At 39.6% G+C, this 124,485-nt stretch overlaps 1 protein-coding gene and 1 non-coding gene across 5 annotated transcripts; one reads left to right on the top strand and one right to left on the bottom strand.

Moving 5' to 3' along the window:
- Positions 1 to 5,862: 5,862 nt before the first annotated feature.
- On the bottom strand, positions 5,863 to 43,856 carry SNX19 (sorting nexin 19). 4 transcript variants are annotated; one of them, XM_037000851.2, is made up of 11 exons: positions 41,620 to 43,855; positions 39,702 to 39,843; positions 38,798 to 38,898; positions 38,574 to 38,693; positions 36,560 to 36,690; positions 35,264 to 35,360; positions 34,597 to 34,777; positions 32,113 to 32,269; positions 8,870 to 9,054; positions 7,933 to 8,020; positions 5,863 to 6,810 (listed from the first exon to the last, which is right to left on the bottom strand). In XM_037000851.2, exons 1-11 carry the CDS (start codon positions 43,318 to 43,320, stop codon positions 6,678 to 6,680), a joined length of 3,036 nt encoding a protein of 1,011 aa, XP_036856746.2. In that variant the 5' UTR covers positions 43,321 to 43,855; the 3' UTR covers positions 5,863 to 6,677. The 4 variants fall into 4 exon arrangements, with proteins under 4 accessions (XP_036856746.2, XP_017508795.3, XP_036856749.2 ...); XM_017653306.3 differs by having other exon boundaries at positions 32,113 to 32,242; positions 41,620 to 43,854; XM_037000854.2 differs by lacking the exon at positions 8,870 to 9,054 and having other exon boundaries at positions 32,113 to 32,242.
- A 40,173-nt stretch (positions 43,857 to 84,029) lies between these two features.
- LOC118968827 (U6 spliceosomal RNA) lies at positions 84,030 to 84,136 on the top strand. The gene has a single exon (XR_005056677.1). It is a non-coding gene; the product is annotated as a U6 spliceosomal RNA (small nuclear RNA).
- Positions 84,137 to 124,485: the final 40,349 nt, after the last annotated feature.

The raw sequence follows: 124,485 nt of genomic DNA, 5'->3' as shown, positions 1-124,485 counted from the left end.
AACACACTGTATCTGTGCATTGATCTGAGAGGCAGGGTAAATAACCCACAGGAAGGACAGAGTCTTGGCTGGCACAATCCGGTAAAGCCTCACAGAGGTGGGGGAACTTGAATTGGCCCTGACAGATGGAGGGCACCCACCTGTGCACAGCTGGAGGAAGGAAGGTAAACTGCCTGGTGGGAAGAAGAGCATGGGCCACAGGACAGAAGCAGGAAAGAGCAGAATGCAAACCCCCAGGTTCATGTGAAACCATCTCACCCAGCCTCCTGCCTAAACCATCTCCATAACACGTTCTGCCTCCAGGTAGAAGGTCCTACTGCTGACCAAGCCAATGTGATGCTCCCGGAGGCACAGGAAGCCGTAATGAAAGGTGCTGTCATTGTCTTTGAAAGAATCATTTGCCTTTATAGATAACAGCAGGTAAACGTTGACACAGCCACGTGAAGCTGGAAAGGAACTGGCTTGCCTTCACTTTCTTGAATTTGGACTCCATGTGAGTTCCGTAAAGGATGTAAACCCTCAAAGTGTTTTTGTTTTTTCCTTAGTAAAAGGGCCATCCTCCCTAATGGCAAGATATGAAATGCAGACGTTTTCTAAGTCTCTACTGATATTTTTGATAGCTGCTGGGGCGGGTGATTCTTTAACAAGGAACACAGGCAAAAGGGCTGATTGGCCTGCAGATCACCGAACTCTATTCAACTCGTAGAGCAAAGTCACAGCTTCTGTAGACACATTAGCACCTTTACCTGCATCCACAGACTTTGTGTTCACCTTGCTTAATCTTTACCCTCATTGATTAATCTGAAGGTCTGAAAGTAATTATATTGCCAGCTCTCCATTCCTCCTAATTACAGGCTGTATCAGTGACATGGAACATAGGGGAAGAAAAAAAAAGCCAGAGTGTGGGTGTGTATATATAAGCCACAGACTCACATTCTCAATCATTGTAACACTCCAATATTAAAATTAGCTTGCATTTCCTAAACAAACTCTGACTGGTGACAAAAAGGTCTATTTTAGGCTAAAATGAGTAGACGATGCCACTTCAAGAACTGTTGTCTAAGCTAGGACCTTCATACTATTAGTCTGTTTCTTTTTTTTTTCCCTCCCAACCTTCTATGTCCCAGATATAGTGTGCCAGTGACTTACATGGAGGTGTTTTAGGTGAGGACTGAAGAATCCAGATATGTAGAGAAATCAGATATTGCCATGTTGGCGAAGAGACATCAAAGGCAGGAGTAGTGTATATTCCATCACATGCTTGTTTTCGCTTCCAAGAAAGCCGAGTTCAAATGTGCTTTCAGACCAGACAGGTGAGAAGTGATAGGGAGGCGGCAGGAAGGCTCAGCAAGTCTGAGAATAGCGCAGTGTACGTGCCAAGGTGACTGTCGGTGCCCAAATTTCTCCCATCACTTCAGAGCTGCCTCTGCTTCAAAGCCTGTTTCTACTGATTCACAGTGGGAAGGTTTTGATGATTTTCAATGGTTTCTTACTTGATACATTCTTGTGGGTAATGTGGTCTTTGTGTAAAAAAATATCAGGCAAATCTTAGGATGTGCAAGTAATGTTTGGGGTGGTGTCCTCTCACTGGCTCTCCTGAGATACACTGCTTTGTGTGTATCTGCATTTCTTATCCTTTACACCACAAAGGAATGATGGAGGCTCACTAGTTGAAATTCACCCTTCAATGGTTTCTTTCTTGTCCACAAAGGCAGTGCAGGCAACTCTGCCCAGTGATTGCTGGCGCTCAGTGGAAAGGAGACGGAGGTGCCCCATCCCGGCAGAGCCTGCCCAGTTGGGCCTTCACATATAAAAGTATTATGGTTTCCTCCCCCCACCCTCCCCTCCAATTACCACTCCTTCCCTGCTTCCCATTCCCTTCTGTATTCAGCAGGGTTGGCTAAGATGCTTTTACTCATCCTGGGAAACCACATACTGCTTCCGTGCAAAGGAAGACTAGGATAAACAGCAGGTCCCGTGGGAGCTGTGGACAGTGGCTTGCCAGAGGGCAGCTTGGCTGAATGGGCTTCTGAAGCATCTCCCACTGCTCCATCAGACCACAGAGGAGCGGGACAATAATGCCATTGGTATTTTCAATAGCATAGCATTTGTACTGTGTAGAGCTTGTTCTTATAGATTATCTTATTCAATTCTCAAAATAGCTGTCATGTATTTGTTCCTTTTTGTAAGAGAGAATTTTTCATCTCAGTGAAGCCAACTTAGCTGATTACAGCTGCCCAAGTGGCAGAGCTAAGATTTCAATCAGGATTTTATCATTTTGGTTCATTACCCTCTATAGAGCCATCTCAAACATAAGAAATGGAATAGACTTGAATAAATTAAAGGGGATCAGAAAGTGGCTGTGATAGGAGTCCAGTCCCCAGGGGTAGAATCTAAGGAGGGCTGCTTACATGTGATCAAACTCCCCGTTTACCCTAAACAGGAACTGTCAGCACTGATGAAAGCTCCTCCTCAGAAAGGTTCTTCCACTGGGTAAGGCGAACACAACCCCAGGTTCCCTAGCACGCCGCACCAGGCAGGCTTCTCCCACCCGGCTGCATGCAGCTTTCCTGCCTCCCCCTCCTCTCCCTCCCTGCATGGCACACCTACTGTGTCACTGGGCCCTGCCACCTGTGGCTCTGTGCCTTTAAAAAATTTTTTTTAAATGTCTTGATTGTAGTAAAATACATAAAATTTGAACTTAACCATTTTAAAGTGTACAGTTCAATAGTGTTACATATACTTACACAGTTGTAAAATATATGTCCAGAAACTTCTCAACTTGCCAAACTGAAACTCTGCCCATGGTACAACCTCCACCGCCCCCTCTCATTCCCTACAACTACCATTCTCCTGTTTCTGAGTGTGACTATTCTGACTACCCCGGCTAAGTGGGACTACAGTATTTGTCTTTTTGTGATTACTCTGTCTTTGCTCAGATTCTTCACAGTTCCTGCCATCCGGATGCCCTCCCCATGCTCTCATTGGTTTTTACTGACCTTTCAGGAGTCAGCTCAGAAGTTATGATTGCAGGCTTTCCCCTGTCCCCCAATCTCAATTAGTGCTCCTGCTATATACTTAGTAGTGTATTAATCACACCCCACTGGAGATGCCCACGTTCTAACTTCTTAGCACTCAAAGTGCAGTTTAAGATGTGCATTCTTATTGGCATACAGCTGAGAACTTGTTAAAAAATGCCGCACACTAGGCTTTTAACAAGATCCTAGCTAAGGCATATACACACTGAAGTTTGATAAGCACTGTTCTAACTCACCAGACAAGGTGTCTGCAAACTACTCATGGGCCAAATGTGGTCAGTTGCCTGTTTTTTTAAATAAAGTTTTATTGGAACACAGCCACAGTCATTTGTACATGTATTGTCTATGGCTGCTTTCATGTTACAATGTAAGAGCTGAGTAGTTGCAACATAGATCACCATATGGCCACAAAGCCTAAGATATTTATTTCCTGGACTTTAATCAAAAAAGTTTGCTGACTTCTCTACTAGACCATAAGCTTCTTAAAGTGAGAACCTGGTCTTATTTTGCTTTTTAAGAAGAAAGGCAGACTAGTGTAAACATTACTCATGTAGGCTCGAGTGCAGACTGACAAGATTTGTATTTAGGCTCTGCCATTTCCTTGTGATTGTGGGCAAGTCACTGCCTCTCTGGGCCTCGTGTTTCTCATCTAGGAAATGGGAAAATTATATATGATAGAAACTACCTTACAGGGTTGATGTATAGGCTAAATAAATGACTGCATGTGAAGTGCTTCAAGAGGCCATCAGCAAATGTTACCTTTTAGTTGGTACTGGCATTTTAGACTACCATGGGGGATTTGTTGATGTTGGCAGAACACCTGTAAGAGACACTGTCAACACCCATTCTCTGCTTCTTCCTTGCTAACATCCAGTGGTTTTTAAAATGTACCTAACCTTCCGGGAGGGTGACTGACTGTTCCAAGCCAATCTGGTAATACCATTCTCAATGTCAGGGGGATGGCTTCGGGTGGGCAGTTCTGGCCAGTCATGAGGAAAGGATTCCTGAAGGGCTTCTGTGCAATGGCTTCCTCACCCTTTGATGACATGGAAGAGATGCCCCTCCTCTTTCATAGTGCGTATGAGTATGATGCAATGAACTGCAGCAACCATGAAGGTAGTCTGAGAACAGAGCTAATGTCTTTACAGTGGCAGAGCAGGAAGATGGAAGAATCTGGGCCCTCTGAGGTAAGAGTTGCTGAATCCATCTACCCCTGGGGCTTACCTGCTCAGGTACTGATTTTATGTAAGAAAATTAATTTTCCTAGTAATTTTCAGTCCGAAGCATCCCAACTCATTAAGCCAGGGAGCATGTTCACACATTTTACTCCACCTAGGATCTAACAACTGTTGTTGGCTGCTAGGAGCAAAGGGAGAGATGTAGTCAGTCACAAATAATGGACTGGCCTGGGCAGGTAAGAGGAGGAACTGGGTTGTGCAGCCCAATTCCTCATTGCCTTTTATTGCTCTCTCAGCTAGTACTTTTTCCTGGTACCTGCAGCTGCTTCACAAATGCTTATCTCCCTTGTCTGAACCTGCTACCCAACTTGGCAGGTTGTTTCAAAGCCGGATGGGTTTTATTTCCTTGGCAATATCCATTGTTTCACTTTTGGGCAGAAGGGGTGTTCTGAGCACAGCTTATTGTTTTGTGAAAGACAGAGTAGAAATAGGGTTTCATATAATATGAAACATAAGGAAGTTTTCTTTGGGCTGGAGATGTCAAAAAAAACTCCTTAGAATTTATAGCCACAGGGACTTTACAGTGTGTCAGCTTATGTACTGGTTTTATGCCACATTTGAGTCAAAACTCAGATAGTAACAGAGATTCAAAGCAATACAGCTGGCTAGGTATGTATGAGAGTAAAGTACGGGGAGAGAAGGGTAGCAGATAACAGGGCAGGCCACGTCCATCCACCCTGAAGAGCATTTCGGTCCTGGCTGGAGGAGGTAAAGCATGGGCTCTGCTGAGTCAGGCTACACCCTCTGCAATCCCAAACTCCTGCAAATACTTACCAAGGTAGACATGCTGGGCTACTTCTGCCTGTGAGTAGAAAGATGCTTCGACAGTTTTGGACCATCAAGTCACTGTAACAATCAACTTTTAAGGCTGGAAGGTGCCATGAGATAGTCCCTCAGTCACCTCTTTGCCTTCAGGTGGTAACAGCATACCTAAAGCCTCCAGTTACAGCAGAACATTTTATGGTTAAAAACCCTCAGACAGGGAAAAAAGTAGACTTCACAACTTTCTTGCATAAACCACTTTAATTGTGTGCACATCACCAACTTCAGAGTCTAAGAGAACCTTGACCTACGCTGTTCTTCTGAGTCCAACCCCAAGACCTTTCTACCACAGGAGGAAGCATAATTCAGTGAAAGCAGGGCACAAACAGACATGTGGGAAGCTGAATGGATGAGGGGTGAGCAGAGGTCTCCCAGTGAGGTCTCCCACTGATACCCTTTAAACCTTTCTGCCAGCTATTCACATGCACTTAATGTGTAGCTCTTCCCATGTGACTTCTCATCTGCCTCCTTTCCTACCAACAATTTCTCCTAATTGTTCCATTTTTCTATTAGACACTACAGCCTGACAGCACCTTTGCCTTCATCACTGGTATTCCTAGAGCCTAATTAGATCCTTGAGGAACAGTCAGTAAAAAGCTTTGTGTGGGAATTTGATTCCCTGCAAGTTTGCTAATACTATCGGTTCAGATGAAAGGTCCCCAGCCAGAGTCGGAGACAGGAGTGCCGGCTCATTCCCCGCGCTGCCTGCTCTTCGCGCATTCTCAGCGGAGCAGCGAGTTTCCCTCGGAAGCAAGCTCAATATGCAACTGGACATGAGATTTTATTGAAGGAAGATACAGAGAAGGTCACAAAGGCTAAAATTCAATTGCTCTTGGGAGGAGGTAAGAAGGAAACCTAATAAATAAAATCTGTGGAGCAACTTGCTTTCAGGAAAGGGTGTGGAGGGTGGCATAGATCTATCAGAAGCTGTAGGAGTCTGTTTTGAAGTCTTCTGGAAAGGAAAAGTATAGCCACCCAGGGAAGCAGCCTTCAAGGACATCCCCCATAGGGCTGATATATTGGAAAATAGCTATTAAGCAAGGAGTCCCTTGAGAAATGTTTTCCCGCCCTCTTCTGCTTTATTGCTAGGGAACTAGATAGGACACAGGGATCTGGCTTTCAAGAGGGGTCCTGCATGAACTTCCTTCCAGTTTCCTAGTGGGAACAGAGTGTAGAAGATCTGGCTTCTCCTTCAAGGAAATCTGGCTATCATTTTCTTGTTGGTCTACATAGAGCTTGTGTACTGGTGGATTAGGCCAAGCTACTGGCAATCTTAGGGAGAAGGACAAAAGGAGAGGTAAAAGGGGCTCATTCCTATACCCCTCAGATTTTTTCCAAAGGCTGGGACCTACCCACCAGCAATAATCTAAACACCACAGAAAAGGTACAGAAATGGATATGCATGCAATTGGTATGTATACTCCCCCATCACCTGCTACAAACAGAGCTGGGGGAAGAACCATGTCACTGAGACCCTGGGCTTCTGAGCTGTGCCCAGTTCCACAGGGCTTCCTGACGGGTCTTTGAGTGGCAGAGTAGCTCTCCTGTCTCTACTCTGGACTGGGTGGATAACCTCTGGCTAAGGGGAGATACCCATCCTCTTGGGGTTGCTCGGGGTATCTGAGGCAGAGGTGGTTATGGTGGGCTCCTCATCAGAGGCACTTAGATCCAAGAATTCCAGGATGATGTCCCAAAGGCAGTAAATCAAATGCCTGAAACAGACAAAACAGCTCAGAGAAGGGTCTGCTCAGTCAAGAGACACCAGATCCTGTTCATGAAATTTATTTTCCCTTTCCCCCTCACCCATTACTTAACAACCTTAGTGGACTCTAAATTTCAATAGCTCAGCAAAGCCTCTTTCATGAAATAAAAGTTTATTGAACTAATAAAGGCTATGACCCCAGGAGAGGTAGAAATGGTTCTTGAGACTAGCTTTGAGGAATTCCGTATTCATTTATAGCTATATTAGCGTATCAGCACTGCTCCAGAGGACTGTGAGGGAGGGATAATCCATGCGACATCAACTTGCTAAGAATTTTCAGAGCTTCTGACTACTGCTGTTTCTCATTATTAATCATTATAGATTTACAGGTTACCTTACAAGCAATGAAGCAAAAGCCAGGACCCTTGAGGAGTGGGTGTCAACAGATGCAGTCAGCTTTGGGACAGGGTTTGAGACAGAAGTGAAAGTACTCAATACTTTCCAGAAGCATTCTATCCCAAGGTACCTGCCAGGGGAATATCTACCTCTTTTGGATTGTTCTAGCAGTGTTCTCCCAGAATTTTTGGTCCCTTTATCAGAGGCCAAACCTCATTATTTTGTCTACCTCACATTAAGCAAAGACAATTTCTGTTCCTAACATTAACCACAGCTTTGCTGGAGGAGCCATGACCTATAGTTAAAAATCATTATACGGCCTGTAATGCACAGGCCAGGGGATGTTCTCAGTGTTCACATGTACCAGCAGACATTGGAAAGAACTGTTAAGCACAATGAACAAGCCTGGAGGGTGACAAGGTATTTTCGGTAGTTCATGTGGGGGTCTGCACTGAGTTCTTTCAAATGCAAACAGTGGCTGGTAAAACACCACTACCACGTGACAACCTGCTTGGAAGCTGGCAGTGTGGTCTGCACTGAGTAAGTGTGGACCTGGTCATCCCACTTTGCAGTAGGGGTCCAGGGCAAGGAGATACTGCAGTCCCATCCTTCTCAGCAGGTCTGTTCATTTAGAAACCTTGGACACCTCTGCAGGCAAAGACTGCTTCAGCGATGCTGATATTGAGGACACATAGTTTGCCTACCTGTTGATGTTGGGGACACGTTTTTCACTTACTTGTTGATGAGGGGATGCTGTAGTGATTCCAAAACTAGACTCCAGCTCAGCTGGCATTTGTTCACCCCAAGGATTTCTACTACAATATCTGACAAGGGAAGAACAGATGTGGTTTTAGTGTTACTACTGAAGCCTCAGATTCCAAGGAGATTATCTCCTTACGACATCTGGTATCATTATTCAAACTGGGCATTTCTGGCATACTTCTGAACCACACAAACTAAAATACTCAGAAAACAGAGAAAAGCTAAGAAAAATGTTTCTTAAGTTAGGTGTCTAAATAAGAATGGGCTTTAATAAATTTTTTAACAGTTTATGTTGGAGAGGAGTAAAATAAAACCGTCTAGAGCTAAGAGTTCACTACTGTACTCTGGTTACCAGAGCACAGCCACAGGCAAGGAACTGCCTTCCCTGCCCCCTAAAAAACTATAAAAAGTTAAGAGGAAGGAAAAAAAAACACCCTTCAGAGTTTGTTTTTACCTACTGCTAAGGACCATGTACCTTACTCATTGGCCCCAGTTTATCAAGGCCAAACTTCTACAGGACATAATCATTTTCTTCTCTGGTCCACAAGTTAGCAGGAACCTGAGGTCTTCATCTGGTGGTTATGGTTCTGAGACCTGCCCCTGTGCTGTAGGCAGAGCTTCCCCAGACCTGCCCCAAAGTTATTACCCCAAAGATCTACAGGATCTCATCTACACTTTAGGGTGTGGCCGCAGTGATCCTTTCTGTTCCCTCAGCATCACTTGTGTGAGGACTAAAAGAACCAAAGACCTGGTCATTTTCCTACTAGTCTGAGAAATGTTAGATCCGCAGGATTTTGAGTCCAGTCACATTCAAAGCGCTATTAAAAATGGAGAAGGGTATGAGATAAAGGTGGCAAAGCAGGGTGGGAAGGGAATAGTTATCAGGACAATCAATCTCACTGTTGCATTACCTGGCAGAACTCCCATCAGGCTCTGCAAAGCCTGTTTCTCTGCAGCCACCTTCTGCTCCTGGGTCCTTACGGGCCGTGGATACTTTGGCAAAACCCCACCAGGCCAGATGGACTCCTGAAGAAGTCGGAGGTATTGCACCCAGCGCTGTGGACATGTTAGATTTGCTACTTGCACTTCTAGCCACCTGTGGTAGAAGAGAGAAGAAAGGTCCAATAAATTTCAACGGAAGTGTGTATGTAGCAAGGTATGAATCCTGTGAGCAATCATAATCCAGCAAAGTTAGCACCAACTCTCTCAAGTGAAACCAGGCCAGTTCAACAACTTGGGATCACAGAGCTTGAAGATGAGTAACAGTAAGAATATTATTATTTAGTGAGTGTCTGTTGTGACCTCGTATATTTGGAGTGTTACAGAACAGACCACTGAAGGGCCTCTCTCTGGACAAGGCTGCATCCCTCTTACTCTCCTCCAGGAGGAGCACTGCCAGCTTCTCGAGGAAGTGTGCACACAGCCTGCACCGTTGGGAGGTTTGCCACAAATCCTTCTGCCTTGTCCAAATCCTGTCCAAATCCAGTTGGTCTTCAAGTCCCCATGGCCTGTCTTGAGGATTTTGTTCATTGCCTGTGCTCACAGGGTCCTCTCACGGGTGAGGCCTCTCCTTTTCAGTAGCACAAGCCTGCCCTTCTGGAAGGACCTGTTTTAAGCACCACCTCTTCCACAAAAATCCTTCCTGACCTTTTCAGCTAGAAGTGCTCTTTCTTCCCTTAGACCTCCTTTGGCCCTTGGCTCTACAGCCCAGGTTTCAAATTAATATTTTACTTTTGGAATATGAATTATTTTCTCACGTGTTTACAGCATTACTTTCCCAACTAAACTGTAAGCACCATAGAAGTTCTATGTCTTACACTTTAAAAAAAGGTTTCCCACAGTACCTTGGTGCTCAAGAAATGTTTGTTGATTAACTGGCAACTTTTCTTATTACAATGAAAATTTCCCCTTTTGTATTTAAAAATGAGTCAACTCTTGAGAGGGCAGGTATACTAAATCTACAGTTTCTGAAAGGCATTACAACCTCACTCTTTGTCTCTATATTTTTTCAGAGCTGTATGGACACACTAGCTGAGGTTCAAGACTGTGGAGGCCTTCTCAGTGCCTCAGCTTAGACTGGCATGGTTATGACTGTAACGGATGGACAGTCGACCAGTTTTACTCATGCATGAAGTGCTATTTGGTACCACACTACATGGCAATTCATGCCATCTCTCCTATACTCGAGCTACTTGTCACCTATCCAAGAGCAGAGGGGGCTGCCAAGGCAAACTTTATTTAACCTCCACTCTGCCAGACAGTCTGCATTCCACTCAAGTTAGGCATTCCAGCCTTGGGGGCTACAATCCCCCAAGCCCAGGGCTCACAGATGATTCTAAGAATAGGAAGTCTGAAAGGTAACGGCAGGACAAGAATGGCAGACACCAATGGAGATCAAGAGCAGCACAAAGCTGCTCTTGTCCAAAATAGCCATCACGATCGTATTTGTTATTATTAGGGCTGCATCTCCCTTTTATAGGGCTTTTCATTCAGCGAACTTAAGACCTTTGATGAGAGGGATCCATAGCAAGAATTCCTGCTCCTGTTTATAGAAAGGACACCAAAGGGAAGTGGATGCAATGACCTGATCAGGTTCTCTGCAGGGAATCAAGTGACCCAACTCTCTTAACTCAAGTTCTCTCTTCTTTTCTTCAAGGCACGAATTCTTGTGTGACTCTTGCTAAGGCAAATGATGTTTCCTAGGGTGTAACCTAAGTGATTTGAGGGACAAAAATCAAGGACTTGAAAACCAAAATCTTTAAGGCCTCCAAAAAGCCAGGAGAACCTTAAACAAGAAAACTAGTTCTAGCTCAGTGTCTCATTTACATGTGCAGAGAATAAGCCATCTTGCCCTTATTTCTGTCCTCTGGAGCCAGTGATGCCTGTGATTCAACTCTTCAAAAGTATCTCTGCATCCACTCAACCCTTCTTCAACTAAGCATAATATACAGCAGCAAATCTGGATACTTTGGTCTTACAATGTATGGGTACACTTTACAATATATGGGTCTGGTTGTTCTGAATTAATGGTAATTCGCAGGACCTTGTGCTGCATCATATCAAGGACATCCTCTTTGTTCTCTTCCATGGTGACTTAGCAACCCGAGCACACAAGCTGGGTGCCAAACAGACTTCAGCATGTGGAAAACAGGAATTTACAAAATTTATATGAATCTACAGAACTATAACTTATCAAACTTTAAATGGTGATGGTGAGAAGAATCAAAGTCTGGAAAAGTAAAAATAATCCCTTGATGATGAGGATGAGTCAGCCCATCAAATCAAATTGTGGGAGCTAAGCAGGACTAACTGACAAGGAGAACTAAAATCTCCAAATAAAATATCAACTGTTGATAAAACAAAGACACTGTCAAGCACCAGAAACCCTGAGGTACAGAACTGCTCAGAAGGCCCTATAGGAGTCAGTTTCAGGAATATAACAGACTTCTGCAAAGTGGCAGAAATAAAACAAGCCTCATGTCTAAAAAGAGGAATACAGTTCAGAAAGTGGCTTCTGTTCACTAGGTGCTGCAGAGTTTCAGTTGTCCTTACTCTTTTTCACACCCCACAGGTAAAAGACACAAACCACACACGCCCGGACCATGCAGACTTGAACATTCACGCGTTTCAGGACTCTCCCCCAGCCCAGGTTCTGCCTGCTCCAACTCCCGTGAGAAACCAAAGGCTTTCTCCTGGACTTCAGGGACTAGCCTGGCTTTGCTTCCTAGCCCCAGGCAGCCTGTGGAGAAGACTAAGGGGAGCAAATCTCTCTTGTTCAAAGGACTTCGGAGGTATGGTGTCTCATCATGAATGACGAGCATCCCTATCAGGAGGGAAAGAATGATCAAGCCCAAACCAAAAAATTGGTGGCCTAAACTGCACTGCCCTTCAGGCAATTAAAAAAAAAAATCTGTGCGCTTTACAACAGTTTCTAAGGTATGCTTTATGTTACACACAAAATGCCTTTCTTTAAATCGTAAATGGCCAGATTCTGAGATTCCATATTATTTGTCGTGTCCAACACCTAGCATGGAACCAACATCTGGTAACAGTGAAGAGGGCAGGGATTACTTCATCTAATGATCTCTCCTTTCCATCTGCCTTTCCCCTTCCTTTCTATCATTCTTCTCCAGAGTGATGCTCCACTCACACCACTAGTGTGCACCTAACTGTACTAATTCCCTTCGTCCTGCTGGCTTTATCCTGAAACTGAGCTACAGCAGAGAAAGCACAGGGATGAGGCATGACTATTAACAGACAGACTGCCGCCTCAACCTCTCGTTAGTTCCCTTCATCTCTCTGTTCCACATGCTGACTTTCTATTCTTAACCTAGGAATGGGACAGTTAAAAAAAAATCTGTGTCCCTATACCTCTCTTGAAGCAAAAGGAATGGAACTTGTGTCTAAATTCAATATGCCACAGGCGCTTTTCCAGCATCAGCTTCTGGAATCTGTGGGTGTCACTTACTACTACGCTAACAGAAATCTAAAGTTTCAAGGTGGTATGCACACACACACCTCTATTTGTTATGAATTATTTATAAGAAATCACTTACTAAGTACAAATGCTATTGTTTATGTAATACAAGATGCATGAGGTAAATATGCTAAAATAAATATGGTAGAGAATAGCCTCAAATAGCATTGGTTTTATTTTCCACTTCTATTCCAGTTCTGATATTTGATTTAGAGATATCTCCTTCCACCATCCTAATTTTTTCCTAAAGAAAAAGAAAAAAAAAGCCAAACCAGGTTTGCTGTATCCAGGCCATCTCTGAATGACTTGGAGCACATGGCAGCCTTACTAGTAGGCCCAGAAATAGCCAATACCATGAGAAAAAGCAACAACAGATTGACACAAGAGACATTCAAGAACTTCTCTGATGCCAGACATGGAAGGAGGGAGGATCTAGAGATTTTCTCTATCTAAATCTAAATCTAAATCTATATATATATCAACATATATATCAGATGCGTTGTGTGTGTTCATAGTGTGTCATGATGTAAGGGGGTCTCCCTGTATATTGAAGTTAAAAGAAAACAACAAAAACATATTGATATGTTTCCATTACACTGGGAGTGCATATCTAGTCCATGTTCAAAGGAACCTGGTCTGAAATAGCTATAGATAGATGAATAAACCAGTGGCTAAAAAAGAGACAGTTTAATACTAGGGCTTAAGATGGCACTTCAAGGTTAGCAGAAGGTCATTTCCCATCAAAACAGCAGAATCAAATCTCAAGAGTTAGCGGGGGAAAGCTACAGGGGTCATGTCTACTCTAATAAGCAATATTCCCTTCACTTCTTTTTTAAGAGCTGTGATGGCTGAGTAAGGAAGGGCTTAATGGGAGGGAGGGCAGGGAGAAGGATAGTGAATCATAACGTAGAAATATTCCTAAGAGCAGTAACAATATTCTAACAAAAACGTCTACATTGCAGAGATGTTCCTTGTACTCTGTATCTACTCTGCAGACTCTGTACCTGCATAGATGACCCAAGGGCAATGATACTCCAACCTTATCTCAATGTATCAGACACAGTTCAAATAACTATAGAGGGAAAGGGGGATCAGGTTAAAGCTTTCCTATCATTCTAAGTGGATATACAATAGATTAGATGCATCAACTCATCTTATTACCATCAGAGCAGGGTTTTCCAACCTGGGGGCTGCTGCTGTTTTAGGCTGCTAATTCTCTGATGTGGAGCGCTGTCCTGGGCGATGTAAAATGTTTAGCTGCATCCGTGACTCCCCCAGATACCTGCTGGGGGACAAGTGAAAATGTCTCCAGACAGTGCCACATGTCCTTTGAGGGACAAATTTGTTCCCAGGAGAGAATGACTATCTTAGATTTAGGGTCTTCTGGAGACAATGTCATCAGGCCAGTTTCAGAGTCATTTCAAAACTGATGGTTATAACACATATTTTTCAAATTATGGGCTGAACAGCCTTAGAGGCCTTGTGATCAGCTTTGTGGCTTGTGACAACATTTAAAAATGTCTAAATAGAAACTGATTATAATAGAAAACATAGAAGTGCATCTTGTGTTTTGAGAACCTTTTGTTTCAATATGTACATACATATAAATCTAAATTTATCTAAATCTAAATCTATCTATCTATCTATATATATATATATATATCAACATATATATCAGATGTGTTGTGTGTGTTCATAGTGAGTCATGATGTAAGAGGGTCTCCCTGCATATTGAAGTTAAAAGAAAACAACACAAAAACATATTGATAACAGTAAAAGGAATTCGAGTTCCAAGAGAAGGGGGAAATGCCCAAGCCACACTGTGAGCCTCCTGAAAACAGTCCCCACCTCCACCCACCCCTCAGCACCCTGTAAAATGTTTACAATGGCATAAACCATGAACACTGCTGTCTTTACCCACAGTAAAGAACATTACTGTATTTGCTCATTAATCAGTAGCCCCAATCTATAGGGTGGAGACAAAGGAGATCTTAAGGGTGACGGTGTGGATCCAGGGGATTTCCCATTAAACAAGTTGTTTTTGCCAATTTCACACCTGATAAAAGTAACACTTCTTTTCCCTCCCATTCCTTTCCCAGGCCTCTGCCTTCCTGCTATGGCCCGATTGTGTTCACAGACAGTCTGGCTCTCAGCTCTAGGCTTCCCAGTCCTATAACCAGTCAGACCCAGGTTACTCAGCTGTGCCTGAGACAATTCAGCATTGTTGCTCTCTGTGTATCTAGGTCACCATCCTTTCCTGCTCTGTGTTGAGATACAAATGAGGAGGAAATGAACTACATGGGCAAGAAACTCCTGTTTCTTTTTCCCAATGACTATTGTGAAATCTAAAATGGCTCAGAGAGTCTACAGTTTCTTCTACTGTGATTTTTGCTCTCATGTTTTAAACTATGGGTCCACATCTTTCAGACATGTGATTCAGAGGAACACTAAATACATCCTAAACACCACAATTTAAGAATCTGCATTCCATACTTTTCTACCTAGTCACAAACTGTTTTTGTTTTTGATTAGTAATGTACAAATTGCAGATACAAAATTACTATGTATTAATTGAAGCACTTTTAGTCAAGGAAAGAAGTTAAAGAAATCATCCTTGAACCTTACAGGTTATCTATTCCAATCTCACTAGTTCAATATGAAAACACTGAGAACCAACAATGGAGGATTTTATAGCAAGAGGCTGATAGGAACATACAAGTTTAGAGTTGGAAGGAGAGAGGTTATTCCCATCTTACCTTCTCCCAAAGTAGAAATCCCCTGTGTAATATTATGGCATAGCCAAGGGTTCGGGCTTGTGAACCCAGAAAGCTGAGCTGTTTTTTAAGCTCTGCTGCCAATTAGAATGTGACTTTGGGGAAGTTGCTTACTTCCTGAAAAGAATAATTTGAATTCATTAGAGATGCTTCTTAAACACTGGCAACAAAAATCTGCCTCCTTGTAACTTGCAGTCATTGCTCCTATTTGTACCCTCTAGAGTTAACAGGAGGTAATAACGTTACTAGGTCAAATCTCTCTTTCAAAGACACTTTGCCTTTTTAAATTTGGCTATTCCTTCTCCCCTAAGTTTCTTCTATAAGCTGTACATCCTTGATTCTGCCAACCTCAAAGCTGAGCACATGGAAGACAACGTTTGATGAATGAAGCAGAAACATAAACCATCCCACATTCTGGTTCAATCCTCTGGCTGCGTGCTGCTTTGTTGTTCTCTCTTAAAATGGAGTATCCAGAACCAAACACAGCCTCCAGATGTGCCCTGACCAGCAAAGAATGCAGAGGATTAGTGCCTTCCTTGACCCAGACACTATACTTCTATTAATATAGTTGAAGACTGTTGACTTTTTGGGCACACACATCAAAGCACTGACTCATACTGAGTTTTATAGTCAACTAGAACCCTAAGTTCACATACGTACGTTAACAAAAAAGATCACATGCTCCTCTGTTAAGCCTGGTCTTACCCCTCTGTACTTGTTTTAATATTTATTTCTACTATATTCCATCTTGGTTTTAGACGATCATTCTAACCTTTCTAAATTATTTTGAATCTTGATTTTTATTACCGAAAGTATTAACTATACCTTTAAGATTAGAGTTACTTGCAAAAATGAAAGAAATATACAGGATAAGAACAAGAGCAATGCTCTATCACTAGAAACTTCCTTCCAGGTTGACATCAATTTCTTACATACTTTTGGTCTAAAGACACTCGACTAGCCAAGAATCACTTAAAAATATTACAGTCCAGGCCGTGTATGTCCATTTTCTATGTATGAATATTATGGCAAAAGCTTATTGAAATCCATATACAATGTAACAACCAATGCATTCCTTTCATTTAATGGTTTAATAATCCTGATAAGGAAAGAAAGACACTATGATAATTAAGCAGGGCACATGCCCACTGAATGCACACCGGTTTCTAGGGCTTATCATTTCCCTTTCCATGTGTTCATAGAACATCTATTTAGTAATCTGCTTCAAAAATTTCCAGAGATAAATGTCAGGGTTAACAACCTGTATCCACTTTTTTAAAAAGGCAGATATGTGCTCATCTCTAACCCATCTCCACATGGTTATTTTCTAAATGAACTTAGGTCTTAATGATAAATACAGATTCTTTTGGTTTCATGGAATATAATTCATCTGAGTCAGACCCATGAACTGTAACAGGTTAAAGGGTCTCCTATTATTTTCACTCCCATTTTAGTCTTCAATTCTAGTTTAATCATGTTTGTTTGATTCTTCTTATAGGCCATTTTCCTTGACAGAGAAAACAGAAATTAAATAGCCTAGCAAACAGCAGACCAATTCATTGTTGAAAATTAATAAATGCTTTCTTAGTGTAACTTGTTAATACTACAGCACCTGTTCTAAACAGTTTACCTGCTTTATTTGTTCTTGTTTTTGACATATATTTTTTAATGTGTTTTCTCCTATCATATATCCATAACTTAAGCTCCATCTGAGTTTAAGCTGACTGGACATCATTCTTACTAGTTCTATTGCTATTATTTTGCATTACTCCCTTTCCTTCTCTTTTTTAAATATATGTTCATCTAGAATCTGATCTCAGTTAACTACCCTGCTTTCATCTGATGCTGATATTTTTCCCTACTCATTGGAAACATGTTTAATTTGTTTATTTCACTTACTCAACACACACTGGTTGAGTTTCTTGTTAGTGACAAAAGAGTAAGACTGTAAGGTTTTGAGGGCAGGGATCCTACTTAATTCACTTTGGTATTTCTTTAGCATTTATTCACACAATAAGACATCAAATATTTAGTGGGTAACTCAATCTTATTCCAAAACTCTTAGTGATAATTCCAGTGTTGAAATTTCAAGTACATTTGTTATTATGAAATATAAAATAGTATTATTCTTTATCTCCTTCTGTTACACTCTCCTTGAATTCCTGTACTTCTCATGCACCTCTACTTTCCTTTCTCTATTAGCTGTTTTCTATAATATCCAGTTTTAGTTTCACCGCAACCTTTTTTTTAGCTTCTTTTTCTTCATCACTGAATTGATGGGTCTTCTGTCAAGTATATTCTTTCTACTATGTTTTTGTTATGCTCTATATGTAGTCAGAAGTCCACCATGCAAGTATCATGTACCAACGTCCAGAAAATTTAAAAACTTTGCTTCAGTACCAGTCATACAGATACCAAATTAATTCTCCATTTTCCCATTTCTTCTGAAGACAGAACTTATAGATACAAGAAAAGATACAGTCTAGGACTTAAGTTTTCTATCAAAAATCTCAAAATTATTGGAGATATAGTCATGTTATTATTTACCTTTACATAAAAGCAGGTGATTTATTACTTTAATAGACAACAGACTTTCAAACACAAGTCAGATATACTGTTCAGAAAGACACTACACCGTCCTATTAGTTATGCTTCTCAATCCGCAAGATAGAAAGCAGTTATCCCTGTATATAATCCACAAGCCCACCCCCACTGCAAGGCCACCGCTGTACGTAATCCACATCCCCCAGGCCACCACTGTAGGTAATCCACACGTCTCCCCCATGCCATCACATAATTCAACAATTACTAAATCTAGTTAATCTTCCCTCCTCAAAACCTGAATTCCTCACCCCTTTACCGTATCTAGAGCAGTGGTCTTAGATTTTTTTTAGGTCATTGTCACTTTCATTTTGAGCAGTAGAACTCTTTCCCAATTTGTCTCCCTGGTTCTAACTTTAATTCCTTCAATTAATTTTCCACCACACTATTTAAGTGATTTTTGTAAGTTACAAAGTTGCTCATGTCATCACCTGTTTAAAATTTTTAAGTGGTTTCCCCCTGAAGGAGGACCAAATTCTGTGTTCCTTGAATAGCTCACAGGGCTCTGCAGGAGTCAGCATCTATTAACTCTTCAGTGTAATCTGTGGCCACTCTTGTTGCACTTCATATTTCTAGGCATCCCTGACTTCCTTGAGTACCAAAAATATGCCAGACTTTTACTGCTCTGCTTTCAATGCTCTGTTCTCCAATGCTGCTCTCAATTTCCCTTTACCCTTTAAATCTTATCTCAGATGTCGTCTCCTCTGCAAGTCTTCCCTAGGTCTCTCATAATTGCCTACTTAGTCCCTTCTCTGAATCACATATAGAGTTCTTTTTAAAGTCCTAACTATACGGTAAGTCCGTATTTGTAAGATTGCACCTCCAACTGGATGTTAAACTTCCTAGGGTAGGGATTTGGGATCTTCTTTGTATTCACTGTGTGTCTGGCAGAGAGTGAGCAATCAATAAATATTAGTTACTAAATAGATTCATGCTGTATGTAGAACAAACACTGGTCTGAAAGTATGGCCCACGGTGCAAAATATGCACTGCAGAGGGTAAACATGCCAATACTTAAAGTGGCAACAGAATAGTGAGCTTATAATTATTTGTGCTGATGGAGGAGAAAAAGAGATTAAAAAAATAGTGGACAATTTAGAAATCTTTTGTATTTGGCATTTTCTATGTATTTATATAAACATTGGCAGATTTATTTTCCTAATAATCTTTTATCGCTAATATTAAAATTAAACTGTGCGCCAATATACCAGCTGTAGGGTGGATGTTGTAATAGGTATACTAGGAAATAAGTCAGTACAGCTAGAATTAAGAGTTCACCATGAACAAATCCATGAAATTCACACCCTGTTATGCATTCCCCTGGAAGGGAAGAGAGGTAGAAGAGACAAGGTAATGGGTCAGCCATGCTTTGTATCTGGCACAGTCTATAAATCCTAGTAAAAAGAGACAGCTGCCAGCAGTCATATGTTTTTTTCAGTTTTCCTGGCAAACAGGCCAAGAGGATAGAAGAGACTGAAAGTCAAACAATAGCAAAGGAGTTATGAGGACTGAGTTACACTTGTATTTTGGGAAGTGCCCCTGATGGATGGGAGCAGCATCAAACTGATTCCAACTCATTACTTGAAACTAGTAAGAAAAGAAAATAGCAGAATGTTTGGGCAAAAATGATCAAAAGCAAAGGTCAGGCTTCCCTTCTAGAAAACACAGAATGAGAGGGAGACACCTGGGAGTTCTGTGTTCATGGGATAAGTGAGACTAATTGCAAAGGGAGACCTTTGGAAATCTGTTCTAGATTTCAGTATTAACACCCTCAGGATTTCAATTTGAAAGCTTATTACACAAATCTAAAACCCCTTTGAAAATGTTCAGATCAACTTTTCTCATCTCCATACTACGTTGTTATCAATGCACCATAATCCAGTTCTGCAAAATCAGGGCTGATAGACTTTAAAGCTAGGCAAAATCAAATCCATGCTTTCTGGATGATGCCTGCTGTCCATTTCTGTAAAAGCAACAGCAGGACCTCTTCTCACAACCAGCAACTCCCCTAGAGTCTTGAACAGTCAATGTCCAAGAGACTGCTTTGTCAGGAAGAGGCCACCATAGTGTTCACCCCAATACTGAGCATAAAAATGGTTCATACTCTTCTAGGGAAAACACAAATTTGGTAGCCAGGAGAGCCACAAAACATTCACACAGGCAGTGTGCTGTAACGAGTAAAAATTACACTGAAAGGCCACAGTTTTGAGTCTGGTTTGACCACTTAGTTAAATGAACTGAGTTCTAGCTGCTTCTTTAATAAAGTGGGCTAATTCTTGCCTTGCCTTGTCTTCTTCACAAAATTATCACTATCAAAGGAGAAAAATGAAAGAATGAAAGCATTTTGGAAAGTGCCTGTGTGTTTGTGCATGTCAGACTCCTTTGCCGTTCTCTTAAAAAAATTCTACAAGGTCCAAGGCAGAATTATAGCTAGAGCCCGAGTGAGCTTTGCATTTCATACCTCAGTTTTCCCTTTTGTAAAACGTACTCTCTTCCTGGCATGGTCAGGGATGTAAATATTAAAACAGTAAACCATTTTTTGCCGAGTGTTTAAAAAGATTGGGAAGGGATCCCATGAGGTTATGGGTGATCTGAAGACTGTATTTTGGGATCCTTTCTAAAACTAGGCCTCTGTATATGAAACAATGAGACTTTCTCTGCAGAGACTGCAGGATCCAAAATGTCTCTTTCCTTCTTTTGGTCCTGTGTGTACTGCAAGCCTGACACATTCTCACTCACCAGGTAGTTACCTCACCCTTTCTTTTCTCGGCATCTAGGGCAGGGAGGTGGGTGGACAAGGGGGCTGCTTTAAACGGCCACCATTTTGAAGAATATTGAGCCAGGTAGAGGGTAAAGGGCAGGCAGAGGGAAGGAAACTAGAGCTGGAGCCCTAGGAAGAAAGGCAAGACAAAAAGGATGGCAGAAGGCAGGAATTTAGTGGTTGTCTTGATAAGATTCTGTTGTTTTGGTGACTTTACTTCATAGGAAGATGTCTAGGCTCTGCTCTGGGCAAAAACCACCACTACAGAGAGACGAAGGGGAGGGGAGGACACAGAAGGGAGAGGTGATAAGTATGTGCTTTATTTGATGGCGCCAGTCCCCAACTTCTACAAATATTGGAGAACACAGATTTAGAGAAAGCTCAGCCATGATTTGGAAGAGAATTAGGGGTTGTATTTAAATAAGCAGACATAGTATGCTTTCAAATTATGCGGTGAAAATGGCCAGAAGAAAATTAAAAGACTAGCCTTGAAGAGAACAAAGGACAAACAAGAGAAGCAGATGCCAAAGTCAAAGCGGGAGAAACACTGGGAGGAGCATAGGGAAGAAGGACAAGCGACCCCTGTGAACAGGGTCACCTTGAGGAACAGCTATTCGAAGTACTTGTTTCCAGTTTCCTGCCTACAGGCTGAATTGAAAAATTTTTCCTGTTACAAGGTTATCTATCCTGATACTAAGGATACAGGACAGAGCAGTGGTGACTGCAGACTGTCCACACAGTAGGGAACTGGGGAACACCACTGTGGTTAGAAAACGAGGCGGAGAAGAGGATGTCAAGAGACTTATCTTGACACTGCATTTACACAGCAAACATACTGTTTACAGATTCTATATTAATTGGGGAAGGCCAAATCCCCCCAAGAAAACCTGTGGTGTCATAATTACATCAGCACTAGATTAAAATATATTTCCCACCAATTCACCCCTATTCTCTCGCTGCCCGGTAACCAAATGGGTCCACTCCTCCACAGGGCCCTGGTGAAGTCTATGTCTAAAGAGAGAGTAAAGACTGAACCTGACGCATTAAGATGTGGTTGCATCTCCAAAACCAAGTTAATATGAAATAGCCAAATGATCTCCACTCATGGCTGAAAGCAATAGGAAATGCCCATGATCACTTAACAGGTTGATAGGATTCCCAGTATCAGTGCAAGCTAGCGCTGACAATCTCTATCTCAGTGAGATGTATACCTATGACATGTATCCAGAGAGGCCTAGAGAATAGGAGCAACTAGCTTATAGAGCACTGACAAAGTATTTCAACTGCAGATGTCCAGCTGGCCTCATCACTCTTGAGTCAAAACTGTTCTCAATGAATCAGCTCCAGCACTGAATCCTTAAGGGGTGGAATGCACTCAAAGGGGCAACTTCTGGCAGTACACACTGCTCAGAGAAGCAAGAATACACTGACGACTGATCAGAACAGAGGAGACAAGGTGAAAGATGAAAGAAGCTGGGCTTGTCTAAAAGTCAGTGGCACGAAGGAAAGGGCAGATAAGTAGCCTCTGAATCATGGAGACAGCGAATGGTTTCAATTACTATCACCACCTTCAATTACTATCACCACCAAAGCAAGGACCTTTAATTAAAAAATGAACATAGCTCCCTCAAAGGAGGAGGTGAATGAGTTTTGCTTAACCTGCAGTGCCACCTGGTGCCCAGAGGGAGAATGCTGTCCTAACCCTCACAAGTACCAACAGCCTGGAGGGCTTTCCATTTCAGAAATCAAAAATCTCTCTCTGTTTTGTGAGTGTGTGTGTGTGCAGGAAGGCGTTGGCTGAAAGTATTAAAAATATGTTTAAAAGTCACTTTTTATTTAAAAGTAGAAATAGTGTCCCTCTTGAAAATGTTTCTGTGCCTGGAATAGTCTTTAAACCAGTCTAAATAATACCAATCATACATCTGCCTTTAAATACTAATTTCCTCTATTAAGCCTAACATTTACCCAAGAAGTAACATTTACTTCTATTTTTTTTTTTTTACTGTGCTTATGTTCTATATGATGCCATCTGGCCTCATACTGTTTAATATTTCTAATTAAGTCATTTGGGTTATCTCTTCTCTTGGGCTGAAAGGACTTTGAAGAAGAAGTGGTGCCCTACTAGGTCTGAAGAGCTAGCATGCAGCAGGTACTTGGTAAGTATAAGTATACAGAGGTATTCAATCTTACACAGACTTTCCAAAAATCATTTGTAAATAGGTAGGCCTAACAAGAACTCGGTGAAGATAGTTTTCTAGAAAACAAATGAAGAGGGTTGGAGTACCTGGGTTAAGGGGTAGTTCCCTAGTTCTGAAGAAACTTTTGAGTTTCTGCTCTGGATAGGACTGGGCAGAGCTTAAGTAGCTATGTAGATAGGATGGAGTGCTTAGATAGAGGAGAGGAAGAAAGAGGCTTTGATTTGAAGGATGCAGAGCCTTCCTGACTCACAGGGGCTTTGCTATTAACAGAACACAAAGAAGTGCAGCATGAAGACCTCCCCAAAAACCACTAGAATGCACATGTACTACCTGCCTTACGCCTGATGTGTTACTTCCCAAGCAAGTAAGAGTCCTCAAGGAAATGGAACATGGAGCTTGTGAAGCTCGACAAGAACTCACATTTATTGAGTGCTGCCATGTGCCAGGCACACATCAAGAGGTTTTCATTTATTATCTCTTATCCTCCAACCAACTTCACGAGCTAGGCACTGTTAGTACACTGGGAGAGAAACTGAGGCAAAAGGAGGTTAAGTGACTTGTTCTAAGTCACACAGATAGTAAGACTCAAATCTGGATTTGAATTCAAATCTGTCTGACTTCAAAATGCATTTTCTTCCCCACGTAGGAGGGAAGAAGTTGAGAAGGCACAATGGCAGGAGATGCTTCCAGAGAGGGCATGCTTAGGTGGGGCCTCACAGTGGGAGGCCCATGATGGCACAGGGCACAGTGTTCTTCTGGAAAGGAGAGTGTCACTAGAATGGGAGATAGGCTGGAGGGCCCAAAGAAAAAACCTCTCTGCTCAGGCCCAACCACGGCTCAGGAATTGGGACTGCAGTTAAAGAGTTGTGGGAGAGGATATAAGAGAGATTCAGTTTACATTTGCATTTCTTTCCCCAGCACTGCCAAGAAACCCCTGAGTCTCCCTAGTGATAAGAAGAGGGACCAAGTCAATTGGAATGTCATGTGATGTTCATTCATTTGACACAAATTTTTTAAGTGCCTTCCATGTGTATGGCTAGGTGCTTATGACAGAATGGTGGATAAGATAAAGTACCTGCCCTCAAGACGCCTATGATCTGAAACTGTCAGCAAAGTGTCTTGGGTTCCTGTTTATAGGTGGGTGAGAGATACCAATTACTTGACATGGAAAAAAAAGTCTTAAGGTTTAAATACCTCATGATACTGTGTATTTCCTTAACCACTATAATGATCAATTTTGTATCTCTGAGTGTATGAGAATGTAAGAACACGTACCACCCACAGAAATGCAAACACATACATGCAGGCACAAAGCCAGTCAGTTAGCTAACACCCACCCATTACAACCTTAAAGATGTATTTAAGTAGAAACTGTCAGTGCATGACAGGAAACGCATGATGTTTTTATCCTAACGAGTGTAGAGTAAGTGACACCTAAGAAATACGACTGGGAGGGAACACATAATAGGAGAGACTGCTGGGGCCCATTCTGGCCCAGTCAGTAGAACTGAAGTGCTTCCCTCTGTCAAGGTCTAGTGGAAGAGGCATGGGGCAAGTAGCATTCCTTTTCCGTGAGGAAGCAAATAAACAACCTGAGCAAAGCCATCATTGCTAAAAATTCTCAGCATCTCTAAAAACAACTTGGGTTGATAATTAGAGGTACAGCAAAGTATCTGATGGGAAAATCTGAAGACTTGGTTTGAGGTAATTTTGTATTTGGAATTCTTGCAAAAAGTATGCATTTTCCTGTAGCAGCTGTGCATAGAAAGACATCAGGTGTAAGATACCACAAGGCAGCACAGCCGACCTGAAAGAGAAGTTTATGGAACAAAGGAAAAATACTGTAATGTGCTTCCTGAGAAGCTCTGAATCTCACTCTGATAATCATTTTCCGACAGGGTATAGGATGTAGAATAGAGATACCTAAGGAAGACTGTCCAATCTCTCTGATCCAGACATACTTTAAGAAAAAAATCAGAATATACAGATGGAAAGCTGGAGAGATTAGATGGGAATAAGATGCAGAGACTTTCAACTGGGGTCAGTTCTAGAGGCCACGGCTTTGGGACAAAGTCTATACAGTGGAGAGGTGATAATGGAGCAGTACAAAGTACATAGGCTTTGAGGCCAGGATGACTTATGTGGAATATTTGGTATGGAACTTACTAGTTCTATGATACTGAGAAGGTTATTTAATTTGAATATAATTTTTCTTTTGTAAAATGAGAAAATATATGTCTATCTCATAGAACTGCATTGCACACTAGTACATATACATAGCTACTCACCTGGTAGAGTCAGTATTGAACAAATGTCAGTTCCTTTTCTGGTGCTATTGCTTGTGACCTTTTGGTGGAAGGCCTGGAGTTTCCCTTAAGATATAACTAATGTCAGAAAGACCTTCTATCCATCTGCTACTTAGACTTGCCCACTGAGAAAGTGGCCCTTGAATGGACTCCACTCAGAGAATACCTAAGATTAAGGAGTGACCTACAAGAGTAGGGGAGGCAGAAGTTGCCCTTAAGGAAGGTGAATGTTCCCACCGCGTAGCACAGCACTGAGGTGGTCCCATATGCTCCCTTTCCTGGGAGAGGGTTTTTACAGAGACCTCTTTTCTAAGAAAACAATTCAATGGCCTGGGATAAGGCCCAGAGCTTGCCATTTAACCTTTTAATTTTCTCCTGGGTCCACTGCTTGTTGATCTCTGTAAACCTGACATATTCTTTCTTTACTTCTTCCTCCCTTTGTACTTCCTGACTTCACATAGTTTTCTAGTCTCCTTTGCCCACAGATCAGAAAACCTCCTTTTTTTTGCTATGCCATTCCACTTCCACATGGTCTCCTCACCCCCCCAAAACACACATACACTCTCTCTCTCTCTGCCTCACTCACTCTAACTAAGAAATCTGATGCAGATGCCAGGAATGTGTCTGCTGCCCTTTTGACACAGAGTCTGATGCCATCTTCAGGGCCATGGGGAGGGCAGAGCCACAGGACGTGGCATTTGTGTACTCTACTGCTAGCCTGGCTTATATTTTTATCATGGCATTATACTGGGCATCTAGGTAGGGAACTGGCCCAGCTTCTCATTCCTTTGCTCTATATCAGGGCTCCATAATAATCTCACCCCTTACCTTAGTGAGATCTCCCTGCCCAAAGCCTTCTACCATCAATGGAGCACTGTACCTCTCACCCCGTTCCCTCCAACCCAGTCTGTGTCTCAGTACTCATCTGATTTCCTAAACCTGATTCTGTTGCATACAGACATACTGTTAAGTTTCTTCTCTTTTGGGACATGAGCAGTTTAAACAAGCTGGATTCACTCTTTGGCTGAGACTACTACCCCTACTTCCCCTCCACTCCCTTTGTCTCTAATTCCAAAAAAGGAGTGCTCCTTCTTATATAATTGGATGATCCCAGCACAGAAGCTGACATACGAAGTCAGGCGCGCATGTGTGCAAGACTTCCCTTTGACTTAACAATGCCTTTTTTGGGCATCTAACTTCTCTTCAGTTCCCTTCCCCCACTCTCTCCACACCATCAACAATCAAGGGAGATTTATGAAGCCTGGCTCAGATCAGAACTCTTCCAACCTTGGCTTAGAGGACGGGGTCATGAGGTTGAATTTACTCTCCTTTTTTCCTTGCAGGCTAGAGAGAGATCAAGTGCAAGAGAGCAAGAGTGAGAGAGTACACACTTACGACTTGGCAGAAGTATCTGGTGTCTAAGGCAGTCATGTATAAAGGTCTAATTTTAAGGGAGTAAACAAAGGTGGGAGCAAAAGAAATTAACTTATCTTTTTGGAGATGATAATGCTGAAGGCTGGAAAATGATGACATTTTAAGGAGGAAATGCATCTAAATCTAGATGATTGTACTGTCTCTGATGTCCAAACTGCAGCGTGTTCAAGATAACAAGAAAAGTGGCAGTGGCTACCTGGGGCCTCAATAGCAGCTATCCTTATTAAAGGGTACAACTTAAAGAAAGAGAACCCAAGTACTCTGCAAAAGAATATGGCTCAGATACTTGTGGTTTCAGAGAGAGAACAAAGATGCTGCCTCCTCGGCAGGAGTCATGGGGACAGTCCAGAGAGGTCAACACGGCCTGGGGTCACACCACACCTCTTGTGGGGGATAGCAGTGGTTAAGTGGAGGGTGGGGGAGGTGCTGCAGCTTTGGGGAAATAGCATTTTCCAGCTGCTTTGCTTACCAAAGCAAATAAAGTCAAAGAATGTAGCATTGCATGAAACTCTTTTTAAAAATAAAAAATGCCAGCTGTCTGGGGAACAAGTAGTAACACAGGCTGACTTTAGGATGCTTCAGTGCCCTTTGTGTTACACATGAATGGGCACACATGGAAATACGGGTTGGATTTTACAATCTGATAATCTCTCAGGGAATGTATACTATTCTGAGTCAAAGATTTCTGGGTTGGCTTTTAACCCTTCATATCACAGGGCAAAAATCTGATCCTGAGAGAGTCATTATGGCTGAAAATCAGACACACTTGGGTTCAAATTCTGCCTGTATACTTAATAACTCTGTGATCTTCTTTAAGTAACAATTCTTTGTAAGCCTTAGTATCCTTATCTTTGAAATGGGGTTTCTAATACCTCTTCCTCAGGGCTTTTGAGGGGTTCAATGATATACTACATTTGTAGTGTTCAGTGCAGTGTTGTCTGCACAAAGTAGGCTCTTAACAAATGTGTTCTGGGTGGTAAATATCCTGAAGCTGATAAGCTGATCAATGTCTAAAATCTGAATCCTGAAATAAGGCCTATGTTTTCCATGTGTACCAGGCACACAGGAACTTGTTGGTATGAGACCACAGACCACAGGCATCAGACCCCCTGAGCCTTTGGAGGGGGAATTAGGACTCCTTCTCCAAATATTCATGGTTTCTTTACTCTTATTTAAGGAAGCTCTAAGAACACTGTGAACACAGCACACGGTATTTGAGAGGAGAGCCAAGTAAATAATTGAAAAGGTGAGAATAATGACTTATAGAGAAAGACAAAAGGCCTTAAACAGGGAAGGATGAGACTGTTCATTTAATTCTGGTCTGTGGAGGTTTCGTCTGTCAACCAGCTGTGTTCCTATTTCCACTGCAGCTAATCCAAGCAAAGTGGACTTAATGTACAAGTTTGATTAGATATCAAGGACTTTTTGACAGAAAGTGGTATGTGCAAATGAACAAGTCTAATATATTATCACCTGGAAATATCCATGATGAACAAACAGACTACATCTACAAAGAGTTTAACGAGAGTAACTAGCCAAAAAATTCTATTCTTGCACAACATTTAAACTGGCTTCATTCAAATTCACTAGATATACTCAGAATTATCCCTCTTTAACAAATAGAGATGCTGCCCCATTTTTAAAATAAAGTGAAAAAAGAGTGTCAAGGGAAATTTAGTTTAAGTCCTCTTTCTGATTTTGTTTATGGAATGAGCTGCATGTGGCTTTTGTTTGTTTTCATTCACAAGACAGCTATCCACCCAGCTAACTAGAAGTGTGGTTCTGGGAAATGGGTGAGGGATGGGGATGGAAAAGTGAGGAAAAGCCTGATTCAAATTTTTTCTGAGGAAAGGCACTACTTGACTCCAGCAGCCCCTCCCACCTGTGTAATCACCACCACCAGTAAATCTGGAAATATTATTGCACTCTACTTCATCTGTGCTGGTCTGTTTCCTGATGCAAGACATGAAAATCCTCTAGTTATTGCTTTGACAAGTGAGCCCACTGGCACAGAGTCACCTTGAGGGATCTTACAAAACCTTTATCATTTAGAAGCCCTATTCTGTGTAACTCAGGCACAATAGGGATGGTGGTAGCTATAGAAGGAGACTGGTATGGGGTGGGGCATCCTGAAGACGTAAAAAGTAGAACAAATTTGGGGCCACTAGCTGGAGAAATTAGAAACAGAAAATACTTTTATCCTCCTTTCCTTTTCTGAAGAGTAACAATTAAGACCTAAGATTTACTGGACATCTATGCACCTAGAGACAGGTAGTGTTATTATTCCTATTTTACAGATGAGGACACCAAAACTCAGAGAGATCACACACAGCACAGCAGTAGAATATTGTAGTCACTGAGAACTTGGGCTTTGGAATACTTGGGTTTGATTTCTGGGCTCCACCAAGCATTAGCTTTGAGATCATGGAAAAGGCCCTCAGTTCTTTCTCATCCCCATTAAACTGAAATATGTGAAAGTAGAGATCATGTCTGTTTTCTTCACTACGAATCAGCCCTTAGTATTTTTTCAATGACTCATGGAGTAAGACCAAAACAATCTCCTATTGGATAGAGTGTTTTAAGGTAAAGTGGGATGAATGCTACAAAACAGCCTGGACAAATTTATGCTAGTCAAAGCAAGGACTAGCTTAGACTAGAGTGCATGATATATTTACCTCTGAACATCCCATCCACTCCAGTTTCCTCTTGTCTCTTTCCTATCACTAGAGAATTTGTAATCATCACTCATGAAGGTAATGTAACCTACTTGAAATTCTCATAGTCTGCAATTCCCCTGTATTTAATCCTTCTGGTTTAGATCTGCAAGTACCCCAGCTATATAAAATACCACTTCTTCAACAATCTTCCTATAATTCTCAAAATATACTTCCTTCTTCTTTATCTGTAACTGGTCTGAGTCCTTTAATATTCTATATTATTAGAACTTCAGGTAAACTTCTTTCTATCTTTTTTATATACGAATCTTAATCATTTTTGAATTTCTTCTGACTTACCTATACTTTTGTTCCTATGGAATAATTTTTGCTTTGAAGCCAATTCATCATGTAAATGACTTCAAGGGGGGAAGGGGAGAGAGCAATCAATTATCACATACCAAAGGTTTAGTATCTTCCCATTTCCTGAAAGCACTTGGAAGATGAGCAAAGGGAAGTCTGATAGAGGGAGAAGGGAAATGAAGGCTCAATTAGCAATATCCATAAGTGACTGAATAGAACATAAGGAGCTTCTACTTTCAAGCAGAAAGGTATTGACAGGAGAATGTGTATTCCTTTACCGAGTACTTAACAGGAACTTTCTATGTTCCAGACCCTGTGTAAGTTTCTGGGGATGTAAACCAGTCCTGCCCTTAAAGAACTGATGGTCTGGGCAGGGTTTCTGTGCTGCTGCAATGACACTTTGAGTAGGCTAACTCACTGCTGGTTGGTGGGGACAGCACTGCCCTGTATAGTGTAGGGTGTTTACCAGTATTCCTGGCCTCTACCTGCTGGAGGGAATAGCTTCTTGCTTCTCTTTCCAGTTGTGACAACCAAAAATGTATCCAGATTATTGCCAAATACCCCTGGGGTATTTGGGAATCACTGTATTTGCCCTGTACTTGAGAACCACTAAGTTTAGGGGAAGTAGATTATTTCTCTAGTACATGGATGAATATTACTATCACAACTTTGAGAATGAAGAAGAGGGCTCCTTAGTGTTGGGGGAAAATGGGAGAGGATGTTATAGAAAGTTTCACAAAACAAATGACATTCAATACTCAACTTTTGAAAAATATTTGAAAAAATAAAAAGCTCAGCAGGCCAAGCAGACAAGGAGATGGAAAGTTTGGGACAGAACAGAGTAGAGAAAGACCATTCAGGCACACTTAAGAGGATGAGCAAAGAACCGAAGGAACAGAGGCCACAGAGTGTTCAAGCCATGATGGATGTGCATGGGGAAGAGTTAGAAATAAGGCTGGGATCAGAACATGCCATCTAAGAAAGGTCATGGAATTTTAATATCATAAATATTTGTTTTAAACACAGTGGAGCTCTATTACAAATGAAACCTTACCTAGCTCCTCAGTCTATTAAAATGTTCAAAATGGAACTGCTCTGATTAGATCACAATCTATTCAGTTTCCCCCTTAGCTTCTAAGTTGGCTCCTCAAGTACTTTCGGAACTGCAGAATTCTGGGTAACATATTGGAAAAATCACCTTTGTAGGCAATAGGGTGCAACTAAAGGATATTAACTGTAGAATATCTGTTCATATTTGCTTTTTAGAAAAACTACTCTAGTAGCAGAGCTGAGTATGGCAGAAGGCCAAGCGGGTAACTAAAGGCACAGAAACTATCAGCATTTTGTACATGGGTTTCACTTAGGGACCAGACTTCAGGCTATAATGTGAAGGAAAAAGCATACTGGCTTTGGAGTTGTACACATCCAGCTCTAAATTCCAGGTGTGTCATTAACTATGACCTTGGTTATATTAGTTGACCTTACCAGACTCAATTTTCTTAATCTGTGAAATGGCGGTACCTACCTCAACTGGCTGTTCTAAGAAAACAAATGTAAACAGAGGTCAGGTGCCAGCACATCCAAAATGCTTGGCAAATATAAATGTGTACCTGCTCCTTTCACTTAGTCTCTTTACGGTAAAGGGAGATTTAAGTGCTTGCTTTTCATGGATTTTCTACTTACTGGAGAACAGATGTATAATTCTTTTTTAAAATAAGTTTTTAAAAAATTTTTGCACTGACTTATTGGCATGAGCCACATGCTAGCCGAAGAGGACAGGATTTGGCTTCTCCTAACTTTGGGATCTCCTAGCATGTCTCACAAGAGAGCAACCAAAACAACAGTGGCCAAAGCTGAAGCGCTACATTTGTCTGTCTGGTTCAGAGACAGTGTCTCTGGTCTTCTTTAATTTAGCAGAGCTCGCAGCAGTTTCATGGTTATGAAACCAGCAGCTAAAAACTCCACCTGTGTAAAAATCTTTCAGGAGATTGAAGTGATGGTGGTGGAATCATTGAGCCTGTATTATAAAATCCAAGATTTAAATCCAACTATCCTTCTATTCCTTGCCATCCTGTGTCAGTAAGTACTTTTTCAGCTGTGAGTATTTAGACATCTTTTGGAGAAAACAATCTTTATTTTGTGAGTACCAATCTGTTTTCTCCTTGTCTTTCTCATTGTTTATCATCACAGTGACTATGTACTGTCAGTTAAGCCAAATGTTTACTGCAATAGGTGAAAGGTACAGGGTTTGGGGGTATAACTGGGTGGAGAATTGATCCAGAGTAGGAAGAGTTCAGTTGAAGCATTTTAAGATCATAGGCAGTATCTGTAACTCAGTAGATTATGCCAGAAATCTTACAGAAGCAGACCCATTCAAACTTTAGACAAGGCAACTGATAAAACCTTTCTGATACTCTCCAGGAATCTTCAACCCTGTACCCCTTCAACAGAGATTCCATCTTCTCTGTGGCCATAGCTTTCCTAGATTTATACTCTCCCTTTCTAGTGGAGAATTTGGCATCACATCCAAATCCAACCCCTGTCCTATTTGAGAATTCGATGTGAAGGAGAACTCAGCAGTCTTACCTCTGAAGTAGGGTCCCAAAGATAAGATGAAGAACTTTCTGTATGTTTTCTGTGCATAGCCACTTCCACTGTTCCATTAGCAGCAAGAGGAGCAGATCCAGGGCTGTGTCGGCTAACTCTGTCTCTGCTCCTGGAGAGTGAGAGGCATCAAAGGTAACTGCGAAGAGACCCGTACTTGAGGAACGTGCTTCAATGTTCTAGGTCTTCTCTAGCTTGTTATCAATCATCTTGTATGTTTATACTACTACTATATTCAATTTAAGATATTTACTTCACATCTAAAAAGTTCAGCGAGGGGCACTGTATTTCTCTACAATTCTTTTATGTTCCTTGGCCACAGTAAGTTATTTTCTACCCTTTTAAAAGATTTTGCATATAATCATTTTGCCTACCTAACTGCTATTTCTTTTGTATTTTCCCCAAGGAGCTGAACACACTTTGTTCCAAGTAAGTGCTTGTAACTGGTGACTAATTGGATTTGGCAAGGCCCATTCTCTTCCATCCTCATATTCCACTTGCCTCCACAAAGCATTACGGAAATGTTGTGGGCAGCAGATTTGGGATTCATTCTCCTATAGGAAAGTTGCTTGAAGGCATCTCCATTACACAAAGCTGTTGGGTCATGATCCAAGAGGCTTCAGTTTGATTTTGAGATAGCATGTGGTTCTAGAAAGAGTATCACACCTTTGGTAAAATGCCATGAAAATTACTGATTTCTTTCCTGATTCAAAGGCTGGAAGGGGCACAGATGAACTCATGAGCACACTAAGCTGAAGTCTTCTGAATGCATGTATTTTGTGGATGGAAGCGTCTGTTCTCTAACCTTGCTCAGGGGCCCCCTGTCACTTCTGTTTGGCTTCCCAGAAATACAAAATGTTCTAGAATGAATCTCAAGCTCAGGTATCTGGTGCTACTGCTGATTACTATTATAATTAATCAAAGGTAATTGTGTTAGTCTAGGACCAGCTTGCCCAAGCTATTCTCCCTTAAAACTTTAGAACATGAATGACATCAGATTTGGATGAACCTGACAGATGATCTTTCTTTTTAATCCCACTCAATATATATTTTCTTTTATCGCTACTATATTTCAAGGAGCACAGGAGCACATCTGTTCGCTTTCTAGTCATCTGCTCAAGTATGGGATATGTTTCCATGGGAAACAGCATCATCCTGAGCATGAGTCACCCTCAATTCCATTTTCTCAGGTTTATCATTTACCTAGAGCTGCCACCATGTGGTGACAATTAGTCATAGCAGTAAAAACTAAGCAAACGCACCACTCTTGAAGAAAATGGTAAATTTTCTATTGTATAAGCACTCTTCTCAGAGCATAAGCTATCTCTTTAGAGAGATGATGTTCAAAATTTACAGGCTTGATTTTGGCTAGAATTATACTGTTCTACCTATTCCATTTTATTTATAATTTCTTATAGTTCTCTGATGTTATTAAACTCATTTACATAACTGGTTAGATATGTGTGAAGAGATGGGGTGAAACTCCAGTCTCCACATAGTTTAGTTGAGGTCCATAGAGTAGAGGGCAGGAGACTTTACAGGCACCTGAGAAACAATGGTGAAATCAGCCTTTTTTTCCTTTTTGAACCTGAGATGTTGTGATCTTCTATTTTCAGTGGGAGCCTTTTTGCTTGGTGGAATTGAAAAACTTTCTTACGAGTTCCAGCTCAGCAAACATACTAATATCCAGGGCTCTCAATTTTTCCTTTATAGGAAACATCTGCAATTCCTCTGGGAAGCAAACCTGCCCTGCTTCAAATGCTTATGAGGAGAGAATGACATCCTCACCTCTTCTTCTCTGCTCTACTTAGGGCAACTAGGTGGTGTCATTTTCCATGGCAGTAAATAGAGGGAAAAAGATGAACTATGTTTTGTGCATGTTGTACTTCTGTTGCCCTGTGGTGTATTTAAGAGGAAATTTCCAGTAAGCAGTTGGAAATACAACATCCAATATTTAGGCATCATCAGCACATGTGTTAGAGATGAAGCTAATAGTACAAGATCACTCAGAGGAAGTATGCAAGAGTACAAACAGAGCCAAGATAAAGCTCTAGAAGACTAACACAGGAGCCAACAGAGGGGACGGAGAAGGGATCATAAGAAAGGCAGAAAGAAAATCATGGAAGTGCCACAGACACTAATGAAGAAAGTTCCTAGATCAAGGGAGTAGTCCAAGGATATGTCAAAGCACGCCCCAAATAACTTGAATATGAAAATATTATGAGCATGGATCTATCTTGTTGGATTGGAACTCCCTATTTTTGTGGTCTGTTCCTCTGCTCAACACAGTTCTGGAGACTGTATTGTATTCGTCTTTGTATCCCAGGGCTCAGCACAGTACGTCAAACATTGGTATTTAACACATAGCTTGCTTAGCTGAACAGAGGAGAAATTACAGTGATGGGTGCTAACTAGGCCAAGTGGACTACACCCTGGTTCCTTCCTCTGTGGGAGAGCGTCACTTACCTGGACCACTGCTGCCGAGGCCCTGGGCTGGCACAGCTGCATCTGACAAGGAACCGTCCACACATCCTTCGGAGGTTTGGTCGGGACCTTTCCCTGGAGCTTCTGCTAGCTGCACTTCTAGTAACTTGGTCTGTTTTTCAATAAAGGATTCCATCCCAGACATGGATAGGATCTCTGACTCCTGAAGAAAGAGCCAGCAGCATGTCATATAAAGAATACAGAAAGCAGGAGAGCCACTGCAGCACGTTCAGTTTTCCCTGCACCTTCCCTGACAAAGTGTGGTGAGTATAGAACCCAGCTGGCTCTGTGACGGCTCTAGAAACATTTCCATTTTTTATCTAATTTCAAGTAAAACAATGCCTTTGTATTCTTGCTTGCTGCAAACACATTTGGGTCATCTGTTCTCCTCCAGAAACTGGCTTTCTTTCTCATGCTGTCATCCATTATCCCAAACATACAACTCTTGAGAGGCCAAGCTACCAGCCTAGAACTAACAGAAATGCCAAACCACTTGTCAAAAACACTTTCAGAATACAAATTAGAGATCCAATTGTTGGTTAAATCCTTTAGCAAGGCACTTAAATCCTTTGGAGAATGTCTCAACCACCTGTAACTGCAGGATCAACATCACAGCATTAATTCCAGGAGTCATCTGGGAACTTCTTACCATACTGCCTTCCTGAAGACAGTAGAAAATCTTCTCATGTGCTTCAGTTAAATTCAGTGCTGGAGCTATTTTACTGGATGAGAACCTCAGTCTGGACCTGGTGCAGAAACAAAGAGCAGAAATAATTTAATTCATGGTCATGATCCCCACACAAAGGACTGACAAGTATTAATACCTTAAAACAAGAAAACTCATAATTATTCTTGGGAGCTTAATATGGTTGGAGCTGCCAGGAGACCTGGCCCTGAAATGCCATGAACTATATATTCTGGCAATTCTTAATATAGTACAACTTCTACATTAAGCTATGTCTACAGTGCATTTGTGAAAGGGTCTTTGCTCATGTAAAATAGGTACCAGTTTTCCATAGGCTATAAGAGTGGCTGACACATTCTACAACTCATTAAAAATGTGTTGAAGATTAAACACACCAGTGGCACAGACTAAGCTTTTTGTTGCTGGCATCCTTTTGTACATCTACTTATTACCCTTATGTTCCAAGTAAAACCAGGGAAGGGACTGCAAGTGCTAACCTCTATGTTTGAAGGAATAGGGTTCTTAAAAACACAGGCATCATGGTCACCCATCAAGATATGGGCCTAGTGAAAAATAGGCTAAGAACTGTGTTATTTTTGGCCCAATGTTCTGTGAAACGTGAACAAAGAGATAGTCAGACAGACACACACACACATGGAAACACTCTCCACTCCCACCCTGCAAAACACACACACATTCTCTTCATAATGGTCCACATCCACAGATACGAGTTTCCAGTAAGGTAAGTTGATGCTCCTTCCTTCCACGTGCTGGCTCTGAGGGCTGTCACAGAACGTCTGGGTCCCTCTTGCAGGAGTAACCACAATAACCAGTTGCTAAAATAGGCCCTGCAGGTGTCCATTCTAGCCCTTTCCTGGTATATGCAGCTTCTGAGTCAAGATTTCCAGAAACGATGGCTGAGATCAGTGAAAAGCCTTAATTCTTAATAGAAAAGAAACCTCTATTTTCTAAGGGAACAGTAAAAGAGACTATCCATCCCTATTCTAGAGTTTTCCTTCAAGTCAAAAATCCTGGTCAGTCTGGGTCCTGTGTTCCCATGGCAAGACAAACATTCAGTGGGCTGCCTATTCAAGATCTCAGAGTCCTCTGGGTTGAGCATTGAGGAGTATGGAGTATGGCTTTGTATAGAAACTATGTGTATGACCATCTCTTCTCTTCCAGGGCCTGAGAATGGTGGAGGATTGGGGATCAACCTGAGAACTTGGGAAAGGGTTCCTGGGTGATTGAAGGGCTTCTCACTTGCTAGCCTTTTTGCCTTCTGTCTGGGGCTTGCTTTCTGTCTCGGCCTCACTTAGCTCCTCTGTCGGGCTCTGGGGTTCAGAGCGAGGAAATGCTGTCTTCAAAGTATCCACGATAGCACTCACCACCATCTGTAGGGGTCAGAGATGCAGGGTCAGACAGAAACCAAGGTGCGACTACCTCATGGTGCTTTATGCTGTCAGGACGAGTAGACAATTAAGCTATCTAGCAGAGCCTTACCCAACGGCACAATCCGATTCCAGCTAATGCCTTAGTGGCAACTATCCTCCCTTTTCCCTATGCCATAAAAATCCTTCTCAAGGGAATTCAGACAAACAGTGCATGGGAAAAGAAGCCAAAACAAACAATGGGGTAAATAAAATCCTAGTTCTGCATGCCGGTGAAATACTTTTCATTTTTAAATTCTTTGTATATAAAAGAATGATTTTTAGTTTCCTAATTGCTACTTTTGCCAAGATATGACTTGGCAGTAATACAGATAACATTGTGTAGAGAAAAAAAAGAGTGAAGATATCAAAATTAGAAATACAGTCTAGAGGCATATGTATCATATAAACATGCTCAGAGTAATTCACATAAATACTTGTTTTTTCCAGTTAATTCAAATAATTTATCTTCTTTATGTATAGAAAGAATAATAAAAATCATTCAGGTCAAAATTAAGGAATCTGGAATTGATATTTATTTCTTTACTCATAAAGATCAAATAAAACAATACTCACTGAAGAGTAAGAATTATCTCTATTTCTCAGAATGGGAAAATGTCATATAGGTATTTGCTAAAAAGGAGAATGTACAAACAAATGAAACCCTAAAATATCAAAGAAATGGAAAAAGCATTTACTTTTCTTTTGGTGCCTCTCACTAATTAATAATTAACACTGCTGGCGGGGAGCAGCACCATGCCTTCCTTCTTCAACTCAATCTTGTGTTGATCCTCTACAAGGAGTACAGCTAAGACAAGGCTGAAATGATCAAGACTGCAGTGAAGACTGGTGGATACAAACCAGGGAAAGAACACAGAGGATAGTGTGAATGTAGATAATGTAGCTTAGAAAATGAAACTTGCTCTGGAGGCTCACAAAACTGTAGTCTATGGAGGGGGGAGGGGGGTACCTATCTGCCTTGTTCACTGCTGTTACCACCAGCAGCTAGTACAGTATGAGGCTTGAACTGGGCAAGCAATATGTAGATGTTGGAAGAATCAATGGATGAACACATCTACGTGGAACTCCGGGGGTTTTGCCTCCTTCATTCCTTTCTAGTTTGCAGTTTTTCCCTCATCGCAGTGAATGTCTCATAACTCCTACCACATGAAATTCCACTTTATCATTTTATCCCCTGAAGTCTAGATAAGAAGAGGGAGGCTCCTCTTCTGCAAATGAGTCAGTACTTTTCTAACCTTTTAAAACATACACCAGCTTTTGATAAACATAACCTCAGACTTCTGCCCTAGAGACTCTAAAATCAGTTGGTAATCTCTGCTTCCAGGCTGTATTACACAAATGTCCTTTTCCTACCATGTCAAGAGATTCTGAGATTCAGAGATTCTTGAAGAAAGTACAATTCTCTCCACATTGTTGTCTAGCAGAGACTTGCTACACCAATCTAAATCCAGCTTAGTGCCCTGTCTTGGGCTGTTTTCCTGAGTGACCAACACTGGGAATGCTCTTCATTCCCCAGAAGAGACCTTCCTGCCCCCACCTATACCTATGGAGGTACAGATCTACCCTTGTACCCTTCTACTAGAACAATGTCATGGTATCTCCAAAAAATATGTGTACCCTTACAGTGTCATGGTATTGTATCCTCACAGTTGATCACTGCAGTTCAGCAAGTTGATGACCCAATCAATATTTGGCAAAAAATTCAAATCCATGTTTTATTGATTCTTCTGTGCTGCCCACCCTCCCACCTCTCCACCTCTTATAGTTCAAGAACTGCCTTCACTCTGATGAGAAACTAAGGCTGAGCACAGTGACCCTGCTGGTACCTTGTCTATTCTGGAGACCATGAATGGTTTCTTGACAAAAGCGATGCGAGCATCTGTGTTCAGAGCAAGGAACTCCTGCACCTCCTCACTGTTAGCAATCTCAGGAATGGCACACAGTTGCTGCAAAAGATACAAGAAGGATTTCAAAGAATTTTCAGTTCCCCCAGATCTCTCCACCTTAGCTGGTAAGAATGAGAACAGAGCCAAAACAGAAGAATACTGACCTTTAGAAATGATTCCAGGAGGCTCTTACGGGCTTCTACTCTGTCACTATCCATATTTCCAAATGGAAGATCTGGAAAGAGCTTTTTAGGACCCTTTACATCTTTGGGGAAAAAAAAAAGGCTCATTCACTGTGAGCTGTTCCATATAAAACACAACATACATATAAAGAAAACAGAACTGTGTATATATTCCCCTGGGATTTATTTCAGAAATCCCAAATAGACCCCAGGATAAAACACATACAACCTGTGCTCATTATTAATGATTATTAATGTTAATTATTATGGTATTAAAGGCCATATGCTAAGAGTGGTTCAAATGAGGGCCCTGAATTCCAATTACCCAAGTTTAAATTTTGGTTCTGATCTCTACTGTAAGAATGACCTTTGGAAAGTTGTTTAATCTTTGTTTGACTTTGTTTCTTTTCTGTAAAATGGGGATAATGATAATATATATCTCATAAGCTGTTATGAGAATCAAATGAGCTAGTATGTATAAAGTGCTTAGAAGAGAACCTGGCATATATTTTTCAGCTTGGTTCAGTATTAGCTATTATTATTAAAAAAGAAAATGCTTAACAGAAATCCACAACTTATGCTTAAACTTATTAAAAAGTTTATTATGAACATTTTTAAAAACAAAGGTGATTAGCATTTTTTAAAAAACATAGGAGCTGCTTAAGTAGCTTACTTTTAGAATTGCAGTACTTCAGAAAGCATGTGCTCAGTGCTGTCTAGCACTAAAACCCAAAACACCTGGAAACCAGGGGGAGGTGCAAAGGGCCCTCAATACTGCAGTCTGCTCCTCCACCCCACCCCACAAATGAATAGGCCTCCAGCCTCTCAGATCAGGTGGCCAGATGTGAACAGCAAGTAGGCAGTCCAGGCTGGGGAAACTCCTTACTTTTGATGAACTTCCGTAGATCTGATTTCTCCTCCAGACGTGTCTGCAGATTCAGGAACTCACGGTAGCGGCGATTCACAGTGTGGTAGGCCACCTGTTGCAGGCTGCTGCTGTTGTCACCACCGTCAAGGGCCGTCTCATACTGTTGAATGAACAAATTCGTTCACTGCATCAGGTCAATGGCTACACAGTACCAGCAGAGTAGGGGTAAAGGAAGGGAGATGTTCCTATTCTGTTCTTGAACCTACCAGATCAGATTTCTGTTTTAAGTTATAATGAATTTACTCAAATTCCAACTGGCAGAAGTATGAGATCTATTTCCCAACACACATTGTCCACAAAGAGAGAACAGAGTTTTACTCTTCTCCGTTCCCTTCTTCCGTCTCAAAGCTCCCTCCTGCAAACACATTCTTAATTTATAAAAATGGCTACATGACTATTTTCCAAATCCCAAAGACAGAGTATAAAACAGACAGTACAACACCAATAAAAATGCTATCACCTCTTTCACCCTAAATTATGAGGTTGGATATTATATGGGGATAACCATTTGCCACTATATTAAACAAGTGATTAATTCCTCCATATTAGTTGGGGTAAGAACACACAATCCCAAACAGCTGATGCACAAAAATCATTTGTTTGCCTGGTATTAAAGGGACATGTGTTTTTGTTCTGGGCAGATTATTACCAATGGAACTAAACTGAATTTCCTTTCTCCTAAGTCATATCATCTGTATGATTAGAAGTCATGTGAAGATTGGAGTCAAAATTTGCTATCTTCATACTCTTGGAGGGCCAGTATTTGGAAAAGATAAGTTGTAAGTATATTTCCCCAAAGTGAACACCCAGAACTGCATGAAAGCTGTAACTTAGTACAGGGGAAGACTTTTTGACAGAGGAGCTAAGCTATGATGAATTGCTGTGGAAGAGCTATACATATGCTTGCTCTCATTAGGAGTAGATTACCATTACTGTTTGGTTGAGGTATTACACTGTGGGGCAACTGATGGAAGAAATTACCTTCTTGGTGGAATTTGTGGCTGGTGGTTTAAAATTGATCTAAAGCCAGAGGGAGAGAAGTATTCATTACGAGCTCACGTGAGCCAAGTAGTCCCTCAGACCAGTACAGAGATGGAAAGGCCTAGGTAAGAGACATGGATAGAATTCACGGTGGCGCTTTGGAGCACCTGAAGTTACACAGCTTTCTGTGGAACATTCTGCTCTTTGAGGGACACTATTCAATAGTGATACATTCCCAAACCTGGATGTATCTCAAAATCATCTGGACTACTTTTTAAATATATGGATTCTGATCGGTTCTGATGGATTCTGAATGAGAATTTCCAATAATGGGTTCCAGTGGTGTATATTTTTAAAAAGCTACAACTCTCTGGGTGACTTGGAGGAAGCCTACCCTAAAACCAGTTTTAGGGAACTGCTGCTCTAATTGTACCAACCATCTGATACATGAATCCCCTTCATATCATCTCTACCAAGTAGTTCCTACTTCTGTGCTTAAACATCTCTAGGAATGAGGAACTTGCTACCTTCTGAAGTCTATATAGGTAAATAACTCCTCCTAAAACAAATTGCAAAAGATACTACTAATTAAAAAGAAGAAAGAATTTAGCAGGGAAGAAACTTGCAAAGACAATTTCTGGATAAGCCTCTATTCACTGGAAACCATGAAAAAATATGACTCTAAGTATCCTAACAATCCTGAGACTCTGGGATTGTTTGTGTGGGGGGACAGAAATGTGCCTTACAAATGATCTTCAGACCAATTATACATGGATGCTTGTTGAATTAAACACAGCAAACTACAGCAGCTCTTCCCTTAGAAAATTAGCTTCACTGACTGCTTACCAGACCTATCCCCAGCCCAGAGTGGGGGCGACAGTTCTAATCCTCTTACCTTCACCGTGTAGAGCGTGTATGGGTGGAATCCGGTGCCACTGTGCTCTCGAGCAGTAATGGTGCCGGTGATACGAAGGTTCTGGATGACAACTGGGCCATCTGGACTACTCAAGGGCTCGAAGCTGAAGGTGGCTGAGCTGAGAGGACCAGCTGAAGAAGAGGAAAGCAGAACCTGTGGCAGACTAGGATCTTGCGAGCTCATGCCATTGGTCAGGTCCTTCTCTAAGCACGAGGGCCGTGAAGGGAAGGTGCTTTCTGGACTTGACAGCAATGCTCTAAGAGAGGTGACATCTTGTTCTACCTCCTTGTCTGCTGTGTCAATCTGGATCTCTGGGCAGGACTTCAGCATGGACACCAACAGGCCTGTCTCTGTTTCTATTCCTGGACCCTCCTCAGCCTCTGCTCCTTCAATTCCTTCAGCTTCCTCACCATCCTTAGGCTCCAGAGACTGGGGACTCTGTAGGGCACACAGGGCATCCTGGATCCTGTCAGAGAGGAAATTGACTGGGGTCATGAGCATGATGGTTTCTTTGCCCAGTTCAGACAGTGGAGACTCCAGCTCTGCATCTTCACATAAGAATAGAGGGCCTCGAATATCAGGCTGTAGGAAATGAGAAGAGTTGTTTCCTACTTTTCTTTCTTCCAGCACGCCACCAAAATCTCCCTCTATAGCTTCATGGCCTTCTTCAACTTCTGGGGAGGGCTGTGAAGGCCCCTCTTGCTCACTACAGTTTAGAAGCCCTGGGGCTGCTGCTGGAGAAGGGACTTTTACTTCTGGCAGGCTCTGTACCTCAACAATCAGTGGCAGAGATGTGGGCACTGAGGGCTGATCCAGAGCACTGGCTGGACGGAGCGGTTTAACCACTTCTGCTGGATTATTTCTGGTCCTGGAAAAGATGCTTATGAGTACAAGGTGGATCCAGTCTGGATCTGACAGCTTGCTGATCAGCGGTAAGATTACATTGCAAGTAATGAGTTCGACCACGACATGGCGACCGGTCCGGGTCTCCAGGTGGGGCTTTGGCACTAGTTCTTGGAGCAACAAATCCACAATGCCCCGAGTGTAGCTGACCTCAGCACTGGGATTTTGTACAGCAGGATGCGGGGCAGCGGCCTGGCAGTAAGCGTCCCAGAGCTGGGAGGCCTCAACTGTACCACTCAGCTTCCCTGCCGTGGCCTCCTTTGCCTGAATATAGCTCTGCAGGTGACAACCACAGAGAGTTAGAACCCTCTGGGCAAGAGCACGTCTGTCCCCCATGCCCATCCTCCTCCGGAGCTCCTGGACCAACCCTCTCATAGCCGCCTCCATTTCATCCTCAAAGGCTGGCTCCTGGCTCACTGAGCGATACCAGGATGACACGAAGTCCCGAATAATCATGTGGATGGTGCGGTTGATCTCCTGTTCCAGCTGCCTCTCTGCCTCAGGGTTTGGCGGGCAGACGGTCACTGGAATGAATCGTTCCAGGTGTAGCCGACCGGACGCCCCGTCGATGGCGTTTGAGCCCAGCCACCCTCCCAGCACCGCCAGCAACGCAGACAGAAGGCACAGAAGCCACACGTTGACCAGAAAGTGGATGACCAGGAGCCAGCCGAGCACGACCCCCACAGCCATCAGCTTCCGGCTGCTCAGCAGGTTATCGAGGTGACAGCTGGACCCAGCGGGGGCCTCCTCTATGGAGGCCGCGGTCTCCGCACTCATGGCCGGGAGGACCAGGCGGCTCCCGGGACGACCGCCCGCCCTCTTTCTATTTTACTGAGTTAGGGGTGGGGCGTAACTGTGCCGCAGACATGAAGAAATCTGGGGAGCTATTCGGGGCCGGGCCGGGGCCCTGGGCCCTGATGCCCTACAGCCGTTGCATGGCCGCACTGGCAGCTCCGCTGCTCCCTCCCGCTCCGGCCCCTTCCGGCGGAGACGCTGCTCTGGAGGGAAGCTCTGCGGCCGTCATAACGCAGGGTCGGGGGGCCTCGGCGCTGCCTGGCGGGGCGGGCAGGCCCAACGGGGCCCCTCACCCGACACTTACTGACGCTAAGGGCCGGACCGAACAGGGCGGCGCCACACACCGCCGGGGCGGGGGCGCCCAGACTGAGCCTCGACGTCCAGAGGGCTCAACAGTGCCTCCTCCGTCGGCCTCGGAGAAGCCCTTAGCGGGGCAGGGGCGGCCCGGCGACTGCGCTCTCGGCCTCGGTTCTGTCAGGGCTGCCGGCCGGCGGTGACTCGCGACAGCTTCCGGGTCGATGTCGGTGGAGAGAGGCATGCTGGGAAAGCGGCCGAGCTCCCCGAGGCGCGGAGCTGCGGGGCGCCCCCTCGTGGTAGGAAGCCGCCGTGACAGCACCAGCGCAAGCCGCTCTCTGAACCTGCAGTGCAGAGCTCATGCTGGCTGACATGCCCCAAAATTCCGAAAGACGAATGAACAAGGGGTGGCCTTACTGGCAGTGACCCTCAAAGACCCACACTTCCAGCTTTAGTTATTAAATGAAGCCCGTGAGCGTCTTTTACTGCTAAGGCAAACTCTGAATAATCCAGTTTAATTGAATCCCATGTGAGCATTTTTTTATGAGTCTGATACATCTTAACATTAACCCCTCTTTCCCCACCACCCGCCTTCCATCCCCATCCCCAATACACAGCTCGTCGACGTATACTCGGGAACTGTAGAATACAAGGCATAAAACATTACTACAGAGATAGGTTTATTCCTTGAATTTCATATAATGCATTAACAAAATCACATTTGTGATTTGGGGTTATTTCCTGGTGGCATTACCCAAGCAATCAAATAGTTTGAGCATCTTCTATATTCAATCACTGTGATAGGTAGTGTGGAGGAACAGAAGCAGTCCTTGTCCTCAAGGACCTCGCACTTAATTGGGGAGAGGAGTTCTTGGATCATGAATAGATATCAGATAATGCAAGTCATTATGAGGTATAGTAAAATACAACATTTTATAGGTTCAGGAGAAGGAAAGATTAATGGTTAAGGCAGACCTCATAGAGAAGGTAACCTTTATGCTGAATCTTCAAGGGTGAGAGTTTGTGACTCTTGCCATTTCTTCTTCCCCTTTCCTCCCCAAATATATAGGAAAAGAAGGCAGACGTAGGGATGCATTTTCAGACAATCCTCAAATATATTTGTTTTGAAATGTGTTCTATATTTGGTTGTTTTTTGGTTTTAGTAAATTTGCTGTCGGCTATCCAAACAGTCAGAATTACCTATAGGAAGATTAAATATCGGACAGTGCTGGCCCTGAGTAAGAGATTTTATGCCAGTTTGATGGGAACCTAGCTGCCTTCCCCATTTTGATCTCTAGGAGCTCTGTCTGCAAAATGCATCATTTTTATTTTGGCACAGGGCGTATATCATTTGTATAGAGCTGATTGTGGTTGCCCATCTTCAGTGTTGTCTATGCTGTTAGCCACCTTTCATCATTACAGCATCAGTTCCCAGATGTTTTGAGGGATCTTCAGGCAAACTATAACCAAAAACTGCCAATGAGAAGCATGCACATTGCAGCTTCTTCTCTCATCTCCATTTCTGTTGAGGCAAAGATTTCTTTTGAATACAAAAGGAACCATCACTTGGATATGAGGCATGGATCATGCCTATATTACTTCTAAAGCACACCATTTAATCAAAGTGTCCATGAAGCCAAATGGTCACATCCCTGAGATCCTAGAATGAGGTCCAGTGTTTCCATGGCACAGGCTCCTTCATCGCTGCTCTCCTTCTCACAGAAAAGAAATAGAAGAAGCGGGTGCTGGCATTTTTTGCCCTCCTGTATCATTCTGTCATCCTCAGGGGCAGTTTGAAGATCACAATGATGCTCTGGAGAAATATCCCTGCCACCAAGCCAAGAACTAACATAGAGAAGTGGATGAAGGAGGGATTAATGATGATTCTGAAAACTTCCCTGTGACAGTTCAGAGGGAAAGTTTACTCTGCATCATAATCTGGAATGTTCAGAGCAATAAGAAACTGACCGTCCTTGTAAGTGGGCTCTGTGCCACCTGACCAGATGGTCTGGAACACAAGGTAGCCAAGAGTGCCTTGCTGATTCTGAAGTGGATTTGATGAAACAGAGCTCTCAGATGAACATGCCAGTGCACTTGTCATTTTGACTGGTGTGAGCTTCTGCCTAGGGATCTGGGGCAACCTCACTCTCCAAACAGATTAATTGCTGGGAGGAGGTCAGAGGCAGAACTGATGTTTGGTAGTGGTGATAGTGTGCATATGTGACATGGGGAGGCTGGCTGTTTGGCCACATCCTTCACCAGCCGATTGGGTCCTTTTTTCCTTCTTACCATTTCTCAAAAAGTTATAAGCACAGTGCTAGAGTGTTGGAGATAAGCCAAGTATGACTTTGTAATTTACCTCAAGGGATTCTTAGTCCAGTTAACAGAGAGGGAGACATAAATAGATGAATGTAATTAATCATTACCCCATGTGGTATGTGAGCTGCAATAGATGTATGTATGGGATCACAAAAAAGGGTGGTCTACTGGAGAACTAGGTGGGCCGATGATATCTTCATAGAAAGGTGGAAAAAGAAAAAAAAGTTAAGTAAGCCCTTTCAGGTGAACATAGGGTAGAGAGAGCAAGGTGAAAAGGGAAGGAAGGTCTTTTAGGTAGACACAGCAGTGATAAACGAGTGGGGACAATGAGAATAAGGGGAACTTCAGCAAGAAGACACGATGGAGGCAGCTTATGCTACATCTTGATTCCCTCTCAAAAATAAAAGTCCAGATAACTTACCAAAGAGAAGGGTAGTGATGGGGCAGGTGACTTGGGAAGAATCGATGGTTTAGAATGACTGTTATGAGATATAGAAGAGGAGCTGAGGAAGAATAAGGAGGGATTGAGGACCTAGCTGAGGTTTAGAGTCATGAGTTTCTGGTGGCACCAATACATACTGTTGAGTTATTTTCTCCTGAGGTGTTTAGTATCCCCAGCATGGAGAGAAGACAGCAGAAGGTGGGTCTGTTGCAATGGTGGGGGCATCAGGGTAGATGAAGTGAAAGCGTAGGTGCTTAGGTCCTCGATGTCCTGAGAAGAATGCTGTAAACATCAAGAATCAGGGTTTTTAGGTGTTTAGGAAAGGACGTGAAGCCAGAGAGAGAGAGAGAGAGAGAGAGAGTCATTTGTGAGAGCAGGGTTAGCTGTACTGGCAGAGAGTGAGTGAGTCAGAACAAAAGTCTGTGGCTATGTATTGGTCTATTATAGCCCATGTTAGTTTCTTATTGCTGCTCTACCAAACTACCACAGACTTAGAGGTTACAGCAACATAAATGCATACCCTTACAGTTCTGGACGTCAGAAGTCTAAAATGAGTTCCTTCTGGAGGCTTTATGGAAGAATCTGTTTCCTTGCCTTTTCTAGCGTCTAGAGGCTATCTGCGCTCCTGGCCTTGGCCCCAACATCACAGTGAAGGCCTCTGCTTCTGTTGTCCTGTCTCCTTGCTTCACTCTGACCCTCCTGCTTCCTTCTTGTAAGGACCTTGTGATTACCTTGAGCCCCCCCAGATAATCCAGGACAATCTTCCCAGCTGAAGATTCTTAATCACATCTGCAATGTATCTTTTGCCATATAAGGCAACATAGTCACAGGTTCTGGGGATCAGAATGTGGACATTTTGCTGTGGGGTGGTGGGTGCTTGGCATTATTCAACTTACTACAGAGTCAAGGTATTTAGAGATGGAAACATTTGTGATGATGAAGTCTGGGTGTGGCCAAGTAACAAGTGATGAGTTCCTGAAGTAGCGTATGGATGGCATGTGAAGGTGGAGGAAGAAATTTTGAATCTGTTTTTGAGAAGGATGATCTACTTGGGACTGAAATTCACCAGTGTTAGGGTAGAGAGAATAATGGTGGTCTTGGTATAAAAGTTCTCAATAAATGAGAAGGATGACCGGGAAGTTGAAAGATGAGGTAAGGGAAAAGTAGAGTATGGAAATACCAAAATAGGAGGAGAAAATTTTGCATACATTGGAAAACAGATTATTGGAAAGAGGTCTGAAGAGTTAGGATGTTGCCAGGAGCATCTCCACCACCTCCGATGTAGTGTTAGAGAATGAAGGGCCGCCAGAGGGCAGCAGAGAGTACAGAATCTTTAGGAGAAATTATATCTTATTTATTCATTCACTCGTCCATCCATATATCCATCTAACAGGCATTAAGCTAGGTATTGGGAATTCAGAGCTGGACTCCATACGGTTATTCTTCTTAAAGGATTGACAGTCTAGTACAGAGACAGACACCGACACAATGTAAAATGAGCCGTAAAAGAAATATGTCAAAATAGGGGATTGCAGAGAATTAGGGAAAGTGTCACAGAAGAGGTGACATTTGATTTGGCCCTCAAGGATAGGTTAAATTTCCCATGAAGACAAGAGGAAGAGACCATTCCGGGAATAAGGAAAACCTGAGGAATATTGAGTAGGCTCCTGTATTAGTTTGCTAGGGAACTCTTACAACAAAATACCACAGACTGGGCAGCTTAAACAACAGAATTTAATTTTCTCACAGTTCTGGAGGTTGGAAGTCCAAGAGTAAAGTGTTGACAGGGTTGATTTCTCTTTAAACATCTCTGCTGGGCCCGCAGATGACCGTCTTCTTCCTGTGTCTTCACGTAGCCTTGCTTTGTCTTTGGGGTCTCTCCCTCCTCTTTTGAGGACACCTGTAATATAGAATTAGGAATTACCCATTTGACTTCAGTTAACTTTAATCACCTCTTTAATGTCCTTCTTAGAGAAACAGAACCAGTGGATTATGCACACACACATAGGAATACACACACACACACACACACACATAAATGTAGATGTACATGTATATTTATTTTGAAGACCTGGCTCATACCAATGATGCTGAGAAGTCCCGTGATCTGGCATTGGCAAACTGGACACCCAGGAAGGCTGGTGGTAAAATTTCATCCAAGTCTGAAAGCCTGAGAATCAGGGGGCCAGTGGTGTAAATCCCAGTTCAAGGGCCAGAGAAGATAACATGAGATGTCCCACCTCAATCGGTGAGGTAGGAAAAAAAAAAGGGACAAATTCCTTCATCCTCACCTCTTGCACTATTCAGACCCTCAGTGGATTGAATGATGCCCTCCCACTTCTGGATGGGCAATCTGCTTTACTGGGTGCACTGATTAAAATGTTAACTTCTTTCAGAAATGCCCTCACAGACACACTCAGAATCATGTTTAATTTGGATCCCTGTGGCCCATCGAATTGACACATAAAATCATCATAAGGCTCTGTTTATACATACAGTCATATTCTGAGGTGGAGCTGGGGTTAAGACTTCAACACATGAATTCTGGGGACACAATTCAGTCCATAACAGCTCCTTTCGGTCTATGGGTTACCTGAAGGGTCACATTTTGATAATTAGGATACTGAAAAGGGAGATGATAATTTTCATAGTTCTCAAGATTTGTTTTCTTGGCATACAGAAATGGAAATAGTAGTGAACTACAAGTTAAAGAGACCTAGACTTAGCTTCCTTGTCTGGCTACTTAGTATAGAATACTTGGTGGTATAATTTCATCCAAGACTGAAGGTCTGAGAATCAGGGGGGCCAGTGGCATAAATCCCAGGTCAAGGGCCAGAGAAGATAACAAGAGATGAACTATAGGTAAAATAACTACCTAAAATAGAAAACTTAGTGCTTAAATAGATCCTCCCCTTGTAGAACTAGATCCTGAATAGAAGACACTTTTGGTGAATTAATGGTCTCATAAATAAAAAAGAAGTAGGTGATGAATTCAAGGCACACTGACCTGTTCCACTCCAAAAACAGCACAGATAAGAAACTCTAAGATGAAAACAGTTCTGGAGGTAGCAGACAGTAGGCAGATAAAAGGGGTCCTAAGGACAGATGTCCTCAGCAGGACTGTAATTCAGGATCTCAGCCTTTTTCCATTAGGAAATGGGACTGAGCTCCTCCAGATGGTGGAGTGTTAGCTACCATCCTTGAGGGGGTTTGAAGAAGTTCCAGCTCAGTGGCTTTTTCTAGCCCCTGAAAACATAGATGCAAATCCTTTCTGGAAGAAAACATTCTCATTTTAAACCTCCAAAATTATCACAATCATAATTTAAATATGTACTTTAAATCCAAAGTCATCAAGTATATGGGAAGGTAATCCACACTGAGTGAGAATCAAGAAATAACAAACAACAGATTTAGACCAGAAGGACTGTAGAAATGGAAATTATCTGATGATTACCTTAGAAGATCTAGATATGAACTCTAAAGGAAGAAAATATAAATATGACCTAGCAATTACAAATTATATGACCATCAAAATTAAAAAAATAACCAAATAGTTTCTATAAATGAAAAAGATAACTACAGAAGGGTTTAGAATATACCACCCCAAAAGGTGCCACTTTATCATATGGATCATTTTGAACTATAGGTAAAATAACTACCTAAAATAAAGTTTAACTCTCTACTTTGTAAAGAAAATATTCACTTTCAAGTAAATTTGCATTGGTAAAGTATTTACCAGAAAGAGAGCTACTCCCAGGGTCAACTTTTTTCAAATCGAGAGACTCCTAATTGCACAATAAGGTAACCTGTATTTATCATGTATTTCTTCCCTTCACCTTCCCATAATTTGCCTCCCCCAACCGAAAAGCCTGAAACCCCTATCCCTTCCCTTGGCTCAGCTCAGGATGGTATGTAAGCCTTAATCAGCCGCTGCTTCCTTGAGTCTCGTGCTTTTGTAGGTCCTGTGTGTACATACATAATTAAAAATGATTTTTCTGTTAATCTGTTTTAGTCAATTTAATTCTTAAACTAGCCAACAGAATCTAGGAAGGTAGAGGAAATGTTTTCCTTCCTTATGCTACTGAAATGAATATCTTAACTGATATCTTTAAAAGCTGATTATATACAGCTGATGAGAAAATTAATGACCTGGAATATATTTTAAAGAAATTACTTAAACTGCAATGCAGAGAGCAAAAGAATAGGATAGGAAAGAGAAATGGAGGTTAGAATAAAAATTTTAATATTTATACAATCAGAGTCTTAGGGAAGATAATAAAATGGAAAAGAGGAAACATTTAAAGAGTTATTGACTGAGAATTTTCTAAAACTGGAATGAAAACAGAAATCCACAGATTCAGGAAGCAATAATAACATAAAGTAGATGGACAAAGCCAAAAGTTGATTATAATAAGAAAGAGAAAAATTGAGAATAAAACAGAACAAAACTCAATAATAATTTTAAGTCAGAAAAAGAGACATAATTATAGATATAGGAGAGGTTAAAGGTAAAATAATTGTATGACATAAAATTTAAACTCTAAATAAAATGGAAAAAGATTTTAGAAAAATACAACTACAGAATAATCTCCAAAAGAAACAGAATGTCTGAATAGATAGACATCTATTAAGAAATTAAATATTTTAAAAGTTTACCTCAAAGAAAACACCAGTTATTTTTATTAGCCAATTCTGCCAAACCAAAGGTCATTCCAAATTTATATAATCTTACATAACATTCTGAAGAGGATAAAAAGTGTATACTTTGGGGCTCTCTTGTCCCCTCCTGGCATTAGCTGGGAGCTCTGTCCTCTCCTTTTCTCTCTAAATAAAAACCTCTCACTTGCTCTTCTAAAAAAAAAAAAAAAAAAAAAAAAAAAGAAAGTGTATACTTTGCAACTCATGAGTATGATATAGACTAGAAATCAGAATTGATCAAGACAACAAAAGAAGAAAATTTGTAGGCCCTCTCTCACTGACTTAGATGCAAAAATATCTTAAAGTTATTAGTTAAATCTAGCAGTTTGTGTGTATATATATATATACACATACATATATATAAATACATATATACACATATGTATATATAAAATAATGTAAGGGTGGTTAAAATAAAAAAATTCCATAGTCATTATCTACTACACAGCAATCAAAGGAGAAAACTCATGTTATCTCAGTAGATGCAGAAAAAGCATTTAATAATATTGAATATCCATTCCTTTCAAAATAAAAACAAAACGACCTCATAACATACATAGGAGAGCATTTCCTTAAATTACAATATCATTTTGAGTAGGAAACATAGAAACTTGGCCCCATGCAATTATTTTCTTATATTTAATATTTTTTAACAGTTCTCCTGAGGTATAATTGACATAAAGTAAATTGCACATATTTAAAGTGTGCAAATTGATAAGCTTCGATGGTTGTATACACCCATGAAACCACCACAATAATAATAACTAACATGCCTGTCGTCTTCAAAGGCTTCTTCCTGTTCTCCAGCATTGCCCTGCCCCTCCCCCAGGCTGTTCTGTTTTCTTTCACTTTAAATTAGTTGGCATTTTCCAAAATTGTATATAAATGAAATCACACACAATGATTTTTTGTGTGTTTGCCTTCTCTTACTTGGCATAATTATTTTGAGTTATCCAGAACCTCTATTCTCTCTCTATATTTACCCTACATATATATATATATAGAATTAAATAAAAAATGTTATTATATTATTATAAATAGTATATAGATGAATATATTCATGAAATAATAAATAAATATTTATTTATAAATGATGTATCTAGCTAACAATGAATAGATTTATTTTAAGGAATTGCCTCACGCATTGGTGGAGCCTGGCATGTTTGAAATCTGTCGGACAAGTCTCAGGCAGGAATTGATGCGCAGTTTTGAAGCAGAATTTCTTATCTGGAAAAATCTGTTTTTGCTCTGAATGCCTTTCAAATGATTGGATAACCCCTCCCCCCATTTATTGAGGGAAATCTCCTTTACTCAAAGCCAATTGATCGTACATATTAACTACTTCTACAAAATGCCTTCACAGTAATGCTAGATTAGTGTTTGATTAAACTAAACACATAAAACTAACATTCACATCAAATACTTTTTCTCTATCTACTGAGACAATCATATGGTCTGTTAATATAGCAAATTTTATTGACTAATGTTCTAATGCTAACCCAACCTTGAATTCTTGGGGTAAGCCCCATTTAGTTATAATGTAATATTCTTTTCTTTAATATTACAAGATTTGATTGGCTAAAATTTTGTTAAGAATTTTTTTATTAATATTTATGAAGTATATGTATAATCTTAGTTATTTTTTCTGGTTGTCTTTAGTTTGGGTTTCAGAGAAATAGTGGCCTTACAGAATGAACTTGGAAGAACTCCCTCCCTTCTACATTCTGCCATTGTTCTTTTTGACATTGCCACAAATTTGGCTAAGATTCCTTTCAAGCTGTGTTACAGCTTTCTTCTGATTAGTGTAAAATGGTATGTAGCTTTCATGCATTTACTTCTAACAGATTTGTGTTATGTTAAAGTGGATTTCTTGCAAGTAGCTTATAGCTAATTCTTGCTTTTTTATTCATATGGGTGTTTAGATCATTTATATGTAATGTGAATATTTCTATGGTTGAATTTCAATCTACTATCCTGCTATTTGTATTTCATTAGTCCCATCTATTCTTTGCTTCATTTTTCTTCCTTTTCTTGGATTAATTGAGCTTTTTAAGATACCATGTTTTCTTCTTCATTACTTCATTTGCTGTAATTTGTTTAAGTGTTTCATTTAAGGTTTAGAGTACAGTCTGCTTTCAGGTAATGTTATACCCTTTTACATACAGTTTAAGAATATTACAACAATATACTTTCCTTTTTCAATTTCTGACCATTGTGTTATTGTCATACATTTAACTTCAGCACATTTTATAAACCCCACAATACATTTTATTGTTTTTTCTTTAAAGATGGAGCTGCCTTTTAAAGAGATTTAAGTAATAAAAATATATTTTATATTTTCCCATATAGTCACACATCTGGTTGCTTTTCATTTCTTTGTATAAATTCATATTTCCTTCTGATATCATTTTCTTTCTTCCCTGAAGGACTTCAGTGTTCTTTGTGGTGACATCCTACTGGTAATAAGAGCTTTCACATTTTTTTATGCCTGAAAAAGTACTTTATTTCAACTTTGCACTGTATACTCTGTGGGCATGGAGTTCAAGGTTGTTGACAGTTTTTTTTCCCCTATTATTTTAAAGATACTGCTTTACTTTTGGCTTTCATTGTTTTTTATGAGAAATCTGCTATCATCCTTATCTTGTTCCTATATATGAAATATGCCTCTTTTTTCTCACTGCTTTGAAATTTTCTCTAAAGCTCTGGTTTTAAAGAATTTGTTTATGATGTGCCTTATTGTAGTTTTCTTCTGTTTATTGTGCTTGAAGTTTATTGAAGTTCTTGGATCTGTGAACTCTTAGTTTTCATGAGTTTTGGAACAATTTTGGCTATTATTTCTCAGCTTTCCATATTTCTGCCCCTCATCTATTTTTTTCAGATTCTAAAATTACATATATTAAGTCTCTTGAAATGGCCAGACTGAGCACTGATGCTCTGCTCATTTTTTTTTTGGTCTTTTTCTTCTCGTTGTTTTTTTGGACAGTTCCTATTGCTATATCTTCAAATTCACTAATATTTTATTTTATAGTCTGTAATGTAAGTTAATCCCACCCATTGTATTTTTTATCTCAGACATTGCAGTTATCATATCTTGAAGTTCAGTTTGGGGATAAAAAAATTCTTCCCCATCTGAATGTTAAATATTTCTACTAGCTTCTGGAACATATCAAATATAGTTATAATAATGTCTTTGTCTATAATCCTATCATATGGATCATTTTTGGGTTGATTTTTATTGCGATTCATTTTTTCTTTATTATATTTAATGTATTTCTCTGCTTCTTTGCATGCCTGGTAATTTTTTAGTGGTTGTCATAAATCGTAAATTGTATCTCGTATGGTAGATATTTTTTATTCATATTAATGTTCTTGAGCTTTATCCTAGGACACAGTTAAGTTACGTGGAAATAATCGGTCCTTTTGGGACTTAATGTTTCTGCATTGTTAGGTGGGACTAAAACATTGTTTGATATAGGGCTAATTTTACTCTGTTAATTAGGCAAAACCCTTCTGGGTACACTACCTGATGTTCTTTGTATTATTAGGATTCCCAGTCTGGCTGGTGGCCCCAGGTATGATTTTCACCCTGTGTTCATGCTGGATACTGTTCCTGTAATCCTTTTGCATGTATTTTCTCCCCCTGGTCTTGGGTAGTGTCCTCCCTTGCATGTGCTCATGGGTATTCAGTTGGAGACTTGAAAGGGGATCCTCTGCAGGTATTCAGCATTCTCTCTTTGTCTTGCTTTCTCCTCTCCAATTCTCTGTCCTGCAAGCTCTAGCCATCCTGGCCTTCAGACTTCCAGTTGTACCTTCTCCACTCAAGGAGACCACCTGATTTTCCCTGCAGTATGTCCTGGAAATGCTCTTTTGGCCACTAGCAGGGCAAATGTAGAGTCACCCTGCTTGTTCTAGTTGCTCAGGGATTGTTTGTTTTGTTGTCTAATGTCCAATGTCTTAGAAAGCCTTGTTTTATATATTCTTTCTGGTTTTGCAGTTGTATCAGGAGAGAAGCTAGATATGATCCCTCTTACGCCATCCTTTTCAGTAGTGGAAATCTCACTTGCTTCCCACTCCTCTTTCATAAATCACCCTTTTTGCCTTTTAGACCTCAGTGCAGAGGGCAGTTAATCATTCTTTTCAGTTCATGGCAGTAATATTGGTTTCCATAAAGATCTTCTCTTGTAATTTTCCACATTTTTCTTTTGACCCTTGGTCTTCTTTCCCCACCATAGGTAACAATTTTAATCAATTAGTTTTTATATTTTTTGTTGGAGTTCATTCAAATATGTATTGTTGATTTTTTTGTGTATTAAATTTATATAAATGGTATTAGGGCATAAATCCCTCCCTTTTTTAAACTTGGCACTATGTCTTTAAGGTCCATCTTTATTGCTATGTATATATCTAATCTACTACTGTGCTCTGATACATAGTAAACTATTGTATACATCTACCTTTATGTATTTGCTTTACTAGACACTTAGATTTGCTTCCACATCCTATTACCAAATAATACTGGGAGAATATCCTGTGTATTTTCCCTTATAGACTTGAGATGGAAAATGGCCACAGTTTCCCAATAATGGCATCTAAGTATTCATTTATTTTCTTTCTATGCAGAGCACAACTTTAATAATCCAAAGTCCCACTCAGTTAATATAACTTGTTCAAAATTCAGGTTATCTTAATGGTGCTCATTCCTCTCTATCAGGTCTTATCTTAGCTTCTTGTGGTTTAACTGATAAAAAAGTAAAAGGCAAAATACCTTTATCCCAATACTTCACACTTGGGGAAAATAATGGATTAACTTGACTGCTAATTGTCTAAAGGAATATTCTCCCTTTCTGCCTTTCAGTAGTGGAGTTTAGATGCACCCATTACTGCTCAGCTACAGACCACATTTTCTAAACTCCCCTGCAGCTTGGTGTGGACATGTGACAAAATTTGGGCCAAGGCAGTATAAGTAAAAACGTAGGTGTGTCTTCTGTGTCACCTCCTTAAAGACAGGACACTCACTCTGGACTTCCAGTTAGCAAGGAATTGACAACTTAGAACCCAGAAAAAGAGGCCGTGATCATGTTTTAAGAATTATAGCCCTATCCTGCCAGCCTAAAACCTTGGATTGTCTCAGAGCTCACTTTATTTGGAATATTAACTCAGAACAAAATAACCTGCTATTTTTGGTGTCTTTTTTCTTTAACAGTTTAGCCTATATCTTTATTAATCCAAATAAGAAAAAGAGAGTTAGAATGAAAACTCCTGCTTGGAAAGCAAAGAATGAGAAACACCAAAGGTCATTACATCTTGCTGGGCATGAATTCTGAAGACTCCCTGCCCTGGAAGTAGAGCAGTTTCCTGAGCACAGCTGGTGCCCTTGATTCCGCTGTCGGGAAGTAAGTCCATTAGGCATTGTTTCTTGCCCTTGCCCTCTGGTTTTTTTCTCTTCTCCACTGCTCTCCATAGAAGTATCTAGACTAGGTATTGGGAAATAAGTCTCTTTTGGAACTGCACCATCTTCACAGCCCATTTCCCGCTAGTGCAGGTTTGGAGCCTAAGTGTGGCTTTAATGATTGAATAGTCTTACACTTTGAAAGGCCAGAGCTTTGTTTTTTTTTTTGTTCACTAATATAATGCCTCACAAACTAAATAGCTTTCAACTTTAAATTTCTAATTAGTTCTGTGCAAGAGTGAACACATCCAATGATCACTTCAGATTGGAGTTTTGTATCTGTCAAATCTCTCTTAGTTACTAGCTTTTGTGCTCAGCTCATAACTCAGTCAATTTAATGGCAGCTATATGGAGGCCTTTTGCAAAGATAGTCTGGTGTGGGAAGGACTCATCCTTAATTCGACCTTTTCCACTGGATTATCTCCCACACTCCAGTTGGTGAGAACGAATGGGAGATTCTTGAGAAAGGCTCTGAGTGTCAATCTCATTGTTTGGGGATACAGAATCAATTGACTTTTCTAATATAGCCCAACCCCAATTCCTAGTCTCAGTCAGTTAGATTGCAGGTTATGATGTGGAAATTTCATGTATCATTTCCACTCACAGCTTTCTGTTCTGTACTTGGTCACTGGTCACACCTAGCTGCAAGGTAACAGTGATCCCAACTAATATTCATAGTGTCCTATTCCTAAAAAGGAGGGAATATATATATATTCTCTCTCTATATATGTATACATGTATACATATATATATATATAGAGAGAGAAAGATAGGTAGTTAGCAGTCTCTGCCATACATGCAGATTAGAAATAAGAAACAAAATGGTTATCTTTTTCCAGATACAACAACTTACCTATATAGAAACCACAAACAAATTATTAACACTTTTTTAGGAATAATGAGTTTATGTAAGTGACTGGCTAAAAAGCAACGTATAAACATTATTTACATTTCTATATACTATCAACAAAACATTGGAAAACAACATTTAAAAATAGAATTTACAATAGCAAAATAAATTTTAAAAAAATACTGAGGTATAAACCTAAACAAACATGTATAAAAACTTTGTGGTGAAAATTATAAAGCTTGATAGAAAGACATTGTTGTTCAATGTTCATGGACATAAATTCTCAATACTATAAAGACATCAATTTTCCTCAAATTGATTTATAATGCAATGCCAATAACAATTCCAACAGTGTTTTGAATGGAAGAGGACAGATTGATTTTATAATCTGCATGAATTAAAAGGGTTAAGAAAAGCTAAAATAGTAAAGGAGAAGAAAGTGGAAGGGCTTGCCCTACCAGATATCAAATTTTAGTATAAAATTGTGGTAATTAAGACTCTGTAGTATTGGCACCAGGACACACAAATTGTCCAAACATGAGAGAGAGTCCTGAAAGGGACTGATGAATGTATATGACCCAATAACCTTTCATACTAACTGGAGGGAAGAAAGGACTATTGAATAATGGCTCTGGGATAATTGATTTTTCTATACCAAAAAAAAAAAAAAAGTCATAGATCTCTATCTACTGTACAAAGAGTACAAAAATCAATTTTTGATGGATTAAGGACTTGAATATGAAAGCAAAACTACAAAACTGTTTTAAGAAAATGCAGGAGAATATAGTTAAGGCTTTAGGGTAGAGAAATATCTGTTAAAAAGGACAAAAGACACTAACCAAGATAGAGAATTGATAAATTTTATTACAGCAGAAATAAGAATTTCTGTTTACCATAAGCTGCAAAGAAGAAAGTAGAAAGACAAACGATGTAGTAGCAGAAGTTATTTGAAATACATATACATAATTGAAAACACATTCATATCTCTAAATAAAAACAACAATGACAAAAAACTACAAACTAATAAGAAAAAATCCAAAAAACCCAAAAAACAAACTGGCCAAATAAGTAAATAGGAATTCACAGAAGAGAAAATCTGAATGGTGAGAAAGCATTTAAAATTGTTTTAAAACTCATTAGTAAATCAGTGAAATATAAATCATGACTACAGTAAGTAGATACATTATTAGATTTGCAAAAACCAAGAAATCTGACAATGTTAGAGATGTGGGTCATTAGAAACACAGTTTGGTGAGTGTGTGAATCTTAAAGTGCTTTGGAAAAAAATCTGGCATTGTGAAATTGAGTATTTATGTAGTCTATTTCCCATCAATTCCATTCTCAGGTATACATCCTACAAAAACTCTTATACTCCAGGAGACATAAAAGAATGTTCATAGTGGTATTTTTCATAATATAAAAAAAAATTGAAACATCCTGAGTACTCATTCGCAGAACTACATCTGCATGTAACAACTTGGATAAATCTCAGTGACAGAACAAGTCTTCAGAACAGTGCTTCTCCAACTTTACTGTGTGGGCATCATTTTGAAATGAACAGTTTCATTTAGTGATCTGGGCTAGTGCCTCGGATTCTGCATTTCTAACAAGTTTTGGGTGATGTCACTGTGCTGGTTCACAGATCACACTTTGATAAATACCATCTTTCTGGAGCTTAAAACCAACCTATGAGAAATAGTGTGTTATTTTGGTAAATGGTGCATGCATATGGGATAAACTAACAAAAAGGCCAATCACAAAATTTAGCATAGTGGTTACTATTTGGGGGAACAGGAGTGGGAAGAGTATATTGCATAGATGCAAGCTATTGGTATTGTTAGAGCTCTTAAGCTATATGATGGATCATGGATTTTGTTATATGACTAGCTCTGTAATCTTGACCTCAACCTTTTTGCCACTGATTCATAATCAGAAAAAGACAGGATTAGGTTAGTAAGCATTTTCAATCCTCACCGTGCACCAGAACACTGGGAGAGATTTTAAAAGCACCAGTCCCTCTTTTCAATTGCCAGATACTCTGATTTAATTGGTTGGGGTTGAAACTTGGGGGTTAGTGTTTGCTATGCAAAAGATTGCCGTGCAGTGTTAATGTGTGACTAGATCTGAGAACTGCTGCAACAAAGCACTTTAGATGCCTTTCTTAATGCAATTGGCTGTGATTTGAACATACAAATTAATATCTCTTACCAACTGGACTTCTTGGGAAGGGTTTCCTGGTTCAGCTTAAATCATGCTATTCAGTAATTAAAATAGGGCTGTTCGACTGTAATTTTCCTGGTCAATGGGACTGTGTCATCTAGCTTACTTCTGTTTTCCTGTTATCCAGGACAACTCCCAGCAGAGCTGCCACTTAATGCATGTATGAAGGTAGCAATGAATAATGGTTCACTGAGTATTAAGCCAAATTTTCCTCTAGGCCGATTTCCATCTCTGCTCTGGGCTCTCACAGCACTTTACATTTACGCATTATGGCATTGCTGTTTCTCAGTACATTGCTTTTTTACAGGTGTGTCTCTCCTATTACGCTGTGAGCTCCTCAAGGGCTGGGTCAGGGTTGTATCACTTTTACACCTCAAAGATGAGTCTAGTGCCTCAAGTATTCGGTGAAGTAGTAGACAATTGATTTTTGAAAAATTTTCTACAGTTACAACACTTTGCTTCTTCAGTCCTGGTCAGAATTTAGTCATTCAGGAGTCAGGACTACAGAAGGATCAGCCTGGAGAGAGGGTCTCACTATTCAAGCTCTCTAAAAAATAGACCTAATGTTTTAAAATAGTTTTAGGTTCACAGAAAAATTGAGCAGAAAGTGTTCCCAGATGCTCTCTGCCCCTATGCATGCACAGTCTTCCTTACCATTGACACCTGGCACCACAATAGTACATTTGTTTTAATCGACGAATCTACATTGACGCATATTATCATCTGAAGTCCAGAGTTTACTTTAGGGTTCATTTTTTTGTGTTATACTTTTGTGGGTTTTGACAAATGTGCAATGGCATGTATCCACCATGATAATGTGATAGAGAATAGTTTCACTGCCCTAAAAATCCTCTGTGCTGCATCCATTTATCCCCCCTGGCAACCACTGATCCTTTTATTGTCTTCATAGTTTTGCATTTTCCAGAATGTTATATTGATCTTCCTCAACTTACAGTGGATCTACACCCCAATAAATCCATCATAAATTGGAAAATATCCTAAGTTGAAAATGCATTTTATACATCCTACTACCAAACATCAGAGTTTAACCTAGTCCACTTTAAATATGCTCACAACCTTTCATTAGTCTACAGTTGGGCAAAATCATGTTACACAAAGCCTATATTATTATGAAGTGTTGGCTACTTCATGTAATTTACTGACTCCTGTACTGAAAGTGAAAGACAGAATGGTTGATTGGGTACAGAGTGGTTGTAAGTGTATGGGTTGTTTACCTTCCTGATCACGTGGCTGGTGGTAGCTGCAACTCCATGTTGCTGCCCAGCTTTAGGAGACAGCACCATTCTGCTTACTGCTGGGACCACGTGAAGATCAAAATTCAAAATTTAATTTCTATTTCTTTAAATGAATGTGCATTTATTTCACACTGTCATAATTTCACACCATCAAAAAATTCTAAGCTGAACCGTTGTAAGTCTGGGACGTCTGTAATCATACAATATGCAGACTTTTCAGATTGGTTTATTTCACTTAGTAATATACAGCTAAGGTTCCTCAATGTATTTTAATGCCTTGATAGCTCATTTATTTATTTTTTTTTGAGAGGGCATCTCTCATATTTATTGATCAAATGGCTGTTAACAACAATAAAATTCTGTATAGGGGAGTCAATGCTCAATGCACAATCATTAATCCACCCCAAGCCTAATTCTCGTCAGTCTCCAATCTTCTGAAGCATAACGAACAAGTTCTTAAATGGTGAACAAATTCTTACGTAGTGAATGAGTTCTTACATGGTGAACAGTACAAGGGCAGTCATCACAGAAACTTTCGGATGTGATCACGCATTATGAACTATAAACAATCAGGTCAAATATGAATATTTGTTTGATTTTTATACTTGATTTATATGTGGATCCCACATTTCTCCCTTTATTATTATTATTATTATTATTATTATTATTATTACTATTTTTAATAAAATGCTGAAGTGGTAGGTAGATGCAAGATAAAGGTAGAAAACAGTTTAGTGACGTAAGAGAGCAAATGTAGATGATCAGGTGTGTGCCTGTAGACTAAGTGTTAATCCAAGCTAGACAAGGGCAATAAAACATCCACGGATGCAGAAGATTTCTCTCAAAACAGGTGGGGTGAGGTTCTAAGCCTCACCTCTGTTGATCCCCAATTTCTCACCTGATGGCCCCCCTGCGACTGTGCCTGTCTTAGGTTGTTCCTCCCTTGAGGAATCTTACCCATCTCTGGCTAACCAGTCATCTTCTGGGGCCATACAGGGAATTGTAAAGTTGGTAAGTGAGAGAGAAGCCATATTGTTTGAAAAGGTTAGCTTTTTACTTCTTTGCAGATTTATGCCCTGTGGCTTCTATGCCCAGCATTTGTCTGGAGGTATCTTTACCACTTGGAGGAATTATGATACTCGGTAAATTCGATATGAGGCATGAGTTCTATTTAAGGGTTGTAATTAGGAAGGAAGAAGAAAAGCTACACAAGTAGCAGGCAGAAGAAAACATGGGAAGATTGATTATTTCTTTGACACATCTTCTTGTAGAGTAACTTAAGCATGTATAGGTTTTAAACTACTAATTATATTGCACACACACATTAACATAATAGGAATACAGTTACATAACCAAAGCAGATCTATAATTACCAGCCATCTCCAGTGAAACCAAGAAAACCAGTTAGGCATCCTAGGCATTTGTGAAAATTTATCTATGATATGATGGATATTGTCCAACTGTACTTGAACAGTCTGAAAGAAATCAGACAAATTAAAACAACCCATTTCTGGGAACTGTTCACATCCCATATGTTCTTTTAACAGTAGATAGTCTGTAGTCGTAAGATTTTGGAGCGCTACAACTTGCACTTCTCCTAATTCTTGGTTGAGCTCCAACAGTATAGATCCAGTCAAATTTGTTGTTTTACTGTATGCACAGGCCAGCTTAGATAGCTCCTTCTTCATTCCAATGGCAAGTCCAGGAACCGGTGGGGTGAATGCAACTACAGCTGTAGCAGCACCTGGATCTTTGTTGAGGTTTTTTGATGATCATCTTCTGGTATGAGTCTTCCAGAGAGTGCTGATGTTGGAAGTTCTTCTTCATATCGTATCTTAGTTCATTTTCTGGGTAGCCAAATTAGGCTTTGATCCTCCATATAAACACAAACAGACCCTTTGCCCACACTTTGATATGCCCTTTATACTATTGTGTAGAACTCATTGGAGGTCACCACACAGGAACTGCTTTTTTTTTTTTTAAGAGAAAGGAATATTATCAGAAAAATGTACTTCCATAGCCGATCATCTGACAACCTTTAAGTGATCAAAATTAAGGATATTTAAAGCATGCATTAATCGTTGATTTACAGTTAGTTTTATCCTATCAAGGAGTAATCCCCCTTTTCTTTCTTTCTTTTTTATTTATTTTTTGTTATCATTAATCTACACTTACATGAAGAATATTATGTTTACTAGGCTCTCTTCTATATCAGGTCCCCCCTATAAACCTCTTTACAGTCACTGTCCATCAGCATAGCAAAATGTTGTAGAATCACTACTTGTCTTCTCTGTGTTGTACAGCCCTCCCCGTTCTCCCACCCACCCCATTATGCATGCTAATATTAATATCCCCCCTTCTTCTTCCCCCCCATCCCTCCCTACCCACCCATCCTCCCCAGTCCCTTTCCCTTTGGTACCTGTTAGTTCATTCTTGGTTTCTGTGATTCCGCTGCTATTTTATTCCTTCAGTTTTTCCTTTGTCCTTATACTCCACAGATGAGTGAAATCATTTGGTATTTCTCTTTCTCCACTTGACTATTTCACTGAGCATAATACCCTCCAGCTCCATCCATGTTGCTGCAAACGGTAGGATTTGCCCTCTTCTTATGGCTGAGTAGTATTCCATTGTGTATATGTACCACATCTTCTTTATCCATTCATCTACTGATGGACATTTAGGTTGCTTCCAATTCTTGGCTATTGCAAATAGTGCTGCAATAAACATAGGGGTGCATCTGTTTTTCTCAAACTTGATTGCTGCGTTCTTAGGGTAAATTCCTAGGAGTGGAATTCCTGGATCAAATGGTAAGTCTGTTTTGAGCATTTTGATGAACCTCCATACTGCTTTCCACAATGGTTGAACTAATTTACATTCCCACCAGCAGTGTAGGAGGGTTCCCCTTTCTCCACAGCCTCGCCAACATTTGTTGTTGTTTGTCTTTTGGATGGCAGCCATCCTTACTGGTGTGAGGTGACACCTCATTGTAGTTTTAATTTTATTTCTCTGATAAATAGCGATGTGGAGCATCTTTTCATGTGTCTGTTGGCCTTGTGTATTTCTTTTTTGGAGAACTGTCTGTTCAGTTCCTCTGCCCATTTTTTAATTGGGTTATTTGTCTTTTATTTGTTGAGGCATGTGAGCTCTTTATATATTTTGGACGTCAAGCCATTATCGGATCTGTCATTTACAAATATATTCTCCCATACTGTAGGGTTCCCTTTTGTTCTATTGATGGTGTCTTTTGCTGTACAGAAGCTTTTCAGCTTAATATAGTCCCACTTGTTCATTTTTGATGTTGTTTTCCTTGCCCCGGGAGATATGTTCAAGAAGAGGTCACTCATGTTTATGTCTAAGAGGTTTTTGCCTATGTTTTTTTCCATGACTTTAATGGTTTCATGACTTACATTCAGGTCTTTGATCCATTTTGAGTTTACTTTTGTATATGGGGTTAGACAATGGTCCTGTTTCATTATCTTACATGTAGCTGTCCAGTTTTGCCAGCACCATCTGTTGAAGAGACTGTCATTTCACCATTGTATGTCCATGGCTCCTTTATCAAATATTAATTGACCATATATGTCTGGGTTAATGTCTGGAGTCTCTAGTCTGTTCCACTGGTTTGTGGCTCTGTTCTTGTGCCAGTACCAAATTGTCTTGATTACTATGGCTTTATAGTAGAGCTTGAAGTTGGGGAGTGAGATCCCCCCCTGCTTTATTCTTCTTTCTCAGGATTGCTTTGGCTATTCGGGGTCTTTGGTGTTTCCATATGAATTTTTGAATTATTTGTTTCAGTTCATTGAAGAATGTTGCTGGTAGTTTCATAGGGATTGCATCAAATCTGTATATTGCTTTGGGCAGGATGGCCATTTTGACGATATTAATTCTTCCTAGCCACGAGCATGGGATGAGTTTTCATTTGTTAGTGTCCCCTTTAATTTCTCTTAAGAGTGACTTGTAGTTTTCAGAGTAAAAGTATTTCACTTCTTTGGTTAGGTTTATTCCTAGGTATTTTATTCTTTTTGATGCAATTGTGAATGGACTTGTTTTCCTGATTTCTCTTTCTATTAGTTCATTGTTAGTGTATAGGAAAGCCACAGATTTCTGTGTGTTAATTTTGTATCCTGCAACTTTGCTGTATTCTGATATCAGTTCTAGAAGTTTTGGGGTGGAGTCTTTAGGGTCTTTTATGTACAATATCATGTGATCTGCAAATAGTGACAGTTTAACTTCTTCTTTACCAATCTGGATTCCTTGTATTTCTTTGTTTTGTCCGATTGCCGTGGCTAGGACCTCCAGTACTATGTTAAATAACAGTGGGGAGAGTGGGCATCCCTGTCTAGTTCCCAATCTCAGAGGAAAAGCTTTTAGCTTCTCACTGTTCAGTATAATGTTGGCTGTGGGTTTATCATAAATGGCCTTTATTATGTTGAGGTACTTGCCCTCTATTCCCATTTGGCTGAGAGTTTTTATCATGAATGGATGTTGAATTTTGTCAAATGCTTTTTCAGCATCTATGGAGATGATCATGTGGTTTTTGTCTTTCTTTTTGTTGATGTGGTGAATGATGTTGATGGATTTTCGAATGTTGTACCATCCTTGCATCCCTGGGATGAATCCCACTTGGTCATGGTGTATGATCCTTTTGATGTATTTTTGAATTCAGTTTGCTAATATTTTGATGAGTATTTTTGCATCTACGTTCATCAGGGATATTGGTCTGTAGTTTTCTTTTTTGGTAGGGTCTTTGCCTGGTTTTGGTATTAGGGTGATGGTGGCTTCATAGAATGAGTTTGGGAGTATTCCCTCCTCTTCTATTTTTGGGAAAACTTTAAGGAGAATGGGTATTATGTCTTCCCAGTATATCTGATAAAATTTCGAGGTAAATCCACCCGGCCCGGGGGTTTTGTTCTTTGGTAGTTTTTTGATTACCGCTTCAATTTCGTTGCTGTTAATTGGTCTGTTTAGATTTTCTGTTTCTTACTGGGTTAGTCTTGGAAGGTTGTATTTTTCGAGGAAGTTGTCCATTTCTCCTAGGTTTCCCAGCTCGTTAGCATATAGGTTTTCATAGTATTTCTGTGGGGTCCGTCGTGATTTTTCCTTTCTCATTTCTGATTCTGTTGATTTGTGTTGACTCTCTTTTCCTCTTAGTAAGTCTGGCTAGAGGCTTATCTATTTTGTTTATTTTCTCAAAGAACCAGCTCTTGGTTTCATTGATTTTTGCTATTGTTTTATTCTTCTCAATTTTATTTATTTCTTCTCTGATCTTTATTATGTCCCTTCTTCTGCTGACCTTAGGGCTCTTTTGTTCTTCTTTTTCCAATTTCGATAATTGTGACATTAGACCATTCATTTGGGATTGTTCTTCCTTCTTTCAATAGGCCTGGATTGCTATATACTTTCCTCTTAAGACTGCTTTTGCTGTATCCCACAGAAGTTGGGGCTTTGTGTTGTTGTTGTCATTTGTTTCCATACATTGCAGGATCTCCATTTTGATTTGGTCATTGATCCATTGATTATTTGGGAATGTGTTGTTAAGCCTCCATGTGTTTGTGAGCCTTTTTGTTTTCTTTGTACAGTTTATTTCTAGTTTTATGCGTTTGTGGTCTGAAAAGTTGGTTGGTAGGATTTCAATCTTTTGGAATTTACTGAGGCTCTTTTTGTGGCCTAGTATGTGGTCTATTCTGGAGAATGTTCCATGTGCACTTGAGAAGAATGTGTATCCTGTTGCTTTTGGATGTAGAGTTCTGTAGATGTCTATTAGGTCCATCTGTTCTGGTGTGTTGTTCAGTGCCTCTCTGTCCTTACTTATTTTCTGTCTGGTGGATCTGTCCTTTGGAGTGAGTGGTGTGTTGAAGTCTCCCAGAATGAATGCATTGTATTCTATTTCCTCCTTTAGTTCTGTTAGTATTTGTTTCAGATATGTTGGTACTCCTGTATTGGGTGCATATAGATTTATAATGGTTATATCCTCTTATTGGACTGAGCCCTTTATCATTATGTAATGTCCTTCTTTATCTTTTGTTACTTTCTTTATTTTGAAGTCTGTTTTGTCTGATACTAGTATTGCAACACCTGCTTTTTTCTCTCTGTTGTTTGCATGAAATATCTTTTTCCATCCCTTGACTTTAACTCTGTGCATGTCTTTGGGTTTGAGGTGAGTCTCTTGTAAGCAGCATGTGGATGGGTCTTGCTTTTTTATCCATTCTATTACTCTGTGTCTTTTGATTGGTGCATTCAGTCCATTTACATTTAGGGTGATTATTGAAAGGTATGTACTTATTGCCATTGCAGGCTTTAAGTTTGTGGTTACCAAAGGCTCAGGGTTAGCTTCTTTACTATCTTACTGTCTAACTTAACTTGCTTGTTGAGCTATTATAAACACAGTCTGATGATTCTTTATTTCTCTCCCTTCTTATTACTCCTCCTCCCTTCTTCATATGTTGGGTGTTTTGTTCTGTGCTCTTTTTAGGAGTGCTCCCATCTAGAGAAGTCCCTGTAAGATGCCCTGTAGAGGTGGTTTGTGGGAGGAAAATTCCCTCAACTTTTGCTTGTCTGGGAATTGTTTAATCCCTCCTTCATATTTAAATGATAATCGTGCTGGATACAGTAATCTTGGTTTGAGGCCCTTCTGTTTCATTGCATTAAGTATATCATGCCATTCTCTTCTGGCCTGTAAGGTTTCTGTTGAGAAGTCTGATGATAGCCTGATGGATTTTCCTTTGTAGGTAACCTTTTTTTTCTCTCTGGCTGCCTTTGATACTTTGTCCTTGTTTTTGATCTTTGCCATTTTAATTATTATGTGTCTTGGTGTTGCCCTCCTTGGATCCCTTGTCATGGGAGTTCTGTGTACCTCTGTGGTCTGAGAGGCCTTTTCCTCCCCTAGTTTGGGGAAGTTTTCAGCAATTATTTCTTCAAAGACACTTTCTATCCCTTTTTCTCTCTCTTCTTCTTCTGGTACCCCTATAATGCGGATATTGTTCCATTTCAATTGGTCACTCAGCTCTCTTAGAATTCTTTCATTCCTGGAGATCCTTTTATCTCTCTTTGCATCAGCTTCACTGCGTTCCTGTTCTCTGTTTTCTAGTCCATTAATGGTCTCTTGCATCTCGTCCATTCTGTTTTGAAGTCCTTCCAGAGCTTGTTTTATTTCTGTATTCTCCTTCCTTAGTTCTTGCATATTTGTCTGCAAGTCCATCAGCATGGTTATGACTTTTGTTTTGAGTTCTTTTTCAGTAAGACTGTTTAAATCTATCTCCCTGGTTCCTTTTCAGGGGAAGATATAGCAGATGTTGAAGCTGTCTGGGTTAGTCTTGTATGGATCATATTTTTTTGCCTTTTCATGTTGATAGGTGGTATTGACTGTCAGCTGGGAGGGCCAAAGTTTCCACTTGCTACTGGCCTTTCTTTACTGGGACAACTGCGACCCCTCGTGGCTTGTGTTGGGCAATTGCATGTAGACTGGGTCTTTGTGTCTTACCTGGCCGGTATGGAGGAAGCTCCCTTGCTGAGGGTGTCGCCAACCTTAGCCTGCTTCTCTGCTTTCGCCAAGCCCTGGAGGGGTAATGGATGGGGGGCTGTTTGGCTGTTTACATCCATGAGGGGTCTGAGAGCTGTTGCCCAGGGGGTTAGTGCACCTGGTTTTCCCTGTAATTTCCAGCTGCTGGACTGTGACCTGTGTTGTTTCCGTCCAGCTGTTGCGTCCCTGTCCCTTTAAGACTTTCAAAAAGCACTCGCTTTTCTTTGTCACAGGGGCATCAGCTTTGGGACCCGCTCACTGGTCCTGCTGCCCTGTTTCCCTATTATCCAGGACCCCACGCATGCACTGTGTGTGTGCTCTGGTGCGGATGGCTGGGGCTGGGTGTTTAGCAGTCCTGGGCTCCCTCTCCCTCCCCGCTCTGACTCCTCTCCTCCCACTGGGAGCTGGGGTGAGGGGTGCTCGGGTCCCACCGGGCTGGGGCTTGCATCTTACCCCTTTCACCAGGCACTGGGCTCTCGCACGTGTGGATGTAGTCTGGCTGTTGTCCTGTGTCTTCTGGTCTCTCTTTTAGGATTAGTTGTATTTGTTGTATTTTCAAAAATATATATGTTTTTGGGAGGAGATTCCAACTGTCTTACTCATGCCACCATGTTGGCTCCACCCCCCCAGCTCATTTATTTTTAATGTTGAATAATATTTCATTGTCTGGATGTACCACAGCTTACTTATCCACTCACCATGGAAGGACATCCTGATTGCTTCCAAGTTCTGGAAATTATGGATAAAACTTCTATAAACTTCTCTGTGCAGGTTTTTGTGTGAACATAAACTTTCAACTCTTTTTGGTAAATATCAAGAAGTCTGATTTCTGGATCATATCGTAAGAGTATGTTTATTTTCCAAACTGTCCTCTAAAGTGGCTGTACTATTCTCAGTAGCAATGAATGAGAGTTCCTGTTGGTGATCCACATCCTCATCAGCATTTGGTGCTGTCGGTGTTCTGGATTTAGGCCATTCTCATAGGCATGTAAAGGTGTCTCATTGTTATTTGTCTATGCATTTCTTAATGATATATGATGTGGAGGATCTTTCCATTTGCATTATTTCCATCTTTTCATCTTCTTTAATGTAGTGTCTATTCAGGTCTTTCACCCATTTTAAAAATTGGGTTCATTTTATTATTGTTCAGTTTTATGAAATCTGTGTCTATTTTGAGTAATAGTCCTTGATCAGATGTATCTTTTCAAATATTTTCTCCCAGTCAGAGGTTTGCCTTTTTAACCTCTTGATACAGATTTTTAAAAAAATCTCTGATACCAATAAAAAAATATGGTGATTTGCTTTTTACACCAGAGGTGGAGAAAAGAAAGAAAATACAGTTAATTGAGGATTTAGGTTAACATTATCTTGGCTGATTGAACTTTAGTATCTTTGGCTTTGGTAGGCAATGACATGTCCATTATTTCCCCATCCCTTAAGTGTGGGCAAGACAAAAAAACCTGTCATACCTTCACACTCAAAGCTCACCTGATTCCTCTCCATCTCCTCTTACTTGGCCAGACTTTTTTTTAATGGCCAAAAACCTATATGAATAAGAGTGACAGGAAGCCCTTTCCTTCTCTCTTCCACAATATTCTAGACTTCTATGCAGCTGATAATCAGTGAAAGTACCATAAATGTACAAAAATAGAAAGATAGACTTGATTCAGCAAAGGGCTGAGTTGTTTGATTCTTCCTTAGCAGTTTGTTAACTAATCGCTCGATGAATGAAAGACTTCTTTGGAGCCTAAAGTTAGAGAGCGGAGATGGGAGGTGTGGGGAGGAGGATGGTGAATGTACCTACATTTTCACACTTGGGAGGTGAGTGAGGACACTTGGAGGTGCCTTCTTGGTGGAGGACAGGGGCCTTCACTGACTGACAGGAAAGAGGCTGTGGACCTTGGCTCTTTTGGGTCTGTACCCTGGTGCTGGCAGCTCCCAGGCCAACAGCTGTGGGACATTTCCTTAGTAAGCACCTGGACTTGTAAGAGAGGAATTTGGAGACCTAGGGCATGTCTTCTGTGTTCTCTGGAAGAAGAGACGACAAAGGTCCCTGAGAGCAGAGTGAAAAGGCCTTACAGGACAGGGTGAGTGCCAGGAAATGCAGACGGAACGTAGCTCTGGCACGGCTCTTGTCCATTCCTCCTGCCTGCTCCCCTGGTCCCGCGCATGGCCCTTGCCTAACTGTTTTCTCTGGTGTGCAAGGCCATATGCATCTTATTGCAGTTCATCTTTTTGCCTAACTGCATCTCCTCACATTTCCCTACAAGAATCCCCCTGCAGAGACGCCCTCCTCGTTGCCTGCCTGGCATGTGCAATGCCTCCCTTTCAGGTGCCTTTCTTCTGTATTGATCTTTAACTCTCTCCCTTGGTCCCTTCCATTCCTCCTGAATTTTACCCAAAGGAAATGAAAGAACACAAGTATGCTAGTCAAAGAAGGACTAGTCCTTTGCTCTTTTGTAGTAATTGGAAAACAGCTTTAAACACGGGTAGGTACCTGAAGCTGGAAGAGTAACTGTGAATTTATTGCCTTCTACATTCACGCAGACCCTCACTGAACCCATACCCGGGACACCCGATTCTCAGAAAATGTCCTCTGGAAATGCCAGTAATACACTGAGTGAGGACACCCAGTGTGCAGTTAAGAGCTCTGGGGAAGGTAAGAGCTCTGGGGAAGGTATCTGAGACCCAAGTTCAGAGCCACCATTTGAAAACTCTGCCCTTTGGGCTAGGCCACCAAACCTCAGCTTTCTCGTACATGGATATTGATAGCATTTGCTTCCTAGGATAGTAATGAAGGTTGAACAAGTTAGTGTGTAAAATACTTTAGAACCTGACACATACTTAGTGTTATATATAAATATTTACCATTATTCTTTCCCCCAACCCCTCCATTATTCTTAATGAGAAGCCACAAATTCGGTTTTTCACAGGACAACATTTTTCGGGTTCTTGGCACTCTTTACATTTTCAAACTTTCACTTGTTAGGGTGGGGAGTGGGAGGGGAATAGGTTGGGTGGGTGGGGTCTTTGGTGAAGAAGGAAAAGTCCTTCCATACATCAAGGGCTGGCTCTCAGCCCCAGAACAAACTCAACATAGAAGCTTCATGCTGGGTTTCAACAGGTTCCCTTGGAGTCTCCTCCTCACTCCATCGTGCACACAAAGCCATTTCCTGCTGCAAGCTGTGGCTCAGGTTTGTCTTTTGTAGCTGTCTGCAGCAGAGACTTGTCAGGGGTGAAATGAAAGATTTTAGCATTATTTCTAATTTTTCTCAGTGTCTCAGTCATTGAGGATTTCACATTCAGGGCCATTTGGGTGTCATAAACACCTCAGGTTTAAAGAGGAAAGATGATGAATCGTGAATGTTTATGAGGATACAGCAGCAATTATAATGATGGTAATGAAGAGGGAAGGGAAGAGATTGGCCCACTGGGATGTTTCTCCTGAGCTTAGGATGGTGGAGGAAAGTGCTCCAGTGGACTTGAGCATTACCATTGCACCAAGATGGATGGAGAGTCTTACTCAACAGTTCTTCCAGATTCATTATTTTTTTTAGAAGTATGCCTTGTGGAACCAGGTTTGCAAGTTTTACATGGAGTGAACAGCTATTTCTTATGTTAAGTTATTTCAGCTGTAGAATAGAGAATTGTTGAAATAAATGACTGGAGAATTCAAATTGCATTCATTCTTGACATTGGAACTGACAAATAGCTTCATTCCCCCACTGAAATGGAAACTTTATTACTTTGAGACACAGGCTGGTTCTGGGAAGAGGGGGCATCCACATTTTATTTTACTGTAGCTCTTCTAAGATTCTGTGGTAAAGTAAAGTAAAATGCTTTTCTGAAATCCTACTGGGATCCATCCCTTGCCCCATTCTCCACATTGGCTGGAAATAGAGCCAATTAAAGTAGATTAATTTATAACCAGGATAAAAACCCAAATCTGACAGCTGGTTATCACAGCATGAGCATAGAGTTCTCAGGTAGAATAGAGCTGGTAGGTGGTGGAGGTGGCATGAGAACTGAGTGTGCTGATGGGTGAGTGGGAGTGCCTGCCAGTCTGAACCTGCCCACCAGCTGCTGGGCATCTCCAAGGAGAAATGATCGATGCTAGGGAGAGACTTAAGGGGTCTGGAGGACAGTTTTGCCAGAGCCCTGGAAACTTTGTATTAAAATTACAGATTTCCCTTGACATGCCCTCAGCACTGGATGCCTTTCACGCCCCTGCCAGCAGAAATCCCTGCAAGGAAAGATGCAGGGAGCATGGATTCAATGAAGCCATGGGCACGGTGAAGCATACGGAAGTGGCAGGCTTGCTGGTGCCGCTGGGCTGGACTCACCTGGGCACTCCTGTTGCAGATCAACCTGGTCCTTCTGATGGTGTCATCAGAGGAATCGAACACAGCTGCTCATCCCCTGGAAACCATCCCTTTTTATCTCAAACTCCTTGATCATTTATTCTCCTCACCCTTTTTCCCTCAAACTTGTCAAAGGCCCATACATCTAACAGACATGAATTGTAACTTACCCAGTTCCACACTGGAGAACAGCTGCCCCATTAAACTCTGTTGACTTAATGCTGATCATTAATTTATAAAAGCCTGATAAAAGGGTCTCTAAGCCCTGGCATTGTCTGTATGGAAATCACAGGTTTCTTCTTGTTTCCTCAGCACCATGAGCCCTACATTCCTCCCCTCCCTGGCAGGAATCTCCAACGCAGAGTGTGCTAATCAGTGCAGCCCTATGTGTGACACTTGTAGTTATTTCTGGCTACTTCCAAGTTCAAGCTATGAGATCTGGGAGCAGGGCCGGACCCCTGGGAGCACAAATCTATTGAATTTAGTCCTGGCAATTCAAGCACAGTATAGCCCAGGGCTTAAGGGAACCCCTCTTCCATAGGCTTGAGAGAAGTCCTCAGCAGTCTTAGGGCTCCAAGAGGTACCTGACCAGAGGACTGTGGGTGTATCCAGTTTACTTAAGGAAAGCTCTTTCTTAGATGAGCCCCTCTCAGTCCCTCAATAGAGCCAGTGCAGGTTTCTTACAGAAGCTCTAGAATCTTAGTGGAAGTGTATGACCTTTGGTAGCATTCCAGATAATGTTAAAGCAATAGCTATACCTGTGCCCAAACTGATCCTTTCCTGCCAAGCTCATCCTGATGCTCCTTGGTGTTAATTCCTTTATCTATGTTTGCCTTACCTGAAAGCTCGTGCTTTTTCCGTACTATGTCTCCAACCAGGAATTGAATCCTATGATTAAAGGAAGAACAGGTAGGAAAGGTCTCCAAGTCTGGAACCAAATAGATTTTTGCAATCATTCGCTTAAGCTAGGTACTCCTGAGGTGTGAGCCAGAGCGCAGCACACGGCTCTGGGGGCAGCAGAAGCTGCTCTCGCGAGTACCACCCCAGGTGTGTGCATCAGAAAGGATCTTGTAGGATAGAAATTGAGTGTCCAAGGTAGAGGCAGTTATGCCTTCTCTCAAGAGTATTCTGAAAGTTATTTTTCTGTAAGAACTTCAGTGTTCTGTGGGCTAGATTTTAAAATGTTGATAGCATCGTAATGATTTCATAAGCTGAAATTCTCAAGTTTTCCAGCTGCTGTTGGTCATGATAGAAGTTATCAGTTTTGAGCTCTTACTGTTTCATTATACTAAGCATTTTAATGTTTCGTTTTATTCAACCTTCATATGATTTCAGTTTTCCACACCCTTGTCTTCAGTGAGTGGACCAGATCAATCTCACTCTCTACAAATTTGGTATATGTTTGTTCAGACTCATTGATGACATGACAGCCAAGGTGGTTGGCTGTCATTTTTAGGCTAAAGTCAATAAACATCTAGGCCCCAGGACATACATAAGAGAGAAAAGAGATTTCAGCTGTATTAGTTTGCAGTAGTATGGAGATACACTCCAGCTGTTCTGCTAAAGTGAAAGGAGAGAGGTAAGAGTTCGTGTCCTCTCTCTGTTGGATCCTGTTGGCCTAGATATACCCAAAGTCTTTATTTTCTGCATTCTTCTCATTACCAGTGAACTGTGAACATGGTGGAGTAATTCCATGTGAAAATAGGTGTGTGTGTGTTCCTGGAGCCTGGTGGAGCGATTTGATGGGACAAGATAAAATGAAGCATGAATTTTTCAGCCTGAGCCACAAGGTCAAGTCTCACCTCAGGTGAGTATGTCACTCTAATGTGGTGGTTCTGTTCTGTCTCTGGGACATAACCGCATCCATTCTTGTCTTCTGTGTCTTTGTGCATTATTCTTCTATCCCTGGAAGGTCTTTATCCCTCATATCTAATTTCTGATCTCTACTCCTCACCCTACAGTTCCAAACAGATGGACTTCAACCCCAAATGATACTTGCTCCCTTCCTCTCTCCCTTCTTTCCTTCCTTCTCTCTTTTTGATTCTCATCTTGGCCATAAAAAACTTGTTCATCACATTGTTCTGTATAGAGGCTAAATGTGAAAGACAGCCGGGGGCTTCGTGGCAAGATTGTTTGGGGTTCAACTCCAGCTCTTCCACTTCGTATCTGTATGACCATGGGAAAGCTCCTCAACTTCTCTGTGACTCAATTTCCTTATCTGTAAACAGGATTGACACGAAAAGCACTATCTCACAGGATTGATATTAACAATGATTAAGTTATTAAAAAGAAAATGTATACAATTTTGCTTGACATATAGAAGCTCTCGATAAACACCAACCCTTATTATGCTATCAGCATCTTCTTAATGTCTATGCTACAATGAAAAGAGACTCATGCAGGTTATGGTAAGAAAAAGAGCCTTAATTGTACGGTATAAAGGGATTGGCTTTAGGAAGACCTCAGGAGCTTTAGGGACTGGCTGCTCTTGACATCTTCGTCTCACAGAATCCATGGTCTCGCATCAAGGTATCCTCTTTTCTCTTTGATTCACACTACTGAACATTTAAAGCTCACCATATTCTCTAGTGCAAACTTTAGAGAAAGATAGTTTGATTGGTTTTCCTGATTACTATCACTGCTTCTGAGTGGAGCTCATCAGTACAGACTACCTCAGGATCACCTGAGATAGGTGACACTCATTATGGAAACTCATACATCTCAGACACCTAAGGAACTAGGGGCAGCCTGTCCAAATGCAGTGATGAACGCTTTATGTCAAATGCTGAGGCACTAATTGAAGTAAACTTCCACAGAAAACTCCATTAAAATGCTTCCAGTTTTCAGAGGGTATGAAGCAGTTTCCATTCCCCATGTGGGAATTATCTTTAACCTTTCCCTGAACTTGCTAAATGCAGTCACGTTCTTCATTAATATAATTTGCACGTGGTATTACACATAACTGGAAGCTTTGCTAATCACAAAGAAAGCCAACAGCCCATGGCAAAAGACTAACAGCTCTTTGGAAAGAATATCTGTTTTAAAAATATCCTGGAGGGTAGACTTCAACCCAAATACTTTCAGAAAGAAAAGTGTACATGCATTTTGTCTTTATATACACAGAGATCAAGATTCAGAATGTCAATTCTGGCTAACAATTTCCAATTGGGTTCAAATTCAAAGTTCATGCTGGACATAGACACAGTATCACTTAGATACTTATGCATTTGATGATAGTAAATTATCCGAACTTGGTTCAAGTGTTATAACAGGAAAATCCTATTAGATTTTCAATGTCTATATTGTCGAGGAATTTTCTTGAATGCCAAGACTCTTAAGACCAGAGTCTTGGGACCAGAGTCCTTATGTTACTAGAAAAAAGTAAAGGCTGCTTATTCTACAATGTCCAGGACACCCCAGGATGGATGGATGAGCTTGCAGTATCACATTCAACACGTTTAACCATTAGTGGTGATGAATTTTGCGGTTTCATAAATAAAGCTTATGAGGTTCTCTCACCTTCCTGACACTGTGTCTGTTTCAAAATGTACTCATGTTCTTCTTAAATCTGTTTTAAAAGTCATATAAGCTTGAACTCATAACTAGAAAATGGACAGCACTTTCAAAAGAAGCTAAACCATAAACACTGCCAGGGAGCTGCATTTTTAATGTTTAAAGGTAAACTTAAGCAATGTATAGAAATTTCCCATATGTGATTTCCTGTATCTTCAGTTATAACAGTTCACTGATAGGAACTATGAGGTGTGCAGGGGTTGGATTATTAGGCAGAACAAGAGGCTGGCTTTCCTCTGTTCAAAGAAACACACATAAGAAGGGATTGCTATGGTATTATATTATGATGTTTATATTTTATTCATTTGAAGTTTTGGCTGTGACAGTAGTCTGAAGGGTGATTCACTGCTGGGGTCTCGGTCATGCTTCTAGAAGTATTGAAAGAGTAAGGGAGAGAAGAAAAGAGGAATTCATATAGATAGGGTTGTGAGACTGTGTGTTTGCTTTGGGAAGATGGAAACACCCAAAGAAAGCAGAAAATCAAATTGATGGGGGTAATAGGATTAATTGAGGAAGTATTTTATATACTTCAGACCATTCCACTGCACAGTAGATTTGTGTCAGATATTAAAGCCCAAGGGATTGCTGGGTGAAAAATCATGGAAATGAATGAAAGGTTAAGACTGATTAAAACAGACTTTTTTTCACTGGATCCAAAATGTTTTCTGTAATGAGTAGCACATTCATTCTCTAGAAGGTTAAGGTTACTTATTTGTACATGATTATTACTATGGGTGTCTGAATAGCATCAGTATTTCATAATAAACAGACTAATGGAAGACTGAGATTATAATTTAGAATTATAGCCATGGTTAAGAGTCTATGTTTCCTTCCAAGGTTAGTTGGAAATGGAGACTTAGCAAGTGGTTAACTAGAGCAATGAATCCCTTCTGTCCCCACTTAATATACACATAGTGCAGTTCTTGAGCAAGGCAAGATTTTCCATGGGATTAAGTGTATCTCTGTTCACTTATTAGGACATTGGAGAACAGAGAAGTATTTGAGGCCAGTATTCTCATGTGGCCTGTCCTCTTGCCCTCTCCGCTTCACATCCAAGGGGCCATCCTCAATATCTATCAAGATTCCATCCTATCCTTAACAAAAGCCTTTTAAAATTATACACTCTTGTCAGGACAATTAAAAACTTCATAGAAGAAAGACTATAGAGAGAAAACCGATGAAAATGCTGACAGTTCAGAGTTGTGAGTCTGTCCACAGAGGGGCTTTTAACTGAGGTATACAGATTGAGTTGATCTGAAGATATTATTCAACTCAAGTCTGTAGGGACAATCAGGGGTAGATTAAGCAATGATTGATAAATTAAGTGGGTAATTATTTCTATTTTTTTAAAAAATTTGCTCTAATTGCATTTCCCTTTAACATATAAAGTAGATGTCTTATGCTGAGTTCACACAAGTCATTAAGTGTTTGACAAACTAGTAAAGAATCTATCAGATGTAGCCTGAAATGAGAAACTATAGGGATTCCTAGGGGGATGCTCATCTTAAGGAAAAGGAGCTGAGCTATGAGCTTGGTCTATAATAACAGAGATCCTCAGTATCTGAAAGGAGTGATTCTGAGTACAAAGTAGTGACTGCCCCTCGATTTGTAGGAGTACAGAACACACCCTCCGCCATACTGATTCCTGCACTGGGTCCCTGGAAGATAGGTGAGTATGCAGAAGTAAAAGGAAGACCATCTCACTTATGATTCTTTGTTACTTTGAAGCACCAGCAGCGTGGCTTTTGTATCCCTCTGACCATGTCTACTCCAGGGCCAGAGTAAAGGCTCTCTTTCCACATAGCTGAGCCCATTTTACCGTATTGGGTTTTATTCAACAAATGGTTTTATTGAGATATAATTGACATATAAAAAGTTGTTCACTTCAATTTGAGAAAATTGTATATATATTACATACGTGTGTGTATACCCATGAAACTATTAATAAAGATAATGAACATATCACCCCAAAACTTTCCTTATATCCCATTTTAATCCCTTCCTTACAAATCTCCCAGACCTTGCTATCCTCAAGCAACCACTACTTTGCTTTCTGTAATTACAGAAGTTTATATTTTCTAGAGATTTCTAGAAATAGAATAATACAAAACCTATTTTTTTCTGGACTGTTCCTTTCAGCATAATTATTCTGAGATTCATCCTTGTTGTGAATATATAATATATCAAAAGTAGTTCCCTTTTTGTTGCTGAGTAATATTCCACTGTAAGGTTATACTACAGTTTGTTTATCCATTTACTTGTTGATGGACATGTGGATTGCTTGATGATTTTGGTTATTACAAATGAAGCTGGTGCAAACATTTGCATACAAATCTGTATGGACACCTGTTTCATATCTTTTGGGTATATAGGAGTGGAATGTTAGGTATCTAAGAGGTATATGTTTAACTTTCATAGAAATTGCCAAATTGTTTTCTAAAAGTGGTCGAACCCTTTAATACTCCCACCAGTATTATATGTGTTCCATTTGCTTTATATGCTTACCAACACTTGGTATGGATGGTCATTTTAATTTCGGACATTCTAATAGGTGTGTAGTAATATCTCATAGTTTTAATTTGAATTTCTGTTATGATTTATTCTGTGAACATCCCTTCCTGTGTGTAGTTGTTATCCAAATACCATATTTTGTAAAATATCTTTCAAGTCTTTTGCCCATTTTTAATTGGGTTGTTTATTTATTTTTATTTATTATTGAGTTTTAAGAGTATATATTCTGAATACATATTCTTTATCAGAAATGAGATTTGCAAACAGTTTCTCCCAATCTATGGCTTCTCTTTCATTATCTTAATAGAATTTTTTGCAGAGTAAAAGTTCTTAATATTAATGAAATCCAATTTATTTCTCTCTCTCTCTCTCTCTCTCTCTCTCTTTTTTTTTTTTGGTATGGATCATGCTTCTGGTGTTGTATCTAAGAAATTTTTGTCCAAACCAGGGTTACAAACATTTCCTCCTACATGTCTTCAGAAAGTTTTATACTTTTAGTTTTACATTTAGGTGCATATTTCACTGTCAGTTAATTTTTTATGTGGTGTGAAATATGGATTGAAATTTGTCCTTGGTTTAAAGCAGTTTGGCATAGTGTAGTTTTCTTCATATTTATTGTGCTTGGGATTTGTTGAGATTCTTGGATGAGTTGGTTATAGTTTTCATAAAATTTGAGAAAATTTTAGCCATTATTTCTTCAAATACTTTTTCCCTATCTCTCCCATCTCTTATTCTCCTTGATAACTCCAAGTACATATATTGCACCCCTTGAAAATTTCCCACAGCTCATTGATGTTTTCCTTTTTTCCAAGTGTTTTCTTTCTGTTTTCATTGGGATAGTTTTATTGGAATATATTCAAGTTCACTTGAATATTTTATACAATGTCTAATTCACCATCAATTCCATCCTGTAACTTTTACATCTCAAACATGTGGTTTTTGTCCCTGGACGTTCAATCTGAGCCTTTAAAATTATCTTTCATGTCTCTATTTAACATGTAAAATATTTTATCTAGTTTCTTAATCATACAGAACAGAGTTAGAGCAATGTTTTTAATGTCCTTGTCTGCTAATTCAATCACCTTTTCAATTGTGAATTCGTTTTGATTGATTAATTTTCTCACAATGATGGGTTGTATTTTTCTGCTGCTTTGCATGCAGTTCTTACTAGATTCCAGACAATGTGAATTTTATCTTGTTGGGTGCTTGATACTTTTGTACTATTATCTGTATTCTTGAGTTTTGTTCTGAGATGCATTTAAGTTTCTTGGAAGCAATTTGACCTCTTCAGGCTTCATTTGTAATCTCTGTTAAGTAGGACCAGAAAAGCATTTATTTAATCTCAGGCTCATTTTTTTCTCCACCACCCTTTAGAAAAAGCCCTTCTGAGTACTCTATCCAATGCACTGTTAATTATGAAGTTTTCCCCTATTGCTGGTGAGAACAGACATCACCAGTCTTACGGGAGCATCATGTTCTGTTATTTTAATAATAATTTTGGTTGCTTCTTTTCTGATCTTACTTTGCGTCCTCATGTTCATGTGTTGACCATACCCAGGTGAGTACTTCAGAGAATTTCTTTGTGGATCTCTGGACTTCTATTTTTGTGCAACTCTCTCTTCAGTGATACTCAGAGTTCTTACTGCCTTTACCTTCTTGGACTCCCAACTGAATCAATTAATCCAAACTTAATTCAAGGAGGGTGCTGTGTTTTGCTGGGTTTCCCCTTCCTTAAACTCTCTCCAGGCAGTAGACTGGGACAACAATAGGGCAAACCTCTAATGTCTAATGTCTTCAGGGCCATTATTTCATAGGTAGGTCTTGACTTTTGGCTTTTTAGGTTTTTTTTTAGGTCCGAGATTATAACCAGCCTCTTTTACTTCTTCACAGCCCAACATTCATGTTTTGAGTATTTCGGACATTGATACACATGTAGAGCAGGAGACTACACTGCTTGAAATGTGCTACATCTCAGGACCACAGAGTATGCTGTTCCCTCTGCAGAGAACACTGTTCCACATATTATTCATCTAGTTAACTCCTATTAGGCCTCTAAGTCTCAATCCACATATGGCTTCACTCAGAAGCTTGTCCTGTGAGCATCTGTCCTTTTTTAACTCCTCCTTTTTGATGATTTCATGGTATTCTGTTTTTCCCACACTTATTCACAGTTATATTTATTATATTTATTTCCCTTGTCTTTCTTCAACACAGAATTATAAGCTCTATGAAGACAAAGACATTTTTCTCTGCCAGATCAAAGTAGGTGTTTAATAAATGTTTGTTTGACCAATAAACAGAAAAACCTAGATGAAAGCAGTTGTGTGTGGGAGGGCAATGGTGCCACATAGGTTCTCAGAATAACCATCAGTTGTGGCTGGTGGGAACCACATAGTGGCTGACTGAAATTACTGAGTAGACTTATCTGCAAGCATATCTCAGAGATGTCCTAAAAATTCCAGAAATACTCTAGGATTGGGAGCAGGGGAACCTCTATAGAAGAATGAGTCCCTTCATGGATAGATTGGTTGGTCAGGGGAGTCAGTAAAATCTAGGTTATTATTATTGTGATTTTCTCTGTAAGGGTGTTGTGATTAGGGATAGATACTATATATATCATATTATTATCTCATATATCATTAAATCATATTACATATTATGATGTCATATATAATAATAGATATATTAAGATTATAGGATAAATATGTATTTTTGTTTGCTGTTTGTTTTACCCCTCAGGATGTAAGTTTTATGAAGCCAGGCACTTGGCCTGTCATACTCTCTGACCCTAGAGCAACCTTTCCACATAGTAGGTGCTCAATAAATATTGGTTAAACATGTGAATAAGATATCTTTATACTCTGTTTTCATTCTGGTTAAGTAGTGTCCTAAACAACTATTTTTTCTTTTTTGTTTATTTTTTAAAAAACACAATTAAATGGAAATTAGGCTACATTACCTCTTCATTTTATCATACCTATATAGGTTGTCTGACTGCTGAGATTAAAATGGTTTAAGGAAGGCTCCAATGTCCACCTGGTGTCAGGTTAACTTAATCACAGTCAAATTATCTCAGAGTAAATTAACAGTTTTCAAGAGCTAAGCTTGACAACTCAAACATACAGAAGTTCTGGGGTGTCCATGTGTCCATACCGCACCTTGTGCTGGGGAGAAGTAACTCTGCATTAAGCAGTGGGGACACATCATTAAGGTTATGATCAGGTTCCACTGCAAGGCAAAATAGATCTTGCTGAGAGGCTGCCAACATCCTGCCAAAAACATCACGACTTTGTTACTTATTACAAATTTCTGGTGAGTTTCCTTCTCAAATCAAAAATAGTAATAGGAAGTATCGCTGCCTCAACAGGAAGGCTGGCAGGATAAAGTCTAGGATATGCAGGTTTGGGTGTTATACAAGCAGTGAATGGACAAGGACTTACGGCCACCCACGAGGTAGAGTCACGGGGACAGCCAGGGTCAAGGACTGGGTAGGGTGCTCGGTAGGGAGAGTTGACAGCTGACCCTGGAAAGATCAGAGATAGGATCAAGAAAGAAACCTGAAGATCGGTAGTTTGGAAAGCCTGTGTGGCACTGGTGATGTGGGCAAAGTGAATAGTTCCCAAGGTGATCTGACTTAGATCAATAGGATGGCATCTTTACTCAGAGCTGCTTTTCATGAAAAGCTACTCAGCACGTGCCAGCTGTTGCTGCCGTGGTGTGCATACCACTTGGTCTCTCACTCCATAGCTATTTTGGCTCATGATCACTGAGTGAGTTCCAGAAAAATGAGAAAGGCCTGACTTTACCTAGGGACTGGATTTGATGTGTCAATTAAGGTAAAGCAAAAATCAAATACCAGTGCCATATTTTACCCGTTGTTGCTGTCAGGCAGGGTTCAGTGCATGAAACAGAAACCACTCTGGATATTTTAAACAGAAAGGGACTTAATGTGGAAAATTCAGTACTTCAAAATAATTGGCTGGTACAGGAATAGAGTCAAGGGTTGAAATCATGGACTGAAGACACAATATTAGAGCTGTGATCTATGGGACAGAAAGCTCCTGTCTTCACCACAAATGCTTCTTGGCACACATGAAGCTGGGGTCAAAGCAGTCTTAAACAAGAGGAGCTTAGAAGAAGGTAAGAAAAGTTATGTGGGCATGGTGGAAGACAGCCAGCATGTTGGAGTATGAGGGAAGTACGGAGCAGGCACAATGGGCATTGCGCAGTGGGGCTGTGGGTGATAAACTGAGTATCCTTTTGATGTGTTTTACAGATGTTAGGAAAAGACTGGGTTTATTTTTGAGGGGGGCATAATTCCTTTTGACTATTGGGGTATTCCCTTTTTTATTGAATTATAGTTGATTTACAGTATTATATTGGTTTCAAGTATACAACAATGTGATTTGATGGTTATCTACCTTATTAAATGCTCATGGTAACTAGTGTAGTTATTACCTATCAACAGAGAAATATGTTACAGTATTCCCATTTCTGTGTGATTCCAGGCAGAGATTGAGTTCATCAAGATTCCAACGTTAACATTGTTCAGCTACTTTTGTTATCTTGATCATATATATGAAGGCAACTTGAGCAAAGACTGTTTTGGAAGTAAAGTATGATTTGGGGGTTGTGAAAAATGCATTTGACTGGTTTTATGATGGTCTTTGTGAAAGATAAGGTTGGTCAGGTCCATTGGATACAGGTTATAGAAGACTTGGAAAAAAATGTGAATTGAAATCTTTACCAACCAGATCTGTTGTGGACTATCTCTCTGAAAGAAATTTTAGAAAATAAAAAATATTCATAGTTTCATCATGTGGAAAAAAGTTTTCTAGACTTGTATGGGCGCATGTATGTTAAGTGTGTAAAAACTTCATAGTAAGATTAATAATGGAAATTGTACTATCCATAACGTTTTATAACCTATTTAAAGTGTTCTGTGAACACTTTGATATTAAATGATCTTCGCAAAATAATTTTTATGGCAGCACAGTAGTTCATCATATGGGTGTATCATGAGTTATTTAACCATTTCCTTTTATGCTTTATTTTAGCTATTCTTCCACTCCCTTTATGGCTTTTATTATTTGCCATTTCCTTTTGTCATTATATTTTATGTCATTAACATTCATGTGCTAAATCTGTAACTGATAGATTTTCCAGAATTAGAATTACTGATCAAAAGTAATGGACATTGTACTCACTTCAGCAGCACATACACTAAAACTGGAATGACACAGGGAAGATTAGCATGGCTCCTGTGCAGAGATGACATGCAAATTCATAAATCATTCCATATTTTTAGATGGCAACTAGACTTCTTGCAGTGGTCATTTTGCAAGAAAATATATATAAATATCAAATCATTATGTTGTATACCTGAAACTAATATAGTGTTGTATGTCAATTACCCCTCAATTAAAAAAAAGTAATGGACACTTTTAGAGCTCTTGGTAGATACTGCCAAATGGCCTTCCAGGTTTGGAACCTTTTATATGTTTTATAGCAAATGATTGGATTTCCGATTTCACTGCCTCCTCCCCAATACCAGTAATTAACTTTTAAAACATGAACAATAATATCTCATGGTATTAATTTGCATGTATTTGGTTATTAGTGAGTTCTAACAATTTTGCATTTATTGTTTATTTTTCCTCTTAAAAATTAAATTCATGTTTTCAATTTATCTTCTGTCTTCATCATTTAAGACAGCTTGGACCCAACAAAGAGAGATTGCTAAATAAATATTTTTACAATTGACTGAAAAGCCACATGGACTTCGACCCACGAACCAATAATGCATACAGTTATGGCTCTTCTTCTGTTAATCTTCACAAATTTAATGTTTTTCCTATGAAATGTAGTATTAAGAGAAAATGTGATTTTTCTTTCTCCTTCCTATGGTCCTATGAGACATTCTTTCAGTTGAAACTTTTCATTTTCACTGTTCTTCATAGATCATTAGTAGGAACTCTTGGTTTATAGGACAATGTATGGACAACATATTTATTGAACTCTAATTGTGTGTCTAAATGAATGTACCAGCCATGCAACTATAAATGTAAGTCTTTAAAATAATAATTTGCATAATTAGCTGACAGGAAAACATGAGCTATTATTTAAGTTCATATATAGCATTACATCATCAAGTATTAATTTATACTATGTTCTTTCCAGAATGATTGAGCTGTTTGGTAGTTTCATTTATGGCTCATGCTTAGATCCATTTTGCAGTGTAGATAATGTTGAGATAATAGGAATTTATAGTTAGCTCTGACAAGAGGCCATAAAATAAATGACTGGATGTTTTCTCTATTGCTGCAGGCTCAATTTATAACATAAAGTACTTAATAATTGTTATTAATGAACCCGCTGTGGTTGGTATATAGACACAGCTGGAAATCACATCTGTTACCAGACAGCCTAGGTTGAGTAAAGCATAAACACTGCAGGGAACTAATAGCTACAAAAGGAAATGACATCACAGAGCCATAGGAAGTACCCATAGATGTTAGCTGCACCGAGACAGAAGACATGTAGGATAGATTCTGGGAGAAATGACAGAAAACTTGGCTCTCTTTAAAAATTTTCTTCCATGTGGGTCCCAAATGTCTTCGATTGTGAGCCAGAGTTCCACGGTCAATCCATATATTTAATATTAGTAAAGCTTATATCCTAATTTTTAGATAAAAGCAAATAAATATAGTCCAAATTCATCCTACCAAGTTATCTTTCAAGGCTTATCTTCTGCTACCCTTCCTGAAACATTCTGTTGTTCCATTCAAATTGGAACATTCAATTTGTTTTTATAGACTTTTGCTTTCCTGCCTGTATGCTTTACCTTATATTGGTAACTACACTTGAGATAATTTCCCTCAAACTATTTCAAAAGAGAAAGAACTCTTCTTCTTAATTAATTAATTAATTAATTAATTAATTCTCATTTGTCCCTATTCTCAAATTTCATTCCCCTCATTCACCATTGGCAAGCATCCTAGTATATTTCAGTTCTCTTTGATTATATGTAGTCATACAAAATATGCTTTGTTTCGTGTGTCTGTTTTTTAATTTATGGAAATCACAGTAAATAACAGATTTCATTTCCCTTCTTTAATTTAGCTCTGAAGTGCCAAACATGTGCTCTGTGAACATCTAGTCCATTCTTTCAAAATGTTACATAAAACTCCATGTGTACCCTCCAAAACTGATTTGTTTCCCTCCCAGTCAGTGATAGAAAGTCAGACTGCTCTAAATCCCTATCACAATGAGCATTGGTTTCAAGTATACAACAATGAGCATTTTTATGTATGTCACTTGTGGATCTATAGGATAATTTCTTCAGGCTACATAGAGCGTGTGCAAACTTGATTTGGCTAAATGCTGATAGATAACTCTTGAGAATGTTTCACAAATCTCCCAGCAGGAGAGCAAGTGGGTTCTTACAACCGTACATTCTATCAATAGTTGAGATTGCCTAGTTTTACATTTTAACCAAATTAACAGAGATTAGGTGATATTTCATCATTGTTTTTATTTCCTTTTGTGATTACTACTGAGTTGAACATCTCTTGATGTGCTTATTACTTATTAGCTCTTGTGGTTTGTTCTATGTTAATTGCCTTTCACATTTTTGCCCATTTTTTCTGTTGTTATTTATCTTTTGTGGACTTAAAGGAGTTCCTTGTATACTTGTACACTGTCAGTTTTAGATATTGCAAATACTTCTTAGAGTCTGTCATTTCTCTGTTAACTCTACCCATACTTTTCTGCATTAAGCAAAATACTAAGTTTTGATGTAATTATATCCAACAAATTTTTGCTTTTCAAGTATTTCACACATAGTTTTTCCCTACCTATGAATCACAAATATGTATTCTGACATTTTCTTCTGTTTTCTATTTTATCTTTCATTAATCTCTCTGGATTCTATTTTTACATGTTATGTTTATTTAGGGATCCAATTTTATTTTCATCATATACATTATCAAATCATCATAGAAAATATCTCTCTTTTCACTTTTGATTTGTGGTGCTATAATTCTGTTTTTATCATATATCATATATCAATTTCTCACCTGTACATGGTTTTTCCCTGAGTTCTCTGTTGTTCCATTGACCTATTTGTTCATCTATTCCTATATCTATACCAACTTATTTTATTACTGTGTGTTGGACAGGTAGTTTACCATGGTTTCTGAGCAGCTCTGAAATTCTTGCTGAATATGCCAAACTGCAAGGCTTATTTAACCCCTACAGTGAGCAGTTTCTGTAGCTGTTCACATAGGCAATCAAGTAGGTCAAGCTACCATAGCATGACTACTTCTCACTCTGATGGGGGAGAGGAGGAGAAGAAAGGAAGAGACTGTCTTGTTTGCTACTTACTACAGAAGGTGCTGTAACCATCTGGGTGGAGCTGTTTGGTCCCCTGTTGTACACCACTCTTATTGCTTCCACTGCTGAATGTATAATTAGATTGATGTTTTACATGCTTATGCTGTGAACCCTTATAAAATTAAAGGGGCATTGTCCCAGTTGGAAAGAGTCACTTTTTACAGAAATGATAGTGGATACCCCAGACCACCACCTAGGTTTCCAGTTCCCCCGGTGTTATACAACAGAAACGATGCAGAATTCCAGGAAGAAGAAAGGGGATCACAGCACTGGAGTCTGTAAACTCCAAGGACCCTTTTGAACTTCAGCTATCTGTTACTGATAACTACGCTGATTGAAATGAATATTGGTAAATGTTCTGTTAACACTTGAATGTGTATACTCTTCTTGAAAAGGGGGAATATTCATTAGTATCAGTTAGTTAAATTGGTTAACGGTGCTGTTCAAGTCTTCTTTATGCTTACTAGATTTCTGTCTATAGTGTCTATCAATCACTGATTGCAGAGTATTGAACTCTCCCACTGTAATTGTGGATTTGCCCACTTCTCATTTCAGTTCTGTTTTTTTCCATGTTTGTATGAATTCTGTTATTAGATGCATACACATTTAAAATCATTATTTTTTATGAGTTAACCACTTTATTGTTAGGAAGTACTACTTTTGATCTCCGGTGGTAATACCTCTTGTGAAGCCTGCCTCATCTGATGTTATCTTAGCCATTGCAGCTTGCTGACAGTTAATGTTTATATAGCATAACTTTCTATCTTCCACTTTAACTCCCACATTATCTATTTTTCTTAAGTCCACTTTGAGAATCTCTGACTTTAAATTGGCGTATATAGGGCCAAACTCAATAAGCACTTTCTTAAAGGGCTAGATGATAAATATTTTAGGCTTATGGGTCACATTGACTCTACTGAAACTGCTCAACTCTGGTGTTAAAAGCATGAAAGCTGCATAGACAACACATAACTGAATGGGCATGGCTGTGTTCCAATTAAATTTTATTTACAGAAAAATCGCAATGGCCTGTATTTGGCCCATAGTTGGAGCATACTGTGTGAGAATGTTTAAGTTATATTGTTAGCAAATTTCAACTATATAATACATATTATCAACTATAGTAAACATGTTATCCTCAGACCTTATTTATCTTATAACTGAAAATTTGTGTCCTTTTACCAACCCCTCCCTGTTTCTTCCACCCCATATTCCTGCAAGCCCCTGGCCACCATTCTATTCTCTGTTTCTATAAAGTAGATATTGGTTTTTTTTTTCACTCCACATGTAAGTAATACCAAGCAGTGTCTGTTTTTCTCTGTCTGCCTCAATCTCAACATAATGCCCTCAAGGTTCATCCATGTTTCATCAAACAGCAGGATTTCCTTCTTTTTCAAGGCTGAATAATATTCCATTGTGTGCATGTATTACAGTTTCTTAATCCATTCATCAGTCAACAGACACTTAGGTTGTTTCCATACCTTAGCTGTGGTGAATAGTGCTGCAGTGAACATGGAAGTACAGACATGTCTTCAAGATAATGATTTTGTTTCATTTGGATATATATACAGAAGTGGTTGCTGGATCATGTGGCAGTTCTCTTTTTAATTTCTTGAGGAACCTCCATATTGTTCTCTTTAGGGGCTGTACCAGTCTACATTCCTACCAACGTGTATAAGCATTCACTGTTCTCCACATCCTTGCCAACATTCTGTATATTTTCTCTTTTTGATAACAAACATCCTAACTGGTGTGAGGTGATAGCACACTGTGGTTTTGATTTACATTTCCCTGATGATTAATGATTTCAAGCATCTTTTCCTGTCTGTTTTGGTCATTTGTTGTCTGCTTTGAAGAAATGTTTATTCAGGTGGTTTGCCCATTTTTAACTGGGGTTTTTGGTACTGAGTTGTATAAGTTCTTTGTTTATTTTGGATATTGGCCCCTTACTGGATATATGGTTCGCAAATATTTTCTGCAATTCCATAGGTTGCCTTTTAATTTTGATGATTTCTTTGCTGTGGAGAATCTTTTTGGTTTCATCAGTCCCACTTGTTTATTTTTGCTTTTGTTCCTTTGCTTTTGGTATCAAATCCAAAAAGTCATCGCCAAGACCAATGTCAAGGAGGTTTTTCCCTGTTTTCTTCTAGAATTTTTACAGTTTCAGATCATATGTTCAAGTCTTCAACCATTTTAAGTGATTCTTGCAAGTGGTTTAAGATAAGGTTCCAGTTTCATTCTTTTGTGTGTGGGTATTCAGTTTTCTCAATATTATTTATTGAAGGAGATTACCTTTTCCCTACTGTATATTCTTGCTTCCTGTGTCAAAAATTAATTCCATATATTCATAGGTTATTTTTGGGCTCTCTATTCTGCTCTATTGGTCTGTGTGTCTGTTTTTATGCCAGTACAATACTGTTTGGATTACCATAGCTTTGTAATATTATTTAAAACCAGGATGCATGATGCCTACAATTTTGTCCTTTCTCAAGATTGTTTTGGCTGTGTGGGGTCCTTTGTAGTTCCATACAGATTTTAGGATTATTTCTTCTATTTCTGTGGAAAAATGCCATTGGAATTTTAATAAGGAATGTATTAAATCTGTGGATCACTTTGGATAGTTTGTACATTTTAACACTACTAATTCTTCCAATCCAACCACACAGAATATCCTTCCATTTACTTGTGTCTTCTTCAGTTTCTTTTATTGATGTCTTACAGCTTTCAGTGTACAGATCTTTCACCCCTTGATTAAATTTATCCCCAAGTATTTTATTGTTTTTGATGCTCTTATAAATGGGATTTTTTTCTTTATTTCTCTTTCTGACAGTTAGTTTTTAGTGTATAAGAATACAACTAGGTCTAGCGGAGCCAAGATGGCGGCGTGAGTAGAGCAGCAGAAATCTCTTCCCAAAACCACATTTATCTATGAAAATATAAGAAAGACAACTCTTCCTAAAATAGAGACCAGAGGACACAGGACAACATCCAGACCACATCCACACCTGCAAGAACCCAGCGCCTCGCAAAGGGGGTAAGATACAAGCTCTGGCCTGGTGGGACTAGAGCACCCCTCCCCCCAGCTCCCAGCGGGTGGAGAGGAGTCAGCAAGGAGGGCTAGGGAGCCCAGGACTGCTGAACACCAAGCCCCAGGATTCCGGACCAGAGTGCAGACACAGTGCATGTGTGGGGTCCGGGAAACAGAGCGGCAGGACCGGTGAGTGGGTGCCTGAGACCAGCGCCCGAGGACAAAGAAAATCTCGCATTTTTCCTTTTATTTTTAAAAAAATTATTTATTTAATTTTTTTTCCTTTTGTTGTTGCTGTTGTTGTTTTGGTTTGGAGAGTGCTTTTTGGAAGTCTTAAAGGGGCAGGACAGGACACTTAGCCCAGAGGCAGGGAATCTGGGGATCTCTGGACACTCTAACCCCCTGGGCAGCAGGGAGCACAGAGTCCCCTTACAGAGATAAATAGCCTCCCAGCCGCTCCCCCTCTAACGGGGCTCCACCATTTTGGAGGAGCAGCCTGAGCCAGGCCACGCCCACAGCAACAGCAGAGATAAATTCCATAGCACCGGGGCAGGAAGCAGAAGCCCTGTCTGTGCACAGCTGCCAAGCACAAGCCACTAGAGGTCGCTATTCTCCCAGGAGAGGAAGGCCACAAACCAACAAGAAGGAAAGCTCTTCCAGCTGTCACTCGTACCAGCTCTGCAAACTATCTCTATCACCATGAAAAGGCAAAACTACAGGCAGACAAAGATTACAGAGTCAACACCTGAGAAGGAGACAGACCTAACCAGTCTTCCTGAAAAAGAATTCAAAATAAAAATCATGAACATGCTTATGGAGATGCAGAGAAAAATGCAAGAGCAATGGGATGAGATGCAGAGAAAAATGCAAGAGCAATGGGATGAAGTCCAGAGGGAGATCACAGATGTCAGGAAGGAGATCACAGAAGTGAAACAAACTCTAGAAGGATTTATAAGCAGAATGGATAAGATGCAAGAGGCCATTGAAGGAATAGAAACCAGAGAACAGGAACATATAGAAGCTGACATAGAGAGAGATAAAAGGATCTCCAGGAACGAAACAATACTAAGAGAACTATGTGACCAATCCAAAAGGAATGATATCCATATTATAGGGGTACCAGAAGAAGAAGAGAGAGGAAAAGGGATAGAAAGTCTCTTCGAAGAAATAATTGCTGAAAACTTCCCTAAACTGGGGAGGGAATAATCGAACAGACCATGGAAATACACAGAACCCCCAACAGAAAGGATCCAAGGAAAACAACACCAAGACACATAATAATTAAAATAGCAAGGATCAAGGACAAGGAAAGAGATTTAAAGGCAGCTAGAGAGAAAAAGGTCACCTATAAAGGAAAACCCATCAGGCTAACATCAGACTTCTTGACAGAAACCCTACAGGCCAGAAGAGAATGGCATGATATACTTAATGCAATGAAACAGAAGGGCCTCGAACCAAGATTACTGTATCCAGCATGATTATCATTTAAATATGAAGGAGGGATTAAACAATTCCAAAACAAGCAACAGTTGAGGGAATTTGCCTTCCACAAACCACCTCTACAGGGCATCCTACAGGGACTGCTCTAGATGGGAGCACTCCTAAAAAGAGCACAGAACAAAACACCCAACATATGAAGAAGGAAGGAGGAGGAATAAGAAGGGAGAGAAATAAAGAATCATCAGACCGTGTTTATAATAGCTCAACAAGCGAGCTAAGTTAGGCAGTAAGATACTAAAGAGGCTAACCTTGAAACTTTGGGAACCACGATTCTAAAGCCTGCAATGGCAATAAGTACATATCTCTCAATAGTCACCCTAAATGTAAATGGATTTAATGCACCAATCAAAAGACACAGAGTAATAGAATAGATAAAAAAGCAAGACCCATCTATATGCTGTTTACAAGAAACTCACCTCAAACCCAAAGACATGCACAGACTCAAAGTCAAGGGATGGAAAAACATATTTCACGCAAACAACAGTGAGAAGAAAGCAGGGGTTGCAGTACTAATATCAGACAAAATAGACTTCAAAACAAAGAAAGTAACAAGAGATAAAGAAGGACACTACATAATGATAAAGGGCTCAGTCCAACAAGAGGATATAACCATTCTAAATATATATGCACCCAACACAGGAGCACCAGCATATGTGAAACAAATTCTAACAGAATTAAAGAGGGAAATAGACTGCAATGCATTCATATTAGGAGACTTCAACACACCACTCACCCCAAAGGATAGATCCACCCGGCAGAAAAGAAGTAAGGACACACAGGCACTGAACAACGCACTAGAACAGATGGACCTAATAGACATCTATGGAACTCTACATCCAAAAGCAACAGGATATACATTCTTCTCAAGTGCACATGGAACATTCTCCAGAATAGACCACATACTAGCTCACAAAAAGAGCCTCAGTAAATTCCAAAATATTGAAATTCTACCAACCAATTTTTCAGACCACAAAGGTATAAAACTAGAAATAAATTATACAAAGAAAAGAAAAAGGCTCACAAACACATGGAGGCTTAACAACATGCTTCTAAATAATCAATGGATCAATGAACAAATCAAAATAGAGATCAAGGAATATATAGAAACAAATGACAACAACACAAAGCCCCAACTTCTGTGGGACTCAGCGAAAGCAGTCTTAAGAGGAAAGTATATAGCAATCCAGGCATACTTGAAGAAGGAAGAACAATCCCAAATGAATAGTCTAACATCACAATTATCGAAAATGGAAAAAGAAGAACAAATGAGGCCTAAAGTCAGCAGAAGGAGGGACATAATAAAGATCAGATAAGAAATAAACAAAATTGAGAAGAATAAAACAATAGCAAAAATCAATGAAACCAAGAGCTGGTTCTTTGAGAAAATAAACAAAATAGATAAGCCTCTAGCCAAACTTATTAAGAGAAAAAGAGAATCAACACAAATCAACAGAATCAGAAATGAGAATGGAATAATCATGACAGACTCCACAGAAATACAAAGAATTATTAAAGACTACTATGAAAACCTATATGCCAACAAGCTGGAAAACCTAGAAGAAATGGACAACTTCCTAGAAAAATACAACCTCCCAAGACTGACCAAGGAAGAAACACAAAAGTTAAACAAACCAATTACAAGCAAAGTAATTGAAATGATAATCAAAAAACTACCCAAGAACAAAACCCCGGGGCCGGACGGATTTACCTCGAAATTTTATCAGACACACAGAGAAGACATAATACCTATTCTCCTTAAACTTTTCCAAAAAATAGAAGAGGAGGGAATACTCCCAAACTCATTCTATGAAGCCACCATCACCCTAATACCAAAACCAGGCAAACACCCCACCAAAAAAGAAAACTACAGACTAATATCCATGATGAACGTAGATGCAAAAATACTCAACAAAATATTAGCAAACCGAATTTCAAAATACATCAAAAGGATCGTACACCATGACCAAGTGGGATTCATCCCAGGGATGCAAGGATGGTACAACATTCGAAAATCCATCAACATCATCCACCACATCAACAAAAAGAAAGACAAAAACCACATGATCATCTCCATAGATGCTGAAAAAGCATTTGACAAAATTCAACATCCATTCATGATAAAAACTCTCAGCCAAATGGGAATAGAGGGCAAGTACCTCAACATAATAAAGGCCATTTATGATAAACCCACAGCCAACATTATACTGAACAGTGAGAAGCTAAAAGCTTTTCCTCTGAGATTGGGAACTAGACAGGGATGCCCACTCTCCCCACTGTTATTTAACATAGTACTGAAGGTCCTAGCCATGACAATCAGACAAAACAAAGAAATAAAAGGAATCCAGATTGGTAAAGAAGAAGTTAAACTGTCACTATTTGCAGATGACATGATATTGTACATTAAAAATCCTAAAGACTCCACCCCAAAACTACTAGAAATGATATCGGACTATAGCAAAGTTGTAGGATACAAAATTAACACACAGAAATCTGTGGGTTTCCTATACACTAACAATGAACCAACAGAAAGAGAAATCAGGAAAACAATTCCATTCACAAATGCATCAAAAAGAATAAAATACCTAGGAATAAACCTAACCAAAGAAGTGAAAGACTTATACTCTGAAAACTACAAGTCACTCTTAAGAGAAATTAAAGGGGACACTAACAAATGGAAACTCATCCCATGCTCATGGCTAGGAAGAATTAATATCATCAAAATGGCCATCCTGCCCAAAGAAATATACAGATTTGATGCAATCCCTCTCAAATTACCAGCAACATTCTTCAATGAACTGGAGCAAATAATTCAAAAATTCATATGGAAACACCAAAGACCCCGAATAGCCAAAGCAATCCTGAAAAAGAAGAATAAAGTAGGGGGGATCTCACTCCCCAACTTCAAGCTCTACTATAAAGCCATAGTAATCAAGACAATTTGGTGCTGGCACAAGAACAGAGCCACAGACCAGTGGAACAGTTTAGAGACTCCAGAAATTAACTCAAACATATATGGTCAATTAATATTTGATAAAGGAGCCATGGACATACAATGGTGAAATGACAGTCTCTTCAACAGATGGTGCTGGCAAAACTGGACAGCTACATGTAGGAGAATGAAACTGTATGGTTCTCTAACCCCATATACAAAAATAAACTCAAAATGGATCAAAGACCTGAATGTAAGTCATGAACCCATTAAACTCTTGGAAAAAAACATAGGCAAAAACCTCTTAGACATAAACATGAGTGACCTCTTCTTGAACATATCTCCCCGGGCAAGGAAAACAACAGCAAAAATGAACAAGTGGGACTATGTTAAGCTGAAAAACTTCTGTACAGCAAAAGACACCATCAATAGAACAAAAAGGAACCCTACAGTATGTTAGAATATATTTGAAAATCACAGATATGATAAAGGACTGTTGTCCAAAATATATAAAGAGCTCACACGCCTCAACAAACAAAAAACAAATAACCCAATTAAAAAATGGGCAGAGGAACTGAACAGACAGTTTTCCAAAAAAGAAATACACATGGCCAACAGACACATGAAAAGATGCTCCACATTGCTAATTATCAGAGAAATGCAAATTAAAACTACAATGAGGTATCACCTCACACCAGTAAGGATGGCTGCCATCCAAAAGACAAACAACAACAAATGTTGGCAAGGCTGTGGAGAAAGGGGAACCCTCCTACACTGCTGGTGGGAATGTAAATTAGTTCAACCATTGTGGAAAGCAGTATGGAGGTACATCAAAATGCTCAAAACAGACCTACCATTTGACCCAGGAATTCCACTCCTAGGAATTTACCCTAAGAACGCAGCAATCAAGTTTGAGAAAGACAGATGCACCCCTATGTTTATCGCAGCACTATTTACAATAGCCAAGAATTGGAAGCAACCTAAATGTCCATCGGTAGATGAATGGATAAAGAAGATGTGGTACATATACAGAATGGAATACTACTCAGCCATAAGAAGAGGCAAAATCCTACCATTTGCAGCAACATGGATGGAGCTGGAGGGTATTATGCTCAGTGAAATAAGCCAAGCAGAGAAAGAGAAATACCAAATGATTTCACTCATCTGAGGAGTATAAGAACAAAGGAAAAACTGAAGGAACAAAACAGCAGTGGAATTACAGAACCCCAAAATGGACTAACAGGTATCAAAGAGAAAGGGACTGGGGGGGGGATGGGTGGGCAGGGAGGGATAAGGGGGGTGGAAGAAGAAAGGGGGTATTAAGATTAGCATGCATGGGGAGGGGAGGGAGAAAGGGAAGGGCTGTACAACACAGAGAGGACAAGTAGTGATTCTACAACATTTTGCTATGCTGATGGACAGTGACTGTAATGTGGTTTATAGGGGGGACCTGGTATAGGGGAGAGGCTAGTAAACATAGTATTCTTCATGTAAGTGTAGATTAAAGATTAAGAAAAAAAAGAAAGAAAGAAAGAAAGGGGGATTACTCCCTGATAGGATAAAACTAATTGTAAAACAATGATTAATGCATGCTTTAAATATCCTTAATTTTGATCACTTAAAGGGTGTCAGATGATCGGCTATGGAGGTACACTTTTCTGATAATATTCCTTTCTCTTAATTAAAAAAAAAAGCAATTCCTGTGTGGGGACATCCAATGAGTTCTACACAATGGTAGAAAGGGCATATCAAAGTGTGGGCAAAGGGTCTGTTTTTTTTTATACAGAAGATCAAAGCCTAATTTGGCTACCCAGAAAATGAACTAAGATACAATATGAAGAAGAACTTCCAACATCAGCACTCTCTGGAAGACTCATACCAGAAGATGATCATCAAAAATCCTCCACAAAGATCCAGGCGATGCTGCAGTTGTAGCTGCATCCATCCCACTATTTCCTGGACTTGCCATTGGAATGAAGAAGGAGATATCTAAGCTGGCCTGTGCATACAGTAAAACAACAAATTAGACTGGATCTATACTGTTGGAACTCAACCAAGAATTAGGAGGAGAAGTGCAAGTTGTAGTGCTCCAAAATCTTACAACTACAGACTATCTACGGTTAAAAGAACATATGGGATGTGAACAGTTCCCAGAAATGGGTTGCTTTAATTTGTCTGATTTCTCTCAGACTGTTCAAGTACAGTTGGACAATATCCATCATATCATAGACAAATTTTCACAAATGCCTAGGGTGCCTAACTGGTTTTCTTGGTTTCACTGGAGATGGCTGGTAATTATAGATCTGCTTTGTTTATGTAACTGTATTCCTATTATGTTAATATGTGTGCACAGTTTAGTTAGTAGTTTAAAACCTATACATGCTTAAGTTACTCTACAAGAAAATATGTCAAAGAAATAATCAATTCTCCCATGTTTTCTTCCATCTGCTACCTCTATAGCTTTTCTTCTTCCTTCCTAATTACAACCCTTAAATAGAATTCATGCCTCATATCGAATTTACCGAGTATCATAATTCCTCCAAGTGGTAAAGATACCTCCAGACAAATGCTGGGCATAGAAGCCACAGGGCATAAATCTGCAAAGAAGTAAAAAGCTAACCTTTTCAAACAATACGGCTTCTCTCTCACTTACCAACTTTACATCTCCCTATATGGCCCTGGAAGATGACTGGTTAGCCAGAGACGGGTAAGATTCCTCAAGGGAGGAACAACCTAAGACAGGCACAGTCACAGGGGGGCCATCAGATGAGAAATTGGGGATCAACAGTGGTGAGGCTTAGAACCTCACCCCCCCTGTTTTGAGAGAAATCTTCTGCATCCGTGGATGTTTTAATGCCCTTGTCTAGCTTGAATTAACACAGTCTACAGGCACACACCTGATCATCTACAATTGCTCTCTTACAACACTAAACTATGTTTTCTACCTTTATCTTGCATCTACGTACCACTTCAGCATTTTATTAAAAATAGTAATAATAATAATAATAATAAAGGGAGAAATGTGGGATCCACATATAAATCAAGTATAAAAATCAAATGAATATTCATATTTGACCTGATTGTTTATAGTTCAGAATGCGTGATCACATCCGAAAGTTTCTGTGATGACTGCCCTTGTACTGTTCACCATGTAAGAGCTTATTCACTATGTAAGAATTCGTTCACCATCTAAGAACTTGTTTGTTATGCTTCAGAAGATTGGAGACTGACGAGAATTAGGCTTGAGATGGATTAATGAATGTGCATTGAGCATTGACTTCCCTATACAGAATTTTATTGTTGTTAACAACCACTTGATCAATAAATATGAGAGATGCCCTCTCAAAAAAAAAAATGCAACTAATTTTTGTACATTGATTTTCTGTCCTACAACTTTATAAATTTGTTTATTAGTTCTAAGTGTTTTTGGGGGAGTCCTTAGGATTTTCTGTATATATTATCATGCCATTTGCAAAGAGAAACAACTTTACTCCTTCCTGTCTGATTTGGATGACTTTTATTTATTTTCTTCTTCTAATTGCTCTTCCGAATTAGGATTTCCAGCACAATGTTGAATTAGGTGGTAAAGTGTACATCCTTGTCTTTTTCCTGATCTTAGAAGAAATGCTTTCAGCTTTTTACCCTTAAGTATGATGTTAGCTGAGGGCTTGTCATATATGGGGCCTTTATTATGTTGAAGTATTTGTTGAGTTTTTTTCATGAGATGATGTTGAATTTTATCAAATGCTTTTCCCACATCTATTGAGATTATTATGATTTTAGCTTTCATCCTATTAATGTGATGTATCACATTTATTATTTTGTGTATATTGAACTATCCCTGTATCTGAATAAATTGCACTTGATCCCTTAAAAATACTTTTGAATTCAGTTTGCTAACACTTTTCATTGAGGATTTTTCATATCAATGTTCATAAAGGATAATGGCCAGTACTTCTCTTTTCTTGTCCTTGTCTGGCTTGGTATTAGGGTAAAGCTGGTTTGCAAAATGAATTTGGAAATGTTCCTTCCCCTTCTATTTTTTTGGAGGAATTTGAGAAGGGTTGGTATTATTCTTCCTAAAATGTTTGGTAGAATTCTTTATGAAGCCATTTGGTCCTGGAGTTTCCTTTGTTTGGATGTTTTTGATTCAATCTGCTTACTAGTAATTGGGATGAAGAGGGTGTTTCCATCTTTCTGTGATCTCTGAGCTTAACTAGAGAATGTATAGATAAGGCTGAAATACTCTAAATAAATGCTGCTGACATATACAGATACAGAGCCCATGTAGAGTTGATAAGGACGTTTAATATCTCTGTGTATTACATACCCCATCACTTAGGAAATGAAGGTACTGTTGTGATTTTGGAATACTTAGAAGCTGGCTATTTATTTATTTCATGTGTTCTTTTTTATTGAAATATAGTTGATATACAATACTACGCTGGTTTCAGATGTACAACAGTTACTCAATAATTATATACATTATTAAATGCTCACCAGAATTAAGTGTAGTTGCCCCCATTACCATGCCAAGATATTATAGTATTATTGGTCACTTTACTCTGTACTTCCATTCCTATGACTAATTTATTTTATAATTTGAAGTTTGTACCTTTTTATTCCCTTCACCTATGTCACCCCTACCCCATCTCTTCCCTATGGTAACCAACAATGTGCTGTCAATATTTGCAGGTCTATTTCTTTTTTGTTTGTTTGTTTTGTTTTTTAGATTCCACATATTAGTGAAATCATATAGTATTTATTTTTCTCTATCTGATTTATTTATAATTGCCAAGATATGGAGGCATCCCAAATGCCCATTGAGAGATGAATGGATAAAGATGTGGTACATATACACAATGGAATACTACTCAGCCACAAAAAGAAGGAAATCTTGCCATTTGTGACAATGTGCATGGACCTAGAGGGTATCATGCTAAGCAAAATAAGTCAGATAGAGAAGCTGGCTATTTAAAGAAATTCCTTTTATTTCAAGGAGATGATAAAAATCAAGGGGATAATATTTAATTTGGAGAAGGAAAATTTGTTTAGAAATAAATGTGATATGCTAGACATATTAAAAATTTAATAAATAGTTATCTCTGACTTGCTTTGTAAATAGAAACATGCTCAAAAGGCCACAATGAGGCCCTTACAAGGAAATTTTTGGATGTTTGGGACTTTAATAATGGAGTAGGGGACTAGCAGCTTGGCAGTGATGTGCCAGAGGAGATGATGTCTAGTATGAGTATGACAGAATGGTGTAGGAACCATGAGAAGGTAAAGTGGACATGGTAGATCAAGAGTACCAAATACAGATGGTTTCTCTGTCTGAACAAATCTGTTTTCCAAACTTGGGAACTGATTCTGAGAGGTCATCTAGCTCAGACCCTATCAAGTGCAAAAATTTTATTTAAAATATGTCACCCATTTGATTTGACTAAATAATTGATGAGGTCTTCAGTACCAGAAAGATGGCCCATTTTCTTTTCGGAAAGCACCAGTTTATTGAAAATTCTTCCTTGATGAATACTAAAATATGGGTTTTGTAGACTTAATGGTTACAATTCTGTCATCTAGACAAATTAAGAAGGGGCTCTGCATTCTTGGAATAATAATACCTCCTCCATTCGTAGAAGGATAGAGAAAGGGCACTGGATCCCTATATAGTCCTGCCTCTCATCATTCACTGCCTCAGCTGTGGCCACCAAATTTGTTTCTGGGTATTGCAAAATTGATCCCCATTGAGAACCATCATCCTAGTCTCTCAGTCTGTCAACCTCCATTCATTAAAACGGTTTTTCTCTTTACAACAAGATGTTTGGAAAGTTATCTACTTATTTGCTCCATTTTCTCTCCTACAAGCCTCCTTGAATTCCATTCTAGGCAAGGCATCTGACCCTATCACTCCTCTAAAGCTGATCTCGTTAGGGTCATCAAAGACCTCCATGTTGCTAAATCCAATGTTAATGGGTAGTCATCATGTTACCTGACCAATCAGAAATGTTTGACGTAGATGATCACTTTCTCTTCATTAAAGAAATTTATTTACCTTCTAAGTCACCACAGTCTTGAGTTTTCTTCTATCTTACTGACACTTCTTATCTTCTTTGCTGGTCCCATTTTATTGACTGAACCCTAAAACTCAGGATGCCCCAGGGTTCTTGCACTTCTTTGTTTTATCTGCATTATTCTCCTATTGAAGCCATCCAGTCTTTAAATGATATCTGTGTATCATTGGTTTCATAGTTAGATATCTAACTGGGTATCATTTTAACTTCACACTCATATCTAGCTTCTATTTGACATCCCAATCTGCAAATCTGTCAGAGAAGTCAAGTACAGCTTGTTCCAAAACAAACTTCCAATTATTGTCCTCTCTAAACCTTTCTCTAGTTTTTATCTCAGTTAAGTATACTAGCTTTCTATTAGTCATTCAAATCTCAGAGTCTCCTGTACTTCATTTTTCTTCACATTCCTTTCAATTTTTGAGAAAAAAATGGGTCTACCTTAAAGCCATATCTGCAATCTGGACCATTTTTATATATGTCTACCACTCCCACCTAGGTACAAGCCATCATCATTTCCCTCCAAGATTCCTGTAGTCTTCCAATCAGTATCTCTGTTTCCTCCCTTGCTCCGCCACCTCTATCTACTGTCTACTCTCAACACAGCCACCAGATTGAACCCAATAAAGCTATGTTAAAACTACCTGTAAGTTTCAATTATCTCACTTCTCAGCTCAAAATCCTCCAGTGGCTTCTTATATTACTCAGAATGAAATCCATACCCTTACAGTGGCATAGAAGACTGTATCTTCTACTACCACCCCCCTCATTATTTTTTGGTGGCCTCCTCACTGCTCTTGGAACATGATGACATGTTCCTGAAACTGAGGCTTTTGTATTTTTTTTCTTGTCTTATTACTCTCTTCCACAACTATCTACATTGCTCACTCCCAGACTTCCTTCCAAGGTGTGAATTAAAATCTCTTCTTCGTTAAAGTCTGTTTAAAATTGGAATTCCTACATCTCTGATTCTTTCTGTCTTCATTCTTTCTTTAAATTTTGTCCTTAGCATTTACCATCTTCTGTTGTGCTATGTAATGGACTTATTTTTTGTTTGGTTTATTTTCTGTCTTCTTTCACAGGGATCGTAATATTCAAGGAGGAAGAAATATTTGCCTGTTTTGCTTACTGCTGAATGGACAGTGCCCAGAAAAGTATTATTCAATGAGTATTTTTTTGAATGACTGACTAGAATCACACTGAATAATTTCCTCTTCTTAATGATTAACATAGAAAAAAATCATAAGCTGATCCTTGCAGGTTTCAGTGGTACATGAAACTTGATCTGGCATTTGCCTCAGCAGTAGGGTGACTAAGTATTTTAAACTTACACTAAGTTGATTTTTAAACCTATATTATGAAACTGATCAAAATCCTAAACTCCATATGATCTCTCCTCTTGGATGTCTCTGTGATACAAGTTCAGGATCAAAGAATCTGTGTGTGCTGCTTTCCAATGAAAAGATGAGGAAAAACATTATTCAAGATCATCATTGAGGTGCATGAGAGTGCAAGTGTCTGATTAAAGTTTTTAGTATGTAAATATCGATTTTAAAAAATCCTGATTAGATTAATAATATATGATCACTATGATACATTCCGTTAGTTCAAAAAATAGTAAGAAGACATTAAAAGTCACACTGAAATATCTACTATTAATATTTTGGCAACCATGCTTACATGCATTTCTTTTACAATATATACTACACGTTAATTTAAATAAATGGGATCATATTAATGGCTTTGTTGTGAATATAATTTTTCATGCCCTCTTTAAACATACTTATATTGAAGTGTAGTTGATATACAGTATTATATTGGTTTCAAGTATACAACATAATGATTAAATAGTTACAAATATTTTTAAATATTTGCCCCAACTAGTGCAGGTACTATATGTCTGGATCAAAGAATCTGTGTGTGCTGCTTTCCAATGAAAAGATGAGGAAAAACATTATTCAAGATTATCACCGAGGTGCACGAGAGTGCAAGCATCTGATTTAAGCTTTTTAGTATGTAAATATCGATTAAAAAAATCCTGATTAGATTAATAATATATGATCATTATGATACATTCCATTCGTTCAAAAAATGGTAAGAAGAAATTAAAGAAGAAAAAAATAGTAAAAAACATAGAAAGATGTTATAGAACTATTGACTATATTCATCCTCGTGACTAATTTATATGATGATTGAGACTTTTATGTCTCTTTATGTCCTTCACTTATTTCAATCACCCACTCCAGCCCTGCCCCATGGTAACCACCAGTCATTTCTCAGTGTCTATGAGTCTATTGCTGTTTTGTTCTGTTTTTATATTCCACATGTAAGTGAGATCATGTCCTCTTCTCTTCTACATTCTCTGTGTTCCCACATCTTGCTCACACCCCTTAAAAATAACAAAATGGATATACCTCTGATACATAATATACATAATCTCCACACTGAGATAGTCATGTACAAATATAATAATGTGCCCCACTTGATTTTCTTTGTATTTATCTTTTGACTTCTTTGGTCATCTTGGATTTGTAAGTTATGTAGATTAACTAGTATTTTCAAGTTTTTATATGTGTAGTACATCATATTATTTAAATATATGTTTACATTTTATTTTATATATTTATGACTTTTTCTTTATGAAATCTCTGGCTTCTCTTCTGAAATCATTTTTGTTGTCTTTTCCTAATTTAAAAGGACTACTAAGTTCCCTTTATTTTTAGTTTTCTTTAATAATAAAAATATTTAATGTTATATATTTTCTTCTGAGTATGGCTTTTAAGTTTTGCTATATTTTTTGTTCTACTTTTCTTTGGTCTTATGTATTTTTTAAAGGGGAAATAGATTAAAATGAACACCAAGGGAGGCCTCTGAGGCAAAAAAAGTTTCGAAGTATCAATAAGTAGTTGGAGAGTTACTTGTGAGGAGAAACCTCATTCTTTTAAAGAGAGTGACAGTAGGGGTACCTTTGGTAGTGTGTGGGCTGGTTGTATCAACATGAGCCACTGACTTTTGTTTTTTGTCTCTGCCCTCCACCAGTTGACCTGGCTACATTCTTCTGGATCCCTTCTTAAGTCAGTTTCTAAATTCCTATTCCTACATTTTCACCCAATTCTGTCTGCGCCTCACAACTCTCAGCCCATGGCCTCCCCCATTTCACTCTTCAAGCACAGTACCTCCAAAAAAGACAATGCTCACATGGTGAAGAAGTTGGTGCCCAGGGATAGAATACTGGTGGGAGTAACTCTCTTACTCTACTATCCTGTCCCTGGGAATGAGTTGCCCATTCAGCAAGCAACGAGAAAGGAGAGGTGGCTCAACCTCTTTTGATCCTAGAAACAAAGAAATGCCAGTTGTAGGAGGATTTAGGAATGAAGAGACAACAGGACTTCTGGAAGAAATCTTGGTATCAGGTGAATTCTCCACTTCTCATATCTACCTATGAGTTATAAAAATATATGACTGTAGTTTCAGAGTCAGACAAAAAATAACTGTAGTTTCAGAGTCAGACTAAAATGATGGCTTCCTTTTTTTTTTCTTGGTCTTCCAGATTAGACCATACTTCCTTAGCAGGGAACATTGCCTATTATTTAATGTGGATCTTAAGGGCACAGAAAACTAACCTTCACAAACTCCCAACAAATACTGAGTAATTGATTTTTTTGCCTGATCTGAGATGCCTGTAACTTCATGTAACAATTCCATTGTTGTTATACTGTTTTAAACATATTTTTAAATAACTTAGTACTTTTTCTGATTACTTCCATTAAGTAGATTTAAGGGCCCATGACATTCTACATAAAACAAATAAAGACTCTGAAAGGCAGAGAGAAGAATCTGGGGCCTTGGGACGTGAAGAATGATATAATGGTAGATTCCTTGGATTTTCTTCTTCCTCCTACATCCCAGACTTGCTGCTGAAGAAACCAGCAATGCAAAAAGGCCAGCAGGCACAGAGGAAAAAAAAACTGCTCCAAGAAAAGCCTGCTCTCTCTAGCTGAAAGATCAGGAAAACAGGGCTTAGCAAGATCTAAAACTTCTAGATAGTAGCTATTTTGCTGTTGCCAAACATCACAGAAGAAACTGTGGTCAACTTTGATTCATGTTAGTAAAGGCCAAATGGGGAACCTAAACTCCCAGCCCCACAAGGGTCTAGGGAGGTACTTCAATACTCCTAGAGGAATGATGTCAAAGAAGACTAAGTAGGGGGATAAGATGTGCATCCTTGCTCATTGGTAATAAGTTATCATGGCGTCAATGGAGACCGTGTGAAGAACCTATACTTCCACCCTGACCTGGCCCTTTCTCCTTCTCACTGGGATGGCATCGTGGAGGTCCAGGAGAGAGTTAGGACTTTTATCATCATCCACTGACAATGAGGCCAGAACCACTATAGTACTGATTAATAAGTCATAAGAAATACAAACTACCACTTTTGCCTAGCAGCGATGGGAAGTCTCTCTACCTGAGGTATTAATGAAGGCCAACTAGGATACCTGGACTTCTACCACTAACTGGCAGTAATGAGGTGCCACACATCCCTTCTCTTAGTGGAGAAGTATCAGAGAAAACCAGATAAATGAGCAATTATGAACATGTGTGAAACAAATGAAAATATAGAGAGCTTCAATAAAGAAATAGAAAGTTACAGCAAAGAAATAGAAGATATAAAGAAGAACCAAATGGAAATTTTAGAACTGAAAAATATAATAACTAAAAATGTCAGTGGACGGGTTCAACAGCATAATGGAAGGAATAGATGACAAAATCAGTGAACTTGAAGATAGAATAATAAAACCACCTAATCTGAAAAACAGAGAGAAAACAGATTAAAAAACAATAAATAGAACATTCAGGGACATGCGAGGATAAAACGCAAGATCTAAACTTCATGTCATTGGATCTCCAAAAGGACAGGATGAAAGTGAAGGATTAAAAATGTACTCAGAGGAATAATGGCTTAAAACTTGGCATAAGATATAAATTTACCAATTTGAGAAACTAACTGAATTACAAACAAGATAACCCAAAGAAATCTGTGCCAAGACACATCATAATTGGAAAAATAAAGTCACAGGAGAAAAATCATGAAGGCAGTCACAGAAAAATGACACTTAAGCTGTAGAGGGAAACTGCTTCAAATGACAGCCAGTTTCTCTCATTAAGTACTGCAGAATATCCATTCATGATACAAATTCTCAGAAATAATAGGTATACAAAGGAACTTCCTTAACTTAATAATGATCATGTACATAAAAAAGCCCTGTAACTAACATTATACATAATGGCGAAGACTGAATGCTTTCTCCCTAAGATCAGGAACAAATCGAAGATGTCTGCTTTTACAACTTTTACTCAACATAGTGCTGGATATTCTAACCAAGGAAATCAGGCAAGAAAAGGAAACAAAAGACATACAAATCACAAAGGCATAAATAAACTCTTCCTATTTATAGACGATATAATTGTTTACATTGAAAGTACCAAAGAATATTTAAAAAAAGGATATTCCAGAAGAACAAAAATCATCATTTTCATACACCATCAGTGAATATTGGAATCAGTAATACAGTATTATTTATAACTGCTCAAAATATGAAATGCTCATGTATAATCCAACAATATGCAAGACTTGAATGTGAATGTTATGCGATGCTGAAGGAAACAATCAAAGAAGATTTAAACAAATGGAAAGATATACCATGTTGTTAGATTGGAGGACTCAACATAGCAAAGGTGTAAATTCTTCTCAAATTGATATACAAATTTAACGCAATTTCTATCAAAACTCCAGGAAACATTTTTGTAGAGATAGACATTAGTATTCTAAAATTGATATGGAATGTCAAAGGAACTATAATAGATAAAACAACCCTGAAAAAGAAGAATAAATTGGGTAAAAGTTAATATATGTGCAAATATAAAAGCCAGTATTATTATAATTTTGGTTTGTAACTCCACTTTTTATTTTCTATAGGATTTAAAAAGCAAATTCATAAAAATAATTACATATATATGTTTTGGGACACAAGATATATAAAGATGTAATTTGTGAAATCAGTAAAAAAAAAAGGGGAAAGAGAGCTTCATAGGAGTAGAGTTTTCATGTGTGATTGAAGTTGATATTGATTCAGAATAGGTTGTTTTAACTGTAGAATTTTATATGTAAACCAGCTGGTAACTATAGAAAGAATCTATAGATATACAGAAAACTATACACTGTATACAAAAATTAGCTCAGAGTGGACCAAAGATCTAAACATAACTCTTAGAAGAAACATAAACTCTTAGAAGAAAACACAGAGGAAGCTTTGTGACTTTGCATTTGGTCAGGACTCTTAGATGTGACACCAAAGGCATGACAGTGAAAGAGGAAAATAAAGATAAAAATGCAGAACTTTAACTTTATCAAAATTTAATAATTTTGCATATCAGAGAACACTTAAGAGATGGAGAGGGCAGAGCTAAGATGGCGGTGTGAGTAGAACAGTGGGAATCTCTTCCCAAAAATATATATATTTTTGAAAATACAACAAATAAAACTAATCCTAAAAGAGAGACCGGAAGACACAGGACAACAGCCAGACTACATCCACACCTGCGAGAACCCAGCGCCTGGTGAAAGGGGTAAGATACAAGCCCTGGCCTGGCGGGACCCAAGCGCTCCTCACCCCAGCTCCCAGCGGGAGGAGAGGAGTTGGAGCAGGAGGGAGAGGGAGCCCAGGACTCCTAAACACCCAGCCCTAGCCATCTGCACCAGAGCACAGACACAGTGCATGCATGGGGTGCTGAAAACTAGGGAAACAGGGCAGCAAGACCTCTGAGCGGGTCCCGAAGCCAATGCCCCTGTGACAAAGAAAAGCGAGTGCTTTTTGAAAGTCTTAAAGGGACAGAGATGCCACAGTTGGATGGAAATATCCCAGGTCACAGTCCAGCAGCTGGAAATTCCAGGGAACTCCAGGCCACTAACCTCCTGGGCAATAGCTCTGAGACCCCTCATGGAGGTAAACAGCCAAACTGCCCCCTGTCCATTACCCCTCTGGGGCCCCACCAAAGGAGAGCAGCAGCCTGAGGCTGGCCACGCCAACAGCAAGGGAGCTTCCTCAATACCCGCAGGGCAAGATATAGAGATCCAGTCTACACGCAATTGCCCAACACAAGCCACTAGGGGTCACAGTTGTCCCAGTAAAGAGGCCAGGAGCAAGTGGAAAGCCTTAGCTCTCCCAGCTGACAGAAAGCCAATAGCTCACCACTGCACCTATCAACATGAAAAGGCAAAAAAATTTGATCCAGACAAGACTAACCCAGACATCTTTGACATCTGCTACATCTTCCCCTGAAAAGGAACCCAGGGAGATAGATTTACCCAGTCTTCCTGAAAAAGAATTCAAAACAAAAGTCATAACCATGCTGATGGACTTGCAGACAAATATGCAAGAACTAAGGAAGGAGAATACAGAAATAAAACAAGCTCTGGAAGGACTTCAAAACAGAATGGATGAGATGCAAGAGACCATTAATGGACTAGAAAACAGAGAACAGAAATGCAGAGAAGCTGATGCAGAGAGAGATAAAAGGATCTCCAGGAATGAAAGAATTCTAAGAGAGCTGAGTGACCAATTGAAATGGAACAATATCCCCATTATAGGGGTACCAGAAGAAGAAGAGAGAGAAAAAGGGATAGAAAGTGTCTTTGAAGAAATAATTGCTGAAAACTTCCCCAAACTAGGGGAGGAAATGGCCTCAGACCACAGAGGTACACAGAACTCCCATGACAAGGGATCCAAGGAGGGCAACACCAAGACACATAATAATTAAAATGGCAAAGATCAAAAACAAGGACAAAGTATCAAAGGCAGCCAGAGAGAAAAAAAAGGTTACCTACAAAGGAAAACCCATCAGGCTATCATCAGACTTCTCAACAGAAACCCTACAGGCCAGAAGAGAATGGCATGATATACTTAATGCAATGAAACAGAAGGGCCTCGAACCAAGATTACTGTATCCAGCACAATTATCATTTAAATATGAAGGAGGGATTAAACAATTCCCAGACAAGCAACAGTTGAGGGAATTTGCCTCCCACAAACCACCTCTACAGGACATCTTACAGGGACTTCTCTAGATGGGAGCACTCCTAAAAAGAGCACAGAACAAAACACCCAACATATGAAGAAGGGAGGAGGAGGGATAAGAAGGGAGAGAAATAAAGAATCATCAGACTGTGTTTATAATAGCTCAACAAGCAAGTTAAGTTAGACAGTAAGACAGTAAAGAAGCTAACCCTGAACCTTTGGTAACCACAAACTTAAAGCCTGCAATGGCAATAAGTACATACCTTTCAATAATCACCCTAAATGTAAATGGACTGAATGCACCAATCAAAAGACACAGAGTAACAGAATAGATAAAAAAGCAAGACCCATCCATATGCTGCTTACAAGAGACTCACCTCAAACCCAAAGACATGCACAAACTTAAAGCCAAGGGATGGAAAAAGATATTTCGTGCAAACAACAGAGAGAAAAAAGCAGGTGTTGCAATACTAGTATCAGACAAAACAGACTTCAAAATAAAGAAAGTAACAAAAGATAAAGAAGGACATTACATAATGATAAAGGGCTCAGTCCAACAAGAGGATATAACCATTATAAATCTATATGCACCCAATACAGGAGTACCAACATATCTGAAACAAATACTAACAGAACTAAAGGAGGAAATAGAATACAATGCATTCATTCTGGGAGACTTCAACACACCACTCACTCCAAAGGACAGATCCACCAGACAGAAAATAAGTAAGGACAGAGAGGCACTGAACACACCAGAAGAGATGGACCTAATAGACATCTACAGAACTCTACATCCAAAAGCAACAGGATACACATTCTTCTCAAGTGCACATGGAACATTCTCCAGAATAGACCACATACTACGCCACAAAAAGAGCCTCAGTAAATTCCAAAAGATTGAAATCCTACCAACCAACTTTTCAGACCACAATGCATAAAACTAGAAATAAACTGTACAAAGAAAGCAAAAAGGCTCACAAACACATGGAGGCTTAACAACACGCTCCCAAATAATCAATGGATCAAAGACCAAATCAAAATGGAGATCCTGCAATGTATGGAAACAAACGACAAAAACAACACAAAGCCCCAACTACTGTGGGATACAGTAGAAGTAGTCTTAAGAGGAAAGTATATAGCAATCCAGGCATATTTAAAGAAGGAAGAACAATCCCAAATGAATGGTCTAATGTCACAATTATCAAAATTGGAAAAAGAACAAAAGAGCCCTAAGGTCAGCAGAAGGAGGGACATAATAAAGATCAGAGAAGAAATAAATAAAATTGAGAAGAATAAAACAATAGCAAAAATCAATGAAACCAAGAGCTGGTTCTTCGAGAAAATAAACAAAATAGACAAGCCTCTAGCCAGACTTATTAAGAGGAAAAGAGAGTCAACACAAATCAACAGAATCAGAAACGAGAAAGGAAAAATAACGACGGACCCCACAGAAATACAAAGAATTATTAGAGAGTACTATGAAAACCTATATGCTAACAAGCTGGGAAACCTAGGAGAAATGGACAACTTCCTAGAAAAATACAACCTTCCAAGACCGACCCAGAAAGAAACAGAAAATCTAAACAAACCAATTAACAGCAACGAAATTGAAGCGGTAATCAAAAAACTACCAAAGAGCAAAACCCCGGGCCAGATGGATTCACCTCAGAAGTTTATCAGACATACAGGGAAGACATAATACCCATTCTCCTTAAAGTTTTCCAAAAAATAGAAGAGGAGGGAATACTCCCCAACTCATTTTATGAAGCCATCATCACCCTAATACCAAAACCAGGGAAAGACCCCACCAAAAAAGAAAACTACAGACCAATATTCCTGATGAACGTAGATGCAAAAATACTCAACAAAATATTAGCAAACCAAATTCAAAAATATATCAAAAGGATCATACACTATGACCAAGTGGGATTCATCCCAGGGATGCAAGATGGTACAACATTCGAAAATCCATCAACATCATCCACCACATCAACAAAAAGAAAGACAAAAACCACATGATCATCTCCATAGATGCTGAAAAAGCATTTGATAAAATTCAACATCCATTCATGATAAAAACTCTCAACAAAATGGGTATAGAGGGCAAGTACCTCAACATAATAAAGGCCATATATGATAAACCCACAGCCAACATCATACTGAACAGCGAGAAGCTGAAAGCTTTTCCTCTGAGATTGGGAACTAGACAGGGATGCCCACTCTCCCCACTGTTATTTAACATAGTACTGGAGGTCCTAGCCACGGCAATCAGACAAAACAAAGAAATACAAGGAATCCAGATTGGTAAAGAAGAAGTTAAACTGTCACTATTTGCAGATGACATGATATTGTACATAAAAAACCCTAAAGACTCCACCCCAAAACTACTAGAACTGATATTGGAATTCAGCAAAGTTGCAGGATACAAAATTAACACACAGAAATCTGTGGCTTTCCTATACACTAACAATAAACTAATAGAAAGAGAAATCAGGAAGACAATTCCATTCACAATAGCATCAAAAAGAATAAAATACCTAGGAATAAACCTAACCAAGGAAGTGAAAGACCTATAACCTGAAAACTATAAGACACTCTTAAGAGAAATTAAAGAGGTCACTAGCAAATGGAAACTCATCCCACACTCTTGGCTAGGAAGAATTAATATCGTAAAAATGGCCATCCTGCCCAAAGCAATATACAGATTCGATGCAATCCCTATCAAATTACCAACAGCATTCTTCAATGAACTGGAACAAATAGTTCAAAAATTCATATGGAAAAACCAAAGACCCTGAATAGCTAAAGCGATCCTGAGAAGGAAGAATAAAGTGGGGGTGATCTCACTCTCCAACTTCAAGCTCTACTACAAAGCCACAGTAATCAAGACAATTTGGTACTGGCAAAAGAACAGAGCCACAGACCAGTGGAACAGAATAGAGACTCCAAACATTAACCCAAACATATATGGTCAACTAATATTCAATAAAGGGGCCATGGACATACAACGAGGAAATGACAGTCTCTTCAACAAATGGTGCTGGCAAAATTGGACAGCTAAATGTAAGAGAATAAAACTGGATAACTGTCTTACCCCATACACAAAAGTAAATTCGAAATGGATCAAAGACTTGAATGTAAGTCATGAAACCATAAAACTCTTAGAAAAAAACATAGGCAAAAATCTCTAAGACATAAACATGAGTGACCTTTTCTTTAACATATCTCCCCGGGCAAGGAAAACAAACACAAAAATGAACAAATGGGACTATATCAAGCTGAAAAGCTTCTGTACAGCAAAGTACACCATCAATAGAACAAAAAGGTATCCTACGGTATGGGAGAATATATTCGAAAATGACAGATCTGATAAAGGGTTGACATCCAAAATATATAAAGAGCTCACACACCTCAACAAACAAAAAGCAAATAATCCAATTAAAAATCGGCAGAGGAGCTGAATAGACAGTTCTCTAAAGAAGAAATTCAGATGGCCAACAGACACATGAAAAGATGCTCCACATCGCTTGTCATCAGAGAATGCAAATTAAAACCACAATGAGATATCACCTCACACTAGTAAGGATCCCCACCATCCAAAAGACAAAGAACAACAAATGTTGGCAAGGTTGTGAAGAAAGGGGAACCTTCTTACACTGCTGGTGGGAATGTAAATTAGTTCAACCATTGTGGAAAGCAGTATGGAGGTTCCTCAAAAAACTCAAAATAGAAATACCATTTGACCCAGGAATTCCACTCCTAGGAATTTACCCTAAGAATGCAGCACTCCAGTTTGAAAAAAACAGATGCACCCCTGTGTTTATCGCTGCACTATTTACAATAGCCAAGATATGGAAGCAACCTAAATGTCCATCAGTAGATGAATGGATAAAGAAGATGTGGTACATATACACAATGAAATATTATTCAGCCATAAGAAAAAAACAGATCCTACCATTCGCAACAACACAGATGGAGCTAGAGTGTATTATGCTCAGTGAAATAAGCCAGGCAGAGAAAGACAAGTACCAAATGATTTCACTCATATGTGGAGTATAAGAACAAAGGAAAACTGAAGGAACAAACAGCAGCAGAAACACAGAACCCAAGAATGGACTAACAGGTACCAAAGGGAAAGGGACTGGGGAGGATGGGTGGGAAGGGAGGGATAAGGGCGGGAAGAAAAGAAAGGGGGCATTACGATTAGTATGTATAGTGTTGGGGGGGCACCTGGTGGGCTGTGCAACACAGAGAAGACAAGTAGTGATTTTACAGCATCTTACTATGTTGAAGGACAGTGACTGTGAACTTGGTGACAAGTAGTGATTTTATAGCATCTTACTATGTTGATGGACAGTGACTGTGAACGGGGATGTGGGGTGGACTTGGTGAAGGGGGGAGCCCAGTAAACATAATGTCCTTCATGTAATTGTAGATTAATGGTACCAAAATAAGAAAAAATTAAAGAAAATAAAAAAAAGAGATGGAAAGACATCTCCCAGAATGGGAGAAAATATTTGCAAACTATATATCTGATAAGGTATTAATATCCAGAATATATAAAGAACTCACACAACTCAACAACAATGATGACAAAATCAAACAACCAAATTCAAAAATAGGCCAGTATCTTGAATGGATACTTCTCCAAAAAGATATATAAATTCTAATAAGCATGTGAAAACTTCTTTAGACATTAGGGAAATGAAAACAAAAATTACAATGATATACTATTTCATATCAATAGGGTTGCTATTATAAAAGGAAAACCCACAGGAAAATGATAAGCTTTAGAAAAGCTGTGGAGAAATTAGAATCCTTGTGCATTACTGTTGGGAATGCAAAATGGTGCAGCCACTGTGAAAAATAGTATGGCAGTTCTTAAAGAAGTAAACACAGAATTACCACATGATCTAGCAATTCCACTTCTAGGTATATACCCCAAAGTACTGAAAGCAAGTGCTCAAACATATACTTGTACACCAGTGTTCTTAGCATTATTCACAATAACCTAATGGTAGAAACAATCGAAATGTCCATTAATATATGAATGGATAAACAAAGTGTGATACAGTCATACAATAAATATATATTCATATAATGTAATGTTACTCAACCTTCAAAAGGAATGAAATTCCGACAGATGCCACAACTTGGAAGAACTTTGAAAACATTATGCTAATTGAAATAAGCTGGACACAACAGGACAAATATTGTATGTTTCCACTTATATGAGGTATCTACAGTGGTCAAATTCACAGAGACAGAAAGTAGAACAGGTGGTTACTAGAGCCTGAGGGGTGAGACGAATGGCAACTACTTTTAATGGGTACAGTGTTTCTGTTTGGGATAATGAAAAAATTCTGGAATGGCTTTACAACATTGTAGGCACTTAATACCCCTAAATTGCAAGCTTGAAAATGGTTAAAATGGTTAATTTTATGTTAGGGTTAAAAATTAAAAAGCAAAAGATTGGGAAAAATAACTTGCTCATAATGTTCTTTAAATGCTTCTGTGCCCATTTCTTTTGGTTTTCTGGGTCATGCTCTCTTGCCATGCTCTTCCAGATCATCCTGATCTTGTCCTTTCATGCCACTAATCCAAGGGAGCTATGGTGTTTGACTAAGTTGCTGCCTTCACTAGACCGCAAGCTTTGAGAGGGAAGATTTTCTTAGTCTTTTTCACTGTTGTTCCTGAGGATCTGTTATGGTGTCTGGCAAACAGTAGGTGCTCAGATATTTCTTGAATATGAAAGCATGTCTCATAGATGCGTAAACTAATAGCTAGAAATCTTAAGTCTTCTGACTCTAACTCTAGTCCTCTTTTATTGGGATGACTTAATATTTTCTAATGGTCGCTTCACTTCTAGTACTCCCAGCATTTAACCCATATCTGTCTGTAGGTATGGATGGGATTTTGTCTTTTCCCATTGCTCTTGCAATGGGCATGCTGCTTTAAGTTTTAATCATGATTTCCAATACAACCTTTGATGGCTTCTCGTATATCTACATTACCTTTCTCTTCATCACCTGTAAGATTACTTATGGAAATTATTAAGGCAGCTACTCAGGCAAAAATGGCATTGACAGATTTATAGTAATACCCCTGAATAAACCAGAGATTTAATCACCCATCATCATATTTTTCTGGAAAGTGTCCTTTTACTCTTCACATCTTCCTGTAACCCAAAGAATTTCCAAGGCACAATGTACTCAAAGCCTAGGTCAGCTCAGTATCAAGAACATGTGGATGTTTCCAAGTAACAGTTGCATTATTTGTAAAGCTCTGGTGATTTTGGCACTTGGGGGGCTATAAAAGGAAAACAGCTGAAACACACAAGAATGCTGGCTGGGTCCCAGGAAGGGATGGGAAGAAGGCTTGAGAGGTGAAAGTATTATTTGTGTTGACTCCTAATGCTGCTGGGTAACACTGGAATTGCTGCGCAGCCGCCTCTGATGCTGTGGCAGGCCTGTTCCCAGCAGAGGGTGCTGTCGGTCCGCATAAAGCCTCTTGGGTTGTCTCAGCACCCTTTTGAACATTAGTTTGCATTCTAGCTATTATTATTATTATTATTTTTTATTTTGGTATCGTTAATGTATAATTACATGAACAACATTAAGGTTACTAGACACCCCCCTTTATCAAGCCCCCACCACATACCCCATTACAGTCACTGTCCATCAGCATAGTAAGATACTATAGAATCACTACTTGTCTTCTCTGTGTTGTACTGCCTTCCCCGTGCCCCACCCCCTACATTATGTGTGCTAATTGTAATGCTCCCTTTCCCCCCTTATCCATCCCTCCTCACCCATCCTCCCCAGTCGCTTTCTCTTTGGTAACCACTAGTCCATTCTTGGGTTCTGTGAGTCTGCTGCTGTTTTGTTCCTACAGTTTTTTCTTTGTTCTTATACTCCACAGATGAGTGAAATCATTTGATATTTGTCATTCTCCATCTGGCTTATTTCACTGAGAATAATACACTCTAGCACCATCCGTGTTGTTGCACATGGTAGGATTTGTTTTCCTCTATGGCTGAATAATATTCCATTGTGTATATGTACCACATCTTCTTTATCCATTCATGTACTGATGGACACTTAGGTTGCTTCCATTTCTTGGCTATTGTAAATAGTGCTGCAATAAACAGAGGGGTGCATATGTCTTTTTCACAATGGAGTGCTGCATTCTTAGGGTAAATTCCTAGGAGTGGAATTTCTGGGTCAAATGATATTTCTATTTTGAGTTTTTTGAGGAACCTCCATAGTGCTTTCCACAATGGTTGAACTAATTGACATTCCCACCAGCAGTGTAGGAGGGTTCCCCTTTCTCCACAACCTCGCCAACATTTGTTGTTGTTTGTCTTTTGGATGGTGGGGATCCTTACTAGTGTGAGGTGATATCTCATTGTGGTTTTAATTTGCATTTCTCTGATGACAAGCGATGTGGAGCATCTTTTCATGTGTCTGTTGGTCATCTGAATTTCTTCTTTGGAGAACTGTCTGTTCAGCAGCTATGCCCATTTTTTAACTGGATTATTTGCTTTTTGTTTGTTGAGGTGAGTGAGCTCTTTATATGTTTTGGATGTCAACCCTTTATTGGATCTGTCATTTATGAATATATTCTCCCATACTGTAGGGTGCCTTTTTGTTCTATTGATGGTGTCCTTTGCTATACAGAAGCTTTTCAGCTTGATATAGTCCCACTTGTTCATTTTTGCTTTTGTTTCCCTTGCCCAGGGAGATATGTTCATGAAGAAGTCACTCATGTTTATGTCCAGGACATTTTTGCCTATGTTTTTTCCTAAGAATTTTATAGTTTCATGACTTACATTCAGGCCTTTGATTCATTTTGAGTTTACTTTTGTGCATGGGGTTAGACAATAATCCAGTTTCATTCTCTTGCATGTAGCTGTCCAGTTTTGCCAACACCAGCTGTTGAAGAGGCTGTCATTTCCCTGTTGTATATCTATGGTTCCTTTATTGTATATTAATTGGCCATGTATGTTTGGGTTAATATCTGGACTCTCTATTCTGTTCCACTGGGCTATGGGTCTGTTCTTGTGCCAGTACCAAATTGTCTTGATTACTGTGGCTTTGTAGTAGAGCTTGAAGTTGGAAAGTGAGATCCCCCCTGCCTACTTCATTCTTCCTTCTCAGGATTGCTTTGGCTATTTGGGGTCTTTTGTGGTTCCATATGAATTTTAGAATTATTTGTTCCAGTTTGTTGAAGAATGCTGTTGGTATTTGGATAGGGATTGCATCAAATCTGTATATTGCTTTGGGCAGGATGGTCATTTTGACAATATTAATTCTTCCTACCCAAGAGCATGGGATGAATTTCCATGTGTGAGTGTTCTCTTTGATTTCTCTTAAGAGTGTCTTGTAGTTTTCAGGGTATAGGTCTTTCACTTCCTTGGTTAGGTTTATTCCTAGGTATTTTATTCTTTTTGATGCAATTGTGAATGGAATTTTCCTCATTTCTCTTTCTGCTAGTTCATTGTTAGTGTAGGAATGCAACAGATTTCTGTGTATTAATTTTGTATCCTGCACCTTTGCTGAATTCAGATATTAGATCTAGTAGTTTTGGAGTGGATTCTTTAGAGTTTTTTATGTACAATATCATGTCATCTGCAAATAGTGACAGTTTGACTTCTTCCTTACCAATCTGGATGTCTTTTATTTCCTTGTTTTGTGTGATTGCTGTGGCTAGGACCTCCAGTACTATGTTGAATAATAGTGGGGAGAATGGGCATCCCTGTCTTGTTCTTGATCTTAGGTGAATCTAGCTATTATTTTTAAGACCTAGCTTCGGTGATGTAACCTTAGAAAAAACTTGAGCTCTGAGGTTTGGGAAGTGGTTTAAGGTGTATTGGGAAATACTGTATTCAATTCCTCAGGATGGAAGGAGCTCTCTCCAGTTGGCACCAAAGACCTGAGGGCAAGGACTGAAACTAAAATTGACAAGAAAGCTTTTAAGGCAAATAGCTCCATCTATTCTTGCAGACCCAGATTCCTCTTCTCTCTGAAGACTTGGCTTTGAAATCAGACCTATTTTCTGCAAGTTGCAGAGAAATGGGGGAACATGCAAGCCCTGTTTGAGTATGACTTATCTTGGAGATCTGTACTCCCCAGACTAAATTAGCTGAGCACATGAGGAGATGACAGTCTAGCAAGAGAGGGTAGTAATATATTTTTCATTCAACAGCAAGGTAAGGGACATCTTTGTAGCTCACTTGAGAACCCTGGGAAATGTCAGGCAGTCGTGAATGCTAAAGCTTTTGGGGCTCCTGCCAAGGGGACACGGCTTACATGCTCCAGGCCATAACAACTTCATAGGCAACATGGAGAGTGACAAGCTGGCTTATGCTCAAGGTTTTATGCTTTGTATGCTTGAAGGCACTACTTAGCCACCACTCCCCACTTTTGCAGCCATCTCCAACTCCAGAAATACTGGAGACCCCTTTTACACTTCCAGTGATAGTATTCATTTATCCATATGAGTGCAAAGTATTCATTTATCCATATGAGTGCAAAGAGGAAGAGTGTGAAAAGAAGGTATCAGTCTCCTATCATAGGCAGCTGCTGGGGACATTAAATCATGGGTTTCTTGTGTTTAAAAGTCAAGTATCTTATTAACAGTAAAGTGAATGGGAATCAGGCCTTATGGCTAAGGTTAGGGGTGAGAAGAGAAAATTAACATTTACCAAGCACCTGCAATGTGCTAGGCAATTTTCCTCCTTTAGCAATTTTACAACTTTGCTTTGCATTGAGCTGTTTTCTTGCTTTTTGCCATGTGGTAAACTTAAGAAAGTTTAAGAAATACATCTGAAGCCTCAGGGTTAGAGCCAGGGTTGACCCAGGTTTGTAGATTCCTGGTTCTCTGCACCTACCACCATTGGACATCCCTGAGCTCCAGGAGGTCAAATCTTCCTAGCTCAGATGTCTTCCCAGGGAAGGTGCAGATTGTCTATGGGAAACTGAAAGGAAATTGTGGGAGGAAAAAATTAACCCATGGGAAGTGGGTGCATTCACATCACAGCTTCTTTTTGGATATCAAGGATGTAGTGTGACCAGTTGCCCAAATTGCTTTCCTTGGGGGAAGATACAGGCCCGGCCAACATAGTCTGAGAGTCACATTAACCAGCCTGTCAGGCTCCTGGGTTCAATCTATAAAATCTCCGTATTGCTGCAGAGGACCCTGAGGGTTCTGGGAAGAAAGCATTCCCCAGAAGAGGCTTTTGTGGCTTTATTAAAATCTCTGGGAAGGAGTGCATGTTGGGAAAAGTAAGAAATCACCTTATATAGAGAGCTAGATGCATGGTATTCAAACGTGTTCTGCTGACCAACTGCCCCAGTACAGATTCCGGGATGTCGATGATGGTGGTGAGGTGGTCAGATGGGGTGCTGGCTAAATGATACACACATGCAGGTCTGGATTTGGTCCACGTGACATCAGGATGATCTCCCAGAAAGGAGTGAAGTGGGAGCTGAGGAAATCCGGACGGCTAAGCTGGTGTGGACGCGCCGTGGAGGAGGGAGAGTGCCAGCTGGGAGGAGCAGCAGGTTGCTGCTGGGTGCCTGGGAGTGCTCCTTCTTCCAAGGGCCCTGACACGGACCTGCAGGCCAGAGCTCCTCAGTCATGGGACGTAGGGGCTTGCTAACATGCTGTCCTTCCGTGCAGGGAGAAGCTTCAAGCGCCCCCTCAGGTACAGTGCGTCTAGGCCCAGAGCGACCTGGGACTGGCCCCCTCGAAAGACCCCCTGTCTTTGCTCTGTTGTTCTCTCCTCTTGGAATGTTCTTTTCTCTCTCCTGTAGCTGGTTGAGTTCCAATTATATTCAAGATCTAGTTGTCACCATTCTTTTCATTATTCTACCTTGTTGTCAAACGCTGGCACCTAATAACCTGCAGAGAAGTCAGAACTGACTTTATTGTTTATGGTGGGAAGAAAGAACACTATGTCAACAGAGATCTTTGTCAAGCCTTGACAGAGCCCGGACACTTAGGAGGTGCTGAAGTCTTGTTTAAGGTGAACTTTTAAATGCAGAAGCTTGATTAGGATTGGATAAAGATCATTGGATGTAAGAGTTTATGATCAGTGGGCAAGGAGGTGAGGGTTTTGCAGACAGGGTTTAAAGCGACTTGGACCACAATCAATCTGACATTATAACTGTTAAATTATGACATTTTATACTCGAAACCTATATTATATTGTATGTCGACTATATTTCAATATACAAAATATAAATAAAATATGGATGTTATCCATTGAAAAGCTGATTACTTCTAAGTGGACATTGAAGAATGCTTATTTATTTGCAAACTTCATCTTCCTGGGTAAGGTTTTCCTGAATAGGAAAGTCACATCAGTGAAGACAGCAGAAGAGTCAGGTCATATGAGCCGTGTGGGTGTGGATAGTGCTGAGTCTCATCATCCATAGAAAAGCTCTTTCTCCCACCATGGCCAACATAGCTGTTTATTCAGATTCCATCACAGCACTTATCACAGGGGATGCCAATTATGAGTCTTGCTGCCAGAGCTTACAAGCAATCAAACACACAAACATTGAAAATGTTTGTGGAATTAATGAAAGAAAACTTCCAGCTGTGGTCCCTCCACCAGTAATAGGCTGTGTTACAGCTTATGGAGAAATTCTTCAGCATGTGTTCAGTTGTTCTGCTCCCTGGCTTCCTTCCCCCGAATCTACCTCTTGAACTTAAGGAATATGGGAGAAAAATGTGATCAATATGGAGAGAGGAAGAAATGTGAAACTAAGCCCCCTGTTTCTTGCCAATGGGTTTCAGCCCTGGACAAGTTCCCTACGGATTCAGTGAGACCAAAAAAAATGACAGTGGAATGTTCTTGGAGTGAAAGGGTTTATACCCAACTTTATTCCCACCGTGGCAGGTCAATCACTAGAATCCCATCCACTCAGAGCAAGTCTGCATACAGCAAGCTGGTCTCTGCCTCTGGGCCTCTCTGCACCCCCAGTCATCTCCATCTCTGTCTTCAGCGCTGCCACCACTCCAGCCTCTGCTCTCCTGCAGCCGTGCAACGGGCAACTCTGCACCCTAGAGCACTGGGTGGAGCTCTTTATATAGAGTCAATAACAACATATTGCCCACATGTGTGTAGTGAGCAAGCCGACCACGGTGAGAATCCTGACTGTAGGAACCTTCACTTTCTCCACACCCTGTATCTAGTATTTAATAAAAAGCATGGATATGTATTTCTGAGGGATGGAAAGGTCAAATCAGCATTAAAAAAATGTGATGTAACTTTGATAACCTGACTTGAAATGTTGGCAGCCTGCCTTTTTCCTCTGAATCAGTGCCTGAATTTAAAACCAGGCTACCTTTCTGGCTACAGTATTATGGTGCCTTCATTTTCTTGCTTAATCTCCCAGAATCAATCAGAAATTCAGTGTCTAAGCTTTGCTACAGTAATTGCTTGGGAGGAAGCTCAGCCAAACTACTAAGGGTCACTTCAAGAATTTTCTGCTGGGTCCGCAGTGGTCACTAGAAAGAAAACTCAACTGGGACCCAGAGCTCCTGCTTTATTTGCCATTTCTACATTCAGATAACACAGGGGAAGCATCTTCCAGCTGTTTCTTACCTATCCATGATTCCATGTAGTACTGTAGTCTGCAGCTTTCTACTAGAACCATCAGTGAAAGGATAAAAGAAGGTGGGTAGGGGGAGGGAGCTGAAACAGGGAAGGATTACAGTAGTGCCAGATAATAAGAATGCCAATAATGCCCTGTGCTAGATGCACATTTGCATAACAGCCTTGTCAATAAAAGCTCTTTCTGTTCTCACTGAAAAAATTAAAAGGCAACAATCAATTCACTATTCCTACCACTTACTTGTCTGGGTCTCTTCCCTCCCTGGGGGATCTAGCTGACCGATGATAGCAGGAGTATCATTTAGGGATGCAGAATCCTGAGACAGAGAGGAGGTGCAGTCCATATTGGTCCACTGCTGGCCAGAAGAGCAGTTCAGGGCTGAAGATGATGTCCAGTGAACATATGGCCACACTGGGGAGTTAGCAGAGGATCATCAGCATTTTGGGAAAGGGCAAGGAGAAGTGAGTAATAGCTGAAAATAATAGCTGACAGTTATTAGCTTTTAGATAATTTATCTCTCAATAGGATATTACACAGAAGTGAAAATGAAGGATTAAGATATACATGACAACATGAGCCAATCTGCTTAACATAATTTTAAGGGACAAAAAGCAAGTCCCATACATGTCATATATTAGCCTTTTTTATAAAGTTTAAAAATAACTAAAGCTAAACAATATATTGTTAGGCATATATATTTCTATAAGAATAATACAAAAAGTGTGGGAAATGGTTCATGATGCATCATTTAGGATAGTGGTTATCTCTTAGGAAGAGAGAGTTGGAAGGAGCTTATAGGTTAAGTTATTGGATGTTCAGTAATATTATAAATAAGTGCATAAAATGAAAGTGAGTGCTGCATAGACAGATGATTAAAGTGTGTCATGGACCTGGGATTATTACCTCCTCATTGCCAAGGTAAATGCAGACATACACACATAGACAAATATAAAATGGTTGAATACAAAAAATCAGATAATAAGCACTTACCACAGGCAGAGACACTGGCTCCGTGTTTTGTATGTGTCATTTCATTCAATTCTTATGACCACTTTATGAGTCAGTAATATTATAAGCTCATTTTATAGAAGAGGGTATTAGACACAGAGAGGTTAAATCACTTGCGCAAGGTTGTATGGCAATGAGATGGTAGAGCCAGGGTTCGAACTAAGCCCAGCAGTCAAGCTCTCTTGTCCAACATTCCTCGCTGAATTCCTCCTTGGCACTTTTTGGAGCTCCTCACTGGGTAGCTCTCACTGCCTTAGAACCTAGCAGATGGAACTGGCCAGTCAGTGTGCATGAAACCCCCAACACCTCCTTTAGGCTGACGCTACCGATCCCTGGCCCTGCTCTCGGCAGCTCTTTGCACAGAAGTGATCACTGAATGAATGGAGGTGAGCATCCTAACTACATGTGGTCTGGCCACGGTCTGGTTGTTCTAAGAAGTGGTCTAAGGTAAAGAACTTGGCGTAGGAGTGGAAAGTGCTAAGCTCCTCAGACTTGATCTTCCAGAATTTGGATTATAGCATATGGAGAACATTGGCCAGCTGGTTGAGAGTGGAGAAAAAATGCAGAGGAAAAGAGAGATGTTATGAGAAACCATGCAGGCCCTGAGACAGACCAAGATAAATGAAGCCATTTGCACAGAGACCCAGACCATAGTTACAACCTGTGACTCTCCAGAGATGTGTGGATAGGCCACTTGTCCACTCTGTCATTCATCCCAGTGGGCACAGTAAGAAGACGAAGCAGGAGTAATTATGGATGAGATACGATACATTTCTTCTCTTTATAGTATGGGCAAACAATGGTTGTAAATATGCTTGCTTTTCTGAAATGAGAGATTTCCTTTTAGCAGCCCTTTCTTGGGGCTGACATAGAGGCCACAGACAAGCAGTGCCTCTGGACAGCCCAGGGAAGAAACTGGCATGAAGAATAAAATTAAGTTGAAAACCTCCTTTGACATTTAAGAAAAGTCAACAACTATCTAACTGATGAGAGAGACCCGAAATATAACTGGCTGAATGTCAATTTTAAAACTAGAAAGATAGCTGCTACTTTATCTTGCATTGCAGGTGTTTCTGAGCAGTAAATAACTCACGGATGGTCTATTAAACTTTAATGCTTGTGATAACAGCAAAGAGCATGTTGCCACCCTCCTAAATACATATATATAAGAACAAACAGCAATTTTCAACATTTATGCTTTGCACCATTTTCTTTTCACAGTTGTTTTACTGCATTATCGTTTGCTGTTATCTTGACCACGAGCCCCTGCTGCAGGAGGCTGATTTGCCATCGTGGGCAGAACAACCTAATGTAATTAACTGTCTGGCAAGTGTATGGTGATCATTTCCACATAAAAAAGATACTCTCCTTGAATGAACACCCTCCAAATAAAGCACTGATTTTACGGCTTGTAAAAGCTGGGATGAGATTTTAATTTTTTTATTTTTTTGGAGGGGGGCAGGCATGTTTTCCCCTGCTCTCTTCATTTAGTTTAAACTCATCATTTATTGAAATAGTAATTATGGCACTTCAAAGTGACTTTAAAAAATATCCAGAAGAAAAAAAAATGAAGCAGCATAATTGGAAAAAGGTTAGATATGAAGAGTTGTGCAATTTGAATCAGCCAGATGAGAGTTATTACCTAATAATGAGACTTTGCACTCCTATTACACTGGCTTTTGTATCTGAGCCTTTAAAAACTAGGAGCTAATGAAGCTTCCTGCCTCCTGCGTGACTGTGACTGAGGTCGCTGTTGTCACTGTCTGATGAATGGAGAAAATAAGCCACCAAGACCAGGTGGACTTGGCTTTTCTTCAGTTCAAACCGCTTATTAATGCCTTGCTTTGGAAAATAATTAGAAGCCTCAACTCCTGGGTTTTGTTTTCTGTTTCCTTTTTAAGAATGCCCAGATTTCTTCTTCCTCACCCTGCATGAGGTTCCAAGGTACACAGATAGTCAGACATAGTGGTGATAGTGCTGGGGGGCTTGTTTAAGAATCCATACCCCATGAGAATTAATGGGCC

Source organism: Manis javanica, chromosome 6 (assembly GCF_040802235.1).
Source record: "Manis javanica isolate MJ-LG chromosome 6, MJ_LKY, whole genome shotgun sequence".
In the NCBI taxonomy this organism is placed as follows: Eukaryota; Metazoa; Chordata; class Mammalia; order Pholidota; family Manidae; genus Manis; species Manis javanica.
This window is presented reverse-complemented; position numbering and strand designations above follow the sequence as displayed.

What these genes read in the sequence shown, in the direction of transcription:
- SNX19 (XM_037000851.2), bottom strand. Translation starts at nt 43,320, where the DNA reads ATGAGTGCGGAGACCGCGGCCTCCATAGAGGAGGCCCCCGCTGGGTCC. An exon ending in GAAGGCAAAAAGGCTAGCAA is followed by an intron (nt 35,361 to 36,559) that starts GTGAGAAGCCCT and finishes TTTCTGCACCAG; the next exon opens with GTCCAGACTGAGGTTCTCAT. An exon ending in CAGCATCCCCTCATCAACAA is followed by an intron (nt 6,811 to 7,932) that starts GTAAGTGAAAAA and finishes TGTCTGTTTCAG; the next exon opens with GCATTTGATTTACTGCCTTT.